The sequence below is a fragment of the Trachurus trachurus genome (assembly GCF_905171665.1).
Source record: "Trachurus trachurus genome assembly, chromosome: 1".
NCBI classification, from domain to species: domain Eukaryota; kingdom Metazoa; phylum Chordata; class Actinopteri; order Carangiformes; family Carangidae; genus Trachurus; species Trachurus trachurus.
In genome coordinates this window covers 30612802-30734697 of record NC_139891.1, presented here as the reverse complement: position 1 = coordinate 30734697, position 121896 = coordinate 30612802, and the positions used below count along the sequence as shown (strand labels likewise).

Here is a 121896-nt window from a genome sequence, read left to right as displayed (position 1 = left end):
TTATGTCAGTTCACTTTAAATTCAGCCAAATGAGCACATTAATATGAGTTATATATAAATTTGGCGTGTCAGATTGAGGAAATAAGAGAGGAAGTCACCAGACAGACAGACTGACAGAGCTGATCTGCAGGAACAGAGCGTGAGACTCTGAGAAAAAGAGCAAAGTGTAGGTGTAAGACATGAGCTGCAACTCTTTGCCCTGTGCCCGTGCTGTGTCATGAATACAAAACTCTGTGTTACTGTTTGTTTGGGTGAGGAGCACTGCAGTGAAATATCGCCAAAATAAAGCCCTGATCTCCCAAGGCGGACGAAGACCTTGCACAGATACGATGTGTAGAGCAGCAACAAACAGGTGCACTGTGGGGCCAATCACAGTCGGCTCGGCAACGGAGTCACCAAACCATGCTTTATGCATTTTTATATGATGTAAAATTAATTAATTAATTACAAAAAGAGCACAGAGAGCATAATTAGTAAAATCTGAGCATATGGTTGCATGACATTTCCAGGTAATCCAAGTGTGAATAAATTAGGTTTCATCCAAATGTAGTAATTAGTAGTTAAGGTTACTCGGCTTTTGATTTCTAATGCAGCAGCTCAAGCTCTGACTGCAGTTCAATACATTAAACCAGTTGTATTGAGTGATATGCCCATAGGTTTTATTTTATTTTATTTTATTTTAAAGCAGCTCTGGATTCTATATTAAAACTGTGAAATTATTTAAGTATATATTCAGAAAATCCAGTCCAGCCGTCAGGATTTCTGTAACTTTGTGATGTCACAACGAAGCAGTCACCGCTCACAGCTATGTGCTTTGCTTTTTTTTTTTTTGGTCTTTATTCTGTGTTGTTGGTCCATTTGCTGCTGGAGGAAACAGTGCACCACCCCATACCAGCTGAGCTGAAGAAGCTAAGCTAAAGGCTAAAGGTGAAGAACATGATTTCTTGTGTGAATTGTCAACTCCCTGCCGAACAATTGCTACAACTCTAAGCACCCAAACTGGAAGCACAGCATGGACTTTTGTGTGGATTTAGGTTGAAAGAATAAAAGTGGAGGTGGTTGTGTGCTTGTGAACCAAAGGTGGTGCAACCCCAGCAGCATAGACGGAGGAGGGATACTCAACTGCTGGCAGTCGCTCTTAGACCTCACTAGCTATATGTAGAGGTAGCAATTCAACTCTTCTATCATGGACAGTGAATGGAGGAAGGGAGAAGCTCAGGTGTGTTCAACAGGAGCTGAAGAGGAGACAAAGGCACAGAGAGATGGTTTGACGCAGCCTCACCTCTTCTCTCCTCCGCTGCCTCAGCTGCAGCTTCTCCTTCAGCATCGTCCTCCACAACCTGACGCTACAGCTGCAGCTCAGCTCCCTCCACGCCGGGGCCACATCCCAGAGGCTCTCTATCTTCAGTCTACTAACAGAGAGAGTCCTGGTCCTGTGGGGAACATTTAATGATAATTAGCTGTGTATATCTAAGCTAATAAGATGCTATAAGAATATAACCTGCTGGGTGCACCACTCAGAAATAGACTGTAGAAATAACGAAGCAAGATTATTAAACAGTTGAAATTTTGTATGTAAGGTCATCATTGATAATCAGTCTTTGTTAAACCCTCTAGTTTAATGCACAGATGCCTATGCATTTTAATGGGAATATCATTTCAAGCCTGTATGCAGCAACACTATGAGGATTTTCTTTCTTTTTTTTCCATAAAAGCACTAAAAAAAAGTTGGATAAAAGCATAGTGTATGTCCTCTGCTGTATGGCTGCTCAAAAGCACATTGTTAAAGAGCATGGCAGCTACTACAGCAGCTCTGTGCCCACTGGGGCCGTGCATGATAAAATACATGCACTTATGTTTTAAATAAAAAGCACCCACCTAATGGCACATGTAAGCATTAATACGTAATGCATTACCAGTTTTAAAATATTCTTTAGTGGTCTGCTGAATACTGCAAAAAAAAAAAAAAAAGGCCCTGCATTAATTACAGAACATTACATTACTACTTCTCCAAAATGAATCCAACTCAACTGGGATTGTCCAAAAAAGAAAAACTCATAAATCAAACCTCTATCACCAGCTGCGGAGCTCGTCCTCACACTGACCTCTTCTGCCCTCTCTTGTGGCTAAAAGGTGAACAGCAGTTGTTCCTAATTTGCCGCACGTCTGCACATGTTCTGAATACTAAATACCCAAAGTGATTGACGAGTGCGTTTAGACAGAGTAATAATAATCATAATACAAAGAGCGCCACAGAAATAGACCAGGCCTGACAGGTTTTTTTTTTTTTTTCTGGTGATATCAGACCACCCCGTTTCAATATCTGTGGAAATGAAGAAGTCTCTCCCAAAGCAATAAGCAACAGCCCACACTGCTTCCTGTGATGTTATTAAGTGATATTCCCAGGGCTTGATGCTCCGTTTCGAATGAATCGAAGACAGACGGTTGGATACGGCTGAAGTGAGCTCCGAGTGATTTTCCAGGGATAATCAAGAACTTGTCATACACCTTTCTTTCTTTTTTCTTTTTTTTCTTTTTTTTACGTCTGTATGAGTACTTATTTACATCACAAGCCCAGCTCCAACTCAGCACTGAAGGAAATTCATTGTAGTTGGCAACGTCACGCACATTAACACACATTTATATTCTCATTGTTGGGCACAAATAAAGAGCACAGATGTAAAATCTACATACTGGTACAAACAACAAGGCTCAGTAATGTGACAATACTGCTATTATTTGGACTTGGTTTCCATATGCGACATGCAGACACCGTCACACATTCACACACATTACAAACAACACAACAACAATCAGGACAGAAAGAACGAGAACAGGATCCTTAATTGCTATAATTATGATCACCCACTCAAGAGGTACAAAAACACTGTGCTGCAATAACAATTACAAGTTGTTAAATACAGATTTTGTTAAGAAGCTCATTACGAAATCAGTTTTCATTTCACAAGAAAAGAAGTTGTGCGATAAGTTCCTTTATGTGTCGTCTAATAATAATAATACCCCCATATGTTCTGGAAGAAGAAGAAGACGACACTGCTGCATCCGCTGCTTCCGCTGCATCCTCAACAGGACAGACAGAGGCTGTGTCATCATCATCATGAACACAGTCACTGTCAATGTGGCGCATAATGAGAAAAAAAAAAAAACATCATTGTGTCTGACTTGAACCAGCGGCGCCCTCGTTGTGAATGGTGGCAGCTGGTCTGAGAGGCAGAGGGAGAGAAGAACAAGGACGCGGCTTTGACCTGGTTTGAAAGGCAGACCGCTGATTAAAACGGTGATTACTGGTTGTTAGCGCTGAACCAGGGGCACGACTGAACCGATGGGAGCAGGGGGCTGCAGCTGGGGGAGTCAACACCAACAAGAGACAGAGAGACAGAGAGAGAGAAGAGAGAAGAGACAGAAAGTGAGAAGGACGATTTTTAAAAGAGCAACAAAACCAGGGGAGGAACTCGTAAAGATGGAGAGAAAAGGAGAAGTGGGACAAGGGGACGAGAGTGAGTGAGAGAGAAAGAGAGAGAGACACAAGGAGGATGAGGCCAAGATCAATGTGACATTGATATAAAAAGAAAATATTTAAAAGGGGAGGGGGAGGAGATAATAAATAAGGAGAGGAGAGGAGAGGAGAGGAGAGGGAGAAAAAGGAGAGAAGATAGAGAGGAGAGGAGGGAGAAGAAGGGGAGGAGAGGAGAAGAGAGGAGAGATGAAAGGAGGAGAGGAAGAAGAAGGAGAGAAGACAAAAAGAGGAGAGAAGAGGAAAATAAGGAGAGTAAAGGAGAGGAGAAGGGGAAGAAGAAGAAGGAGAGGAGAGTAAAGAAGAGAGGAGAGGAGGGGAGAGGAAAAGAGAGGAGAGGACAGGACACAACAAGAGAGGGGAGGAGAGGAGGAGGGAAGAGGAAAGGAGAGTAGAGGAAGAAGAAGGAGAGGAAAGGAGAGAAGAAAAGAGGAGAGGAGAGAAGGATGGGAGAGGAAAGGAGAGGAGAGGACAGGAGGATGGGAGAGGAAAGGAGAGGACAGGAGGATGGGAGAGGAGAGGAGAGGAGAGGAGAAGAAAGGAGGAAGAAGGAGAGGAGAGGATAGGAGAGGAAAGGAGGAAGAAGAAGGAGAGGACAGGAGAAGACAGGAGGAAGAAGAAGGAGAGAGTAAAGGAGAGGAGAGGAGAGGACAGGAGGAGAATAAAGGAGAGGAGAGGAGAGGAGAGGAGAGGAGAGGAGAGGAGAGGAGAGGAGAGGAGAGGAGAGGAGAGGAGAGGAGAGGAGAGGAGAGGAGGAGAATAAAGGAGAGGAGAGGAGAGGACAGGAGAGGAGAGGAGAGGAGAGGAGAGGAGAGGAGAGGAGAGGAGAGGAGAGGAGAGGAGAGGAGAGGAGAGGAGAGGAGAGGAGAGGAGAGGAGGAGAATAAAGGAGAGGAGAGGAGAGGACAGGAGAGGAGAGGAGAGGAGAGGAGAGGAGAGGAGAGGAGAGGAGAGGAGAGGAGAGGAGAGGAGAGGAGAGGAGAGGAGAGGAGATAGGTACAGTACACTCTGCTTCTTCCTCCACACTGAGGTCCCTGAGTCTCATTGTGTTGTGTTTTGACCCGACCATCAGTGTGAAAGCAAACCCCACTATCTGTTCACAGAGGGGACGAGCCGATAAGAGAAAACACGACCAACCGCTGTCAGAGAAAAAACAACTTTATTCATCGGTGTATAAAAAACATTCTGAACGAGGCTGGAGAACAGGAGAACACAGGGTTTCTGTGAATTGTCTCACATCTCCACATGTATTATCTATAGCGCTTATTAAGCTCTCCCGCTGCCCTACTGGTGAAAAGTGTGTGTGTGTGTGTGTGTGTGTGTGTGTGTGTGTGTGTGTGTGTGTGTGTGTGTGTGTGTGTGTGTGTGTGTGTGTGTGTGTGTGTGTGGGAGTGGGTCTAGCCTGGACTCAGGTTCTGGATGGTCTCCCGTCGCTCTTGGTAAAGAGAGTGGAAGGACCGGGCTAAACTGTGGAGCGGTGCATCACAGTTCTCCATCTCCCTCTGTGAGACACAAACGTGGACAAATATAAAAAGGTTATGTTCTCAAACAAACACATATTATGCTGTTTTGGTTAACATCCACTAGCCAAATAAGGACACTCACCGCTGATGTCTCAAAGTACTCCAACCCCTGGCTCTGGGCCCACTCCTGGGCCACGGACGCCTGCACCTCCCTCCTCCCAGACAGGTCGGACTTGTTGCCCACTAGGACTCCTGAAACACACACAGCAATTCATACATGTTCACATCAACACAGACTCAAGCATTTATTTATAGACTGACTTTTTATCTCATTGTTTTATTTATTTATATATTTATCTTTAACCTATATCTGTAGGAAATTTGCTCTTGGCGTTTTTAATTATTTGTTTTTATTTAATGCTTTTATATATATTTCATGAATTGCAGCACTTTCTGTCGAGTCTAATTTGTTTCTTGTTTTATGTTTTTCATGTCCTGTTCTGAATTTGATTGTTCAATTTTTGTTGCTTGTTTCGACTCTCGACTGCAAAACTAGTTTACCCATGGGTATCAATTCAATAAAGTAACCTGACCCTGAAAAAGTGACCATCTACCTGAAAGGTACCTGCACACATAGGTGACCATAAAGCAAGAGGTTTGCACTAAATTGACAAAACTTTTGACTTATATACTGTATGTATGACTTAGTTATTTTATTACAAGCTCCTTTTACCTTGTGAATTGAATTTCATTGTTTTTTTGTTATGTTTTACAATGACAATAAATGATCTGTCAATCTATGTAAACACTGTACAGGAGCTGCAACGGGTTATAGACCAGGAGGAGGGTTAAACTGGGACGACCTGTGCACAGCCATTGGATGGACTCCAGCGGTTTGTTCCTTACAGTACATACATTTAACCATAGACATACAGTATCAGTTGTTTTAAACTGGGCTGGATCTACACATTTCCACAAATTGCACTAAAAATATGTCTGAGATCATTTGAAATAGTAAAATAGTTCTAATTTCCACCATGGCCACCTGAGGTAAAGGTAAGTGGTGCCGCCTGAGGGCTTGAGCAGGCGCCCCACATACAGATGCTACAGTCCTCGCTGCAGCCGGTTCCAATCCCCTGGTGGCATGTCATTCCCCCTCTCTCTGAAACACCATTTCCTGTCTCTCTCTACTATGAATCCATTTCTAAAATATTTTTTCTGGCAGGTTTTTTTGCCTTTAATTGATTGAATAGTAGTTAGACAGAAGAGAGAAGAGAAGAGAAATAAGAGAAAATGAGAAAGGAGAAAAAAGAGGGGAAGAGAGGAGAGGAGAGGAGAAGAGAGGAGAGGAGAGGAGATGTTTTGGGGCATGTCACCTGGAACGTGGAGACCCCGGCAGTGTGCACGGACTCTCTCCATCCAGCGGCTGCAGTTTGCAAAAGACTGTTCACTGGTCAGGTCGAACACCAGGCAGAGCAGCGACGGCTCACCCCACTGGGGAAGAAGATGGAGAGGCAACAGGGTCAGCTCAGTTCACATGACATCATCCCACTTCTGTCTACTTTCTGCCTCTGTGTTTGTGGGGACTGTGCAGCAATAGACGGTGGATTTTACTAGTTTCATGCAAATGGAGAAACTCTCACCATTTTCTCGCAGGCCTCCACTAATGTCTCCTTCCCTGCAGAGTCTATTATGTAGAGCTCCTGGAGGGGAAAGCAGAGGAGAGGAGGTGTTATACATGGAGATTTAGTCAAATTACATGCTTTTAAACTTCCTATTTTCTTTGGCAAGGCCATTAGTGTTCTTCCCACAATGCTGCCCTATTGCTTACTGAATACAGATGAGAAACTAACAATGTTACACGTCTGGGATGACTTCCACGCCGAGTGATGGACTCCCAATTCTCACCAGCCCACCTCCTGTGATATAGTGGATTGTAGAGTAATAAAGAAGCTTAAAATGGGTCGGTTGTCTGATAAAGTGTCTGCAGGCGGGCGACGTTCAGCATAACTCAGCCCGGACTCAACGCGCCGGCTGCTGGGAAAACGCTGTGAGCGAGCGGCGTCGCAGGGTTTGGAGGAAGAGCGGGCGACTGGACTCACCACGCTGTCGCTGGTCTCTGGGATGTTGACGCATTTCATCAGCAGCTCCACGCCGGTTGTCTGATGAACAAACACCAACCAAGACGTTAATTAGGATCATCTTATGTCATTTAAAGATACAGACCTTCATTCAGCTTGAGAAAATGCCTTAAAATACCAACTCCTAAAATAAACTCTGTCATTTGTTGGTGTTTTTTTGTTTTCCATATGATTTGTTTAGATTTTAACTTTTCTTCCAGAGTCAAACCACATTAAAGGTGAATCTGTTAAATACAGATGAGAGAATAGAGGAGAGGAGAGGAGAGGAGAGGAGAGGAGAGGAGAGGAGAGGAGAGGAGAGGAGAGGAGAGGAGAGGAGAGGAGAGGGGAGGAGAAGAGAAGAGAAGAGAAGAGAAGAGAAGAGAAGAGAAGAGAAGAGAAGAGAAGAGAAGAGAAGAGAAGAGAAGAGAAGAGAAGAGAAGAGAAGAGAAGAGAGAGGAAGGGAAGTGAATAGAAGAGAGGAGAGAAGATAAGAGAAATAAGAGAAAACAAGAAAGGAGAAAAGAGAGGGGAACAGAAGAGAAGAGAAGGAGAGGAGAAGAGAAAAGAGAGGAAATGAAGTGAATAGAGGAAAGAAGAGAAGAGAAATAAGAGAAAACAAGAAAGGAGAAAAGAGAGGAGAAGGGAAGAGAAGAAAAAAGAAGAGAAATAAGAGAAAACAAGAAAGGAGAAAAGGGAAGGGGAGGGAAGAGAAGAAAAAAGAAGAGAAGAGAAATAAGAGAAAACAAGAAAGGAGAAAAGAGAAGGGAAGGGAAGAGAAGAAAAAAGAAGAGAAGAGGGGGGAAGAGAAGGGAACAGAAGAGAGAAGAGAAGGAGGGGAGAAGAGAAAAGAGGAAAGAAGAGAAGAGAAATAAGAGAAAACAAGAAAAGAGAGGGGAAGGGAAGAGAGGAGGGGAGAGAGAAGAGAAAAGAGAAGTGGAGAGAAGAGAAGAGAAGTAGGGGAGAGGAGGAGAAGAGAAGGGATTATCACAGTCACCACTACGCAGACCAACACAACAAACTGTTTGCTGTGATTTATCGTTAATGTCAAAACATAAGCGTCTCTAATTAGCAGCTTGGCTCGGCTTGAAAGCAAAAAAAAAAAAGATCCGTTCTGATGTTCGAATCCTGACCAAACCCTGAGTCTCCTGTGTCTCCATTACTCTGGGTCTGATTATTCTTAATGTCTCAATAAAGATACATGCCTGAAGGGAGGGGACGATCAGCTCTGGTTAAGACTAAGAATGATACAACCCCCCCCGTCGCCTCGAGTCCGTCAGTGGAAACAATTAAGACATAGTGAGTGGTTCAATCTAACAGTGGAGTTTTACATCTACACATGCAGAGATGCTTGTAGCTTTGGCTGTGGTTAGAAAATCTCTGGGACAGTTTTGGCAGACCGCTCTTCTTTCTGTGAAATTGTGATGATTCTGTTGTTTTCGAGGCAAATGCAGAGTCTGCTTGCCGAAAAACTGCCCCCAACGCGAACGCGCATCAGCTGTTTTGCATGAATTTCCCTCTAAAACAACTCTGTCTGGTAACGTTCTGTTATTATCTCATAGCGTGGTGAATGTGCAGGTCACAACTTGTCCACCAGAGCGTTTTGGAGTTGTTGGATTGTGTATTTGATGAGTTTGATGAGGGAAACCAAGAAATCCCATTAGCCTCCGTAGCGTAGCTCTGAGCAGCTCACGGCTCTGCTCCGCCGTTCTAAAAAATAGCTTGCACCGACAATTAAAGGCAAAGAACCTACTGCTATGACTATAGGGATTATGGCAATGGGCCAATTTGCCACAATGTTGAACTATCCCTTTAAAGCTGCAGTAACTAATTCTTGAGTTGTGTTTGCATCCACCCAAGTCCAGTATTTACTCTCTTTGGCTCTTTAGCTCCATCATATTGACCAGTAAGTTGATAACTTTGTGTGTCTGCTGTTTGGTGCAGGGCAGGAAGCATACAACTGTTATTTTTAAATTAAAACAAATGGTTGGAGTGATCTCAGTGGAGTCAGGTGATAATTCACTGTGGATTTGATGCTACATGCCTCTCCTTTCACATGATCAGTTGCTAATATAAAAGTATTGATTGCATAATGTTTTTTTTTCTTTTTTTTCTTCTGATGTTCAAAAATCATCCTTGTGTGTGAGTTTACACATTCATGTACTGTATGTTCCTTCTGTAAAATAGGACTGTCATGAACTGTGAATGCTTGCTATGCACCACAAATAATCAGGTAAGAGCTTCTGTTGATAAAAAAAAAAGTATTGATTGCAGCCTCTTGAACAGAAGACATCAAATGTCGAGTGTCGGCCACACATGTGAGTTTTATCTAAACAAAAACTATCAGTGACCACAGACGTCGTCCTCCTTTCTATTTTTGTGTATCTTGTACAGAGGAGATAGCAGATTAGTTTTAAAATGGCAATTTTTCAGAAGAGTACAATGTCTGGATATAAAAGAGCATGCGGAGGTTGGAGGCATACGGTGAGTAGTTGAGATTTTTTAGGAATTAATAAAGGGCAAATAGAGGAGGTACTGTAGGATGCAGGCAGGAGAGCAGGAGGAAGAGGAGGATATAATGAATGTGGTCTTGTCACAGATGCAGCGTCTTCACAGGCTGCGAGATCTGAGGCGGTGCTAAGTGGACGGGATGGTTGCAGGCTGCCTTTTGCCACTCTGCATCCGCTGGTATGAGATCAGTGGTGACCTTGAAGAAGCAAAGTGGAGGTTTCTTCACATCAGCACCAAACTCTAAATTGATCTGATCTCCTGTGCTCACACTTACTTAACCGAGCGTGTCGAAATGCCAGAGACTAAAAAGAAAAACCCTGAAAAAAACGACACACACACGCACACACACACACACACACACACACACAAATACACACTTCAGACCATCATTTACCAAAATCCTCACACAGAAACAGTTCATAACAAGAATCTGGTGGTATATACACACTTACTCACTCCTTCACTCACTCACACACGGATGCTGCAGCGGTCCCACTTCGGAGCGGTCTAATGAGCTGGTGTGATGCATAGGAAGCCTCTCGCTGGAATGTCAATGAGGGCCTATTAGTAACAAATAAGCTTGGAATATGGCTAACGGGCCGTCTGACATTTTCAAAGGAGGACGTGAGCAGAATGGCCGACGGCCTCGGCTACCCTTCAAAATCAAAAGTTGAAGAACATCAGGGATGAGTGAGGTGTCTGCACAAGGAGGAACTCTTCACAGCGCCACGTCCTTCCTTTTTTTTTCACGTTAGTCACAATGGTGAGGGCGTAGATGCGGTAAAAGTCCAACCTGGGACATTTAAGATAGCAATGCACCTTACAGTCATGAGTGTAAAATGATGTGAATACGAATACGAATCCAAATTACTTTATTAATCCCCAAAGGGAAATTAGTTTGTCTGTGAGCTCATCTACCATTTGCAGATGGCAGAAGTCTTGATAAAAAACAAAATCCCTGTATTTGCATTCAGAACATATCATCATAGAAATCTTAAAGGGATAGTTCAACATTTTAGCAAATTGGCCCATTGCCATAATCCCTATAGTTTTAGGAGTAGGTTCGTTACCTTTAACTGTCGGTGCAAGCTATTGTTAGAACGGCGGAACAGAGCCGCAAGCTGCTCAGAGCTACGCTACGAAGGCTAATGGAATTTCTTGGTTTCCCTCATCAAACTCATCAAATACACAATCCAACAACTCCAAAACGCTCTGGTAGACAAGTTGTGACCTGCACATTCACAACGCTATAAGATAATAACGGAACGTTACGAGACGAGAATTTGCCAAAATGTTGAACTATCCCTTTAATCTTGACCATAATATGGTTAAGATTAAATAATATTATGCATATTATGCATAATAAAATATATCTTCTGATACTGTTACTGCTACAACTGTTATACTATTTAAAAACATAAAAGAAGTGCACTCCACTATAACTGCTGAGATTATAATGGGTAAAATATTGTATAAACTGTTAACAAACACAGATAAAATGTTTCGAACATCAGCGTGTTCATTCCCTATATGGTTTCATCAGTTTGTACAAGTCTGATGGCTGTGGGTATAGATGTTTGTGTATCGCTTTGTCCTGCAACGAAGAGACTTCTTTGGTCCATCAAGGTGTTATGAAGTGGATGATCTCTGTTGTTCAGCAGCAACATTATGTGAATGTATTCATGTTCATTATTGTTCTAAGCCCCTAATCAGATCTTGTCCTAGAGTTTAGACTCTTTGGAAACATGAATGTGCTCAGTGGATCAAGTGGTGATCTGTATTCGGAGCACCAAATGAACCCTCATGATGAGTCTGACATGTGTTCAAAGGGTTCGTCCTCTTGAAAGCAGTGAGTTTTATGTCCATTTCTCATTTTCTGATCATAACTTCTTGTGCAGAATTATTAATGTGAGGATTCTGGGTTAATACTGGCATGAGAGGGGGGGGGGGCATCATGATTAGAATAAACAAGACCAATCTTTTGGGAGCTTCCACTATCCATGGTAAACTTTAGAGAAAAGTTTAGGATCAGAAGGAATTTAATTCTAAGACGAAGATTTGCTGGAGAAAAATAAGACAACAATAAGACAAAAAGGATTTGGGAGCTCATCCTTTAAGACCATAGTATGAACATCACCACCAAACTTCACTGTGAGTCTGACGATATCTTTTATCCTGGAACTGAAAAAAAAAATCCTTGCTTCTTGTTATTGCTATTACAAATACGATTATAGAAACTGTTTTAAATAACGCCACATTATAAGGAACGACAGTGCCTCGCCGCAGAGTCTTGAAAGCTGAAACTCCTCTTTAAATGAGGCACTTGGCATCAAGTGAGCAAGTTAAAAATATTTCAACTAATATAAAGCAAGCAACCGGCTTCAAATAGGTGTTTTACCAGTTGCATAGCAACAGCAGAGACCGTGACCAGCACTTTCCCATGGGCATTTCTTTCAGTGCATCCAGTTAATAGAGCCGTGTCTGCTGGACACGGGCCCTTGATCTACAGGTGCACAAAGCTAACTTGCATCTCTCCCCCACCTACTGTCAATACAGCATCCCCTTTTTCTTTTTCCCATTTTTAAATTACTACATTGATTTTTTTTTCTTCTCTCTCTCTCTTTTTTTAATAAACACAGTCATGCTGTATGCAGTTTGTGTTTTTTGTAACGTGTTAAAGCTTGGCTCGAGTTCAGCACAGCACAGTGCACATCGTATGCCAGCAGTGCAAATTAAAAATGCAGCACTTATTGCAGGCCCCTATCTACTCTGCTAATACTCCACTAGTCCGACACGAACAAGACATGCACTGCATCACAAGCGAGAGTGGGTGAGGTGGACTGGGTACGGGTTTAAGGTCTGAGGCTGCACGGAGGAGCAAAGCAGAAACTGTTGTTGTGCACTTGTTAAGTACCTGTTCTGGTGGCTCTCCAGAAACCCTGCTGTATTAATTATCGACGTTCCTGTCACCTCGGAAACCCCCGATACTGCTGACACAGTAAGAGCCGGAACAAACACACACGCAAACACACACAAACACACACATACTTGGCTTTTGTTCGTTATTTCACTCACCAACCTGTTCTATACCTTAACCATTTGTGAGGCTTTGTAGTAAACTCAACTCAGTAAAACGCACCAAACCGAGCGAACGTGTGCAAGCTGCTCCACTGCGTGTGTATTGATTATCACAGGTGAATGCATTTCTTTGCATGTGTGCGGCGCATGCATTTCCAGACCGCAAGCCCTTGAAACATCGACAGAGGGAATCAGCGAGCAGCCCGTGACCCCATATATCACAGAGTGAGGTTAATGACACGGTTCCCTCCCTCATGCAGATTAGCATAAATAATGTAGATTAGCCCACTCTGCATCAGCATTAATTGGTACATTATGCTGTCTTGCACTTCAGTGATTCCTGTGGTAGATTTAAGGGACCTCGGCGGGACCTTGAAAAAGCTTACAAGGAGTTCCACTAAGGAGAAAAAACTACATACAGTATCATAAGTCTGGATGATTTACAGCCGATGCATAATTACATTTTGAGTAAAGTAAAAGTATTGACCTCAGGAAAATGACCTCAAACTAAATTAGATCTTTCAATTATTGCCTACTTCTAAAATTATTGAGTGCATTTCGGTGCTGGGACTACACATGATTAACTGTGCAACCTCAATGCTCCGCAGCTACTTTATTAATTCTTAACGGCGCTGTCTGTGCAGGTAAGATCTCTCTGCCTGTTGCCTGTAAATGCAATTCTGAAAACCATCAGGTATGCAGACTGAACCACAGCAGACCTTTCTGATTATCTTGCTGCTGCAAAGTCAGACAGGACTGAACAGCTGAATACTGAATAAATTCTAGATCACTTCATAGCACTTGGTTTGGCGTTATCCCAACATGGCTCCTGCCTATTCTGGGCTGGCGATGATCCAGAATAAAATTTCATAAGTTACTCCTTCATCATGTCCAGTCGAAAACCTCAGTTACCCTACCTGAATGTAAAAGAAAAAGCAATGTAGCAGAGCATAGCCTAATCCCTAAATCCTCCAACTAGCTGTTTCACAACCTCCTTCCTCTGTTATCACCGTGTGATGTGAATATAAACACTAAATCCTTATTATTATGAGCAGTGGTACTGCGGTGCACCGGCTGTTCCTTTGGAAACGGCCGCATCCTCTTGCCTTGCATTACATTACATCAGGGAACAAACCAGGGATCTTTTATTGATGTGTGTGTGTGTGTGTGTGTGTGTGTGTGTGTGTGTGTGTGTGTGTGTGTGTGTGTGTTAATGTTCTCACCATGCTGTAGGTCTTCTGGAAGAGGGTACCATCACTGTGGAACATGTGAGACAGGGCACTTTTCCCCACTGCAGCATCTCCTATACACACACACACACACACACACATAGACAGAGGAGTAGAGGGGGGGAAAAGTCAGACATGGTGTATGTGGTCCATAATTTCTAAGCTTTTCTCAATGCTTTGTCATTTTTACGTCCATCATTACACTGTCCACGTTGGTATAGCCAAAGTTTAAAGCTGTTATTGCTAAATGATCCAGCAAAGAAACACAGCCCCATGTAACAGGATTCATTTCATTTCACAATATATATAAAGTGATGTGACAAAAGACAAGATGAACTGAAAACCAACTCAACGAACAGACAAGCTCACAGACAACATCATTCCTAAAAAGCCCGAAAAGGAGAAGGAGGAAGTGTAACACTTATTTAGTCCTCCCCCTACATACACATAGAAAAACTAACATGTATCTATCCTGCACATAATAAATAGGGAAAAGACACAAAAAAAGAGAACAAAACAACCACAACAGCAGAAAACAAACCAACCAATATAACGTTAACCATGACAATCAGGTAAGGTAAGTAAGTATTTGTATTCAGTATCTGATGTGTACCGAAGAAATGGCTGTTTACATGTTTATGGGATTATTTGACAGAGAGCTGTTTGTTTATCTTGTCTGTTAATTAGGATATATTGACAGTAGCACGGTAGTTCAGCAGTAGTTTGGTTAGTTAGATAAAAGCAGTGTTTAGCTTTAGCTGTCGTAAGTTACCGATAGCCCCCCTTCGGACGGTCTAAGTTTACAAAAAAAAAACTTACCGACGAGCAGACATCTCGCCCTCAGCTTCACCATGACGCTGGGACACTTGACAGTGCTGTAACTAAACTCTCTTGTTTCATTAGCGAAGTAAAAAATTAGCCCAATTTACTGTTTTATCTGTTTATAAACCTCCTGATACTCCTCTGTGCAGCTTCTGTGCCTCGGCAACATGGACACAACGCGTCTCTTAGCAACCAGGCAGGGAGGCGTTTCATTGGTCCTGCGAGAGAGCACGTACAGCGCGCTGCTGTGCGTTGATTGGCTAATTATGATGACGTAAAGAAAGAGGAACGTGGGTTATTCTCTCCCTTGTTTGTGTCTGTCAGGTACATTTTCTTCAAATTGGTGATGGGATTTACGTTTTAAAACTCAAACTACGGCTCAAGAACAAAGATAATCGTTGTTATTGTTAACTTGTGATGGTGGTGCAGGAATATTTTAATAGTAAGGGTCGGTAATTTCAAAAGTAAAGCCCAGAAAGGCCACCAGAGGGCAGAATTTCTTTCCATAACCATTTATAATTGATATGGGCTTATTATTTTATTTTATATGGCGTTTTAACGATATTATATGGCTTCTAAATCTATATCCGGAATAGTACAGTGAGTTTCAGACGTAAGTCAATGACCTGAGTTATTATTGTGCCACTTTAAAACACCAATCTTTACTGAGCAGCCTTGGGCATCTTAGTTATATAACTTAGCTTTAGTTATTGTGTCCTATTATTATGTCCTTTTCTACATGAATCATTTTATCGTCTCCTTCTCTTGTCTACTCTTTGTAAAGGCGGGGTGGTGGGGGGCAGGAAGGGGCTTTTGCTTTGACTGGGAAAGCGCGTGACTCCTTGTGGCCAAACCTGTGAGCACACTTTTTTTTTTTTTTACAAACACGTACGCGTGCTCGATGCGTGGGTTTACGAGTGTGTTTTGGACTAGGAGTCAGGCGCACACACATACACACAGTCTGAGGCGTGACAGTCAGACAACGAAAGCGCGTTCACGTGGTCGCCACCGGCTCCTGCCTGCGCTGCGCTCAGAGAGAGAGAGAGAGAGCATCATCAAAACACTGGCATCATCCGGTCCTGTGCCTTTGCCCGTCCGGACATCATCATCATCATCCAGCAAGAGGAGGAGGAGGAGGAGGAGGAAGAGGAAGAGGACAACAACAGGGGAATTTAGAGGTTAAATTAAAAACAACAACAGGAGAGAGCAGGGGAGGCTGAGCGCCGAGGAGCCGAGGAGAGACGTGCGTGCATCCATCCCTGCAGCAGCAGCAGTAACAGTATAGCAGCACTGACAGGAGGCAGCAGACTCGGGGATTTTTCCGTGTCGGTTACCCGGTGCTCCTCTAGCTATACACACCCTGTCGCCCTGAACCTGTGCTTTGCAGCAGCAGCAGCAGTGGGAGAGGAGGCTGTCCAGAGAGGAGGAGGACCATGGAGGGGATGCAGGCATACGGAGCAGGGAAAGCCGGAGGAGCCTTCGACCCCGTCACCTTCTTCCAGCAGCCTCAGACCATTCTCCGCATCGTGTCTTGGGTGAGTGGCCGCTCTCATTTGGGTTGGTTTGGTTTGGTTCTCACTTCTGGGCAATAGTGGCTGTATTTATCACTTTATATGAAAATAGAGGTTTGCATGTTTCCTAATAGAGCCTATAAAGGGCCCAGAAAGGCTTCATAACAAAGTAAGCAATTACAAAATCTCAAAATTACACTATCTTTATTTAAAATACAATATAGTATTCCAGCCTTTATGTTATTTAATATGCACTATGTTACATTTGCATATTTTCTGCTGCTTAATAGTAAGTTTTCAGATTGTGAGTTGAAGTAGGCCTGGAAAAGGTCCTCCTCATCAGAGGGGCCCTTATGATTTACTGCTTTTAGTTTGTTGAAATGTTTTCTAATAGGTAAAGTGAGAGCTCAAAGTAGTTTCATGGCAAATAATTTCATGGATGGTTAAAAAAACAAAAAAACAACCTTCATCTGTTTCCCACGAGAGGGGAAACAGATAGCAACAGTTGGCGACCACTGTCAGGAAGTGAAGTAAAGAACTGGAAACCAAAGTCTCCACGACTCCACAACTGAAGTCTGAATGAATGGCTTCAACAATTTTTATTTTTGTATCAAACATCACATTCATTTGGGACAAAGGATACAAAAATATGGTTAAAGATACAGACATACAGGCCTCTAATGGAGAATTACAAGGCGAAAAATCTCAGCCACTCCTTTCCTCTGTGTCTGTTGTTTGAATTGTATATTCCTAGTGATGCTGAAAGTTCATTTATTTGGCAAAATATAAGATAGGTCCTTGTATAAAAGCCAGTTTGTCTGAGAGCTGCAGAGGAAGCCTGCACCATGATGGCAGTCAGTCACATGATAATCACCCACACTTTTTCCACTGGTGACTGAAGATCACTAAGCTGCAGGTTGGTTGTTTGTCTCCACGGGGACTGAGTGAAGTTGCCCTTTAAGTCCGCTGGTATCTGTGAAATTCACCCAGAAACCAAACAAACCTCAGGTTCTCTTAAAGCCACTGAACACAATGGATAGTTGGTATGTTGTGTAGGTTGAAGTGTGAAGGCCGCTCCTGTCTCACCACTTTATACAGCAGAAAGTCATAGTATTTCTTATTTATAGGAGTGTGTCTGCCCCTTGTGTCCTTAAATAACATCAAGTGCTGGTTGAGGAGTGGTGGGGTCACAAGGATCTGATTGACACTGGTTCACTGAGTCACCACTTAAGACCAGTGATTAATCCGGTGAACATTTTGTTTTATTGTTGTAAATGCAGTTCTTATTCAAACAGTGGCTCTACTGTATTCTGTATATGATACTGTGACATTGAAACCTTAAAACAATTAACTGCATCACTTAAACCTAAACCACATGAAAGCAACAGAGTGCAAATAGCTTGTGAGTGTGTTAACCCCTGAGCTGTGGAGCGGTGGGAAGTGCAGGTCATGTGACCACGCAGTGAACCCATGAAAGGCCTCACAGTCGTGTGAGCAGCAGATGTAGATTTCTGAAGTTGTGTTATATTATCTGGCTACTGCTGCGATGAAACATTTTATAGTTTACTTTGACTGCTACATCAAAATATAAGTTATTTATGTGTGATTTAGTACATTTTGTTGATATTTATATGCTTATAGATGAACTATTTATACTTTATACGTCTATTTACAACAGTGGAAATCTCAAACAAAACTGAGTGAATCAAGTTTCACACTGCAGAACCTGAAACCAGCTAATGTTTTTGTGTATTTTCTTGATCAAAGCCTTAAACGGGTTTGATCATGATGACAGTAGTTGTTGATTGGTTTATTATTGATTGACTAAATGATTCATCAACAAATAGTTTGACCTTTGTTACACACAACAGACTTGATTAAAGGTCTGCACAGAAAACCTGCACAGACAACGACGTATGGGCCCTCGTCAGATGCCCTGCCCCCAGAGCAACACCACGTCTCCATAGTAACAGCCACAGCCTGAGTTGTGATGTTTTGTGTGATGGTGCTAATATCCAGTCTGCTGTGGACCGAGGGGGAGGAAACTATCAGCGCTCTAAACATTTGGTGATGGGGGACGTCAAATATATGTGTATGTGTGTAGTTTCCCCGCTCCTTCACTTTTCTCCCCCTCTCTCACCTACTTCTTAGTGAGGAGGACTCTATGTGGAGGTGCTAATGAGTATGTGTGTGTATGTGTATGTGTGTGTGTGATTCAGCCTCAGGGAGTCAGTGCAGTCAGTGTGTCTATGATGGTGCACGACGCATGGAGGAAAGAGGAAGAGTGAACACAGTGACAGATGGGAGGAGAGCACCTCGTGTGTTAATGATCGTTTTCTAAATGAAGAAAAGAAAAAAAGAAGAATTTCACTTATGTATTGAATTAGACTGAATGTTGTCAGGTCGACTTGATGAGCTGATATGACACATTCTTGCCTCTGGTTCTGCTTTTGATCTATATTTGAAAGAGAATTACTTCTGAAGCTTTTTCTTCTATCTTCTTCTTTCGCTTCAAGCATAGTTTCTTAAGTTATGCTGCTGTTTAAAGATCAAGGTTAATACCTGGGCAACATCAAATCATTATGCACTTAAATGTGGTGTTTTTTTTAGTTGCTTGGCTCTGCTTTTTTTTCTTTTCTTTTTAAAGAAAAGCAATAGCACTTCTACTTCCTGATGTCAACATACCCAGAGCGGCGCTGCTCCCTTTCTCGCCTGATGAATTTACAGATCAAAGTTCAGCGTTTTGCTCTAATGCAGAAAGGAAAGTGATATTTGCAGCATGTGTGTGTTTTTCTTTGAAAGCGTAAGAAGGTTAAATCAAACATTTGCTCATTGACTGTGTCGAGACTCCGAAATTACCAGCTCCACACAGAGATTATAAGATTTGCCTGAAGTCTATAGTTCATCAGATTATTATTTTCTTTCATGACTTTTAAACACTGTCTGGAGCATAAGTGATGTTTCTAAGCAGATTTATAATAAAGTGTATGATTTATACTTGTATAACACTAGTTTTGTCTTTGAAATGAGCTTATGTAAGTAACGTGGGTTTACATTTTAAATTTAGCCGTGATGATGATGATGATTAGCATCTCAGAGGTCAAGAGAGTTTGTTATTGCTAATATGAACTAGTTACTCACCATTTACAAACACAGACTTGCAACGCAGCGCATTCTGTCATCTACGTGTCAGAAAAACAGAAACACACAGACGCAGTGCGTTAGTGCCTGGACGTCAGAATCCACACACACTTTGCAGACTATTTTAAGAGCTGCTGGCCTGCAGGCTGCATGTTTGCATTGTAATATGCCATCATGTTGTGAGTAGCCTACGTCCTGTATTAACTAAATAAGCCTTAAACATTTACAAATGAGCTCAGCTGGCTGCTGTGCTAAATAGGATTATTTACATTTTGGCATTTGGCAGCACAGTACCAATGTGGATCCCTAAACTCTTCACTGATTGGTCAACATCCTGCAGTATTGATTGATTGTGGTCTTGTTTTGTGGTAAATTTCACCATGTTCTTACATTTATATGTAAACAGCAGGATGGGCTCACTTATACATCTTCTGGCTTTAATATAATAGTAGTGCTACAGCTACAATTAGTCTTAACAGCTATAAATTTCCAGTCTAGAAGAAACGGTACAAATTAATCATAAAAATTCAGTCTTTTACTCACCAAGAGCTATCTGCTTGTCTCCATCATGTGGACTGTCTCTACAGGAGTTAGCCTGCTAACCAGCTAGCGGCCTATGTCATCAGTTTCCCACAGTGACTTACTGTCCCTGCCCTTTTTATTGGGGTATAAATGTCACAAAATAAGTGTAAATGTCACAAAGAGATGTCCCACACTGCAGCTTCACATCAGATGTGGGCAGCACAGTTTATTGGAGGCTGTGGTTTGTGTGAGTGATGCTGGTTACAATGAAGATGCTTCAGATTTCAGTCACTACACATGCAAAACATTAGACAAAGCATGTTACAATCTGTTCTTCTAAATACAGACAGGTGGATGCACTGACCACGCCACCATGTTTTAACTCCCTAATTATCTCTGTAAACTGTCTCCATTCAAATGCATGATGCACCTTTCAAGGTCTTTTGATGCTGACTGGCTAAGCTACACCCGGCACAATGGAAAGGTTGCACAGTTACACAGCGGGCCAAGAGGTAAAGGATCAAACAGTCTGCAATGCAGGTGTGGTAAATGGATTTTGCATCCAGACAACAGGACCTGCAGTCAGTGTCCAATGATGAAAAGAGTGAGGAAAGGTGAAGATGCAATGTAAAGAAAGGTTCAAAACCTTTGATCAATAGAAGAATGTTGTTTCAATCATCAAGTCTACATTTACTAAAATGCATATGTGATTGCACAAGTCGAGCAAGTTGTAGCATAACTGTCGAGTGAACAAACAAACAGATTTTCATAAGATATAGAATTGATTAGATACCAGATGCATGCATCACATGGCTGCATAGTTTGCAAAATGGCCAGATGTGAAGAATGTGCAGTTCTAGTGAGACTTGCAAAACCACTGACATGGTTCTTTAAGGGTAATCTGTCCACATCATTGGATGAATTGATGAACTTGTTGGGTTTTCCACTTGGCTCAGTTCCTTTTCACACAGAAATCATCTCATTATCAGCCATGTAAAGAGCAAGACGCTAGCTAGCTGTTCAGCAACTGTTGATTTTGTAGGCTACTTGGCTTCAGATCAAAGTGAAGTCATGTCCCCACAACAAACAGCTTTGGGTTTCATTTGTGAGCGGGCCGAAGCTAGCCTGGCTAACACCGTCTCATCTGAGATCGAGTCTGGGGCCTTGTCCACATGGAAACAGAGATTCACCCAAAACGATCTTTTCCTTGTGCGTTTTGTGAAAATTCTCTGTAAATACAGCACCGTTTCAAGAAATATCTGCGTGCACATGGATCCACTGAAAATGACTGGAAACGCTCCTAGTAGCCTACATATGCCAGGCCAGGAAAACACAACACAAAAACACAAAAAATACAGTTTTCACCCCTAAAAAGGCAGGTTTCCGTCTGGATGAAACGCCGTAACGATCAAAAACGTATGCGGATTCACCTAAACCTGCATCCGTGTGGACTGGCTCTGGGTCTGGGGAAGGTGTAGTAGCTGCCAGATAGCTACTCTTCAGTGGCCGCCATGTTGCATGTAAATAAAAGCTGCTAACATGTCTGCTAACATAGTAAGTAAGTAAGTAAGTAAGTTTAATTTATATAGCACTTTTCATAGATAAAATCACAAAGTGCTTTACAACAAGGATAAAATGCAATAAAATACAGTACAGAGATCACAACAAAAAATACATAACAGCACAATTTCAGGAAAACTTTACAGAGGCCCCACAACGTCAACATCAGTTGAAAGCCTGTCTAAAAAGATAGGTTTTAAGTTTTTTCTTAAAACCTTCAGTGGACTCTATACTGCGCAAGGTCGATGGTAGAGCATTCCAAAGGCGAGGGGCAGAGGCCTGGAAAGAGCAGTCACCTCGTGTTTTAAAACGGGTGCGGGGGACCATCAAGAGTTTCTGGTCTGATGACCTTAGTGAACGTAAGGGGGAATAGGGTCTCAGCAGCTCAGTGATGTACGAGGGAGCTTGTTCATGGAGGGCTCTAAAAACAAGTACTAAAATCTTAAAATGAATCCTAAAATTAACTGGTAACCAATGTAAGGAATATAAAATTGGGGTGATGTGATCCCTTTTCTTAGATCCAGTTATGAGCCTTGCAGCTGCGTTCTGCACGGTTTGAAGGCGATTTACAGCCTTTTTGTTAAAACACATAAAAAGAGCATTATAATAGTCAATGCGAGATGAAATAAAAGCATGAATTTCCATCTCCATTTCAGGTCTTGAAATCATGGACCTCAGTTTCGCTATATTACGCAGGTGATAGAAACAATTTTTCACCAGCTGTTTACAGTGGTGGTCCAGGGACATGTCATTGTCAAAAACAACGCCTAGGTTGCGTACACTTGGTTGGACAGAAAGACCTAACTGACCTAGGTGCTGCTTTATGGGGGGGATGGCACTATCTGGGGCAATAATCAGTGTTTCAGTTTTAGCAGAATTTAGTTGAAGAAGATTGTCATTTAGCCATTTTTTGATGGCCATCAAACAGGCAGTTAAATTGTCTAGTAACATGTCTCTGACATTATCGTGTTCCCTAGTTTTCTGGGAAGTGGAAGTCTGCCTCATTGGCTTCTTATCCAGACCGATCTGCAACACGAAATGAAATCGCTGCACCTTCACCCAGGTTTAGGCTGAAGCCCCTTCTTTGAAAGACTCTCAGTGCAGTTGTACGATTCCTGTGTATAGAAATATACGATACAGTGAAATTGCGTAGCTCTTTATGCATAATGGACCTGTCATACCAGTCAAGAAACACATGCATAAGTAACTGAATGAGCAGCAGTCCAGATTGCCGTCCTGCTCCCACTTGATTCTGTTAGGCTGGGCTTTTACAAGATTGAGGAACCGTCTGTTTCCTTAGAGTGATACAACCCTGTTTTTCTGGGCAGCTCATGTTCTCACTCACTCCCCCCAATTTCAGATGGAGAGGGATGATAAATAAAAATAAAAAAAAGCGAGAGAGTGAGGGAGAGCAGAGTGTGTGTGAATGAGCGAGTGGGCAGAGCAGAACACAGTGTGGATGTGCGGATACGAGCGTGGCTGTGATTATGTCTGTCTGTGTGGTTGTGTAACCTTGCTGCTGCAGCGGCTCTCCTTGAATCGTACTTTGACAAGGTCTCCTCTCCTCTCTCTATCACTCTCTGCCTCTCTCTGTCTCATTACATGAGCAGCTGCTGCCATGGTGACAGCAGCAATCAGGTATCCCCAGTCCAGGCTAACACGCCGCAGCAGACAATAAGCCCACACACACACACACACACACATCGTATATAATATCCTCCAGCATTGATCCTGTATTATTGAGCTGTTAACCTGCAATGAACATCAGTTTTCTCTGTCACGTCTGTCTCTGCTCACAAGCGATTTGCTGATCATTCACTGACTGTCATTTTTTTGGGGGGGTGCGGGGATGTTGATTGCTCCTGACAGCAGATCAAAAACAAATCTGAGAAAATCACAACGGTTGTCCGTGACGCCAGAGAGGATCAGGTTTCCGTCATCTGTCATTGATGAATGTATGTAATATAATGCTGTGCAGAGCTGGTACTGTCCTCTTGTGTTGTGTGTGGTGGATAAGTGGCTTCAGTGAGCAACAAAAGCTTGTAATCTAGTATATTGTCATATTTTATGAAGAAGTGTGGAGTGTAAGATCAGTGATCAAAGAGGATAAGGGCTCAAGTGTGTCTAAATTTTGCACATTTGTTTTTTTTGGTTGTAGTATTGTAGCTTTACATAAGAAATGAAAAACATAAGGAGACTTGTGGAGGCTGGCTGAAGTGCTCACTACTGTAGATGGCTGGTGCCTTCTGACGTCAGAGCAGCCTTCACTTAACACAGAAATTGATCAGGTGGGCAGAGGGATGAAATCAAGCAGAATTAACTTCTCTCTCAAGCTATCGCTTCTCATTTCTCACACATCCCCCTTCTGTCACTTCTTGTTTGGACAAAATAAGTATGATGCCATAAATGCCCCCTCGTAGGAGAGACTGTTCAAACCCGTGTGCTACTATCCCCATTTAAACCATTATCGTGTCTGCCGTATGATGCACCCATTGTTTCCCACGACATCCTGATGATGTCTGGTCAACGCAGGCTGACGTGGACAGACTTGTCAGGATGCACCCGTGCCCTATTTCCCAGCACCAACAGATGCCAGGTTTTCCAGAGCACGGCAGCTAAGGGTCGGCAGATCCCTTCCCAGCTAATGTACCTTGACTACTTCATCTGTCAATATAATGAGTCTTGTGTGTGCATTTGACTATCCTTGATGCATGCAGCCACTCTGTGTTGGACTTAACTTAAAGCACCTGATCTGAACATTAGGCTACAAAAATGCAAGAGTTTAACTTTGTCAAAGCAAATTATGCAAACTCTCAAATATATCCTGGTTGGTAATACCAATAGATTTATTTAAACTAGCTAGTAAGGCTTGCTATTGCTATGTAGCCAACGTTAGCCATAAGCTGTTTACTTATGAGTCTAAAAGACAAATGACAAATTAAGCTTCAGTTTTATTCTCAACTCCTTTATTTTTCCTCATTTCTATCACTTCTTTCCCTGTACTTGAAGTTATCATGCTAACCAGTTAGCCTGTCAGACCGTCATCATTTCACTGTAGCGCTCAGACAGGACATAAGGACTTTTTAATATTTGCTTTGAAGAATTTTGGTTTTTATTTTTATTTTTATTCTGCAAACAAGGGGAAAGTTCATGGAAATCAACTTCCATAAGATTTTGAGACCTTAAACTGAGAAGAAATAGTGTGATCACAGTCAGTGTCTTTAAAAAAAAATCTGTCAATTTGCTTCACTAAATTTTAAGGTGAAAATAATATCGCCCATGTAGCTAAATCAGGTGATGAATCAATCAATAAAGAGATTTGTTTTTCTTTTCCGTGGATGGCATTTCACTTAGCTATTGTTCGATTGTGGGCACAGTAATGAAGGCTGCAGTCACAAAGGCCAGGATAGAATGCAATGCCAGGCCGCACGCTCTGTCGTGTGCCTCCGTGTGTGTGTGTGTGGCTATTTAGGACTTTGTGTGAGGTACAGTGTGAATACCAGGGTGATATGAGGCCCGGCTCAATTGTCTGGTGTCCACAATGGAGCCAAAAAGGCTTTTCAGCGAACACAACAGCAGCTCTAAATCATTCACAATGAGCCAGACTGCACTGATATGATTTTGTCCTACCTACCTGGTGGCTCACATGGCTGTTCGCCCATGCGTGTGTGCGTGTGTGTGTGTGTTGCATGTATCAGATTTAAAATGTAGAGAAAGTCAGGTAAGGTTTAGATGCAAGAGAAAGTGAAGCAGAAATAGAAATGAAGACAGAGAAAGGGAGTTTCTGGAGGAAGCACATTCATTCACGCATACATGCACACAGTTTCACAAGCATAAATACACACTCACACAGTCCTGGCAATCATGCACGCAGTTTCACTAGCATGCACCCACACACACACACACACACACATAGACAGTTCTAGTTCTGGCAATCGGCGTCCTTAATGTGCAATTTGTATGTGACCCTCTGATGGTCACAAGATCAGGAGCCCACGTGGTGTTCTTCACAGTGCCTGCTTTCATCACCTCCACAAGCCTTGTGATCTGTCTACGGATCAGAGGGGCGAGGGAACACACACACACACACACACACACACAGACACACACACACACCTAGAGAAGTCTTATATATTGACAGAATCACAGTTAAAAAAAGGAGAGGGTGGAAGTGAAGGAGAGTCATGTATGAAACCGTATCACATGCTCAACTCTTCATGGCTCTTGAGCAAGTGAGGAATGTTTATAGGTGCAGCGAGTTCAAGCATCCAATTTGTTTCAATGCTTTTGTGTATAAAGTGTATTAAAGTGAATACAAAGACAGTTACACCTTGCGATATGTAGCTAGCTAGTAGATGTGCGTGTGAAGGACACGGCTGGATTCGTGCCGGCAGCCGAAGAAAAAGCTCAGTAATTCAATCTCCCCACCCCACCAAACAACCCACCCACCCACCCTGAACATGTGACAGCAAATATAATTCTGACCCTGAAGACGATGTGTGTTTTCAAACCCAGCAAAGATCCTTACTTCGAGTAAGGGTATTTGTGTGTTTGGTGTTTGTGTAACCAGAGCAAGCAGAGAGAAAGAGAAGAGCACTATACCATAGAGAAAGAGAGATAGAGAGAGAGAAAGAGAGTCCCTGGTGGTGGGTTTTTATTTCCCAGTGGAGGTTCTCAGACGAGGAAACTGAAAACCAAACTGTGTCACACCACGAAAAACCAGCGGCCCTGCAGGTCCTGCTGTCCTTGTTACAGACGCTAACAAACCGCCTTCTGCATCCAAATCTAAAGCAGCGAGGGACACGCAGCCACTGTGTCTGCAGAATAAAAACTTTACATTTCTCTGCTAATTGGCTTATTGGCTGAACTGCAATACGCAATTAGTTTAGTTTGGCTGATTCATCATTTTTTAGCTCCAGAGCAAATTAGCATGACGATAACTAAAGAACCAAATATAGTCACTTAATGAATTCATAGATACAGAAGTACTGGACTTTTGCCTTCAAAATAAAAGTTTGAAATCGAGTCATAGTTGTCCTGTTAATATCTCTAAGGTGTTAGCATTGATTAGCATTAGCATTTCCTGACCCCTGTTGTGGCGTAGCTCTGATCTTCTCATGACCATTACACCAAACATACAAAAACCTTTTCTTTGAGGTACGTTTTTGTCAAATTAGACAAATGACTGGAAGCATTTTTAACAATTTCATTTCATTTCATTTTCATTTTTATTATTCGTTCCAATCCTAGGATTGAAAAGGAGCAGGATGAAGAAAACTTAATAATTAATCATAATAGGCTACCTGCTCCTTTCTTAAAACAAAATAACACATTATATCAGATGTTATGCCAGTTTACAGCCAACTATATGCAACGGAAAAAAAGTAAAAATACAAATAAATAAGTATTTCTATATAAATTCCACACATTTTTCTTATAAACCCTCTTGAACTGAAAAATGCTTCTCTTCAACTGTTAGTGAGTTCCAAAGTTTAACACCTAAACACATTTGTTTTAACTTGTCCTCACCATTTGATGTTTGAAATTAAACTTCCTTCTGTGACTGATATATTGCAGAACTAAAACAAAATACTTCTGCAAATTTGCAGGTAAAAGTACATTTTTTACTTTAAATACAATCAACAGTGTTCCCAATTTAATCAACTCTCCGAGCTTCAACAATCCCTTTGAGTGTTCCCTGAAATTAACATTGTGTATTATTCTCAGTGCTCTTTTCTGTAATAAAAACAATGGCTTTGTGCGACTTACATAGGTATCCGCATATTTCAATACAGTAGCTCATGGCATAACAAGATACACACACACCCACACAAATCGTACAGCAGTTATATTTTGAATAATGATTATGTGAATTTTTATATTTTATATTCAGGTTTTATATCTCACAGTTTGCCCATTCTGAAAAAATCCAGTATATATATAACAGCAATTAGGTTATTACACTTGGCCATAGTGCAGTAATTTCAGTAGTAGGCTATTTATATTAATTTTTCAGCTTTATGGGTTTTTTTTTTCATTCAAGTCTTTATTGAACTTTTCAGGCTTGGTACATGGCAAACTTAGACTAAGAATTAACTCTAGCGACAGACTTACCTGTAGCACATTTCTGTCTCAAAGAGCAGCAAATACAAAAAAAAAGTGAGTACATAATAATATCAACGAATATGTACATGCACCGTATTGGTACGCGCGCCTGTACATTCACTTACATCTTCATACATGCATACCTGCACACACACACACACACACACACACACACACATACCTAACATACTTCTACATACATTATAGACATGTAGATGGGGTGTACAGTATTACAGTACCCCACTTGGGGGAAGCACAACAAAACAAGTAAACCAGAATCCTAGTGGGAGTCAGTATTTATTTATTTATTTCAGAACCCCCCCCCCTCCCTCCCTCCCACTGTGATTCAACAATAAAAATAATTATGATGATCCATAAAGTTATATGCAACATTAACAATACATTACCGTTTGCTGTAATAACAATAAATAATGAGCGTGTGTGCAGCTTTAGTCTTCTCATTCATACAGTATATTAAAAAAAGATAAGAGGTCTTAAACCCTATTTAAAACAAACATAGCTTTGCTCCAAATGGTCTCTGAAGTGAGTCTGTGTGAGTTCATTATTCTCCATATTTGTTTGTGGGGGGGCATCTTGAAACTGTTTGCCATGGAAAATGTCCAGGCTGTCCAGGAGCCAATGGGGAAACTTAGATGATTAGCATACTCAAAAATGAGTTTTCAGGTCACACACCTTCGTATTACTACATCCTACTACAACACTATGTAATGAAACACTCTGTGTCTGTGAGTCTGTGATGTAGTAAAGTAAATATCAACTGAAAAGACAGAGGTATTTTCCAAAGAGGGAGGAGAAGAACTACAGTCCATGAGTATGTTTAGGTGTATTTCATGAGCTCGAACGGCCACCGACATCATTTGATTCAGTGTGTGTGTGTGTGTGTGTGTGTGTGACTTTGTGTTTTCTGACCCGAATCTTAAAGTAAGCCAGGCATGTGAAGCAGTGGACAAACTGTGCATGTGTTTGAGCTGTATATGGTTGAGTGTGTGCGTTAGTGTGTGTGCGTTAGTGTGTGTGTGTTAGCGTGTGTGTGTGTGTGTTGGAGCGCACTCATTTTTCTCAAGAACACTCGTGGGCAGAGGCCGGGCCTGTAACGAGAGGAGATGGGAGAAGACGGGAGGGAGGGAGGGAGGGAGGGAGGGAGGGAGGGAGCGATGATGCAGCCGCTCTAAAAATAGCACCGCCTCCATACCCCTTCTGCCCCCAACGCTTCCCTCCGCTCATCCCTGCATCTCTTCATCATCATCTTCCCCTTCAATGGGAAAGAGCACAGGTAGATGAAGGAGGGAGCTGAGGTGTTACTATCCTCCTGCACTCACCCTTCATGAGACCAGAGAGACAGAGAGTGGACGGACGGACGGAGGGATGGAGGGAGGGAGGAGGAAGCAGAGAGGTTGAGCCGCCTGCTAACACACTGTTCCAGTATGTCGTCAAGATCCAGGCTCCAAATGCCAACTCGTGATTCCCGTGTCCAGGCTGCGTGGAGACAAAGGTCTCCACTCAGTGTGTTGTGTCCTCCTCCTCCTTACACTGGGAATTTGTGAAAAATGACCACAATATTACTTTATACACTACAACTGATTACATAAATGATTAACTTGATTATGTTGTGAGATTTACAGCAGACAGAGCTGACTTTCTGAGGCATGGTGGGTTTTGTTTTTTGTTTTGGGGCAGCTTTTGTAAGGGTGTGTAACAACAGATAGGCTACCCACCCAAAAACACCCACAATAGGACACTTTTGCTAAAAATAAAAACAGGTTTATTCAGCATTATGGAGAAATAATCAAGACACAAACAAGAGATGAAAACAGAACAGGCTGAGAGGCAGACGACCCAGCAGTCCTCATGTTAATTGCCTCTGACTCCTAACGCTGGCACCAGGGTTTTTAACCCTCTCACTCCCAGGCTAGGTGGATCTGATGGGTGGAGCTGTAGAGGAAACACTGAAATCTTGTCTTGTCCTTTTTGTACTGCTTCACTTCTATTCTGTTAAAGGGATAGTTGAGGTAAATTCATGCAAAACCGCTGATGCTTGTTCCCATCAGGGGCAGTTTTTCAGCAAGCAGTCTCTGCATTTACCTCTACAGTAAAACAACTCTGTCTGGTAACGTTCTGTTATTATCTCGTGGTGAATGTCCAGGTCACAACTTGTCCAGAGCGTTTTGGAGTTGTTGGATTGTGTATTTGATGAGTTTGATGAGGGAAACCAAGAAATCCCATTAGCCTCCGTAGTGTAGCTCTGAGCAGCTCGCGGCTCTGCTCCGCCGTTCTAAAAACAGCTTGCACCGACAATTAAAGGTAACGAACCTACTGCTATGACTATAGGGATTATGGCAATGGGCCAATTTGCTAAAATGTTGAACTATCCCTTTAAACACTTTGGTCAAGCAATGTAACACTGTGGTTTTCCTCATTTGCAGTAATAACAAATCAAGTCTGATTAATGTGACAAGTAAAAAAGGATGCTCATGTGATAACTTCCTCTCCTGAAATGCACTGTAAAACAAACCGTTACAGTACTTCAAGTTGACATTTAAAACCGTACGCTCTACGGTCAATAAAGCTGTGGTTGATAGAGCCGCTGATAAGAGATTCCAGAAAGGGTTAAGAAATGAAAAGTCAACATTAGTTATAGTGTCTCTTTGTTCTGTCAGAGGAGGGATTACAGTCACACACATACTGGTGTTAACTGGGCCACGACTGGGATAAAACGAGGGCAACGGGGAATTCCTTCAAAGAGAAGCACAATTACAAAGCACAGTGACTTGAATTTCAAGACACACACACACACACACACACACACACACACACACACACACACACACACACACACACACACACACACACAGTCGAATGTATTGAATCTCAAAATCTCTGACTTGAAATAAAGTCTGCTGCGAGTACATTTAACAGAGTCTGCCTCGGCTGCCACTTCAGATGTTGAGCTCTGTGTGTGTGTGTCAGTAATGAAAACGACGTGGATCTGACGAGAGAGTGAGGAGCAGACAGTGGAAAGAAACCGAGGCGTTGGATGGAAAGCAGATAAAGAAAGAAAGAGTGAACAGAAAAAAGAAAAAGAGAAGAAAAAAAAAGCAGCGGTGTAATCCCCGTCCTGACTGACATGCCCGTCTCTGCCTGTCTCTGCCCGGCCCGGTCGCCGCCGCGGCCTTCATGGTCGGGAGCTGTCAGTGGAAGTATAGTCTATTGTGCGCTCTCCCTTTGTATCGCTGTCATTTATTACACAAATACAGACACAACAGCTGGGTAAACTATACCCACAAACCCCAAGGTCCGCTCCTACAGCTCCTAGCTCTCTCTCAAACACACAAACACACACATCGAGTATCCATCACTCACCACAGCAGCAGCAGAATCGACTGCAGACAAACATAAACACACTCAGCCTCGGTCCATATCCAGACAGAACCGGCTCCCGGGAGGTTTGGTGTGAGGGTTTGTCAGTCGGATGGAGTTGTCTGATCTGCTGTTATCAATTGAAGTAGAAAGCAGACTGCTACACTGCACTGCAGGCCTGAATACTAACACTGTGTGTGTGTGTGTGTGTGTGGTCTCATATTTATGACCTCAGAGAGGGGAAAGCAGAGGAGAGAGATGGGATTAGATGGTATCTTAGTAACATGCTCCTGTTATTGACTCCATTTTGTAGCCCTTTGTGTCTCCGCTCCTCCAGACACCGGCAGACAGGAGAGGAGGAGAAAAGAAAAACACAGAGGAGGAGAGAGGAGTGAGCGATCAGGGTTCAAGATTCAAGATCTGAGATTCTCTTTCTTTATTGTTATTCTGCCAAATCATCAGAGATGCAAAGTGGAGCATGGAAAAAACCAAATAAACAGGATGCAAAGAAGGACTTAATTACACACACTTACATATATATATGTATGTCCATACATACATGCCTATATATATATACAGTATAGGTATGTATGGATACATATAAACTAAGAGACAAAAAAAGAGGAATGTATTGCGCTTAATTAAAAAACAAAGAAAAATTAAACAGGGGGTTAGTGCAAAAATTTAAATAAAAGGTACATTTTTCCACATGCACCTATTTGGTTGCACATGTGACTCTGGTGTTGCACATATTGGATCATAGCCAGGTAAAACTCAGACGCTGTCAAAGTCCTTCCACTGTCAGTCAGTGGTGGGAAAGACGGACACTTTAAGTATAAAAACCCTCTTCACAACTCACCATGGTGCATTTTTTTATGAATTAAACGCTTGGTTTTTAAAGAGGATTTCACACGGTCAAGAAGAGTCACAAGAGGACTGTGTAATGCAGCGCTTCAATAAAACACAGGAGCAATTACCACCAAAAACTACACTCAAAAGGTTTTTTTTGTGTCAAAACCAGTTCATGACACTTAAAGTCATTGAAATCCACATTTTTCAAGAGAAATGTGGAACAAAATGTCTCAAATTACTTATCAGCTTAGGTAATGAATTAGTGTCACACACAGAGAGATGGGCATGCTTTGATTCTAACATCTAGGTTTTTTCAGATAACATTTTTCACCACAGAGTTTAGACAGTGTTATAAATGTTTAATCTTATAGTCAAAGTATTGATGATTTCTCCACCTGGGAAACAGCATTTATTCATATAAAATCCTCACCAAGCAAGGAGTATATCTGTATGATTCACCTCACTGCAGTGTCTGTCATAGTAAATAGCAGAAAGGCAAATTTCTCCACAGCCAAATTCCAGAGGAAACCCAGAGGCACATTGGACCGAAAGAAAAACAAAACAAAACATGAGGCATTATTCATGAAAAGTGGCCTGCAGGGTTGTCGTGACATTATGAGCTGAGCGTGTCACACTGGAGCGTTTTCTTATTCATAAATTACACAGTCAAGTCTAAATATACTGTCAGACTACAGCAGGTGGTTTCCTTTTGGGCTGCGAAGGGCTTTTATGAATTATTACAAACCGTGGAAGTGGAGGAGCGAGTGAGGCGATGGTGTTCAATCACAAGGTGAACAGAAAACACCTTCACTCATTCTTTTACTATATAGAAGAATCATCAGTGGGATCATAGCAAGTAAACTGGAAACACTTGTGTTATTTTTTTTTTACTATAACTATAAAATTTGGCCTGAAGATGTTGGAGTTGCCTTTGTTCATCAGTTATGCACCTTTTTTCCCACGTACATTATTCCAAAAACATAATACAGTAATCACACGAATTGCATTGAAAAAATAAAATGCACTGACCCTTACTGAACCAATGAAGGATGTTCACCCAACTCTAATGCTACACTATGTTTTCACAGGCCTCGTATGACATTAGAAACAAGAAAACAAAAAGTTTCATGAGACATAGTGGAGAAGTAATAAATCAGAATGACAGGCAGGTTGTCTATTATGGTCAATCGCCATCATCTTTACCCTGGTTGAAATAAATTAAGAATGATAATACATACAGTAGGGGGCCCACTTCAGTATTTTTTCAGGGAGCCCAGAATCATTAGCAACGGCCCTGGTAGTGTGTCCTCATGTGCGTGCAGGCTCTGAAGGTATTTTGGCCTTTTGTTGCACAATGTGTTGAATAAATGAATGAATGAAGACTTTATTTTGAACATACAATCCACAACAATACAATAAGAGAAGAGGCAAAGAAATGAAATAGTTAAAACAACAGTTATAAAAAAATAAAAACAATAAAGAAATACTAACATGTCCCAAAAGGAGTAGAGTTCTTTCTTCTTCTTAATAATTAGTTTCCAGGTCTGTTGACTTTAATGTTTGTGCCCATGCAGCCATAAAGACCCTTTTTTACCTGGTTATCTATTTACAAAACCATAGAAACATAAATTATGAATAAATAAATTACATTCTCAGGTTGTGTTTAAAAAAAAAAAAAAAAAGAGAAAGTTTTCTCCTTTCAGATTTGTGTAAATTTGTCCTTCTCCTCTCACGATCTCATCTCCTCCTCTTCTCTGCAGCTCTTCTCCATCGTGATCTTTGGCTGCATCGCCAACGAGGGCTACATCAACCGCCCCAGCGAGGTGGAGGAGTACTGCATCTTCAACCGCAACCAGAACGCCTGTAACTACGGCGTCTTCATGGGATCCATGGCCTTCCTCTGCTGCATGGCCTTCCTGGCTCTGGACGTCTACTTCCCCCAGATCAGCAGCGTCAAAGACCGCAAGAAGGCTGTGCTGGCTGATATCGGAGTGTCGGGTAAACAACACACTTTACTACGTCACATTATGGTCGTTTTCTCCTAGTTTTAACTTTCATGTCTCTTTTTGATTCAGGTAAAGAAAACAAAAATACAGTTTATAAGATGTTGCATCCTAAAATACCCAAATTAACATTATTTAAAGGGATAGTTGAACATTTTGGCAAAATGGCCCATTGCCATAATCCATATAGTTTTAGGAGTAGGTTTGTTACCTTTAATTGTCGGTGCAAGCTATTTTTAGAATTGCGGAGCAGAGCCGCGAGCTGCTCAGAGCTACGCTACGGAGGCTAATGGGATTTCTTGGTTTCCCTAATCAAACTCATCAAATACACAATCCAACAACTCCAAAACGCTCTGGTGGACAAGTTGTGACCTGCACATTCACCACGCTATGAGATAATAACGCAATGTTACGAGACAGAGTTGTTTTCGAGGCAAATGCAGAGACTGCTTGATGAAAAACTGCCCCCGACGGGAACGCACATCAGCAGTTTTGCATGAATTTACCTCTGAAACAACTCCGTCTCATAACGTTCCTTTATTATCTCGTAGCGTGGTGAATGTGCAGGTCACAACTTGTCCACCAGAGCGTTTTGGAGTTGGGAACCAATGGGGCAATTTGCCAAAATGTTGAACTATCCCTTTAAATAACACAAAAAGGCACCACAAGTATATGTTCTGTATTCAGATTGAAATATATTAGATTATATGTAAGACTAGACAGGGTGAGAAGATGGAGGGTGTAATGTAAGCAGGCCGTGTGCTGGGGAATTGATTCTAATGAGCCGGAGACAAAGTAAGTTCCAGTTTCATAATGTTTTCAAAACAGATCAGCAAAGTGCCGAACGGCTCGTGAGGAAATCACACTCATGAGATCATAAAAACAAAACGAGGGCAAGGCAGCGATCACGTGTCCCACCGACGCAATTCTCCAGGTTCCAGTAGCAGCCGAAGACTCTTCGCTGCAGGACTCACAGTAACAGCAACAAAACAGCAGTCTCTCTAATTTATTACTTAGTGAGCCACAAGATTCAGGTTAGTGCTGGCATGGGCTATGAGACCAAATAAAAGCCAAATAAAACCAGCTGAAACCAATTGAAAGCAAACTGCACTGTAACTTTCTCAGGCTTTTAAATGAAGTTGCACGGAGCAGAGCTGTGGTTTAATACAGCGCAAAGACATTTATTCATCTGAGATTCAATATAGATGAATTAAAAGCAGGTCAATTGAAAGCATTATGGAACTGGAACTGATACATAAAGAGTAATTTATTTCAAACTTTAAGCAGCATGCGTCGTGACTGGACCAGGCCATTTCCCCGGGCGTTGCAGCTCGAATTACACGTAGATAAATAAACACATATAATTCATATGATAAAACTACATTAAGGAGGTTATATTACAGCAGCACCAGGTACAATAGGCTTCAATCTGATCCTCAGCAGGAGGTGGAAACATGAGCTGATCATAAAAAAAGAAAAAAACAACAACTTATGCCTGCTCTATCAATGACAAATTGGAGAGGTGAGTCGAGAGGCAGAATCTGTTTTATCCAGTCGGCTTCACTCATTTAACCTAATGTCCTTCTCATACTTCTTTAAAGGGATAGTTCAACATTTTGGCAAATTGGCCCATCCCTATATTTTAGGAGTAGGTTTGTTACCTTTAATTGTTGGTGCAAGCTATTTTTAGAACGGCAGAGCAGAGCCGCGAGCTGCTCAGAGCTACGCTACAGAGGCTAATGGGATTTCTTGGTTTCCCTCATCAAACTCATCAAATACACAATCCAACAACTCCAAAACGTTGTCGCGGACAAGTTGTGACCTGCACATTCACCACGCTATCAGATAATAACAGAACGTTACCAGACAGAGTTGTTTTAGAGGTAAATACAGAGACTGCCTGATGAAAAACTGTCCCCGATGGTAATGTGCATTAGCGGTATTGCATGAATTTACCTAGAAAACAACTCTGTCTCGTAATGTTCCGTTATTATCTCATAGCGTGGTGAATGTGCAGGTCACAAATGTCATCACAAACGTCTATTTGGATTCAAGGGTGAACTCCTTAAATTTTGGTGATCAAAGGTCAAAAGTCAAGGTTACTATGACCGCACAAAACAGATTTCTGACCTCTTGAATGTGATATCTCAAGACCATGTAGCAGCAGCATATCATTTTTTAAGTTATTCTTTTATTTTTTAATATTAATTATTGTGTAGAGACAAACAATATAAGACACGTGTGGGGATGGCAAGAATAAAAGACAAACAAAACAAAAACGAAGCATAGTAGTAGCATATAATGACAAATGATAATATTTTATGTCCAAAGGTCACCTTCACTGTGACGTCATCATGTTTTTCAAAACACTTGAGGCCATTATTCTGCGCCGTCACGCAGGAAGAGGAGATTGTGACCATATTTCTTGCAGTTTCACGGGCACTTCTAGTTTATTGCCTTACTCCTGTTCACTTTTCCACAGCCAATAGATCCACTCTCCTCAGAGTGAATGCGAGCGAGCTCTTCAATCTATAAAAAATGACATACATAGTTGGGTTATCATCATTTATGAAAGCAGAGGAGGAATGAGAGGGATAATAAGGAAGAGGAGCACTCTCACCAGGCTCTGACACATTGTACTTTGTGTCTCCTCCTACGGTGGCTTCCTCTCCTTCCTCTGCTGCAACGCCACTGCAGTGAACTCAGATGTGATGACAAGACAGTCGAGTGTAGAGTCGGTTAATGAGGCCGTTCCTGTCATACGCACAAGATCCTCTCCGTCTCTTCTCATCACTCATACACCTGCTCTCTGTCTCCAACCGTGTCTGTGTTATAAGACACTTTGTACCTCACTGGAGCGAGCGAGGGAACAGCTGCTACACATGTCCCGATCGGACCTGGATGTTTCTGATTAAGCTTTCTCCTTCCTCGCTGTCACACTTGCAGTGGGTAACGTTTGCCACTGCCGCTCCATTGGATAAAACCAGATCTGGTTCGAGGGACTAAATCCTTGAAATCACCCTAGACCTCCATCTGTGGAGGTTTTTTGGCCTGCTTAAGTCAAGGTGCAGCCCAAAATCAATATCATGGCAGACGGCTTGACATTTAATACAGTGCAGTCTGACCTGTGATCCTTGTATCTACACAACTAACCTTAGAAAATATAGTACTAATGACCCCTTGAACTGGTGTCAATTAAAGAACTGGGAAGTTTTAAATAATGTTGGGATCTGTTTTATAGGAAGCTGGGCATTTAACATCCACAACATTTTCCTTGTTTGGAGAAAAAACTATATGCTAACAACAAAGACACAGGTAGTAGGCAGTTAGCTTAGCATAAAGACTGGAAGCTCACAGTTAGCACGACTCTGCTCAAAGATAAAGGGGGAAAAAAAGTGTAAAACTCACCAAAAAGTAGAAGTGCATCATCAGGAGAGCCAAACATTATGTACATTTATGTAAATGTATCTATTTTCCTTGTTTGGAGAAAAAACAACAGGCTAATAACAAAGAAACACAGACTGCCCAAAAGTCCGACGGCTCATTTCTCCGACTACCCATTCTACAGTGTTAAGGTTAGGTTTAGGGTAAGGTTAAGGGTTAGGGATACTTAAGTCGGAGAAGTGGGAGGTCGAACTAATGGACGCAAAAATAAAGAAATGTATGGTCGGAGAAATGGGTAGTCGGACAGACGTCATGCGCCCAAGAAACAGGCAGTAGGTATTTTAGCATAAAGACTGGAAGCAGCTAGCGCACGACTCTGCTCAAAGATAAAGGGGGGAAAAAAGTGTGCATGAGAACCAAACATTATGTATATTTAGCGATAACAACTATAAACAAAACCTTCCCCTGTATGTGAAGCGTTCAGGGTACATCAGTAAACTGCACTGTCTAATAGGTTGAATCTTAATCAGAGGTTTTCTTTTACAGCGTTTATGCTTAGTTAACTCTCTGGTGGCTTGAGCTTGATTTTTTTGAGTGGAGCCATGAGAGTGGGACAAAAGAAAATCCGGCACCACACGGGCAGTTGCATGTCTGTGATTATTTTAACACAGTCTTGGTCTTTCTTCTCTCTCTCTCTCTCTCTGCAGCGTTCTGGTCCTTCATGTGGTTTGTCGGTTTCTGCTTCTTGGCCAACCAGTGGCAGGTGACCAACCACGACGACAACCCTCTAAAGGAGGGAGGCGACGCCGCCCGGGCGGCCATCACCTTCTCCTTCTTCTCAATCTTCACCTGGGTAAGACCTTCATCAGACACCGTGTTAGTCTACAGTGTAACACAATATGACATAACAACATCCTGTCGACACTTGTATTTGAAGTTTGGACGGTTGATCCAGGAAGAGACCGAATGCCTAAAACTGTGATTCACTCTCCCATGCTCCTTTGCTTGTGCCAGTGTCATTAACCCCTTAGCATCCACTGGCTCATACAGGACCCGGCCGGCCCAGCAGTAATTACATAAAAGCAACAGTCCAACATTTTGGCAAATTGGCCCATTGCCATAATCCCTTTAGTTTTAGGGGTAGGTTTATTACCTTAAATTGTCGGTGCAAGCTGAACATATAAGCTTAAAATTGGCGGGGCAGAGATGCCAGCTGTTCAGCTAACTTAATGGAGGCACACGGTACTTTTGCCTTTCCCTCATCAAACTCATCAAATACACAATCCAACAACTCCAAAACGCTCTCGTGGACAAGTTGTGACCTGCACATTCACCACGCTATGAGATAATCATGTAACATTACAAGACAGAGTTGTTTTCGAGGCAAATGCAGTCGGAACTACATTCGAGACACGGCTGGTGGTGGAGTGATTTAAAAAACGCAAGTAGTTAAGAGTATTTGCTTCGTGTATCGTAATGCTACATAATTATACGTTATTATCTCATAACGCGGTGAATGTGCAGGTCACAAGTTCTCCACAAGAGTGTTTTGGAGTTGTTGTATTGTGTATTTGATGAGTTTTGAGGGAAAGGCAAAAGTACCGTTTTGTGAGCAGCTCACGTCTCTGCCCCGCCGATCTCAAAATAACTTGCACCGACAATTAAAGGTAATGAACCTATAATTATAGGGATTATGGCAATAGGCGAATTTGCCAAAATGTTGAACTATCCCTTTAAGGTTTATGATCAACTACTGTTCTGCCATCTTCTTATCGGTGACTATGTGGATGCGTGTGGACATATTCCTCTGTGTTTGTGTGCACGTGGACTCATGAATGTGTGGATGTTGTTCCAACAGGGCGCCCAGACTCTCTTCTCTATGGAGAAGTTAAAGAACGTGTCATTCGAAGAGGAATACATCAAGCTGTTCCCCCCTCAGCCTCATCAACCTTTTGTCTGACACTGCTCTTTCTGCTCCCTTAAACCCCCACCCCACCACCTCCTGCAGCTCGTCCTACACACTCCCTGACTGTGGTTGCTCTTGTTTAAAGGGCGCCTATAGTCAACATCTAATAACTGCTGCTGTGAGAGATGAGATGTGAGTTTATTTGTAAGCCAGCAGCAGCAGGACGGACAGTTGTACCAGAACTGTTGCCAATGAGATGTTGACTCAGCCACATTATAATGATAATGTCTGTGCAGGTGGGTTGATTTAGGAGTTGGTCAATACTGATGACTCAACAATTACTCCACCAAATGCTGAGATTTGTCTTAAACACCCACTTCAACTGCTGTAATTCCTTACAGTTCCCATGCAGTCTTTCTAGCCAAACCCTAATAACACTATTTATGTTTTTAAAAGAAAAAGAAAAAAAAAGAAAGAAGTCAAAAAGGATCAATAAAATCATGCTGATTGTTTGAATGTTTGATTCTTGAGGAGAAACTTTTTTAACTTCATATTCAAAACTCATCAGGTCAATAGCTGAAGCTTTTAAACAAGCACAGTCCAATGACGGGACAGGCTACCACTTCATTCTTCACCATTAACATGAACATGAAGGTTTTTCACATCCTTCTTGCTTCTGACTATTAAGGGGAGAAGGTTTTTTGTTTTCTTTTAATTCTGTGTAATTTTGATTTATGAGGTATTTGTAATGAATATTTGTACATTTACAAAGTGCACTGCATAAACCAGGGTTGTAAAGGTTATGTTTTCTCTTTGGTTTTGGTTTTTTGGATAAGCTTCAAAACAAATAGTTGTGACATTTTTAGGAAATGTATTATTTATCCACATTTGGCCAGATGTTTAAGGTCAGTACCACTCCCATGTCTTTATATTTAATACCAAGCTGGTTTGCCTAACGTAGAATTAGAGATTTAAGTTACAGTAGCCGGGTTAGAGTAAAGGGTTAAAGGAGTTATTTCTCTTTTTTCTTTATGCTTAGCTGACATTGCTGCCAGCTCTAGTTTTATTTGTCAAGTTCCTCCCAAAATTAGCAAAAATATACATTCTTAAAATGTCCACATTCTCCCTCCTTGTAATATTTCATGAGATTAAGCTGGTAGATAGTTTTTTATGGCTTTTTGAGATTGACTTCCTCAGTATAAGCAGGGTGTTTTTAAAACAATCCAAGTATGACATGGTTTTATTGCAGATTGAGTGGATTTTTTATGGCTCTATGAAACTGTGCGTGCTAATTAGCCATAAATAATTTTTATTACTGAATCAATATAAGAAAAAAAAAATGTTCTGCATCCATATTAACAAAAGCATCTGAAATATTCAGGCCACAGTCTGTAACATACCATCATGTGATGGGACCCAAAGCAAATCGGTGATACGGACCTCATCAGCCGAGACACACAGCAGTGAATAAAACTTCCTCCTGGTGAAACTTCCCACAACTGTGAGCTTTAAATCAACATCGACTGTCTTTGTGGTTTTTCTCTTTGTGTGTATTACTCGATATCTGGCTTCTGCACACCGTCGCCTTGAAACGTCTCTAATTGTTGTCTTAAGTGAGATTTGTGGGGTTTTATAGCGCGAGGGGCCCCGGCTGTTTAATAATGCACACAGACTCAGTTTAAATGGGAGGGGGTGTTGTGTCTCACTATCGATAAACAGCCTGTTTTGCACCTCTGCCTGAAGAACTAACCTGCTCCGACTGAATGAACGACTCACTCTGACTGTCTAATATGCTTCACAAGCCTCTCAGCCAACTAATCATTGTTTCCTTCTCTCTCTTTCTTCTCTCTCTTCCACCCCCCCAACCCTCCCACCCTTTGCTTTAACACCGCTGCATCTCTGCTTCAACATTTATTTATCTCCACACCTTTCTATCACCATCTCTGCACCTTTCTTTTTTTCTTTCCCCCCCACCCGCCTTCTCGTCCTTCTCTGCCCGCTGCGATCATCTTGTCTTATCGAAGGCGGGCCAGTCCTTCCTGGGCTTCCAGAGGTACAAGCTGGGGGCTGACTCAGCCCTCTTCTCCCAGGAATACATGGACCCCAGCCAGGATGCAGCTGGAGCCCCCTACACCTCCTTCGGTGGGGATGACCTGGAGAGCCCTGGAGGAGGCGGAGGAGGCGGAGGAGGAGGAGGAGGAGGAGGAGGAGGGGGCCAGGCCAACAGCGATGGGGCCTTTGATGGCACCGGAGGCTACCAGCGTCAGGACTACTGAGGTGTTTAGGGATAGAAAGACAGATAGATAGATATATAGTGGGGAGGATCTGGATGGTGTTGCCCAAGGTTTCTCATTTAGAGCAGTATTTATTATTGTTTCCTATGTAGAAGTGATCCAATGATCCAGTGCTAAGTTAGTCTGACCCAGTACCAGTGGGTGCTACTACACACAAGTTCAAGTTTTAACCTCAAACTCTTACAAAGGCATTGTTAGACATTTGCAACATGTGAACTTTCAACACTACACAGAATAGAAATTAACATACTTAAGGTAAAGAGTAATATTAAAGGAATAGTTCACCAAAAAATGAAATTCACCCTCATGCTGATAAATATTCCGGAGTTGTTGCAATAAGTGCATCTGGAGACCCGGGAGGCCGGTTTGTAGTCCAGTGAAATCCTTATATTTGAGTCAATAGGGACCGACACAAAAGAAAAAAGAGTTTACTCGAAATGATATCATTTAGGACATTTTTACAGCCAAAACAGTCCTGTATTGAATGTATCTCATCGTGTTATGTAACATGAGTGCACACCCCAGGCAAATTCAATACAGGACTGTTTAGGCTGTAAAAATGTCCTAAATGACGTTGTTTCTAGTAAACTCTGGACTATATCCCTTCAGGACACTTGGATTGCAGTGGACGAGCAGTATGGAGGAAGATTACAAAGTTTTTGTGTAGTTTTATGGACCTGGGTACCATTGACTTCTCATATAAGGGTTTCGAACGAACCCCCCTCCCGGGTCTCCAGATGCATTTTGAGGAATAAAAAACTACTCCGGAGTATTCATCAGCATGAAGGTGAGTCACTAATGACTGAATTTCATTTGTTGGTGAACTATTCCTTTAAAAATAACACCAACACCACCTGGAGTCAGAACAGTTTATTATTATATTTTTTATATATATATATATTATTATTATTATTATAATGGCGGTTTTGACCCAGTTGTATTTAGGTTGTACATGCAAGGATTCATCCATTTAGCCGAGGCCCCTTCAAGTCAGTGTGACCTATTGTGATCAGGGGGAAGCCAGCCAGTCAATTTCAAACCTATAGATAGTTCAGGTATCAGAGTTTTAAATGTCTGTGTCTGAAGGGAAAAAACTACAGAATTTGTCTCTAGGTCAGAAACGCTGGGCAACTTTCCAGTTTGTGGGGAAGGGGGAAAAAACAGGTGAAAGGAAAAAGGTGGTATGAGAGTCCGCAGGAAAAGAACGACTTTTTTTGTTTGTTTTTTTTGCAGAAATGGTCACACTGTAGCAGATCGATGCTCGTGACCACATTGCCTTCATCTTCTGAGGTCTGCCGTCAGTCAGCAAAATGACTGCGATCAGTGTTAGTTCAAAAACACCCTCAAACAAACACACACAAACACACACATGCAAGCAAAGGTCCACAGCGTATTGATTTCAAACAGATACAAGACAAGTTTCTGCTGACAAAACTCCTCAGAGGTGCATTACAGGAAATGGGAGTGTGTCTGAGTGTGTGTTACAAAGTATCCTCTGTTGTTGAGGGTTTTTTTTGTTCTAAATTAAAGCGTGGATGTTTTAGTGTTTCCTTGTTTCCCTGAAGAACCCCTGCTTTTTCTTTCCTCGACTGTTGCCTTAGTGCTGACTGCCAAGCAAAGCCCCAACGAACACAGGGCGACACAACCCAACACGTACACGATCACAGCTCTCCTTCGGCATCTTTAGGGTAAAAGTGCAGCCAACTGGATTTTCTGTCTTGTTTTTGTCCTAAACCACATAGAAACACTCGATAAAACCAGGCATTCGACATCATTATAGAGCATTATAAATGACACTAATCAGCAGGCACATGGAAAAAACTTAACTACACTGAGAGACTGCAGGTTATTTATCTTTTGTGTTCTCCACCTTATATTTCAGCAAATCTACAGATGAGGCAACCATGAACATCCTGAGTATTTATGAACATGCATTGCTCCATTTTCTCAAAGAATGAAGTATATCCATCTCTATAAATATATGTAAATCTATAATTCAGTATATTATAGTGTTTAACAAAAAGAATATGCTTTATTTTAGGGCATTATGCTAGTTCTGTATAATAATAAAAGAGAAAAGAAAAAAGACAACAGAAAGAAAATCTATGGTCTTTTGAGTGTTATTGTGATATGATATATGGTGAGGTCATCCATGCCTCATCCTTTGTGTTGCTTTCAGGGTAAGGAGATGCTTTTATTTTGGGATAATAATACTAACTATAAAAAAATACTGCAACAAAAAATGTGACCAAATTATTAAAGTATATATGCGTATATATATACTTTCTACTGTACAACAGTGTAGACTTAGAAATGTGTGATGTTCCTCTGTGAAATCTGTTGAAAAGGTAAGATTTAAGAAAAAAGATTGTGTACAAATGTATGTTTTTGATGTGTTTGATTTTAACCGACAAAAATAAAGAAAATACAATATAAAGATATGAAGTCTGGTGTGGGATTGTTTTTTTTTCTTAACAGTTCAGTTATTTGTAATTTAATAACCTAGTGACATACAAAACTGCACTTGTTGACAATGACAGTGTGGCCTTGGGCTCGGCCCACACACATTATTACACAGACATAATACAGTAATTACACAGGAATGGCCTAAAATAATGATGAATAAAGTTATGATAATACTGGATCATTCCATATACTACAAGATCTTCCTGTATTAAAAAATAAAATGCACTGTTCCTAACTGCATCAATGCAGGACGCTCAACCTAATCTAATGCTATACCATGTTTTCACAGGCCTGGTAGGACATTATAAAAAAGAAAAACAAAAGTTTCATGAGACATATTGGACAAGTACTAAATCAGAATGACAGGAGAGTTGTTGGTTACTGTCACTCACCGCCATAGTTGCCCTAATTGAAATAAATAAAATAATAATACTTGGATGGCCCACTTCAGTGTTTCAGAATTCAGAATTACTGGCAACTGCCCTGTCCAACAGTTTTACCTGTAAAAGTGATAGGTTAGGGTAAGACTTTTTTTCTTTTTTTCACAGCATTCATCAAATTTATAAACTAAATGGCAGAAATACTGAAGATCATGTGCTCTCAGTCCAGCACTAATCAGTGCAGCTGCAGTCAGACACAGAAATATGGTACACGTCTCCCTCCATTGGCAAGACTGGTAACTGCAGTCAGGTCACAGGAAAGCTCAGATTTTACATGGTTGGTGAGCTCTACAGTCTATATGGGTGAGCTCTAAGGTGAGTGAGGGACTCAGGAATCACAGTGTAAACCATGCACAGGCCATCTCTTCATCCTTAACTCGTCTGCCACTTCAATACAAATTCAAAGCTGTATGCAGTTTTTTTTTTTAGCTCGAGCAAAAGCCAGCCAACACTTTAACTGCAGATTTTTGTTTACCAGAAACAGTAGTTATCTATTTCCTAATAAGCTTTTAAAATTATCTTTAACAGTGACTTTAATTTATCAGTATTACATTATTGGATATTTATAGCCTACATCAAAACAGACACCTTAGAGGCAAAAGAAAAAGTAATGACCTTTTTGTCTTGGGTGATGATGACTGGTGATGTATAAAAAGGCTCAGCAGCCATCAGCAACATGCTGCAGATGTTGCAGTTGTAGTTCATATTAGACCCGTATGGAGGTGGTATTGTCAAAATAATCCATCATGGAAAAACCGGAAGTGTTATCTTTTTCTTTTCTTTTTTTATTCTTCCTCGTTCTTTTAATTGTGAATGAATGTATATATATATATATTTACGAATTACTCCAATTGTCTTACGTAGCAACTACACAGGGAGCCTATAATCATTTGAGGTAGTATTAAAAACATGAGCAACAAAAAAAAAAGTACAGGTGATGCGTTAAAGTGCTGTCAGGAATTTAGAGAAGCGTAATTAAACAAGACTGGTTTGTAAACCTGACGGTACGAGGCGTCAAGAGAAAATATGGGAGCATTAAATCCTCGTCAGCACTTTATATAAAAACAATAAAGTTAATTATTATGGAGTGACGTGAGAGGGAAAAGATACATAAATTAGTGTGACTGTCATTTATGCCGTGGCGAATTGTCCCTGAACGCAACATCTCCCGTCAACATGGCGGCCCAGCGGAGGAATTTAATGCAGAGCGTAAGTGAAAACTCAACTGTTTATTACTTTCACTGACATGTAAAGTCGCTGTAGATTGATTACTGCTTTGTGTTGTGATCTATTCTGTCTTGTCCGATTGTCCTGTGTGTTGTTGTCGTCTTCGCCGCCGCTGTTTGTGTGTTGTTTGTTTCCTGTGTGCAGTCAGTGATGCTACTGCTAGCTAATTTAGTTGATGAGCTTATGAGGAGGTTTGCTCACAGTTTAACTCGACCCCGGTGTAATCTCTGAATAATGCGATTTATACGTGTCTACTTTCTAAATGCGGCGGCTATAACTAATCTACATATCTGTCACATAGTTGGTTGGAAGTAGCAGGAAACAACAGTCTCACTAACTAAAGGCTAACTCTGCACTTTGTAAACAAACGACTTCAGAGACTGGGGCTGTTTGCGTGAAACATGTTTATCCTAACATAGAAAAGACACATCCCAAAGAGAGGTCCATAGCACCTTTATGTCTCATTATAGTTGTATACAGATGTTGTTACTGTATCCTTAGTATTTATGCTACTAGCCATTTAACACAATCATTTCATGCAAAGGATTAATAAAGTACTACTCTATTCTATGAGAGTAAAACATATAGGATAGAAACGTCAGTGATATACAATCAATAAAAAACAAATCAAAAACACAAGAATTAAAAAGAAAGCTCAATATGAGAACAGCCCATTGACACAGATATACAGTCTATAGGCTTTTAAACTAATGTGTATGCTTAGGTTAGATAGGGTTATTTATACCGCTAATACCTAAAAGGTTCAAGGTTCAAGAGATCTATTGTCATTACATGTTAAAAACATGGGGTGGAACAAAATTATATATATATATAACGTTGATTTCTGATAGTTATAATAGTGTTATAGGCCTACCATCTGATAAGTCCTTTCTTATGTCAGACTGAGGTCTATGTTTTATTGTTTCACTGTCATCCTATGGAAACGGACGGTATAGATTATGGCGTCATTTTTTCTGGTCAAGCAGGTTTTGATTAGACAGAGATTATAAAGGTGAGGTTAGATCACTGATACATTTCTGTTACGTGCAAGTGTTTGTAAAACACTTCACCAAATGTCTGAAGGAGTTGATAGCACCACAATCTTGAGCTGACCCAAACTTTAAGTTAAGTTTAGTTTAATTTAGTTAAGTTAAGTTAAGTTAAGTTACGTTAAGTTTAGTTTAGTTTAGTTTTACTTTATTGTCCACCTAAGTAGAACTTTGTCTTTGGCTTCCTCAGTGCACACAGGAAACCCTTACAAGTGGACAAGAAATAACAACAAATAGCAGCAGCAATTAGGTTAGCAATAGGTTAAAATAAAATGACAAATTGTAAAAAGCCATTTCAAGTACTATATGTTGAGAATATGCAACCAAATCACTTGTGCTAATTGACCTGCAATACACGTCTTCTTCTTATGTCTTCATGGTAAAATAAAAAAATGAATAAAAATGTCTTGAGAGTAACAGGATCTTTTCCCTTTTTTTTGACGCGGGCAGCATCAGAGCTGGACAGATGACCTGCCACTGTGCCAGATGTGTGGGGTCGGCACAGCCCCCAACTGTGTGTACAGCCCCGATGGGAAAGACACCCAGAGTCATCCCAACGAGGACGGACACCTCAGGTTCAGGTGAGAGTGAATCAAGTCAAAACAAAAACTAACTGAGTTGACAGCTGCTCATCGGGGTACACCACCAGTGATTTATGATCAAAATCACAATCACACCTGTAAAGTCTACACATAAAGTATTTAAATCTGCTGGCACCATGATATTTGTGTTCGCTTTAAACATACAGTTCTGGTAACTTTATTATACCTTGGAGTTACAAACAATAATAAGATCCCAGCCTTTTTCTTGCCCATTAACAGGGAACCATGAATGTAAATCACACACCTTTTTTAAATACGTTAAAGGGATAGTTCAACATTTTGGCAAATTGGCCCATTGCCATAATCCCTGTAGTCATAGCAGTAGGTTCGTTACCTTTATTTGTCGGTGCAAGCTATTTTTAGAACGACGGAGCAGAGCCGTGAGCTGCTCAGAGCTACGCTACGGAGGCTAATGGGATTTCTTGGTTTTCCTCATCAAACTCAGCAAACACACAATCCAACAACTCCAAAACGCTCTGGTGGACAAGTTGTGACCTGCACATTCACCACGCTATGAGATAATAACAGAACGTTACCAGACAGAGTTGTTTTAGAGGTAAATTCATGCAAAAGCGCTCATGTGCGTTGCCTTCAGGGGCAGTTTTTCAGCAAGCAGTCTCTGCATTTACCTCTAAAACAACTCTGTCTCGTAACGTTCTGTTATTATCTCATAGCGTGGTGAATGTGCAGGTCACAACTTGTCCACCAGAGCGTTTTGGAGTTGTTGGATTGTGTATTGGATGATTTTGAAGAAATCCCATGAGCCTTTGTAGCGTAGCTCTGAGCAGCTTGTGGCTCTGCTCCGCCGTTCTAAAAATAGCTTGCACCGACAAATAAAGGTAACAAACCTACTTGCCAAAATGTTGAACTATCCCTTTAAGTGTGAACTCCACTTCTAGGGATCAGATGCGTTATGACCCAGCCATCTGGTTTCACACATGTCAGAACAGTTAACAGTGTAAAATCAGGTTATAGATGACTTGATTATGATCAACGAGCACGATCAGATAAATATGTTGAACAGATTTCCGTGGCGGTTCTGCGGTGTTGCTCGTCTAATCATGCATCAATAAATCACTTTGCTCCAGAAGACTGTCACACATGCAGCTCATTCAAGTATCAGATATTCAGTCATGTTGCTGCAAGTACGGCATGAAGAGGAGTCAGCCAAACACCTAAATGTCTCTGTGTTGTGTTGGAAAGTCCCAAATTCATAAAAGACATACATTGTTATACTTGTAAAATAAGATAACACATTTCCACATTATGCAAAACACAGCTCAAACACTCATATTAAAAAAGAAATCCTTACAAATAATTGAAACAGAGCTGTGCGCGAAAGATGTTTTGTTTTTTAAAAGTAAAGCAGAAGCCTCATGTTTGTGTCGTTCCGTGTCCACCGAGCAGAGGCGAGGACGGCTGCTTCCTGTACGGGGTTTTCAACGGCTACGACGGCAGCAGAGTGTCCAGCTTCGCCTCTCAGTGTCTGACGGCCGAGCTGCTGCTAGGACAACTCACCTCCACGCACACGGACAGCGACGTCCGCAGGATCCTCACTCAGGTCCGCAAACCTCCTCGTTACGTGTGAATGAAAGTCCTGAAATGTTTTACAGAAGAAGTGTGGGTAACCCTTTAATTTACATGATAATGTCAAGAAATAACAAAGAAATAGTAATTGCGTAGTAATGTCACAAAATAGCCTAATTTCATAGTTATGTCATGTTTTTCATAATTGACCAATATTTCTGGGCTATATTTCTCATGATTACTATGAAATTGACCGTTATTTCTTTTTTTTTTTTAGTATTTTATTTTCAGCATTTTTCAAGATATACGTACATGAAAAGACAAACACAGAACTCCAAACCCCTCCCCAACCCATCCACCAACAAATTGAGAGAAAGAGATAGAGAAAAATAAATAAATAAAGAGAAAACATAAATAATAACAAATAAATTAAAATAAAAAAATAATAAAAAAAAAAATGTTCAAGAGGCAAGGTAGACAACAGTAAGCACGCTTGTAAATCTACAACCTGTCCATCATAGAGGCTGACAATGTGTCCATATATGCCAAATATTAAGGTTGCCACATCTCTGTAAATGTATTATAGTTTTTCCTGAGTGTGTATGTATTTTTTTCAAGTGGAACACAGCTATTCATTTCTGAAACCCATCACACAAGGCCAGTGAGAGAAACTTCTTTTGAGCATTTCTTAATCATGCATCAATATTTGTAGTATCTCCTAATAAACAGGTTTGAGGATCTAATGGAACATACACTCCTAGAAGTTTTATTGACTGTTATTTCTAGGCTATTTCTTGACATTATCACATAATTAACGGCCTGTAAATTAACGGGTTATCGAATGGTGAAATAAGCTTGAATTTTGGAAAATTAACTGCAACTAAATATAAGTTGTTAATGTCAAAGTTGTCTTCACATCAATGATTCTTGTAGACAGAGTGAAACAAGCCTTGAGCTGTTGTTCCAGCAGTGGGGCTCACATTTCATTAAAACTCATCGTTGATTGTCGTCACATTTTGTCTCAAATCTTTCCAGACTGTGGGATGAAAGTGTTTTGTTCCCAGCAGCTGTGCCCCTCCCTCACTTCAACAAAAAACACAATGTTAGATGTAAATAATAATAACAATTGCAAGAAACCAATGAAAAATTGCTCCTTTTTGTCAAATCTGAGTTGAAATACTCATCTGCAACTGAAAAAATTAAGAAATTCATTGTATTTGACAGGAGTATGAAATCATTTTGGGCTTACAGCAGCAATACTTAGCTGTCTGTGTTATTATGATTCATCCTCGTATTTGAGTCAGGGGTATGAATCATTATAGGCTCAAGTGTATCTGACTCTACAGCAGCAATACTTAGCTGTCTGTGTTATTATGATCCACACACTGCGTCCGTCCAGATACAAAATGTGTGTTTCCTGTTGTTGCAGGCCTTCGACGTGGTGGAGAAGAGCTACTTCAAGACGATAGACGACGCCCTGGCGGAGAAGGCTCACCTGTCCAACTACGTCCTCCCGCACAACGAGGTTAGTCCACACGCTGCTTCTCCAAAAAGCTATACTACAGCTGTCCTCCTATCAATTAAAAAGACATAAAAGCCTCTAAAAAAACACTTAAAAAAAAAGAATAACAAAAAAGAAATAGGAGTTTTGTGTCCGTCTCCATAGCGACGGCAGACTCAAGGCAGGAATCAGTGTGCGCTAAATGTGCAGCCGTCGGAGAACGAGGCTTGTTATGTTCTAATTGGTCTCATCAGCTCTTTTCATTAGATAAGCCCGTCTCCGTTTCCCTCTCTGTGGATCCAGCTCCGCCACACACACACACACACACACACACACACACACACACACACACACACACACACACACACACACTTATCTCCTCTCCTTGATACAGCGCTGTATTTGGTTCTGATACTCTTCAAGGTGTGGGCGTTTGTCTGAGATGATGTCAGTCACTTTTCACTGGGAACATGCAGCAGACTCTTAATCTCCTTTTGTCTTTTCTCACAGTTTTTTTTTTTTTTTCTTATTTGCTTATCTGTTTTTTTTTTCATGCTCACTATCTCTGGTGTTCTTCCTTCATCTCTTATCCTTTTTCATCTCACCTCCTGCCTGAATCCTTTTTTGCGTCTCCACCACTCCTCCCTTTTCCTCTTGTTTCCTCTTTCCTTTCATCTCAATTTGTGTGTTTCTCAATGCTCAGTGCTCTTTCATTTCACATCTCCTCTTTTATCCATTGTCTCATTTCCTCGTTTTCTTTTCCCTTTTCTTTCTCTTTATTTTTTTATATATATATTTTTTTTTTTTCAAATATGATTTTTCACAAGGACAGCAGGTGTATATCAACATGTAATGTCTGTCGATTGCACACAGGAAGCATGAATGTATACAGACATACACACATATTCACAACATACACACACGATTATCACGATTATTATGCATTAATTGATTCCACAACACTTTGAACGTGTAAAATCAAATATAGTCAAAATATAATTACATTGCTCATTGTTTAAACAAAATATTTCAAGTATCTATTAATGTAGGACCAATTTTTAATCTCCCAGGCCAGGGGAAATATTTGAAATATTCAGGTCATAAATTGTCATCTATACCAAATGTTTACGTTTACATTAATTGTTTTTTGTTTTGCTTTGTTTTTATTAAATTACAAATGACACGCTAACATTTAAATTCCTACCAATTCAATGTTACATGGACCAGTATCTGTGCATATACCTTTATTTCGGCGCACATCTGCCGATATGGTTCCAACATCATCGTTTTTGGAAAGTAACGGTATTTAGGAATCTTAACGATTAATTAATTGTGGCGTTTAATACCACGATTGTGAAAACAAGTAATCGTGACATCCCTAAATACTGTATATATATGTACACCAGGGGAATGACCAAGAAATAAACTAAACAAAAGAACAAAAAAAGAATACAACTCCAACCATTAATGACAAATTCATATAATTGCTGTTGTATACAATAGGCAGTCGTGACTAAAACAATTAGAGATACAAGTAAATAACAACACAACACATATTTATTGTGTATTTTATAGCTCTTTAACCCAAACCAATCCCGTCCCCACAGATCGTTCTCTACATTTCACTACATGCTGGATATTTCAGATTGACACATGAAGAAACGAAATAAGAATAACTCACGTGGACTTTCTTTCCCTCTCTTCCCCCTGGTTCCTCTCCGGTCAGAACGTGTCGTTCCACCAGCTTCCTCCTCAGAGCCAGAAGGTGCAGGAGCGTCTGAAGGAGCTGGAGCAGGAGGTGTCGGGAGGAGCCACGGCCGTGGTGGCGCTCATCCTCAACAACAAGCTCTACATCGCCAACGTCGGTACGAACACACACACACACACACACACACACACACACACACGTTCAGTTATTCCAGGGTTACACTACACGTTTTTTTGTTTTTTTTTGTCGTTCACGATAGTCGTGTGTCAGATCAGACGATCATAGTGCTGGTTCTAGTTCTCACCGTGTCGTCGCGAGTTCAGAGGTCATCGGGGAGGCGGTTTGTCAATCATGGCTATGGCCTATTGGTGGAGGGAACTCTGTCTTTCTATTGGTTAGTATCAGGAACACATCATAGTAGATGGATGAATGGATGGAAGGGACAGAAGTCGGCACTATTCTACACCACGGAGGCAACATTTTTTGACTTTATGACTTTAAGTGATGTGAGAAATGTTTTATTCATACTCGGGTTCTGTATGTTGAGAGATTGTACTTTTTTTCAGGAGTTTCATAAACTGTGTGGCTTCTCTCAAATCAACTCATGTCCCAGGGTCAAAGGTCACATCATGTGTTTATGAGCTGTTGGCAAAAAGTCTTTTTCAGTTCTTAACTTGTCAGACTTTTAAATCAGATATTAGTGATTGTTAATTATCAGAGCGATCGCAGATTATATCTGACTAGTGTTCATATCAATGTACTGACTTGTGTTAACAAGTATATGGTATAGATAGATAGATAGATAGATAGATAGATAGATAGATAGATAGATAGATAGATAGATAGATAGATAGATAGATAGATAGATAGATAGATAGATAGATAGATAGATAGATAGAGGGTTAGGGTTAGGGTTAGGTAAAAGAAAATACAAGGACACAGACAATACAAGAAAAAATACACCTACAAAAATGTAGTGTCGTGTAACCAGGGCAACACACAGACCAGAGCTGTCGTCACACCCACAGTCGTACTTCCATAGGGCTAATATGTATGTTAAATGCAATGACAGACCTTTTTTAAGCAACCAAAGCAAGTCAAGTGTATTGATACACTTAACATCTAATTAGTGGTGATTGATGGACAATAAACTCAGCATCGACATCACAGTCACTTCAGTGTCGGCTCTACACCAGTAGATGTCAGGCTTCAGATAGGTTTGGTGCGTGTGGGTTTGTTCTCTCTTCAAAGTACTGAAATATGATCCATGCAGGCTCGACCACAAAGTCAGTGTGAGGTCGGTGGGGAGGGAGGAGGGAGGGAGGGGGGGGGGGGGTGTTCACACAATGCGGAATATCAATTCACAGCTGGAAATAAAGTAACTTCAAATAAAGAACTTTTCTCACATGCACCTGTGTTATTTACAGCAGGAAATACTGTTTTTTCAGACCAGAGGGGGAAACTTGGCAGCAGAATTTAGGATTTCAGCTCTTTTTTTTTCGTTTTGTTTTTTGTACCTCCTTGTATTATAATATGCTTGTTATTAAAACAGTAGTTATGTAACCAGCAAAAACAAAAGAGGGAATATACAGAGGGAGCCAGTGCAGTTTCTAACCACAACAAGGAGGAAAAAGTAGCTGTGAAAACAGACTCAGCAGACACCACAGTGGGGAGTGAGCACACAGAACAGCTGCTTAGTGACAGAGGTTTTTGTTTGTTCCACTCATGCAAATCATCTTTGTTATTTCTGATATTTGGAGAATCCTTTTAAAACAGGTTTGGTAAATGCCACAAACCGACCCTCAAGCCTGGAATTTTTATTTTATTTTTTTTCATGAAGCCCTCTATCACTCACAGGCTCATTTTCCTGCTCTACCGAGAGGACGCTGCTGCTATTTATAGCAACCATGTAAGTTAAAGCGAGATGCACAGCACAGCATCCGCTGGAGGCAGGCAGCGTTCGGTTTGCTCAGGTGTGCCTCTTGCATATTTCATGTCCTGGTGCTTCAAGTTGGAGTTGTCCAGTTCAAGCTTTTTATCTCACTCTTGCAGCCTTCTCCAGACCAGGTCGACAACACCTTAATGTCGGTTCAGAGAGAGATGATCATGCATCTGTCTGTACAATGAGTGACTCTTGGTCCTAAGGTCGTGGGTTTGATTCCCATGTTGACAGAGTCTGTGTGAGCTATGATTGAGCCACTACAAGATGTTTTAAACATCTTCAAAATTGTATATTTCTATTCAGTACATTTCAGTTTGTTCACATAAGACTTCATTTTTTTCCCACCCATTTAACGTTTACACTATAGAGCTTGAAGGATTTTAACGAGTCAGCTCTTTTTTTCTTCAACCCTTTTAGGACTTTCAGTTTTGTTTATATTTTAATTCACTTTTTTCCCACTAATTTTCAACAATTCAGGTCATTTTTGACCCTTTCATGTCATTCAGCCTTCTGATTACAAGTTTGGCTTCTACCCTTCAGCTTTTCCTTAGTACTGGTTCAATAATGTTCTTAAGCTGTCAGTTTTCAATATCATTCAGTAGACTTCAATATTTCTAATTTTCCAACTTTTTTATACTAATCTTCAACAGGTCAGGTGTTTTTTTCCAACCATTTTATGTGAATCAACCTCCTTCTTCAACCATTGCTTCAGCTACATTAGCAGGCGCAGCATACAGTAGCTGAAGCAGTGTTGTCAGTTCCCAGTGTATTTGAGCAGACGTCATCTGTGACACTCAAACGTGCAGGATTTTTTAACATGTTCTGCCTTTTTAACATTTTTCAGCTTTTAGACCTTCCAGCCCTGTAGCTTCAGGTTTTTCAGCATTTCTTCAGCTTCAGCAATTTCTTCAGCTACTTCAGCCATGGCATTCAGCCCTCTGCATTTGAATGCATTTTTTTAAAGTTATTAATGTGAACCTATAATTAAGTCAACAGAGTGCCACTGTACAATGTGTGACTGTTGGTTTAAAGGTCATCAGTTTGATTCCCATGTTGACACACAGCACACCAGACACACGCATGACTTCAGGACTCCTCTGATACATCTGCAGTTAGTTAGTCAGCTATTTTATATTTATATATGAACAGAGACACAGGTAACTTCATGTTTGGATATCTAAGTTGAAAGTCTGAACTTTAAGAGGTAATTCTATTTTTGTTATTATATATATTTATATTATTATAAGTGCTGTTTAAATAGATATTTTATAATTTATTGGGTAACACTTTAGTTTAGGGAACACATATTCACCATTAACTAGGTGCTTATTAATATGCATAGCTTATTAGCTCCTTATTAGTAATTATTAAGCATGTATTAACACCTTATTCTACATAGCCTTATTCTACCTCTATTACACCATGAATTAACATTTTTCCTGATATTAACTCCTAATTATGGCTTATTCATTGTAAATTAATGCATTGTTGTTTCTGAATAATGATGTGATTAACCAGTTATTGGGGCCTTGTACAGGGGCAGTAGCACAAGAACAGTAATCCTCCTTTATTACTCTGAATTATAGCATTAATTCATTAATTTACAATGAATAAGCCATGATTAGCAGTTATTATCAGGAAAAATCTTAATTCATGGTGTAATAGAGGTAGAATAAGGTCTTAATACGTGCTTAATAATTACTAATAAGGAGCTAATAAGCTACTTATATGCATATTAATAAGCACCTAGTTAATGGTGAATATGTGTTCCCTAATCTGAAGTGTTACCATTTATTGTTATAATGTTACACTGGAAAGTCCCACCAGAAAAAAAAAACAACAACATGTAAAGTGTGCGCTGCTGCAGCATGAAGTCACTAGACAGGATCAGACGACCAGAGTGAGTATGTGACGTTCATCTATTTCCTAACAGTGACGCGACTAGACAGACAGAACATAGTGTATTTGACAGGTGAGGACATCTATACGGTCCCATACAGGGGTGAAGGTGTGTCCGTACCTATGATTATGTGAACCGGTCTTTGGTTTGACACAGCACCCCACCCCATTGTGCAATAGAGATTACAACGCAACATAAATACAGCAGCTACACAAGATGACAAAACAAACATAAGCAAATCAAAGTCAACAAATGAATACAGAAGGCGTGCAATAGATGTTTAGACCGAAAAGGTGTCCACTGAAGCATAGCTAGTTAAAGCTACACTACACTTATAAATAGTGTCTTGTAAAACTTGTATTGCACAGATCCACTTAAAGACAGGGTCAGCAGCAGTTAAACAACAACAGTGCTGCTCATCGTGCTGTCAGGCACTCGGTATCTTGCTCAAGGCCACTTCAGCGGGGTGGATACACACTGACACGGGGCCATTCGGTGAGGTCATGGAAGTGTTTGGCCGCTGCTCAGTGTTTATATCTTTAAAGCATTTTGGTGTTATGAGGAAGAAAGCTGCTTGTGGTCGACCCGTCAGACTAACAAAAGGCTGCTGCGAGGCTTCCACTTAGCGTTGCTCGTTTTGTAGGTTGTTTTTTATTTTATTTTATTTTAACTGCAGCTGTCTCCTCTCCAAAACAAACCAACCAGGTGTTTGAAACAACAAATGAAGCAGTTTCACATGTTTTAAAGTTTTTTGCCAACGCCGGTGCAGCAGGTGTCATGGAAGCTGAGAGCTGAGATGTTTTTGCAAAACCTTTTGTTTCAATCGATTCTCTGATCTGAACTTATGATCCAGATGTTCAGGAGGTTTGTGATCTTGCCTGATACTCTTGCTCGGCTTTTTTTCTGTCTTTCTCTGAGAACTGAAGATCCAGATGTTTGATAAATAAAATCCCTCATCTGTTTAAAATATAACACGATCAAGGTGAATCTGGAAAAAAAAAAAAATGTGGCGTAGAACTTGAGTTACACATACACACCGGGGATATGATGTCATTGATGGGCAAACAAATGAAACGGACCATTACGTCATTAAATTCATGTCTCTCTCTTGGTTTTCTGTAGGAAAGACGACTCAACTAAATCTAAAACAAATGTGTGGTCATTCTTAGACATTTTAACATGCTACATTCAACTTTATTATGCATTATATAGATAGATATGTAACTTAAAATGATTTCTGGCAAGATGTTACACCCACAGTGAAGGACCACCAAGCAGGGCATTGTTAAATTGTTAAACCAGCACTGTTTATACACAATTCAGGCACAATAAAATTCCCTAAATGGGTCATTGCACAGCCAAGTGTCTAGTGTCTAGACAGTATGTTTAACCAAACAGCCAAATATTTTTTTTTTGTGGTCACGGCGTGCTCTCCTCTCCTTCTCACACAAATGCACACGCACGTAAATACGGGCGGTTGCGAAACGATCTCAGGCAATAATCGAGATTATTCTGCCAGATAACACGAGAGAGAAAAACTGATTTTCCACTCGGTTCTTGAAATTCCTGATGTTCAAAAATCGGTCGGGCCCTTTTACGCAGACACCAACAAACACCGCTGCCAGCAAACACATGTTTTACACAACTGTGCAGAAAGTTTATTTCCACAGAAAGAAAACCCCCGCCCCCTCCCTTAGGTCGTGTCATCATCGTCGGCGTCGGCATCCCTCAGACAGATGTCGATGCTCCTGTTTCAAAGCCGATCCACCATGTTGGTCATTATTTGTGTGAATATCTGCTGCCAAAAACCAGGCTCCCTGCAAACAAACACCTGCAGGGGCAGTAACATGACAGCTTGTTCTGAGCGTATGGTGTGTGTTTATGTGTACGTGTGTGTATTAACGTGTGCGTGGGAGTGTTTTATGTATGTGTGTGTGTGTGTGTGTGTGTGTGTGTGTGTGTACGCAAATCCTACTGAGAACCTTAAGCTGCAGAACGGAGAAGAAGAAGAAGCATATGTGATGACTTTACTGCAGCAACCTGCAGGCCACCTTCTGTTAGATCCTTGACTTTGAGGAAATTCAAATGAAACTGCGGGAGACACACGCACACACACTAACACACACACACACTAACCTGAGGAGCCACAGTCATTTCCAAGTCTCTCTTTTTAAGAATCATCAAAGTTACACATAAAGCATCAGAGCAGCTGCTGCAGACGAGGCTTGTTTCATGTAAATGTGTTATTCTTATTCCACTGCAGCGCTCATTATAAATCACTGTGGTTCACCTGGAGTTTTTCCTAAATCCCCTCAATGTAAGGTTTTTATTTATCCTTATTTTTTCCATCTTTTCATTTCATTTCATTTCGATTTATTCCATTCATGGTTTACATACTTTGCACATATTTACATGATGTACAGATAATCACCATAAATGAAAAGGAGCAGTACCTGCCCCTTTCTATAGTTATAATTGGCTTAATATCAACACCAATATTATACACTATTTCAAAAAATTGAAGATGATGAAACATAATAACAAGTAAACTAACAAGCAAAATAGTAGTGGACACCACTCGTCTACCTTTTCTTTTTTTCCCTTCTTTTTCTCTTTCTCTTTCTCTTTCTCCTTCTTCTTTTTTGTAGGCGCTTATTTTTTCTTTTTTAAACATTTTCTTAAACTGAGATATGTACAACTTTTCAGTTCCTTGCTTTGTGAATGCCGTAGTTTTACACCTGCAACAGAAATACACATTTGTTTTACGTAAGCTTAGCCTTGCAAATCTATGTTTAAAATCAAGCTTCAGTCTGTTATCCTCTTCCTCCAAGTTGAACAAGTTCTTTAAATGTTCTGGTGATGATCTGGTCTTTGCTTTATACATTATTTTTAAGGTCTGAAGATCTATTAGATCGGCCACTTTCAATAAACCTGCAATAAGAAAAATCTCTTTGATTCTATAGCATGAAAAAGCCCCTCACCCTCTCTCTAGGATCTCATTTTCTTTTTTCTCCTCAAGGACGAGGCGTGGAGCTAAAATAAGGGAGGGTCGGAGGAGGGGTGGTGGCGTTTGTAATAATTAGTAGCAGGTAGAAAGGAGGACTGCTCTCCCCACCGGGCCGTGGCGGTGGGTGTGTGCAGCCGGGGTCGGGAGTTCAGAGTTGACAGAACATGGATCCCAGGGAGGTTTTAAACGTAGGAGTAACTAGCTCTGAAAAAGCACTCCCAGCTGTGTGTTGATGTGAAATATATTTGACAGTAAAGGTCGTATGACCCATAATTTGATATGCTGGGAGTGGGAGTGGGTGGATGGGGGCAGCAGCCAAGGATATATGAACAATACAGCGGTTGAGGGTCGGCTGATTTCTACCTTAACAACTTTGTTTTTGCACACGTGAACATGGCGGTCGGTTGGGTTTACTAAATGGCTCGATGGAGCGTTTTGGAACTTATGAATGAGCTGGAAACACTAAGTTGTCACAGCAAGACTGAGTTACATGAGTGAAGCCTGCACAGAGGCACAGAGATGCACAAGGTCTCCTCCTGACCTTGTGCGTAGATAAGATTAGCAGCACAAACGGCTCCGGGGCGTTTTCAGAGCTTACAGTTGTAAGCATCAAGCTCCTGCTCCGTGTCAATGAATCACTGGTCCGTGGTCAGTTCAGGACTGAGGCAGTGGCTTCACTGTATTTCATATGTAGTGCTTCTTCTTTTATTTTTATTTTTTTAATGGACCAGAGCATCTTAGGTGATTAATTGACTTGAGGATTGGTTGGGTGTGTGAGTCACCTCAGAGCAATGACAGCACGGTTTTTGTGTTGAAATAAACATAAGAAGAAAGAAATTACAATTCATATAATGTTTTTTTAAATATATAATTTCAATAGATTTTAATTATTAAGTGGACAAATGTTGTTGATTAAATTATATCTAGATACGTATCGTATTGTAACTTATCGTATTGCATAAAACTATATTATATTATATTATATTATATTTAAGCAATACATAGGCAAGGCAAGGCAATTTTATTTGTATAGCCCGTTTTTACAAACAGTTTGTCTCAAAGGGCTTTACATGGCATCGTAACAACATCCTCTGTCCTTAGACCCTCACATCGACTGAGGAAAAACTCCATGGAAACCCTTTTAACAGGGAAAAATCGGAGAAGCCTATATGACACGCTGTGGTATATGCTCATTATACCACAGCTAAGGGGCGTTCTTTGGCCCTACGTGAAGCAGAGGGACCAAAACCCTTTTAGCTGTGGTATAATGAGCATATACCACGGACTGGAGTGGTGTGTTGCTAATACACAATCGATTTCATGTAGTTTTTATTCAATCATTATCTAAAAAAAAATAGCCTGACTGTAAGAAAAAAATAAATAGTCCCACCTCTCCGGACGTTAGCTCTCTGCACGTCGTCTTTTCCTCGGCTCAATCCACTCATCCATTGTTAACCCTCCCCGGAGATGAAAGTTAACCTTGACCATGTGAATTCAACTAATTTAGTCTATTTGTTATTCATACTTCCCTGACGAGGAGTGATATGCTGTGATAAGGCTTTAGAATAGAAGCGAGCTGTGGTATACACTCATTATATCACAGTTAACAACTGTGATACAGTATAATGAACAGATTGCTGGATTTAACCTTTCCGTTTCATATTATATTATATTATATTATATTGTAAATGTAAATGTATATTGTACAACTAAAAACTAAACACAGACATGAAGGTTGAATGAGATTTTATCTGGCTCCTTGCAGACTGAAACCAAAAACATTATAGAGGAGCAAACATCTTCACTTTGTGCAGACATAGTCATTAATGATAATGGCTGCGCTCCATTTAAGGTGTTCCCTAGAATTAGCCTTTTTCACAGCAGACACTTTTATATCTTGATTTTGACTGCGTTCCACTCAAGTGTCTTGGGTAAATAAAAGGCTGTTTGGATACAAGCACAAAACCTTGACCTGGGATCATCCTGTAATAGTATCTTTTACACCTATAAATCTCCTCTGAAGATGGGTAAACCTGTACAAGCATTTCATTAATAGAGATTTCTGCACCACAGATTGCCGTTGTGTTTCTAATACCCTGGTGAATTACAGTACTCGTTCTAATCTCAACATGATATTTTCTTTCCTCTCTCTCCGGTTCTAGGGACCAACAGGGCTCTGCTGTGTAAGTCCAGCAGCGACGGACAGAACCAGGTCCTGCAGATCGGCCGACCGCACAGCACCGACAACGAGGACGAGCTGCAGAGGCTGGCCGCTCTGGGTAAGACACGGACACGGCTAAATGAGACAAACAGGTTTAATTACCACAGTTAGTTTGGTTTGAATTTCCTGTTGAAAAAACCTCTGTCTCTGTTTTCATCTACATGTTTGGATATCTAAGTTGAAAGTCTGAACTTTGAGAGGTCATTTTATTTTTAAAAGTGCATTTTATAATTTATTGTTATAATATTACACCGGAAAGTCCCACCAGAAAAAACGTTGTTCATATATCTCGTGACGTGACGTGACGTTCATATATCTCCTAACAGTGATGCGACTAGACAGACAGAACATAGTGTATTTGACAGGTGAGGACATCTATACTGTACATCTATACTATATTTACTTACTTACTTACTGTCCCGTACAGGGGTGAATCAGCACAGATTAAACTTCTAAATGAATGCTGCTCTGGTCATAGACTGTATAAAGGCTCTGGCTCTTTCCTTGGGTCAGTGGGAGTTCTCAACGGACCGGCCCAAACAACTCGAGTCTCGACCGGACGCGCCGGGTTTGGGTCACAAACATATAACTTGGTCGGGTTGGACCATGGACTTCATGCTCGTGAGTCCGGCTGCGTCGGGTCTGAACTTTTTCCCAGATGTGAAAATCGATACATTAATTTTCCAGCTTGGTCCCTTTGCGTTCACACATACTTTCTTCACTCTGGACCAAATACCGCACTAAAAACCATGTGACAACGATCAGTGTCAATATCTTTTCTGGGGGGCCCGTTAAAGAGCGTCTTGTTTCTGGGAAGTAAACCTGTTGATAAAACAAACTATTTTGTTGTTTTTGTGTGCGATGTAAAGCTGCATCTTCAAATTTACAAGCAGAGTTTTTTTAATTGCCCTTTTATCTGGCTGCACCTACATGTTCCCACTACACGCACCTTCTTTTTTCTTTTTATTGATCGATCCGTGGACCACTTATGTGCCGATCATGGACCAACTGTGATCCGTTGCACCTCTACTTATAATATTTCGATTTCCCTTCTTTAAGTTTTATATTGAGTTGGTAAAACTTAAGTGTGTTGCAAATGTTACATAACTTATTTGGTTGGAATGCCCTTTAGTGGACTCAGGACGTAATAATAAGCTGGTAGAGGTGGATATAATGAGTTTAAAAAACTAAATAAAATAAAACACATTAAAAATTTGACTATAATTTGAATATTTAACATAAGAAGCGTTAGAAATTCGAGTCTGATTTGGGGGGAAGATGGACAGCCCTACAAGAGACCAGCGTCTATTTGAGAATTTACTATGTATGAACACACACACACTTTGATAACTGTGAATCTGACTGAAGAAGAAGCAGAGTAGTGTTTGTGGTTGTGCTGCTGCAGACAGACGTCAGATGATCTGTCGCCTTTTCACTGCACAGCGGCAGATTCAGTTCAACAGAGCCTCAGTCATTAGGCAGCAGACTATAGCTGGCACAGAGACACGCTGGGAGTCGTCCGTTGAGGGCGGGCAGCCGGGCTAATGGGCCCGCAACGAGCCTTACATGTGTATGGAAACAGAAAACACATACGTGCACTGTGATTGGCTCCTGCAGGAGAAGCGTTGGCTGCCGCGTGGCACCTGCAATAAATATCAGAGGGACTTTTACATTAACTTAACGGCACAGTTTCCCAGCAGCTCCCGCCGCCACGCCATTTAGATGATGAGGCGCTGCTCCGTCTCTCTCTGTCTCTGCCAGTCGGGACTCTCATAATTATTCTGCTGTCCCGGCCCCTCCTCTGAATGATTTAAATGAAATGGCAGTCATTCCATTAACCCAGCTGAAGGTGACCCCTCTTCCCCCCCCTCCTCCAACCACCACCTCTCAAACACAAAAATGCGCCACCAACCACCCCCAGCTTCTCCTCATCGCTCTTCTCGTCTTCTTGCTCTCTCTCCTCTCTCAGGTGTGGACTCGGCCCGTGTGAGGCAGGCGGGACAGATAGCGGGACAGAGCAGCACCAGGAGGCTCGGAGACTACCGGGTCAAATTCAACCACAATGAAATCGACCTGCTCAGGTGAACTCTTCAGTAGTAGTAGTAGTTTCAGGGTTACAGGGTTAAGATACATGGATTTTTTCTAAACTAAATTATTAGCACCACTGCTTAAGTATTGGGACAGACACACAGTAATAATCTACCAGTTACTATTACTTTGCACCCCTTTCCACTACACAGTTACATCTCTCCTCAGCGGGGGCGGGGTCGTCATATCACGGCATCGTCTCGCTCTCTTTTTTCTCCCCTCTCTTGTCAGCTCCAAACTTTAATGCTAAATAAACAGCATTAAAGGAGACATATGATGCCCCCTTTCCACAAATTAAAATAGTTCCCAGGTGTCTTAAAGACATGTCTGTGACATGCTTTGGTCAAAATACCTCAAGGATCAAACATCACAGCTCTTTTCATCCTCTCAAAACAGCCCTGTTCAGAACGGCTGGTTTCAGAGCCTGTCCCTTTAAATGCAAATGAGCCACTGCTTGCCCCGCCCCTTCTACTGGTACTCACAGGTAGGGGTGGGGTTATGCAAATTTGAATCCTAGTTTCATCACTGTCAGACAACTGAGGGAACAGCTCATAAAACCACATGGATTTTAACCTAGGGAGCCTGAAAATTATAGATTTTTTTTGTCAATTTGCACATTTTGGGGGCTGGAAGGCAAGACAAACACCCAAGTATATGTTAAAGAGCCTTCAAAAAGTGATATTTCCATAATATGTCCCCTTTAAAGTTGCAGTCAAATTCCAAATGATCAATCCTATTTATAGTTTTTCTGTTTTCTTTTTTAATTGGTCGGCCCTTTGTTGGTCTACTTTTTAAGTTATATTGTCTTGGTGTCTTTTTGTCTTTTCCTTCTCTGTCTGACTTGTTGTCATGAACGATCAGAGGTATCGAGAAGAAAGAAAGTTTATTTTTGATCATGTGCACATGTCAGACATAACATTTCAGGATTTCAGATTTTTAGTAGATCGAAAAAGATTAGGTTGAAGTTAATCTTATATACTGTATGCCTGCCCTTGATCCTTATTTAACCCTTTAAAGTGACTAATATTTTCAAATGCTGCCAAAAAATATTGAGAAAAATGGAAAAGTCCCTATAGACTTCTCTTGACCAAAACTTGTAGTCAATAAATAAAGGAAAAATAAAAAATAACCACATCAATTTCAGATGTAGGTTACCAACTTACCATTCGAGTAAATGCAGCAAAAACACATATAATTTAGTCTTGTTTATACTTTTGAATCATACTCTGCCTTAATTTATTTTTAAACTGTGTGATCTTCTGTCAGATATCATCATATCATCTAGACTTTTTTTAAAGTTAGTTTGCTACAGGAGCAGTCGGTCTGCCTCACTCCCCTCCAGGCAAGAAAAGGATCCTTTTATTTCCCCCCCCTATAAATGTTGCACTATTCCTTTAAGAGCCGTTCTTCAAGGTGAAACTGGGGCAGCTCGTGAAATATTTTGAAGTAAAATTTTTATTTTTTTTTCTTCTTCTTCTGCTTCTTCTCTTTATCGGTGTTTGTACAGAGCAGCACCTGGGCAGTGGAGGCCGCGTTATCAGATCTGACTCTGCTCCAGCCCTCACTTTGTTTTTTCTCTCTTTCTCTCTTTCTTTCTCTACCACGGTTGAACCTCTTGAAATTCCATGATCCAACACCCCCACCCCAACCCCCCGCTGAACTCATTTCCTGTTCCTGTCTGCCGTCCCGGCCAAAGCGAATCAGGCTCACATTAACCATGAGTCATTTCATTTCAATAACGATCCCAAACGTAATGTGTAACAGAATATCGTTGCAGGGTTTCCTCCTCTTCAGAGCCATCAGAGAGAAAGAGGGAGAGAAAGAGGGAGTGAGAGTGCAGGAAGTTAGATGAGTCAAAGTAGAAGCGGTTGTTTGGATCTATGTGATTATCTAGATTTATTGTATTTTCAGCAGGTGCACTTACATCTCTCTGTCTCAGTGCCTTCCTCTCTCTCTCTCACTCTCTCTCTGTGTTTGATATTAATTTATCTCCTCATATACCTCTCTCCTCCTCCTCCTCTTCCTCCTCCTCCTCCTCTTCTTCCTCCACCATCAGTGCGGCCAAGACAAGGCCAATCATCTCGGAGCCGGAGATTCATGGCAGCCAGTCTCTGGACGGAGTGACGGGCTTCTTGTTGCTCATGTCAGAAGGTCTGATCAACGCCCTTGAATCCGCCCACGGCCCCGAACAGGCCAATCAGGTTCGTGCATTCATCTCTCTCTATCTCACTCTCCTCAAACCGTTTTTCCCTCCACTTGTTTTTCTGCTTTCTTTGCTTTTTTCTTTTTTTTTAATCTCTGCATTAATGTTGCTCATCCTTCGTTTGAAGTCCACCCACCCACTCTTCTTTCTTACCTCCTTCCTTCCTGTGCTTCTTGTCATCACCTCCTACCCAGACATTCATCTTCCTCTCACTTTTCCCGCCTCTTCTGTTTTCCTCTTCAGCCCAAGTTGTCTGTTTTCTTTTTTCCCCCCTCACTTTTAGTTATATTGTCTTTCCTTTTCCTCCTTCTTCTTCTTCTTGTCTTCTCTTCTCGTTTTCATCATCATTACTTTTTCAACAACTAGAAAAAGATAGCATTTCCAGCAGGAAATGCGTGTGAATGCTGAAAGCAGCTGAATGCCAATGCTGAAGAAATGCCGAACTTGTTGAAACAATGCTGAATTAACTGAAGAAACTGCGGAAGCAATGTTGAAAAAGGCTAAAGCTGAAACATAAAACTTGAAGGCTGAGAGATGAATGTCTTTCTACGGGTGAAAAGGAGGAAACTGTCGAAATACTGCATGTGTAACAGTGGAAGAGTTTGAAGAAAGAAAGAGACAGAGAGGGGTAGAAAGAAAGAAAGAAAGAAGTAAAAAGACAGAGAGAGGGGGTAGATAGAAAGAAAGAAAGAAAGAAAGAAAGAAAGAAACAAGGAAATAAAGAAAGAAAGAGAGAAAGAATGAAGTAAAAAGACAGAGAGAGGGGAAAGAAAGAAAGAAAGAAAGAAAGAAAGAAAGAAAGAAAGAAAGAAAGAAAGAAAGAAAGAAAGAAAGAAAGAAAGAAAGAAAGAAAGAGAAAGAAAGGATGAGGTAAAAAGACAGAGAGAGGGGGTAGATAGAAAGAAACAAACAAACAAGGAAAGAAAGAAAGAAAGAAAGAAAGAAAGAAAGAAAGAAAGAAAGAGAGAAAGAAAGAATGAAGTAAAAAGACAGAGAGAGGGGGTAGATAGAAAGAAAGAAAGAAAGAAAGAAAGAAAGAAACAAGGAAATAAAGAAAGAGAGAAAGAATGAAGTAAAAAGACAGAGAGAGGGGAAAGAAAGAAAGAAAGAAAGAAAGAAAGAAAGAAAGAAAGAAAGAAAGAAAGAAAGAATTAAGTAAAAAGACAGAGGGGGTAGAAAGAAAGAAAGAAAGAAAGAAAGAAAGAAAGAAAGAAAGAAGACAGAGAGAGGGGTAGAAAGAAAGAAAGAACGAGACAGAGACGGGTAGAAAGAAAAAAGGAAAGAATTAAGTAAAAAGACAGAGAGGTAGATACAGTATAAAGAAAGAAAAAGAGACAGAGGGGGGGGAGATAGATAGATAGATAGATAGATAGATAGATAGATAGATAGATAGATAGATAGATAGATAGACGGATAGACGGATAGATAGATAGATAGATAGATAGATAGATAGATAGATAGATAGATAGATAGATAGATAGATAGATAGATAGATAGATAGATAGATAGATAGATGGATGGATGGATGGATGGATGGATAGATGGACAGACAGACAGATAGATAGATAGATACAGACAGACAAAATAAAGCCGTTTCTCTGACTCCCGGCCTCCTCTGCTGTGTCGCTGCAGGAAATCGTTGCCATGGTAGCGGCGGAGCTGGCCCAGCAGAGCGTCCTGGAGGCCGCGGCTCAGGCGGTGGTGGAGCGCGTGAAGCGGCTGCACCACGACGTCTACGTGTCCGGCCGTCAGAGGGCCACCTACTGCTCTCGCCACGAGGACATGACCCTGCTCATCCGAACGCTCAACATGCCGCTGGCCGACTCGGCGCTCACGCCCACACAGGGTAGGAGAAGGGCATTCTGGGATTAGTTCGCATTTCACACACACACACACACACACACACACACACACACACACACACACACACACACACACACACACACACACACACATGCAGCCAAATCCAGGGACAGACGTCGGCGCTGTTCTACACAGCCGAGGCCAGTTTTTGACTTTATGACTTGAAGTGGTGTGAGAAATGTTTTATTCATACTCGGGTTCTCTATGTTGAGAGATTGTACTTTATTTCAGGAGTTTCATAAACTGTGTGGCTTCTTTCAAATCCACTCATGTCTCTGGGTCAAAGGTCACATGTGTTTATGAGCTGTTGGCAAAAAGTCTTTCTCAATTCTTAACTTGTCAGACTTTTAAATCAGATCTTGGGTACTGGTATGTTTGTCATAGATAGATAGATAGATAGATAGATAGATAGATAGATAGATCGATAGATAGATAGATCGATCGATAGATAGATGCTGTAAATATAGCAAATATATACTGTATATATAAATATGTAAATATACTTCACTGCATACATTTGTATACATGTGTATTCAGTTGATGTTAAAGGGATAGTTCCACATTTTTGGCAAATTGGACCATAATAACATTCTGTTATTATCTCATAGCGTGGTGAATGTGCAGGTCACAACTTGTCCACCAGAGCGTTTTGGAGTTGCTGTATGCCTGGCCTTGATCCTTATTTAACCCTTTAAAGTGACTAATATTTTCAAATGCTGCCAAAAAATATTGAGAAAAATGGAACAGTCCCTATAAACTTCTCTTGACCAAAACTTGTAGTCAATAAAGAAAGGAAAAATAAAAAATAACCACATCAATTTCAGATGTAGGTTACCAACTTACCATTCGAGTAAATGCAGCAAAATCACATATAATTTAGTCTTGTTTATACATTTGAATCATACTCTACCTTAATTTATTTTTAAACTGTGTGATCTTCCTTCAAATATCATCATATCATCCAGACTTGTTGTGTTTTTAAAGTGAGTTTGCTACCGGAGCAGTCGGCCTGCCTCACTCCCCTCCAGGCAAGAAAAGGATCCTTTTATTTCCCCTCCATAAATGTTGCACTATTCCTTTAAGAGCCGTTCTTCAAGATGAAACTGGGGCAGATAGATAGATAGATAGATAGATAGATAGATAGATAGATAGATAGATAGATAGATAGATAGATAGATAGATAGATAGATAGATAGATCAGTTGATGTTAAAGGGATAGTTCCACATTTTTGGCAAATTGGACCATAATAACATTCTGTTATTATCTCATAGCGTGGTGAATGTGCAGGTCACAACTTGTCCACCAGAGCGTTTTGGAGTTGTTGGATTGTGTATTTGATGTGTTTGATGAGTTAAAACCAAGAAATCCCATTAGCCTCCGTAGCGTAGCTCTGAGCAGCTCACGGCTCTGTTCCGCCGTTCTAAAAATAGCTTCACCGACAATTAAAGGTAACGAACCTACTGCTAAAACTATAGGGATTATGGCAATGGGCCAATTTAGCAAAATGTTGAACTATCCCTTTAGATTTAATTTGCCCTAGCTTCACATTAATACCCACCAACCCACTGATCGCCAAGAGGCAATCAAACTGGTTATTGGCAGTTTGAACAGGCCAGTCTGACTGTGGACAGGCCTAAATGAAGAGTGGAAATTTAACACCTGAACTTTAAACCTTCCCATGTTGGAAACCATTCATTCCACCTTCATCTAGGAATTAAAGGAAATAATAATAATTAGTTTTAAAAAAATGTTTTACATAGATAAACTTCTGGAACTTGTGTTAGATGTCAGGATGTGAGAATCATAAGCAGGAGAAGAAGAAACTTCAAACACCGTCTGTGTGCCAAGTCTAATATCTACAGCTGTTACTTCAATTTGTCAGATGTTTAATCAGCATTTAGGCAAATATAAGCTTCAGATTGGATTGGAATCAGAAACATCTTGAAGTTTAGGAAATGCAAAATTCACGTTAGCGGCGTATTATCTTTTGGCTCGGTTCCTCGTGGATAGAAATGAGTTCTACGCTGGAAAAAGCTGCACTTCAAAAGAAATCTTAATATAATACCAAGGTTTATCCCGGCCTGAGCTGCCAGCCTTTAGAAAACCACATCAAAGAATTTAGAGGTGAAGCCAAAAATATCACATTGAGCCAAAATAACAAGGTGCAGAAACTTAAGTCTCCGGTCGGAGTTTCTTGATGATTGTAGTTAAAACCACAGACGTGTTGATTTCTTTTTTTGATACTTTTTATTTAGTATTTTCAATTTAAGACAAAACAAGTTGACAATAAGCTGTCAGGGAATTAAAACAAAAACACAAACGAATGGGGGCTCCTCGGTTGATAATCCTGTATTTAATGTCCTCCAGTGTCTTTACTTGTTAGCGTCCTCCATTGTTTTGATAGAAGAAGTCAATTTCTCCCATTTCCTGGGAAAGGTGGCCCCTCCAGATCTGAGAGAGAAAGTCATCTTTTCCATTAAACACATTTCCTTCACTCTGTCCAATCATTATTATATGTTTCATCATCTTTATTTTTTTGTGTATAATATTGGAGCTGATACTAAGCCAATGCAATTATAACTATAGAAAGGGGGCAGGTACTACAGTATAAGTTTTTCTTCATCCTCTTCTGCTCCTTTTCATTTATGGTGACTATGTGTACATTATGTAAATATGTGCAACCGTGTGAAGTTGTATGTAAACCATGAATGGAATAAATCAAAAAATGAAATGAAAACAACTGACAACGACAGCAGGGGTTTGATCTGTTTGTTTTCCTCCTCTCTTGTCTCCTCCCAGGCGGTCGTATCTACCCGGTGTCGGTGCCCTACTCCAACAGCCAGAGCACCAGTAAGACCAGCGTCACCCTCTCCCTGGTCATGCCGTCCCAGAGCACGCTCACCAACGGCACCAACACCGCCTCCACCCTGGAGGAAGGCACCCCCACGCCTGGGTAAGCTCGCTTTGTCTCCTGTCCTGTCCAGTCCCTTTGTTCGCTAGGGGGTAAGCTTGATTTCTACTCCTTTAGATGTTTTTTTTCCCCCTTGCTTGCTATCCTCTCCCGCCGTTTTTTATTTTTTGTTTTGCCTCATATTTGTTGTTGTGCCATTTTCCTCCTCACCCCGTCGTCTCCGGCGCTTCCTGCTCTATATGTCTTTAGATGAGCGTTGTCTGCGTGTTTTCTCCGACTCGGCACTTCCCTCCCTACTGCTGAGTTTATTTATTTTCACTCCTTCATCCCTCCCTCGTTATATTTGTTTTAGGTATAAGCTTGATTTTGGCTCCCCCGTGTCCCGCCGCTGCTACGCTTATTGATGTGTGAGCACAGTTTTCACCTCCCCACTGTTTCCTCCGTGCGCTCAGAGTCTCAGGACCGGGGTTTTTCTTCACAGTCGACTATATAATAAGAAGATTGATCAAGTACAGCTGCACAGATATTACAGTGTTGAACATTCCCATGAGAATACGCTGCGTAGCAAATACAGCAGTGTAAGTATAGCCTATACATAAATAACATCCTGGTGATCACACAGGAACTCATGTGTGCTTTTTTCAAGGTAGTAATGACTTTACAGATTGTTGGACAGCTGGTGGCAACAACAAGGTTTTTAACACAACCTGTGCAACATGTCAGAGCATAGCGTCGTAGTAGAGCAACTTATAAAAGGCTCGCTACAGCATGATGCGATGAGATGACAGTGATTATTATAATAAAAATAATACATTTTATTCGTAAGCTCTTTTACAAATGCTCAAAGACACTTTACACTTTTGAAAATCATAAAACAGAGCGAAGTCAGAATAAAATAAAATTCAAAAACAGCAATAAAACAGACAAACTTAGACATTAAAAGCTTTAAAGAGGTGAGTTTTGAGCACGGTCTTGATGAATGATGAATTATATGTCCAGATGAGGGATGCACTAATCCAGCTGTTTCAGTCCCAATGCCGATACCTGATACCTGACCGATACCCGACACCGATCCGATACCACTGTTGAAATGATAAACTGTGTACGTTGCTGTGTGGAAGACAGTGAAGGCATCAGGGCTTGACTTATACATTACTTTTCCTAACTGGGTAACACGTTGTTGCTCTGTGTTTGTTGCTACGCGTGCTGCCGACATGTGATATACAGTATTGCGCGTCTTGAATAGATCATGGATCGGCCCCATTATCCGATACCCAATCCAGCTATTCAGTCAATATCTGGACCGATATCCGATCTTATAATTGGCTCGGTGCATCCTTAGTCCAGACCTGCTTTCATTGCAACTGTTTGCATTGGGAGAAAGACTAATTTACCTGACTCTATGTTAGGTTAAATAATTTATTATATGTAATTATGTTATAGTTTGCATTTTTTATGTTAAAGACACCTGCCACTTTGACTGACATTTCCTTTTAAATTCATAATGTCAGCATCCTGTCCACCTGCCGCCTCCTTCCCTCTCATTGCGCTGTGCACCGATAAAACCATGACTCTGTCCATGGTGCTGAAGCATCACACAGATTCACACAAACTAAATTGTCTCTTTAGAAAATAAAAAAAAGTTCCCTCAGGACATTTACAAAGACAGGTTGTACAATGTTCAGAGAGATAGACAGACAGGTTTCCTGAAGCAGTGAAGTGGCCGTTGTTGGAGTTGTACTGTTGCTAAGTGAATTTTCACCACCAGGAAGTGACAAGTGTCCAGGTTGGTTGTGTTTGGGATGATTTACTCCCAGTGACTTTCTGGTTTCCTGTGAATAACTGTACATGAACCAAAAACAAATAATGGCCCCGTTTGAATGAAGGTAACAGGAAAAACTGTGATTTCTCTCAGTCAGGACATTATCCTGAATCATCCTGTCCTTGTCTTCACTTTCGCACCATTTGAACAGATATTAGTTTTGTTCTAGTTTATTTGTAGTTCCTTAAGAGACAGTGTGCAATGACATCAATCATTTGTTTTCGAGGTAAATTCATGCAAAACCGCTGATGCGCTATTCCGTCGGAGGCAGTTTTTCAGCAAGCAATCTCTGCATGTTGCCTCTAAAACAACTCTGTCTGGTAACGTTCTGTTATTATCTCATAGCGTGGTGAATGTGCAGGTCACAACTTGTCCACCAGAGCGTTTTGGAGTTGTTGGATTGTGTATTTGATGAGGGAAACCAAGAAATCCCATTAGCCTCCGTAGCGTAGCTCTGAGCAGCTCACGGCTCTGCTCCGCCGTTCTAAAAATAGCTTGCACCGACAATTAAAGGTAACGAACCTACTGCTAAAACCATAGGGATTATGGCAATGGGCCAGTTTGCCAAAATGTTGAACTATCCCTTTAAAGGTTGACTAGGATACATTTAAATAAGACGAACTTAGCATGATTACTAATTTGCTCAGCATCCTTGTGTCTGTTTTGTCCGACTGGTCTCCTGCTTGGTGTGTAACATGATAGAAACGTGTGAACGCTTCACTTCCTCTCTCAGCGGCGGCGGCGGCAGCGAGGATTCCTCTCCCTGTCTCCACGCCAGACTGTTCCTGTCTGTCACTCACTCACTGTCTAACTGACTCACATCTATATTATATTTCTCTTCCTCATGGTCCCCGACTTGCCAACGCCCCCTTCTCCCCCCTTCTCCCCCCTCCTCCTCTCCGTCCTCGCCTCTTCCTTGTTTTTTTTTGTTTTGTTTATCGCCGATCCTCCTTCTTCAGCACGTTCCGCCCCTCCACCTGCCAGACCTCCGTCGTCGACATCCTGCAGCCCATAATTGAACTCCCTTTTTCCTCTCTCTCGCCACTCCCCCTCTCCACCTCCCTCTTCTCCCTCTCCACCACCAACCCCCCTCCTCCCCCTCCCCCCACCCGTCCCCTCCACGTCTCCACCTCTCTCCTGTGTCTGTCCACCCCCGACATGGACGCCTTCCTCCCCCCTTACGCACCCACTTCCATCCCGACCCTCATCCCCGTCTCCTCCTCCTCCTCCTCCTCCCCCCCGTCCTCCTCCTCCTCCTCCTCCTCCCTCCCCAGCAGCCAGAGCCCGACGGCCACGCTCCAGTCCACCAACACCCAGACGCAGAGCTCCAGCTCCAGCTCGGGCGACGGCAGCCTGTTCCGCCAGCGGGGCAGTCAGGCGGCGCAGCCCGACGAGACGGGCCGCGTCCCGCCCTACGTGGACTTCAGTCAGTTTTACCGCCTGTGGGGGAGCGACCACAGCGACGGCCAGAGCACCCAGGGAGGACTGGGACCACAGTGACCAGGAGGAGGAGGAGGAGGAGGAGGAGGATGCATGGATTGTGGAGGGAGGGAGGGAGATTTTTAAAAGGTGGTTGGGCTGACCCATGAAATGCTATTAATGTATCATAAACTTTAAAAATTAAAGGTATGCGCGAACATTTTTTTTTTCGTGTCTTGCCTCACTCCCGAGTCCATGACAAGCAGATAGACACCATCCTTTCGACTGTGCGTGCAGTAACAAGGGAGATAGAGCCCGTATCGCCCGAAATTAGCTTAGCTCAAACGCTGGAAGTGTATAGGTAGTGTTAGCCTGCCTCCACCTAAAGTCGTCAGAGACACTCTTCAGCAACTCTAAACGGAAACCGGCGGGCCGATCTTCGTCTCAGAGCTGACAAAACTCGCCAGTAAGGTAAAGCATCTTGAGCGGTCAAATGCCGGTAACGGGACGAGATCGGTCAAAACGGAGGGTTCAAGCAAAGACGGTTTATTTTGGTTCAAGCTAGCTACATCACAGGTAGGTTAGCTTCCTATTTCAAAGTAAAAGCACAAATTCAACGGGTGTTTTATTTTGTGAAAGTAACCGGAAGTGCGTTGGTCACAACGGTTAGCTTGAGTAGCGCTGAATTCGTCCGAACAAAATTGTAAACAGCTGGTATTTAGACAAATTAACGACACATTGCTGATCTAAACGGCTACTTTCTCGCCTAAACATGTTTGAAATGTTGATAAAGTGATATATTTACAGAGTTTAGAGCTAAAATGAAATCAGCTTCTGACTGCTGATTTCGGCTTGGGTAGGAGGCAGGCTAACACTACCTATACACTTCCAGCGTTTGAGCTAAGCTAATTAGCGGTGCGCCAGCTCTGCCCGTATCTCCCTTGTTACTGCATGCACAGTTGAAAGGATGGTGTCTATCTGCTTGTCATGGACTCGGGACTGAGGCAAGACACGAAAAAAAAAAATGTTAGCGTATCCCTTTAAGTGACCTAAAGGTGCATGAGGGGTCAGGGAGGGGGGTTCAATTCAAGGTCTTGTTATCAAAGAACTGTGAAGCCAGTGCTGAAGGAAACAGTGTCATGTCACACCACTCAACGATCCGTGCTCTTCCGTTAGCGACACCGGTTGTAAGTGATGGTGAAAATAATGTAATCCAGCTTGTAGCCGTTTTGTTCCATCAGCTGTAAAAGAAAAACAAAACAAACACGTTATCTGCAAACGGGGATCTCGTAGACCTGAGAGTTTGCGGAGCTGAGAAAAATGATGTACTGTAAGGCCTTAAAGTGGAATGAATGGATGAAAGAACTTTTTTTAATTGTAACTAAATATATATCATCTGAATGATTGAATATTGACTCTGTGGGCATCTGTTCATTTTAACGCTGACAGACTTTGATCGTGTCTTGACTGAAATGTTTCAGCTTGATGTCTGGACAGGGAGAGGAGGCGCAGTCAGTTTTATTTTGGAAACACATACTGAACACCTCTAGTTAATTAATTCAACCAGCGAACAGGTCGTGATCTCCTGCGTTGTTCTTTAGTTGGACGTAGAAACTAGGAAATACAGAAGCACTTAGACAATACAAACTCTTTGAATGACAACTACAGTAAAAATGACAGCATCCTTGAAGGATAAACACTAAAAGTCTTTGAATAGACGTCAAAAAATGCAAATTTGCCGTCAAAGTGAAGAAGTAAAAACTAAATCGTCTATGAATGATGTCCATTGTGATCAAGCTGTCCATGTATATTTCAAAATATACAGTTTCAAGATTTCACTTGGAAGCTAAACTCTAAATTTGAATGTTGAAATACACAAAACACAAAAGTTCACTTGTCATGAAGCCACATGATGAGTCTCTTTCTGACAGCTCCAAATTTGAATCTGAAGGTTTTCAGGCATCAGCAACAAGAGATCAGCAGGACGAGCTGAGCTGCTGTGTGTATAATGAGGAGACGGTGAGGAGCGCCGTGGCTGCAGCGTCCGGTCCTTGACCCTGAGTCCTGCTGGCTCCTCTCAACATGACAAGGAAGAGGGATGGAGGAGGATTCCTCTGACACCTCGGCAGCAGGCCGATGATGGATGGTGGAGAACGGAGGCTCGAACGCCAGCAGATTGTGTTCATAACGCAGTCAAGTAAAAAATATAATCGACCATCATGTGGGGTTGGGGGGGGGGCGCGGGCGTGGAGGGTCCGCAGGAGGAGCCGAGCGATTGTTGGAGCAAATAGAGCCATCCGTCAAAGTCGAGCTGAGCCGTCACTCTTTGGTTTTTCTATCTGATGCGCCGCCGTGGTTTCAGAACCACCACAGCAGAAATCAAACAAAGGCCACACACCAGGAACTGCTGCTACGGCTGCGTTTAATAGTCTATCACCACCACCATGTATGAGACGTTTCAGGCACCTGCTCTTCATCAGACATCAACCAGATAGGAGGCACACCTCCATATATATATATAAAAAAAAGTCACCACTTGGATTTAACTAAACTAAAAGGTCAGAGCCTCCCATTGGATCATTACTGCATGGATGATTATGTTTCAGCTGGCAACAACTTATCTAACCCTAACTGATGCAGTCTCATTTCTTAAACAACCGTGTTAGAAGACACATCTTGTGGTTGTGGAAAAGATGTTAATCTGGTTCAGAAGGGTCAAATTATTGGCATCAAGCAAATTAAACATCTAAGGAGATTTCTGAGACTAAAATTGGGTTAAGAACCGTCCAACACATTATTAAAAACTGGAAGGATATTGAGGAACCATCATCTTCAAGGAAGAAATGTGGTCCATTGTGACCACAGAGTCCAGACCTGAACCCCATTAAGAATCTTTGAAAAATAAATGAAATTCTGGATGGAAATAAATGTTGTGACATTGCAGAAGTTTATTGAAATGATGCCACAGCAAATAAGTGCGGTAACCAAAGCTAAAGGCGGTCCAACAAAATATTGTTATGTAGTCTTTTTTTGGAGGGGCAGTGTATATATTATATACTATATACACAGACACTGGGGTCACCTGACGGGTCAATGGTGCAGAAAATAAAGTACAAGGAAAAACTACATGCAGGTGTTCACACAATATATATACACACAACACATTTATACAAAGGCAGAAAAAATTTATTTTACATAACATTGATTCCAATACCAATTTTCTTCCCAGGTAAACCACCTGCAATGCATAAAAAAATGTTTTATACTCTGACACATCTTTAGATATCACATAAAAGAATCATCAGGTGAACAACCGTCATAATGTCACACAATATCAAGGGGGAATAATATACATGTAGAGTAAAAATGATTGGCACCTTTTCAAAAGCATGTGATGCTCCTTTAATTTGTATTTCAACTCCCTTGTGACAGTCAACAGGTGCTGGCAGTATACTAGGAATCAATAATTTAGACCAGTTCATTTTAGGCGTTCTGTGTGTAAAATGTCAGATTTCACTTTTTTCCCTCAGTTTTTTTTTTTTTGTTCCATTACAAAGCAAAGAAATACACTTCTGAAAACCAAAACATTTGTTGTTGCAACAATTTTAAGGGGAAAATGGGGGCATTATCTGAAAAAAAAAATGCAGGGGTGCCAATATTTTGATACTTTGAAAAATATTTCAAGTTTTTCAAAGTCACCAAGTCTTTTTTTTTTTCTTTTGATGGTCTTTGTATTTCAGACACCGGTGAGTTCTGATGGAAGTTTTCTAGTTTCTGCTTCCCCTACACCTGTCGTATCAAATTCTCCCATTCAAAGTGAGTTCCTGTTCCCCAGGCTCACACACTTCTATTCACACTACCAATGATAAATACATAAAAATGAAGTGTGTAAGTGCATGGTGCAATATCTGAGCCTGACAAAAATAGCTGAATGAGTTCCAGCTGCTAGACTTTCAACATCACATTGCATTGCGCTGCTTTTGGCTCATTTGTTCATCTATGGGAATAAAAAAAGATATTTCTATTAAAACTGTATTACTTTTAATGAACCCCACTGCAGCCAGTCAACATCATACCCACTTCTCTTTCCAAATTTCCTTCCTCATGGAATTTGCCAGATAATTTCATTCCCTAAATTAACTTCACACTGTTGCAAAAACCCTAATTGGCTTTATCGGGGTAGTGATTAGAAACACACATTAAAAAAAAAAAAAAACTAAGTGGAAGAAAAATCATTTCACATTAAACTCTCCAATCGGCAGTCGGAGCTGTGCGAGAGCTGTGTAGTATCAAAGCTGACACGGGCCACGTTGTTAATTGCTCATATTAGGGGTAATTGGTGTTTTCCTCCCACTTAGGCCATGACCCAATTCTTGAAAAGTGGGTTCAATTAACTTTTATTGCTCCTTGTAGAAAATGGAGGCAAATAAAAAGTTGGAGGTGAACGATGGGAGGTCGAACCGAGCTGCAGTCGGCCTGTAGTCTTTGTTTGGCTACATACTGTACGCGCATATGTGAAAGTTAGTCCTTTAACTGTTGCATCAAGAACTGCATGCTAGTCTGTGTATGCTGTGATTGTTTTAGTTTTGGTTCATTTCAGTCACATACAATATAAATAACTAAAGTCTACCATATGTGTGGATAAACAACCAACAACATCATGTCATCATGCATAATGACACTCATTCATTTCACACAATAAAACTCACAGAGTTATAAAAAATGAAATAGGCTAAAGCCCAAGGCTTATTTTTGCCTCTCCTGAACAATCCATAAGAAAACCCAGAATATCAGCAACACATAAAAAAAAATTTCTAACTTCTAATCCTTAATTATTTTACATTTTAAGGCTGTTTAAACTCATTACTAAGATTATTCCATCGTTTGACTCCCCAAATTTTTCTTTTTTCTTATTTTAAAGTGTATTTTTGGGCTTTTTCGCCTTTAATTGATAGTATAGTCGAGAGAGGAAATGGGAGGCAAATGAAACAAGCAAAGAGCTTTTTTACTTTTTATAGTTTAAAAATTTGATAAGTTTAAGTTGAAATTAATAAATTATTGTGTTTTCAACTCAGGAAAGACACTGAATCTGCTCTTCTGGGAGAATATAATGATAATATATATGATAATAATAATAATCATAATATTTCAGTCAATGTGAACTTCAGAATGGTATGGAGAAAAGGTTGTTAACGTTCATGTGAGTTGAGGAAAGCTTGGTGACATTTCCAAAAAGAGGACGTTGTGATTATTAAAATGAACTAAAATACACCTGCATATAGGATTTTGGGGGAATGACATGCAGCAAAGGGCCACCTGAGTCAGGATTCAATACAGGGCTGGCTGCAGCGAGGACTATAGCCTTTGCATATGGTGCGCCTGCTCTACCCACTGAGCTAAACGACACCCCTTGACTCCCAAAATGTTTTCATGTATACTGCTCTGCAGACACAGTCACCACCACACATGCGTTGAAGCACGTAGATGATGAGCGAGCAGAATTGTTTTTGTAGAAGTCCATATTTTATTTTTTAGGAAAGTCCTACAGACTCTTTAATAATCTCCTTCTCTAATATAAAAATACGTATTGTGCTGTATGAGGTGGATCTGCTGTTGGGCGAGTATATTAGATAAACAGTAGCGTCTTATGCTGTAGTGAAGTGTATTCTAGAAACGCTCTGTGTACTGAGGATGGCCTCCTGTGTTGTTATGATGGATGGTCTCGGGGCAGTGTGGCCTTGTGGATGTTGACAGCCCCTGGGCTTGGCGCCAGGCCTCAAGATTCAATACTTTAAAAAATGTTTTATATATAAATAACAAGGCTTCAGTCTCAATTCACAAAGTGCATATGCAAAGCGACACTTAACCAAAAGAAAGAAAGAAAAAAAAAGACAAATGTACATTATTCACGTAACGCACGGCTCGGTGGCTGTTGCAAAACCACACAAGTCGATGTAAGACTGGGCTCCTGAGATTTGAAAAAGAAATGATGCCTGCCAACTGACTCCAGTTCAGATTTAGTTATCGGGCAATCACGGCCTAAATTGGGTTAAAGGAAGAGTCTGGCATTTTGGGAAATGGCTTATTTGCTTTCTGTTTAAGAGGCAGAAGAGAAGTCACCTTAAAAAGCAACAGCTTGGGCACTTTTTCAAATTGGACTCTTGGAGCTTCTTGTACTTCTTGTACCAGTTACACATTTGTTTGTGTTTTGGACTAAACAAAGAAGACGAACTGTTTCCATTAGTGGCCTTTAAAGCTGCTGGTCGGCGGATTTTTTACCTTTAAAGGAGCTACAGTATCACAAGTTAGCATAACAGCTGTTAACTTTAGCATCAGTTTAGCGTCAAACTTCATTCCCTCACTCAACAACATCTGTCTCCAGAGGTGAGAAACAACAGCAATGACATTAACTCTTGTCTTTATCACATCTCCACTGAGGTTAGCATGCTAGCTAGCTAGCCGCAGCCAGTCACATCACTGAGTCACTGCAGCCTCGAGGGCTTCGTGCTGCTGCACAGAGGTGTTATTACAGAGTATTATTTTAACCTGTTGTTTAAAAAGACATCAGTCGCTTCAGCTTGTAAAAACATACGGCAGATCCGGGCTTGTTGTTTCCTCATACAATATGGAGCATGGCATTAAATGCAAATGTTATAAAATGTTGCTTGTATGATTATCTAGTTTTCTTGACCAGCTTTTGTAAAAAAAACAAAAAAAAAAACACGTTGGCATGAGTTTGCGAAAGTACTGGCCAAACAAGTATTTCCTTCTGTTCTATTTTTACTGCTAGAGAGGTAATTCACTGAAAATGTCAGTGCCTGGACATGCAGCATTTTTTTTCTTGTAGCTCATCAAGGTAAAATGCCTCATATGATGTTATTTATGTGGACCATAGACTGTATCTGGACAGGTGCATAGCATTTTATCTGAACTGTTTTATATGTCACAGCTTGATCTTAGAGTGTAATCACTGCAGTCTAGTGTACAGTATAACAGATGCAAAAGATAATAAACTAGCTCCATAAAATCATAAATTTGCATAAGCAATACACATCTACTTGACACATCTGCAAATTGAAAGGATTAAATAATTAAATAAATGATCTTTATTTGCTTAAAGGGGACATATTATGGACATGTCACTTTTTAAAGGCTCTTTAACATATATTTGGGTGTTTGTCTTGCCTTCCGGCCGCCAAAATATGAGAATTGACCAAAAAAAATTGTAATGTGCAGGCTCCAGTGATGTAACTAGTTTTTGAATTTGCATAACCGCACCTCTACCATTTGCATTTAAAGGGACAGGCACTGAAACCAGCCGCTGTTTTGAGAGGGGGAAAAGAGCTTGATGTTTGATCCTTGGGGTATTTTGACCAAAGCATGTCACAGACATGTCTTTAAGACACCTGGGAACTATTTTAATTTGTGAAAAGGGGGCATAATATGGGACCTTTTAAAGAAAACTCTGGTAAAAGTCAGATACAATGATGAGATCGCTGATTATTTTACTCCATCAATGTTAAAGTCTGAAACCTGATTTCTTATTACAAACAAACCTCTAAACTGACTGTTTCATCCGGTCCATCAGATGGCATCGTGGAGCTGTAGATTTCCAGATTAGTCACAGGGACGAGAGAAGATCTTCATGTAGCAGCCTGTGCCCTAAGGGGTCAAGACAATATGATTTTATTGTTCCTTAATAAAAGACACCTATCCTGTAACCTGAACTTTTCATGGCAGTTAACACCCAGGGAACAAAAAATGTTATGCAAGGCGCCGGCTGCATTCTTCTCATGGAAGATTTTAAAGTTTAAAGGTTAAGGACAGTGGGAGCAACAGGATTAACCTGTTAATGTGTGGGTGTGTTGAAAATGTAAATGCAGCTACAGCTTTATGTCATTGGAGGACAGTGTGCATTGTTTGTTCAGCCCTATCTCACACACACACGCACACACACACACACACACACACACACACACACACACACACACACACACCTGATTCCTGTCACTGCTAATTGCAGAGCTTGTCAGTGTCACCTGGCAGCAGGAGTCTGTCGGGGACAGGGCAGACGGGACGAGGTTTACCTGGAGCTGTGGACTGTGGCTGCAGTAAATACATGAAGAACAGAGAAAAAAACAATATAGTCGGGATTCACTCTGAGAGGTAAATACAAAAACACTCATTTAAAGTCACAGGCAGAAACATGTTTTTCATCAGATGTAAGCACAGTGAACACTTGTTTATAAAGGCAGAGACAAACCGAAAGCAAAATGTCATACAACTTTTTTTTACAGAGAAATATCCTAAAATATTCTCTTGCTAAGATTAATATAAATATCTAATGAAATAATAAATGCAGTATTAAATGTTATTGTAATATTGTAACATTTTGTCAACAGAATTAACAGTTCAACAGCACTTAGGGAGATAAGTTTCTTGCTAAGAGTTAAATGAGAAGATCAATAACGTCTGTATACTGGACTCTCATAGTTGTTAAAGCTTAACATGGACAAAGGAAACAGCTCAGCAGAGCAGTGTATGGCTGTTTTTTTTAAGCTGTTTTTGCATTTATGCTAAACTAAGCTAACAGTCTCTGTGTCCAGCTTTGCAGTATCACTTCTCTCATCTACCACTGCAACAATCATTCAGTTCATAAGCGACAAAAATACTAAATGACAGTGTTTCCTTTACCCATCATTCAGTTTGGACGAAACAAAATGTTGGAGCAACTGCTGCCCCGTGCTGCTGTGATTAGACGACAGATCTATCACTGTGTGTGGTAAGTTGACTTCTTTTGTCTTTTTGTCTCCAAGATGAGAACAAAACCAACTCAGCCTTCAGCTGCACGTCCTCTCCTATGTCCCTCTAACCTTGAGTGCAGTCTGAACCGAATCCAGCTCTGCATTTCTGTCTGTCAAAGTGGAATTTTATCTGAGGAGGAGTGGGGAGTCCGGTGGTCGCTGACGTGAAATGTGCAGCCGACGCTAACGGGCTCAGTTTGTCTGGACGCGGATCAAAGTCCTGCATTACCCTCGTATCTCCCAGTGCCATCTGAGAAGGCTCTTTCCGTGAATATTTCACATTCTGCATTTGGAGATCTTTCTCTCTCAGTGTGTGTGTGTGTGTGTGCGCGCAGTGATAGATCTTGGAAAATGAGATCCATGTTGAGAGCCTGCAGAATTTTCCATTTCCATTTCTTGAACTGCGAATCATGAACATGTAGGAGTCGATACGTTGAGACAGGAGTTGGCCTTTTATTTATTTTTATTGCGACGTCTCTTCAATGACTGATCTTTAAAGTATGGTAACAGGTTTTCTCCTGCTCATATTACCTCTTGTTAAGAGGCTTGTCATTTTCTCCGGTATGAATTGAATACAGACGGCAAATTGTTAGTTTTGGTGTTTCATTGTTGTCAGAAATCAAATGAAAATCACTGATTTTTACCCAAACCTTTAGAAAGAAAAACATTGATGCCTTGGTGGTGCTGCTCTTGAGAGTGAATACATAATATGAAGAGAAACACTTCAGGCACTCTCACATAGAGCAGGAAATAATAATAGTTAAAAAGCCACTATTCAATCGGGAGAGGGGTTTTTACGCCGTGACAAAGACTTTTCAGTCAGAGTAGCCTTGTCTGAAACATGATATGGTCTCTTACTGGTGTGACTTGAAACATCTAGAAGTTAGGAATGCTATAAGCATCCATGCCAATTGTGTGTGTGTGTTTCTGTGTGTGATGAGTCAAATAACCAGGAAACACACAGAGGGAGGGAGTCAGCAAAACCTTTTTCCTTTTCTTCAACTCTTGCTCCAGATTTGATGAGGCTGTGTGTGTGTGTGTATTATTAACACTAACATCATAACCCGGCTTCATCTCCTGCTGTCAGCGAAAAAAAACAAAAAAAATCTCCACCACATCTTGACAATGCTGACGGGGCTGATATCAATATTTGATAAAAGGTGGAAGCAGCATGAGATGAGGGTTTCTACACCTCCAACCCCAAACCTGCTGTTTCCAATGGAGGGTGTTAAGGTTGGAGATGTTGAGAAGGCTGATATATATGAGACATGAAGGACGTTACACTGCTGGAGGGGCAAGTCCAGTTGTCTTCATTGTACAGCTATCAGGCCGAGGCGTTCAGTTTCACTGACGTACAGCGTGAAAACAGTGGCTAAAGAGGAAGTAGGTCATATTCCATTTTAGTCAGAGCTGTGTTACACCTGCTAAATAATGAGCACCTGGACTTCTTGTTCACATGAGTGATGGATCCCCCCTCCAGGCCTGAAAAAGTGACCCCCTGCTGTAACATGATAATTAGTTTTTAGAGCTATTTGTATCTATTTTAGTCAGAAATTGTATCCTTAAACAACAGAACGATATGGGGCAAAACGTCGCCCGCTCGGCCCCCGGCTCCATTCATCACCTACTCCGCCCCTGAAAGAAGATAGCAGTTGGTTAAATATGGAAAAAGGTCACATTTATTTATATGGTGCAGAGCCTCACAAAGGTTACGCTGCGAAACAAACGAGTGGTCGACACAACATGCTGTAGCATCAATACTGTGCAAATCATAACCTGGACAACATTTGCAAACATTAAAGTTCGTCTCCACAAACTGTCAAAGAGCTGGAGGTCTTCCCAGGCCGGTGGAGGCGCCTTCTGACACGATCCAGCTCCCAGACGAGGCTGAAACTGAGCAAATTCATGTGATTACTGAGGCAATGTGTTGAGGTTTCTGGTGCCGGGTTATGAGTTTCTATCAGTAAGCCGTTCAGCCATGACAGTCTAAGGACTTTGGATGGTACAGACTGAAATATCTCAACAGCTATTGGATGGATTATCACCAAAACGAATGACTTTCCATCACACTCAGCTGCATTTTTCAGATTTTAGCACGCTAACATGCTAAACTAAGATGATGGCTACATGTATGTTAAACAGAAAACATGCACAATGCAATGAGTTAGCATTGTCATTGTGAGTCATTGTCATTTAGCTCAAATAAGCTATAGCTGCCTTAAATAGCCGCTACCTCAGCTAGTCAGTTCTCCATCTTTTTTCATGATTTTTAATTCATTTTTTTACTTGACAGTAATACAAAAACCCTGACAATTACAAACAGCAAAAGACAAAACAAACTACTGTAAACCACACAACAAAAACAACAAAACATTGACATATTTTACAACAGTAGAGGGAGGATAGCCTATACAATGCATGTTCTCTCAGTTATTTAATCAAACACAACCACAAACAAATCAAATTGCATCATCCTAGGCACCAGCTACACTTAGTTTTAAAGAAGAACCATGCAAGATTTTTTACCTTTAGTTAGCAAAACTGTAAAAAAGTCACCAGATTTGCATAGTTCCCCACTAAGACATTTAGTAATGACCTAACATAAGAATCAGAATCAGAAATCTATTATTGTCATTGTATGAACATAGAATGAAATTAGCGCTGCAACTCCCCTGGTGCTTAGAAGACATGTTAAAATATATACACCTACACATTAAGCAAAGTGACTAAATAGCAGTGTAGTCATAAAGTGTTATAGGTGTAGGTAGCTTACTCAGAAGTTTGTCATATGGACGGTATAATACATTTGACTACACAGTAAAATGTTATGGAAAGTAGGCTATGTGCCGGTCTGCTTAGCTTAAAAGAACATGTAAAGATCAACACACCCTCTGAACAAATGCAAACACAAAGAGATACAAATTCAAGGGTGTGCCATGCGCACACACACACGCTCGTCCACACAACTCCTCATGTGTTTGAGTTTTCATAGTTTACCATAACACTTGTTATGAGTCTGATGCACACAATTATCTGTAATGGAGTAGGTGGGTGGGTAAAAGCATCACGATTTCACGCTGTCATTGTCATTTCACCATGTAGACTGTTGTTCACCACCAGGCGTTTGTTTTACCAGCTAAGTGATGCATATAACTGGAATTGAAATGATAATGAAAGGCCTGAATACTGTGTTTGTTTGTTTGTCACAGTAGCTCAACAAAGTGCAACGCATGAGCAACCCAGTAGGAGTTTATGCAGCGTTTTGATACACAAACACACGTGGTAAACTCCACTACTGGATCACACAACTGGGATACTTGTGTGTGTGTGTGTGTTTGGGCACACGGATGTCCTTAAATGTGCAATAGTGTGTGAACAGGAGCGGGTCTTGAATGCGTTCATGTCACCATGTCTGCATTTATGTCAAACATCGACGGTTCATGTCAAAGTCTGTCTTTCAATCTGTAAAACCTGTTCAACAACCGTCAAACAACTGTTTCCTTGTGGCATTCATAACAAGTTTCAAACGGGAGTTGCCTACCACCCAACCCTGAGGATATAAAGTATGACACTCTCATTTTGCTTTCTTGCAGAGCGATAAATGAGAAGATTGAAGTGTCTGTTACAGTTAAGATACCAGAAGTGAAATGTGCTAAATAGTAATAAACAGGAAGTGTTGGGGGCCCAGCCCTGAGCTCATTGATTAACCATTAAATCCAGTTTGTCAACCATTTTTACTTATCAGTTGGTTTGTTTGTTTTTTTTTATTTATAAGATTACAAGATTACTATCACATACACAAGTCACTGAGAACATGTAATGAAATGTCTCCTGGTTGCTCCTAGACTGGCCATATAGGCAAAGTAAAATAAATAAGAAAAATATAGATAAAATAAAACTAATATGATGTAAATAATGTAATTAAATCTAATCTAATCTAAATAATGTAAAGAAATACAAAATATGTGTCTAATGGCCTGAGGAAAGAAGCTCCTCCTTGGTTTTGGTCATCATACCCACTAAACTAAATTGTTTTCTGATCAGCAGCTGGAACAGACAGTTGCAAAACCTTTATTAAATAATAATAAATATGATAAATAGGATTTAAAACCACAGATCATCTCTATTTTTATTTTTATTTTACTGTGTTTTCATACAATAATGAGATAATGCTACAAGCTAAGCTAATAAAGTTAACCCTGCACATAGTCCATGGCTCTTTAACTGTGAGTGAGTGCTGTAATGTAATACGTTTCACTTCCCTTTCCTTTACATAAGCCTACAGTCGTCATTCATACTATTTAACTTTACTCTGGTTGCTTCTGGTTGCTCCTAGACTGGCCATATAGGCTAAGTGAAATAAATAAGAGAAATATAGATAAAATAAATAATATGACGTAAATAATGTAATTAAATCTAATCTAATGTAAATAATGTAACCAGAAATGCAAAATATGTGCCTAATGGCCTGAGGAAAGAAGCTCCTCCTGAGTCTCCCAGTTTTGGCCTAAACCGTTTTCCTGATCTTAGCAGCTGGAACAGGCAAAAACCTTTATTAAATAATAATAAATATGATTTAAAACCACAAATCATCACTTTTTTTTTTTTTTTTTTTTTTACTGTGTTTTCATACAATAATGAGATAATGCTACAAGCTAAGCTAATAAAGATAACCCTGCACATAGGCCATGGCTCTTTAACTGTGAGTGCTGTAATGTAATATGCTCCACTTCCCTTTACATAAGCCATACAGTCGTCATTCATACTACAGTATTTAACTTTATATCCATGTGTCCTCTGGCGCCATCATTTGGGCAAACGTCACTTTCACTTTGACCCACTGTGGCACTTGTCTCTTTTGCTATTTTGTTTGTGCAATTGTAGTTTTTTCCTTTTTTATTTTTGCTGGCATGCAGTGAATCAAAGCAGCAGCAGCAGCAGTAGTAGCCTAGTAGTCAACCTCCTGCTCTGCTCTCACAGTCTGTTTGTAGGTTTCTGCAGAAGTTGCATCAAGTTGGACAAAAATAGAGGCTGTGGCTCAGACTTGTCACTATGTCACACACACGCGCGCGCAGGAGGAGAAGCAGTGACACTAATATCACTCCTATTACCGCACGAGCCTGTGCACAAGTCCACCCCCCCTCCTCCTCCTCCTCCTTCACTCATATTTCCTCCGTTATATATCTATATCTCCCTCCCTCCTCCTCCTTCATAATGCGCGCGCCCCCCTCGCCCGCCGCTGATAAGCAGCATAACGGGGAGGAGCTCTGTCCTCGCGGGGCTCCTCCCCCCTCCCTCCAGCCCCTTCGTTTTCTCTCACTTGCCCCCACATACACACACACGCTCCGTCTCCACCTCCTCCTCCTCCTCCTCCTCCTCCTCCTGGCTGCCCGATCGAGAGGGAAAGATGATAAAAAAAGAAGTAAAGGAGAAATAGAAGAAGCAGAAGAGGAGCTGGAGAGAGGGGGGGTCCTATTTTCTTACGAGCGGAAAGGCGTCACGCCGGGCGGAGAGCAGCAGCAGCAGCAGCAGCAGCAGCGCGGAGGGGCTGAGGAGAGGGAGACGCATCACGGGGAGAGAGAGAGAGAGAGAGAGAGATGGAAAAGACGGAGGTAGGAGGCGACAGCGGCTCGTAAACACGACAGAAAACGGCGAATAGGACGCGGCAGACAGCGGCGATCACCCCCCACCGCCGACCCCCGCGTCCCTCCTCATCTCTCCATCTCCATCCTTTTCTCTGCACGGCTCGCTCCCTATAGCTGTTGTTGTGTGAGTGTGTGTGTGTTTTTTTTTTGCGCATCAAAAACCAGCTCGGCGTTTTTTTTAATTGTTTTTCTGGGATGTATCTTTATCTTTTTGGATGCAATCTTTTGCCAAGCGCCGCTTTATCCTATCTCTCGTAGAATAGGCTAAACATCAGAGAGATAGAGAGATAGAGATAGGAGGAGGAGGAGGAGGCTGATCTGACTGACTGACTGAGCCATCACCGCCACCGACAGGATCCAACCGTGTCTGAGCTGCAGGGTCCGGAGCATCGGATCCGCCGGATAAAAGCGGAGAGAAGCAGAGAAGAAGGGATAAAGAGAGAAAGAAGGAGAGGGAGAGGGGGGAGGAAGGACTGCGAGATGACTGTAGAGTAAAAAGCCCTGCTGCTGAAGACGGAGAGACGGAGAGAGAGAGAGAGCCGTGGCCCCCCTCCCCGGTTATCACCGAGTCTCCAGCATCACCACCACTAACACCGATGCGATGGCATAGCGGCTCCTGCAGCAGCAGCAGCAGCAGCAGCAGCAGAGCTACAGCTACATCCACCAGAGCAGACCGAGAGCAGCACGGCTCCATCACCATGAACCTCTGAAATATCCGACACGGGCTCAGATGGGTAAGAGGAGATGCTTGTTTTTATTTTATTTTAAATTCCGGGATGTGGAGGCAGGAGGGAGGGAAGGAGGGAGGAGGAGAAGGGAGAAGGGAGGCTCGTGACGTGAGGACTCTTCTTATACAGTAGCTATAAAACTGCAATGTAAGGAGGTGAAGCTGTATGATGATGATGATGGCTGGTGGTAGTAGTGGTGTTGATGAAGTTGCTCCTCCAAAGCAGATGGGTAGAGATGAACAGATGGCCTTTTGCTACTGGTCAGACGGGAGAGATATTAAGGATAAGGAGTCTCAGTGTGTGTGTGTGTGTGGCTTATGTCTTCTCATATGATCCCCTTCTTCTGCTCTGCTGTGTCTTTGGATGTGAATTTGTGTGAGTCTTTCCTGGACCGATGTGCTGTAACTACTGTATAATGTGAGCAGCAAGGTTGAGTCTGAGGTCAAGAGGTCACGAGGAGGAGGAGGAGACAAAATGACCACGAGCAAATTCAGAATAACTGGAAATATGTGTAAAAAACAAAACAAATGCACAATGATCACAAAGAGATGCAACATGACCTCTATATAAAGATGTAAAACGTCTACTGTATAAGGAGACATAGAATAACATTGTGTCATAATGTGTCCATGACCTGGACCGTTGGGGTTTTAAAACCCAAAACTCATTCAAAACAATTCAAGTTTTCAAGTTTCTAAATCCCAGAAAAGTGGATTCATGTTTTATTTCAGTTTCTAGCTTTTCCCGTCCTCCACTGAATCTGTATTAAGTTTCAGCTAATGACATCTTCTCTATTTTACACCATCACACCCTCAGCCCACCTCGCTCCCTATTAACACCTGAACTGAATCGCAGCCTCGTGTCACCGCTCCACGTCACCTCGCCGCGTCTGAAATCCGCGATCCCGTCCCGTCCCTGCCAGGCGACCGTCTTCCTCTTCTTCCTCTTCTTCTTCCTCTTCCTCTTCTTCTGTAGACGCAGCGACTCGGAGCCTCGCTGACAAAACCCATTTTCATCTCCCAGACCGAAAGCCAGCTCCATCGCCTGCTGAATCCATTTCTAATTTCCCACGAGAGGAGTGTGTGTATATATGTATGTATGTGTGTATGTGTGTGTGTGTGTGCACTGGGGGAGGGTGGAGGTCTGCTTGGCCTGCTGCTCAGGGGGTCAGGTATTGATCCAAGGCCCCAGATGGGCTTTTTTTTTCTTTCTTTTTTTGTATATGAGGGCCTTGAGTAAGCTGATCCTTGATGGGCAGTTAATGTAGAGCAAATGAATGAGGGGGCGGCTGCAGCGGCGGCTTCAGCCAGGAGTCTGTGCAGAGAAACAGATGAAGCTCACTGGGTAAAAAAAAAAGAAAAATAAATCACTGGCGTTGGACGGTAAACATGAGCCCTCTCTCTCTTCTTTCCCTCTCTGACATGCCGCCCTTGAGCAAGGCAATTAATCAGGAATAACTCCATTAGAGCGGCTCAGTGGCGCAACAGTAACAGACTGTAGCCGTATACCTGGCAGCTCCCAGGTGTGAAGGTGTGAAGCAGGGCAGCACTGATGAGCGTTGCCCCGGGGACGGAGGCAGCTTCATAAAAAGATGCTCGTCGTTGGCTTGAGTAATTGTTTGTTTTTGCGAGTCTAAAAGGTTGTGATGTTGTGATTTTATTCATTTCTTTCGGGGTATTTGATGCCACGTGAGTCGACGTCGGGGTCGTGTTGCATTAAAAAAAGCCAGAAACATGTATTTAAATGGTGAATACTTTCAGTGTATTGCCTTACCATCAAAACAGCACCTTCTGCTTAGTGCTACATTTTTCTCAGCCGCTGAACTGCAGTGTGTTGGTTTGCACACACACACACAGCTGCAGGTCAGCTGAGTGGATCACAACCAGCTAAACTTCACTTGTGTGTTTTGACGGGTGGATGATTTTCCTCCTCCTCCCTCTGCTGCTGCTGCTGATTGGAACGGTTGCTGCAGGTACCGTAACACAGCCCGAACCAGCACTTTATTCCACACATCACGTTGCGGTTGTGCGTTAATCAGAGAAACTGTTAAGATGGAGAGGAGTTGGATACAGAGGTGGAGGAACTCAAAAGGCAAGGCAAGTTTATTTGTATAGCACATTTCCGCAACAAGACAACTCAAGGTGCTTTACATATTAGCAATGTAAGAACATAAAAAGCAAACGTTATTTTAAAAAAAGGAGACTGAGTTGACTGGAGGGATGGCAGGATGTTGGAGTGTGTGTGATTTCACCTTCGGTTTGCTTTACGACCATGACGCATCAACGCAAAAACGCGCATTGAGAAGAAGGAGGGAGACAGGATGATGCAGTGATCTGATCGGTTATCAGTTAGCAGCAGAGTCGGCAGCTCGTTGGTTTTTAGCTTTGCAAAAACCAAACTTACACCAAGAGCACTGAGCAAATGTCACGTTTGTTGATCTGATCAAAAGCTTTTTTATGGAGAGTCTGTTACCAAACCGTTTCATAGCCGTAAACGTCCAGGGTTCAGACGCATCAAACTTTGTGCAGATGCATGATTATAACTTTAAGCATCAGTCAGAAACTCGCATGTGAATGAGCCTCAGTTTCACTCCCACTGTTTGATGTAAATGAATCAGTTGCACAAAAACCCACAGAGAATAAAGACGAGAGAGATGAGGAATTGTGATTAGTCACTATTAAAATAGTTTGAAACAGTCTGAGGAAACACATCACATAATAACATAATTATTTCCCTTTTATGAATTGTAATTGCTGTTAAAATGACCAAACTTATAATGATCATAATGAATGAAGCGCAGTGGAGTCGTCCTTATATGTTAAATTACTTTAGAAAACTCTCCAGCTGTGCACATTCTGTGTTTTTAAATCAAACAAGAAATAGTCCGGTGACCTTTTGCTGTTTAAAAAGTCGTCTGTTCAGTTATGTGTTTGTGTTTGATCTGCCCGTCCCAAATAGCCAAACTGCCCCTTTAAGTTTAGATCCAGCTTCACATTATGATTTGTCACGTGTCTCCTTCCTGGCAACAAACCCGTTCTCTGTTGTTCCTTAATAAGAGAAGAGGAGGTTTTTCATCAGCAGGCATCAGGGTCACAACGTCCCACAGACTGGAGCTGTTTAAAGACTTTGATCATATTTATCACTGATTTATTTATATATTTATTTATTTTCCATTTTGACACCTGCACGGGGGAATTTCGATGTTGTGGTTTCTCACCGTCTCACCCTTTTTCAAGCGTGAGAAGTCGACAAATACCTTGTCAAAATATCCCAGCGTGGAAATGATTCATGTGGTGGGAAACGGATGCACTAGGTAAAACTGTTAATGCGTCTCTTCATACCACACTTATCTCATTAATAAGCTGCCACATGCAGCTCTTTACCTCCGACGGTTCCTTCCCTGCACGCTCTCTCCCTCTCTTTTCTACAAACCCATTCTTTATTTCTTCTTTCTCTCTCCCTCTCTTCTCCTCACTCAGCTCTTTCATTTATGGCGCTCCCTCTTTTCGCTGCCTGCGACTCAAGTTGCAAGGCCGAAACAAATGGCTTTGCTGGCACACACACACACAGACACACACACACACACACACACACTGGGCTGTCAGTTAATATTGCCAGAGGAGATCTCGGTATACGCCGAGATCAGCAGCCTCTTCCTCTTCGACAGAATCGAGTTTGGTCGACTCTCCCTCTTCTCAGAAATCAGATGCTAGCGGTGAGTCAGCCAACAGTCACACTTGTGGTAATCACACACAGCGCACTAATTTCAAACTTTACAGGCCGCTCTCCAATGGAGAATGCTTTGTAAATTAGCCGACTGGAGAACTCTTTTTTTTTGTTTTTTTTCAGTCAGTGGAAATGTTTTTGTTTAACAAATAGAGGCCTCTGTCTGAGCGGCTGTGTCTTCCAAGTCAAACGTATTGCGCTTTGTAAGAAGCGAGAATGCAAGTCTGCAGGAAATCACCACAAACCCCGGGCTTGTTGTTCTAAGCAGATGGACGCGGACATCTGATATCCTGCAGCGTGTGAACTCCAGCGAAGGACGGCGGCGAGAGAGCACAGAAGGCGCTCGTGCAGCCAAAGTAAATCGTCCCTTTTATCTGATGAAGGCAGATACCTGCAGGATCGCTGACTGTTGTTTACACGCCGACTGCGACCGGATCGGAAAACGGAGAATAACAAAGAAACTATTTGGTCCGGGATTTATGTTCGTCTCTCTCAACCTTTGACTGTAAATAAAGATGGGCCAAGCCCCTGTGACGTCACCTGTAGGTTTCTGAGGAGCTGCCCTACCCATATCCACACCATAATAACCTCAGGCTCATCAAACATGGCCAAAGAGGAGTTACTCCCTCAGGGATACAGGACAAAAAGGAACTATTAAAGGTGTACAGAAAAGAAAAATGAATTTGATTCCACTATGGGTCATAAAATTAGCGTAATAACTCATCTATCACACAATGTTGCCCAAACTTTGTGCAAAATTCTTTTTTCGAGAAAACTCGGGATGAAAGTGTGGTATTTTTATCGCATTGGATAATGCAGGCACATGAATTATGCATCAGCCTGCTCACGATTCATCAGCGAATGATTTTGGATCTGTCATCCGTCAATCAAACGTCTGAGACACACACACACACACCGAGCTTGGTCTCGCCCAAAACATTGAATATCCCGCCTGCTCGATAACGACCAATCAAATTTGTTTTCGCTTAACTATGCTACATTTTTACCTTAATTAAACAGCTTTGGAGTAATTGTGATGGTTTAGTAAATGGCTTAACTTGTTACGAGGGAGAATAGATGCTCTCTGTAGCCTTTCTGCGTGTCACTTATCGTGTCTCTTGGCTGAAAAACAACCCTGCAAGATAGGTGTCCCAGCTCTCGTCCCGCCTGCACCGCGACACAAACGTGTCCCGTAACCCCGTAATCTCTTGTTTATGACAGATTAAACTACATAAATATATACGTCGTAACATCGTAAATGATATATAATGTTATCTACCGCTCTATTGATTGATTTCTTGTCGGCTTCATTGCAAAGAAACGCACCTGACCAGGTGGAGGGTTAGCAGAAAAAACGGAATAGCATAGTTCCTCTTTAAACCTTATTGAAGTTAAACCAGTCAGTGCAGTTGTCATGGAGGAGGAAATGAGCCGTACAGACCATAATCGACTTTTGCAGCAGGATGTAAACATGATTATTGCTGCTGTATAATCAGACATTTTAACATGGGAGTCTATGAGGGGGGACTCAGTGATGGAGCCGATTGAAGAAGTGCAGTTTTTTTTGCCTTCACTCGCCTACAGAACAATCTCAGCTGGATCATTTTCACACAGCCATGTTTTTGTTTAGTTAAAACTGTGACTCAGCTGAAGTGAAGAGTTCAGTTCTCATTATCAGAAGCAGAGCTCGTTAAAGTCGAAGCTTGAAGTTGTTTATAATCGTGGTCCTGCTCCACAGTGCGTTTTACGACCCAATGACTCTAAAAAACAACCGACATGCTGTTGTGTGACCTCATCCAACCTGTGGCACCTGCAGAGTGAGAGCCAATCACAGCACAGGAACAGAAGTCGTCCGAAAGTGAAAAGTTGGAATTAAAACGCTTTTATTTTCAGACAGTCGTGGTAAAAAAAACAGCAAACAAATTAAAACAAAGTAAGAATGAAGCTCTTTTTATGTCTAGAACTTCAAACGTGGACTCGAGATAAGAGCTCTGTGCTGCAGTGAAGTGCAAAACATTTTTCAAAATAAAATAAAATTCACTGTTTTTGAGGCTGACTAAAAGCCGCTTCAAAGTAAAGAAATGCAGTGAAGTCAGACCTGCAGTATTTAGAAGTCTAGTGGAGTAGAAGTCGTACGTCTTCCCTCCTGACAGATTTCATGGTGACATGTAACGCTTGTCGTCTGCAGGTTTTTACATCGGGGCGAAGCTGCAGTCTCCTGACTGTCACTGAAACCCGTTTGCTCACAAGATGCACTTTTTCTCTTTTGTGGTCTCATAATTAATTTCCTACAGGCTCCTGAATGATGTCGAGATTGTGTGTGGCCTGAAGCGCAGCAGCTGTAGAGCAGCACAAATCCAGCCTGTGTTTTTTTTTCTTTTTTTTGACGTTTACGTGTTCATTCGGAGCTGTCGAGAGCAGAATAATCTTTCAATAAGAAAATGTGTAGGTCGGATGACTCACGGTCACCTGTGTTTCAACGCTGCTGCAGAAATTTAGAGCAAAGGTTCTGAGTGGAGCTGGATGATGATGAAGTCGGAGGCGTGTTTGTCCCAGCAGCAGCGAGAGTTAGAACTTCCTGCCCGGGGGTGGTGGCGTTAATAAGCTCTTTCTTTTCACTGGAAGTCGAGTCTGTGGGACAAAGGGATGTTTTCAGTGCAAAAAAAAAAAAAACCTGGTGAGCGCTGAAAACTCAAAATCTTTCCAAGAACATTTGTCTTATTTCTCGTCAAAATGTCTAATTTCTAGTCAGAGCTAATCTCGTTCCACTTTAAATAAGACTCATCACCTAAAAGTGAACTTGTTTTTAGATCATTTTCACTTGTTTCAAACAAATTTTCACTTGAAATGAGAAGAAACTTCTTTCACTGACAGATTGTTTGAAACAAGTGAAAATGACCTATAAACAAGTACATTTTTAGGTGATGAGTCTTATTTTAAGTATAATGAGATTTGTTTTGACTAGAAATGACATTTTTGACTAGAAATAAGACAAATATTCTTGGTAAGATATTTGAGTTTTTGAAGTATACTTCAGCGCTCACCAGGTTTTTTTTTTTTTTTTGCACTGAAAACATCCCTTTGTCCCACAGACTCGACTTCCAGTGAAAAGAAAGAGCTTATTAACGCCACCACCCCCGGGCAGGAAGTTCTAACTCTCGCTGCTGCTGGGACAAGCTCAGCAGAGAGAGAGGAGATGTGCAGCAACGAGAAAAGTGGAAAAAGATCAATTTTTGACTCTTTTCTTCTCAGATTTCCTCCTTTTTTTTTGTCTGTGCGCTTCATTATCTGTCGTTTTTTCCATTGACCTGGATCGTACAGTCCAGAACCAGCCTGTGTGCATCATTACCTCTCAGTGTGTGTGTGTGTGTGTGTGCAGCCGGGGTCTTCCTAGGATCCAGGATGTCCAACCCAGACCTCTACCAACAGGTCCTGTACAGCTGAGCACAGCCTCCTGCTGCTGCTGCTGCTGCTGCTGCTGGGGGGAATTAAGCTGTGCTCCACCTCTGATCTGGCATCTGTAGATACACACTCAACATGCACGCTCCTGGACACACACACGCACACACACACACACACACACACATACACGCTGCCAGTTTTATGCTCATGCTGTTCCTGGAGAGAGAGCGAGAGCGAATCCGACACACCCACACATCTCCTCCCTGTCTCTCCTCTCTGTCTGACATCTGTGTCATGCAGTGTGAGTGGATTCTACTTCCACTTGACTCCACTCAGTTCAAGTTCCTCCATTTCTCCTCTTCCTCTGCCTACACATCTCCTACACGGGCATCAAACACACGATCACACACCTACAGTAGCATTTAGATCACCATGCTGCTGCTGCTGCTGCGATAAATCTCGTGTTGCGTTCAAAGACGGCGCAACACATGACGATGATGTGAGTGGGGTATATATAAAAAAAAATTAAGAGGAAAGTAAAAGAGGTTTCCTGGTTTGTCGCCCCCACTCGCCTCGGGGTGCTGCGTTCACAGCCCTCATTAGTCGGTCGGAGGCGTTTGATGGCTCCCAGTTTTTTTTCCCCGTCACACCAACCTGCCGTCGCCCCCCGACAAGCTGCCGAGATAAAAATATCGTCCCCGAGCTGCAGCTACATGAAAGGTAGCACTCTGCTGCTCCACTTTGACTCTGAACGCTCACATGTTAAACAACTGTTAGGCCTACCCCAGTTTTTTTTTTTTTTTTTGTCTAATGCACAGATAATGTAATTGCGTTGCGTGTGTGTGTGTGGTGCTGGTGACTGAGGCTGCGTTCACTTCCCCCCGCGGCAGCACAGATTTACACCACACACACATCAGGAAAAAGGAAAAGTTCAGTCATTAATTTAACTTTTTGATTGACGGCTTGATGACGGGCGAAGCTGATGAAAGAGGTTTTGATGCGAGGTGACACGGTGCGTCACAGCCGGGCACTTTACAGATATTTATAGTTTGTCATCTACAGAGGCAGCAGCTTTATTCTCTACATTTATTGCTTTATTTCATTATGAAAATCAGTTTGAGAGGCGGTTTTCTCTTTATGTGATGTATAATAGCTACATCTTGGAAGGACGTTGACAGTTTACATGATACTAAAGAAATATTGAACCCTGAACTGAGGCTTTCACATTCAATATTCAAGGATTTTCTGAAATACAGTTTATTTTTTCCAGAGTTTCAGTCTTATCTCACATTTAACAATCTTCTTTCCGCGTGCAAAGATCACAAAAAGCTACATGCAGCCTTAATGCAGCATGTTTTCTTATCAATCGTTTTTCACAGGTTAGATATTGTAGATTAAACTACACAAATATACATGTCGTAACATCGTATATGATATATAACATCATGTAGCGCTCTATTGATTGGTTGATTCTCGCCGGCTTCGTTGTAAATAAATGCACATGGCCAGGAGGAGGGTTAGCAAAGAAGCGGAAAAGCGACCGGGGTTGCATAGTTCCTCATTCAATATTTAAGGATTTTCTGAAATACAATTTCTTTTTTCCAGAGTTTCAATTTTCTTTTCATGTGCAAAGTTGTTGTCTTTCTTATCAATCGTTTTTCACAGGTTAGATATTGTAGCTTTGAAATTATTCTTTTTTTTTTTAATAAACTATTCAATCAAATGTAGTTTCACAAAACAATCTTAACCTAAAATTCACTTGCTGTTGTTTAATCACATCTCACGAATGCACAAGTGAAATTACAGTTTCCAATTTCCAGTCAAATGTATTAGCAGCAGCACTTAACAGGGTTTTCCCAGAGGCCTCTGCAGCAGAGGACCCTCCTTTATCCTCGTGCTCTCACTGTAATTATGATAATGACAATAAAGCTTTCATTATTAGGAAGTGATTTAATCTTTAGTTTAGTTTGTTGCTTTTCACATCTGGTAGAAGCTGTTTACTGGTTGTCAGAGTCAGGGTAAGGTGAGATGAGACAGGACAAGGACTTCAACCCTGCAGTCAGAACTGGGTCCTTGACACCTCAGTGACCATCATCTCCCGGCTCATAAAGATTACGACCGGAGTCGTTTCAGATACAAACTTCATCTTCCATTTAAAAAATAAATAAATAAATAAAACTCATACAGGTGCCGACGGCCTCATCTCACCTGCTGCTCCACAGAAAACTGTGACCTGTGAGGACAGTAAACGACCCCTCTCACATCCTTCACTCAGAGTTTGACCTCCTACCCTCACACAGACGATACAGAGTCCCTCGCTGTAAACTCAACCGTTTTAAGAATTATTTTATCCCAACTTCCATCAAATTTCTTAACAATACTGCTTGAGTTTGTGCAATAATTCTTATAGTGCTCTTACAGTACTATGGTGAATTTATGAGGTGTACTGTATGTATGTGCTATGTTGTGGGATATATGCAATATGTGTTATATTATGGAATATGTGCAATGTGTTATGTTATGTATTGTGTTTGCTGGGTTGGTATGACTGAGGTTGTATTGTTTTTTGTCATTATGGCCATCGAGGCATTTATGGCGCAGCTACAGAGTCCAAGACAAATTTCCTTGAATGGGACAATAAAGTTTATCGTATTGTATCGTATCGTATTGTATCATATCGTATCGTATCGTATACCTCTGGTTCAGAAACAGCATTACTGTACACCGAGAGACTCTGAGATACGTCACAGTTACAGACTGTCTGTCAGGGGGGAGACGGAGGGGGAGGGGGGAGGCGGGGGTCAGACGTTGTGCTGATGAAGTATGGATTTCAGCTCTGGAAGGTCAAACTGTTGTGGTCTGTCTGGGCCTGATGGGGGGTGAGGAGCTCTCCACACACCAGCATCACAAACCTCGTCCTTCCTCCCCCTCTCGTCTCTCCTTTTCCCTCCTTCTCCCTCCCTCCTTCCTCTTGCTGTTTAGAGGGTTCTCCCCTTTTCTAAATATGGCAGTTTCTCCCCCAACACCCCCTCTCCACCTCCCCCTCCCCCCTCCCCCCTCCTCCTCCTCTTCTACCACACACACTCTGTTGTGCTCTTGTCAGGCGGCCAATTGGAGTTCACCACCGGGCCAAAATAGAAGTTGTGTGTCCTTGAGGATGTCTCGCTCTCTTGCTCCCTCTCTCCCTCTCTCCCTCTTCACTATACCCTGCTTCCTCCCCTCTCTCTCATCCCCTCCCCCTCCCCCTCCCTCCTCCTCTCTTCTCTTTTCCCCCTCTTGTTCGCCTCAGTGTCACCTTACAGTCTCGTCCTGCCGTGGAGACCTCGGGAGACTCACCTAAACGGGTGGAGAAGACAAAAAAAAATGGCGCTGACCTGTGTTCGACCCAGGTTGTGTGTTTATTGAGGCTGCAGCGCTGGAACCCACCAATTTATATGAAGGGTGTGTGCGTATACGTGTGTGTTTTTGTGTGTGTGTGTGTGTGTGTGTGTGAGCGGTGCCAGTTGGAAATGCACCACGAGTCAGGCCCGGGTCAGGGATGAATATGCAGATATTTCTTTGTTTGTCAAGTCTGTGTGGTGCAGCAGATGGTTTGTGTTTGTGCTTCTACACAAGGAAATCTTTACCAAACTGTAAAGAGACTTTTACTGATTTCTTATTCATCTTAGAGTCAAAAACAGGAAACACACATCGTTTGAATTAATCTATTTTAACCCTATAACAACACAGATCGGCCTCTTGAGTTCCACCGATGACTTTATTTCATGTCCAGTGAGTGAGGACAGATGTGCACAGATGTGTTTAAGATGCTGTTTAATGACCAAGTGATTGATACAGTCGTGCTTACAGGCGATGCTAGTAGCTAATGTAGCTAGTAGGAGTTGTTTTCTAGGTAAATTCATGCAAAACCGCTGATGCGCGTTCCCATCGGGGCAGTTTTTCAGCAAGCAGTCTGCATTTACCTCTAAAACAACTAGCGTAGCATGGTGAATGTGCAGGTCACAACTTGTCCACCAGAGCATTTTGGAGTTGTTGGATTGTGTATTTGATGAGTTTGATTAGGGAAACCAAGAAATTCCATTAGCCTCTGTAGCGTAGCTCTGAGCAGCTCGTGGCTCTGCTCCGTCGTTCTAAAAATAGCTTGCACCGACAATTAAAGGTAACGAACCTACTGCTATGACTATAGGGATTATGGGAATGGGCCAATTTGCCAAAATGTTGAACTATCCCTTTAAAGCTGAGTGTAACTGGAAAACTCAAAACATTGAGCGCAAAGTTTTAATGTCAATATATTGATCGTAGAAACGGTGACTGATGTAAAAACTCGTTGATACAACTTCTGTCTTGCTTTTCTCACAGACCTCATCGTCTTCTTCTTCTTCTTCTTCTTCTTCTTCTTCTTTTTCTCAGTTTGCACCGTCCTGGGAGGAAAAAAAAAATTCATGCCCACTTGCATTCTCCTCCATTTGCTTCTCATACGCAGTCACGAGTCTCGTATTTGCTTTGGTTTCTGTCTGAACACAACGCGAGGCGAGCCGGTCCTGTCAACACGGTGCGCTGACATTCCTCTGTGTTTAGACACGGATATATACAGATGTACTTACTGTGTGACCTCTGGATATAGGCAATGGTTTCATTTGCATAGAATCGCATATATACCGACTCATAACATGAATCATTGTCTGACTATACAGTCTCAGTGTGATATGAACTCCTGGTGCCAACACATTTATGAGGCTGTGATGTAACTCTGTAAATAAAAAGAGGAAAAACAAGAAAAACAAGCAGGGTTCAAAGAGTCAGTGAAGCTGTAGTTACTGTTGCCATCAGAACTGATGACAGCGGTGAATCTGTAGGAAGAGGAAGGAGAAGCAGAGAGAGAGAGGTCAGAGTGGCATCGAAGTACCGAGCAACTCGCTTCCGCTTTTTGTGTATAGGCTGTGTGTGGGTGTGTGCGTTTTTAAATATGTGTCCCCATGTGACCCAGACTTTTGACACACTTGTGTTTTATTGCCTCCTGTGTTGCCTCGGCCACATCCCATAATGAGTCTGCAGTGCACTGCCCCAAAATAGCCTTCTGCCTGGCTGTTTGCCCTCCCTCCCTCCCTCCTCCCCCCAGCACAAACACGGCTGACGCTCCGCTGCGTTATGAACTCATCAAATCCTAAAAATTGGTTTGGAAAAAAAAAATCAAAACAAAGAAGAACTTCTGCTTTTTTCTTTTTTTCTTTCTTTCTTTTTTTTTTTCTCCGGAGAGCGTCGGCGTACGGTGTCAGAGCCGGACAGACGGAGGATTTGTGAGAGAGATTATTGTCATTTTTCCAACATGAAGCCTTTCATAACTCCAGTATGTGCGAGAGGTGAGTGAGGGGAAGAGAGGAAGAGAATAATCTGTAACGATCGACGTTGGCCGAGGGAAAAGATAAGAGACGGGAGATGGAGGAAGGAGGAGGACGGAGGCGTGAATATGATTCATGTTAAACGACAACAAAAGGCGTTTTTTTTTTTTTTTTATAAGAACGACAGTGACACGCACACATACACACACACAGAGTCATCATCGCTTCACTTCTCTTTGTGACTATTCAGAGGCGCTTGCGTCAGTGAGGAGTCTGTCAGTGGAGGAGCGAGGGAGGAGGTGAGATGTGAACAAAGGTGGTGGGAGAGGAGGAGAGGAGGGAGGGAGGGAGAGGAGGAGGGAGAGCGAGGGTGGTCGGCCAACTGTTTGTCTGCTGACGGACGAGTGGAGAGCGTAAGAGAGAGAGAGAGAGAGAGAGAGAGGGGAAAGACATTTTCATCAGGATTATCCTGCAGCAGAGAATCTCATCTGGGAAAGTGGCCCAGCGCCTGCTCAACACACACACACGCACACACACACACACACACACACACACACACACACACACACACACACACACACACACACACACACACACACACACACACACACACACGCGGCCTGTGGAGGCTGGAGGAGCCGTGCCTCCCCTCAGGTTGCCCAGGAAAGCCCCTCTCTCTCTCTCTCTCTGAGCTGCTCACTACGCTGCGGTCCCTCCTGAAAGACCCTGCTGCTGGATCTCTATATATATAATGCTGTGAGTCTGTGTGTGTGTTTGTGCGTTTCATCCTCCTTGTTGAATCTCAGTGGATTTCCTGCCACTTGATTACAGTGTTTATTCACAGTATCTCCCCAAACTCCCTGTGCCCGGCAGCAGGAGGAGGAAGAGGCCTTGATACTGTATCTGTATCTGTGCAGTGCTTTGTGTTCCTCAGCTGACTCTGGGCCAGATGTGTCGGGTCTCCGTGTGGATCCGAGGGCTAAAACAAAAGGCAGGAGCCAAAAAAAGTTTGAGTCTATTACCACAGAAATGTGATCAATGTTTGGCGAGAGCTCTGAACGTTGAAGATGCTGCTCGTCTTGGTTGTTGTTTTATCTCTGGACTTGCTGGGATGTCGGATGAAACAAGTGTTTCCTTGGGCTCTGGGACGTTAAAAGAAGCATTTTTCACCATTATCTTATATTTTCTGCATTGGTTGCACTCAAGCACAGACAGGAAACGAGAGAAGAGAGAGTGCATTGTTTATATTACCGCAGGACAGCGTCTTAATCCCCCCCCGGGCCGCCACCGTGCCCCATTTTCTCTTCTACACCATTAATCAGTTGTTTATTAGAAAACACACATCTGCATCAGATTTTTTTTTAGAGCCACAAACACAGTTCACATGATCCACTCCCACCACCACAGACGCTCCAGTGATGAAGTGTGTGGATGTGAACGCCTCCATCAGCAGCGCTGTTCATTACACCTGTTTGTTTCTTCATGAACTTTGTACACAGATGTTATTTATAACAGCCGCTGTCATTGTATCAGCAGTGAAGCAGTGCTATCAGAGCTCAGAGAGGTGATGAGGACAGATGTGCTGCTGCTGCTATGACTGTGTCCTGCACGTCTATACACATGAGTTTCACTACTAATGCTGATAATAATAGTGTTGTAGTACTTAAAACCACAGTGTAAAGGTCTTGGTCTTGTTTCCGTTTCAGTCGAGCTAGACTCTGGATTTTTTCTCAAGACCAGTCAAAACCACAGCTGCAGAGACATCCTTTTTTTTTAAACCGCAGCGCAGTCGCCTCTGTCTGTCACTCGCTCACTTTGGTTTACGTGATGTCGTTCAGTTACTTTAAGATAATTCTGACTAGACCTTGGTACACGCTCATTATACCACAGCTAAGGAGTGTTCAGCAGAGACTGCTTGCCAAAAACCTGCTCCCGATGGGAACGAGTATCAGCTGTTTTGCATGAATTTACCTCTAAAACAACTCTGTCTGGTAACGTTCTGTTATTATCTCATAGCGTGGTGAATGTGCAGGTCACAACTTGTCCACCAGAGCGTTTTGGAGTTGTTGGATTGTGTATTTGATGAGGGAAACCAAGAAATCCCATTAGCCTCCGTAGCGTAGCTCTGAGCAGCTCGCGGCTCTGCTCCGCCGTTCTAAAAATAGCTTGCACCAACAATTAAAGGTGACGAACCTACTGCTATGACTATAGGGGTTATGGCAATGGACCAATTTGCCAAAATGTTGAACTAACCCTTTAATTTAACCAACTTGTTTCTGATTTGTATTAAATCTACAGGACTTGAAATGCCCCAGATATTCAGTCCTCTTCAATCCAAACAATACTGTAGCAGCTAAACACAGTTCATTCTCTGGGTAACACTTTAGCTCGTCCCTAAAGATCATGAATTTTTCAGTAAACCGCTGCAGAAGGAGGTGTTGTGCTCCGTTACTGTGCCACAGTCTGAACTTTATATTTCTCTCAGTGAGTGTGTTCACATGGACTTGTGCTTCCTGGTTATGATCAAGGTTTTTTTTTTTTTAAAGGTTCCCTGTTTATAGTGTTTGTGCATGTAAACATCATATCCCGATTTCAGAAACCAGGTTCTGGATACTGGGCGTATCCTGGATACTAAAACTGGGATATGCTGCTGGTATGGTGAGCATGCTGCAGTGCACACACACACATTTACCCCAGTGTGTTCAGGGTGTTTATGAATGGCTTGAAGCAGGTATGAGTGGGGAATAGTGAACTATAGCAGGAGTGCAGGTTTTGTGTTTTGTGCAGACTTTGGGTTGGACTTTGATTATTATTTTAGTTAATTTCTAGTCTTCTGTAAGGATCCAGCTGTGGCTCTATCCACCTCCAGCGGTGGATTTGACTCTCTGAGATGAAGCCGTGGCGTCGTGGTGGTGGTGGTTGCGTGGGCGTCAGAGCAGAGGTGATGTGGGATTCACCGCCGGAGGGGGATTCACACTCTTCTCCCAAACATTAATGCTCTCAGAGCGTGTGACCTGTGGCCGCACGATAGTAGGTTAATCTGAACTTCCCCTCATCAGCAGCTGCACATGCAGATAGACAGCAGGAAATATGAAAACACTGCGGTTTTTATAGACAGAGAGACAGAGACAGAGACAGAGAGGCCGGCGGCTTTGTTAACGCATTAGCACGTCTCCACTGTGGCATGCTGGGAAGGCGATGAGTGTGTGTGTCTGCTTAGCTGCAGGAGGTCGGGATCGAACTCGGAAGGATCAATATTTATTAAGACGTTATTAATACTCGGTTGTAGTAACGATTTTTTAATTTATAGTCATAATTAAGTCATTAAACACTTTGACCGTGTAATCCGTGTTTGGAGGATCCACACTGTTAAATCTGTCTTTATTATAATACTGTTTGTTCTTTGTATCAGAAATGAAAAGGTGTCGAATTTCACTTCACGCAGAGTTTTTTTTTTTTACTCAAAACCCTGAATTGATTTTGTGATGTTTTATACTCAATAATATTTTTCCAGCTCCTGAAGATGTGACGTTCACATACCCTCCTCCCGTTTGTAGTAGTCACCTGGGGCTTGGATTTGATTTAGTCAAGTGTCCGTGCGTGCGTGTGTGTGTGTGTGTGTGTGTGTGTGTGTGTGTGTGTGTGTGTGTGTGTGTGTGTGTGTGTGTGTGTGTGAGAATGAGGAGTGAGAGGATGATGCATTTTAATAAGGAGGGTGTGATGAGGGAATATTCATCACATCACACCTCGCTGTCTCCTCATGGCATCGTCTTGTTGCCAACACAGCTGCGTGTCACTGTGTGTGTGTGTGTGTGTGTGTTACAGCGATATCTTGGGTCACACACACACACACACACACACACACACACACACACACACACACACACACACACACACACACACACACACACACACACACACACACACACACACACAGGTGGAGGTGTAGAGCAGCTGGCTGCAGGTCAACACCGTATCATGAGGTCACACACTCACTTCCCTCTATATTAGATAAGATAATCCTCCTGCTGCTGTGTGACCGTGACCTCTGATCGCTGATCAATAACTGAAGGAGTTGTATCTCTGATAGTTGTTGTTGGTTGTTTTTCTTGACCAAAAAAAGAGATTTTTTTGGGGCAAAATGTCTTGTTCCATAAACAACCTTGAATTGTTGAATCTAAAATGTATTTGCCTCACACACAGTTTTCTTTTTTTTTTTCAAGATTTTGAAATTTGACAAAGTTTGGAGTCGATCAATATGTTTTGGTATTATTCATTAATCCGGCCGTGAGCTGGAGTTTGTTTGGAAGCTAAAACTTTTATTCCTAAGAGGCATGAATGCAGTAGTGTGGACAAACCACAACAAAAACGTGGACCAGACCATCGATCATGTCCATTAACGTCTCCATTTCTATGTTAAAATAAAGAACTCTGATTCAAAATGAACTTGGAGATCTGGTGGTGCGTTCAAGGACTGTCCTTGTTCTGTAAATTGTAGGTGCTCTCGAAGAAATAGATCCAAATCTTGAGGCACTCTTATGTGCAGCAGGAAAAAACCCCCCCAAAAAACGACTTGTCTATTGGTGGATGGTTAAAAAACGTTGTGTTATTAAAGCGTAAACACGTTCAACAGTCGCTAATGTGGCTCTGAAACCTCCGACTCGTGAACACTCGTTATGTTTCAGCTCCCTCTCTGAAGAGAAGATGTAAATACAGCCTGATTCTCAGCTGTCGTGTTATTTTGGCACGAAATGTAATGACTAGAATTAAGATTGAGTTTGAACCAGAAGCAGATGTTCAACATTTGGCGATAAACAAAAAAGCTGGGAACAAATTGCATAAAACTAAAGACTGATTATTGTTTTTTTCTTAAATTATCATATCAGGAACATTCCCCATAAATTAGGATTTTATTATAAACGCGTGATTGTCAGTCACCACCACACAGTATCTTCTCTGGCTTCTCTGACTTTGGGTTTTAAGCCTCCGTGTGTGTGTGTGTGTGTGTGTGTGTTGCCAGCATAACAATAAGCCCCCGTATAAGAGCTGCTGCACACCTCACTGCAGTCGAACACTGAACACACACACACACACACACACACATACACACACATAGTGCTTCTGCTTGACGTTTCACTCCACTGGTGGTTCATTGTTCTGTAAAGGTTGCGTAAGGGGACACCGATGCCATCGCCGCCGCTTCTCTGTCGTAGATACCTGGAAGACAATGAGCGGCTTCAATAGGCGTGACCGGGGGGAAGAGAAGGGGGCTGAGGAGGGGCTGGAGGAGGGGGGGGGGGCAGGTATTATCTGGCGAGAGCTAAACGAAGCAGTAACTGTAAAAGAAAGGTCACCTGAGAGATCAGGTGTGTTTGGGACTGTTTTTGTGCAGACCTTTTTTTTTGTGTGGTAGAGCGGAGGTCACGCTCTGTAAACACGAGTCACCTGACATTTATTTACTGTGAGAGAGCGGGTCAGTCGGACACACCTCGCATTCATCCTCCCCGTAACACAAGACGCTGCTTTTTTAGATCGGTTACGTCTTAAACCACACGAGATTGTACACGCATAAAGAAAAAGACGCAGCTCCGGGGCGACTGCTGTGTGTGTCCCTCTTACCTCAGTGACGTGGATTTAAAATGGTAAAAACGTATCTGCAGGTTGTGTCAGTGTGTCATTCTTCAATTGAAAGAGTGTTAGATGATATCTGTGAGAGACACAAACATGGAAATTAATACAACCCGGTCAGAGTAGTTGCATAAAAATGATAAAAAGGCGATGACATACAAACATAAATAGACATAGATTGACAGTCACTCACTGCACAATATATAATCTGATCAAACTCATATTTTCCTGAAATTTTGTTATGTTTTGCATCATTATCTTCATTATTTATCCAAAAGAAACTGGTTGCACACTTAGTTTTAAAGAAAAAAAAATCTAATTCAAATTAATTGTCGATTGAGCCTTGAAAATAAAAACTTTTCCCCAAAGGATATTTGTATTTATTATCTGTGGGCAAATTTTCCTCAAGTACCTCCAGCAAAAAATATATGAATTTGAGCTGATCGATTTTTTGTGGGTGAGTTGAGGCTATACCCTCGAAAAACGACGACTCCTCCTGTGGGAGAAAAAACATTTTATTGGTTCAAACTTTCACTATAAATCATGTGAAGATGTTTAAGAACGCGCGGTAGCAGCAGCTGCAGAGCGGAGAGGTCACGCTGGAGCGAACGTGTCAACCTGCGAGTTGCAGCCTTCTGCAAACGTTTGTTCAGTCTGTGTAATCAGTCAAATGTCGAGCTGCATATTGACTTAAAGTCTATTTTATGACTTTCCTGTCTCCGCTGAAAGGACGTGTAATCGTCGTGTCGTCATGGGGATCGCAGCTCTAACACCGAAGATAGATGTGTTTATGGCGTGACTTTAGAGTCATTCTAATGGGTATTAATATGTATGATTATCCATCACTGATGAGCTTTAAAGGGGCCATTAGGTCGCCCTGCGTGACCTGAACATGTAGCATGATGAATAGATTTCATAAAGTATGTTGCAGCTGACTGGCGTTACATGATGAGAGCCTGTAGTTGTTATTATTATTACTCACAGGCTGACACGGCAGCCTGTCATCACATCTACTCATGATGGTATTACATCAACGTAATGACAATTCAAAGATGGCTTTATTGAGGATTATATGTGTGCGTGTGTTTGTGTGTGTGAGTCAGGATGTGTGTTTGACTCATGGAGACACACACACACACACACACACATTCCCACCTCATCAGGACTGTGATACAGCACTATCCTGGAGACAGGAGGTGGTGCAGAGTTGAATGGGCTTCATTGTGCTCCAACAGCACTGTCTTGGAGACAGGCTGGCGAGCCCGCACAAGCACACACACACGCACACACACGCGCGCACATGTTTTCATAGGCCACTTACAGGGACAATACCCCAGTCTTTACCTTTGTCCCAATTAATGTCCGTCTCCTCGTTTGTGGGTACGGCTTTTGTCTCCAAGTGGACAAAACTGTCCCTAGTTAACTGGTTGTTAGTCTGAAATGTGTCCCCCCATGTGGCCTGTAACAGACACACACACATGTAGCTTGACCCCACACATACATAGGCCTAACATACTCTCTCTCTCTGTCTGTCTCTCTGGCTGTGTAGAGGAATCAACCCCACTCTTGTTCTCCAATAAGCTCTCCACACATGAACACTATTGTCCACATCAGTTTCTGCTTGAATCTAAAACTCATTATACAGCTGACATGTCTGCCCACACACTGTGGTCTTTTGTTGCAGCCATGTTGGAAATCTGGTTCCCAGATATTGTTCAAAAAACTGCGTCACAGACATTAACATGAGCTGTCTTGTTGTTGTTTTTTAGTTTGTTTTTTTCTTTTTCTTTTTAGCATCTTTTTGTTCCATTTTTAAGATTATGGAGGATTAGTTTTACATTTATTAGTTTAAAGAAATGCTGAATTTGCTTTAAATTATTGTTATTTACCCTGGTAACAATGTTGGTATGTTGTTTGATTTATGGTTTTCGTCCAGAATATTGAATACGTACAGTAGTTCATAATGCTAATTAGCGCATGCCTAGATGGTAAGAATTGTCCACTAACAATATGTTAGCATTAGCATTTAAGCTGCTTCTTGTCCCATGGACACTGGCATGAACGTGAGGATTGGCTAGGCCTGCACAATATCAGCAAAATGTGTGATGACATCTCATTATTGAGATGGCGATATGACTTGCGATAAATGAGCAAATATTCAGGTGTAGCTACTGTGCATATTAACCATACGGTTCCTGTGTCTTTCTGAAAACGACTCAATACGCTGTAGTACATCCACTAGGCCTGTACACAAATACACGAAAAAAAGGGAAGAAGAGTGGAAAGCTTGCAACGGTGTAAACAAACTACAAGCATTATAAATCGACTAAACACAAGAAGTTGTGCCGGTACAAATACGCCGACCAATGCAGGCGCGGTATCCGTTGTTGTTACGTTACGTCTAGCGGTGTGGCAGGTTACAAGTAAAGTGAGTGTGAAGGCATGGCTCAAAATCTACTCATCGCATTTCAGGCGACCTTTTACGATGTGTTTATCGTGCATGTTGACATCACAATGACGATGAATATAAGATTAATCAGGCCTAATATTGTCTGTTAAAACAATTCTATCACAAAATGTCTCCTCTGTGTCATTGTTCAACCTATGAAAGGTCACCCACGTCCCTTTGTTGACAATGAAGCTTTGTTTGCACATTGAATCCACTTTGTTTGCTGAGTCAGTCACAACTCATATTACACACATGGTAGTTTGATAGCAATGTAACCGTAGTGCATGCCGCCCTGGGCTGGTATGCTAACAACATAATTCCTCGAAAGCTTTTGGCAGCGTCACAGTTACTTGTCAAGGTCGGCGTAGCTTAGCTTGACTGGACTCGAACACGCTCCTACACCACTGAAATCTCCTGTTACAGCATGTTTCTTTTTCTTTTTTTTCTTTTTCTTTTTTGTAGTTGTGTTCATTTTCAATCCAAGATGGAGAACAGCTCCAGTACAACAGACATGCTAACTCATTAGCAACAGCATGATGGACTGTGTTTCAAGTTGGTTACAACAAGCTAATGACTTCCTACTGCATATTTAGAAAGTAAAACCTACAGGGAGGTTGATCGCTGCAGATTTCCCATGATGCTCACTGATAGGGGTCAGAAGGTGATTTGGCAAAAGGACTTGTTTTCTTTTTTAGGCCGGCAGCTGCTAATGTTTCAGGGCCATCATTTTTATAAATGACCCATGATCGTCTGTTTTTTCAAATTAAAAGAAAGGATCATTGTTTTCCTTAATAAAAAAAAAGATAAAGTGCAAACTAAACAGATGAATTGATTGAACCACACTACTACCACTAGACATGAATAAATGAACACCACTGTACCAAACATAATGAAGCTGAGATGTTACAAAAATTACACACAGGGCTGACACGACACTCACACACATGCTGTGTCGGCTGTCTGGTGTGTGCGCACACATGCTGTTAGATCTGTCTTCTCTCTCGCACACACACAGATGCTCTGACACTACTCTATCGGCTCCACACACACTTAGTGACAACACAAGCCTCCTCCTCCGTATGCGTTCTCGCACACGAGGAGACGAATCGGCGGATGATGATGATGATACGTGACACACACACACGGCGAAAAACGTGACGTGAATATGAAGAAGCAGCCGGCAGGAGATGAGAAGCCTGCAGACAGGTAGAGAGGAGTTCACGCCGACTGTAACGAGACAAACAAACGACACGTTAATCATCCTGCACAGAGTTCACACATGGGTGTAGAAGGGCATGAGCAGCGTGATGCCACTTCCTGTTGAATAAAGGCGTTTGGTTTTGATGCACAGTGCTGCTGAGTCTGACCAGCTTGTTTACCAACCATTTACACAGCCTTTTCTTACATTAGCTTGAGCATGAATTGTTCTGTAACATGTCTGTCTGGGCTGAAGTAAAAAAGGAGCTGACATATACCCCTTTCCCACTGGCCAAAAAACCTGTTTAAACCCGCTAACAATCGGCTTTTGGTGGCAGTGGGAAAGGCGCATCGAGCCGCGTTGACCCGCGTCGACGCGGGTCAAACGACTCGGCAAGCGACGCGGGTTAAAATCGCCTTTAATCGGCTCGGCTCGGCTCGGCTTGCAATGGGAACGCCAGACCCGCGTCAACCCGCTAATTTACGTGATGACACTGAACGTTACGTGACGCTACGTCATCGCGCCGGTCGCGTCTCATATCACGTACCAAAACAAAGCTCTGCTCCGCTCTGCTCTCATCCGAGACTGGGATCAAAAGATGAAAGAACACTGACCAAAAACGATAGAAAAAAAAAGAAAAGAAAAGAAGCGACAGTCTGTTTAACTGACGTGTTGTGCCGCGGACGTCCGTCATCCGGCCGCAGCAGACTCTCTGTCCTCCGCGGTCCTGGTGCTCCAGGTCAGCCAGCCAGAGAGTCTGCCTCGGCGGACGGACACTCCGCGGCGGGCGGCTGTGGCATGACTGTGTGTGTCTCTTGCACCGCGGATGAGAGCGGGGCGACTGGTTTATGCTCTGTCTGATCGCTCAGCGGGGGGGGGGGCAGACTCGGCTCATTTTGGTCAATGGGAAAGGGGCCAAATGCCGATTGTTAGCGGGTCGACCCGCGTTTAAAAAACCCGCGTCGACCCGCTAATTTTAGTGGGAAAACGGCTATAGAGAGAGGCAGATTTTTCTCAGGTTGCTCAAATTTAATTTCCCTGTCAGGTTTGCAGACGCCGGTGGGAGAATCTCCTCCTCACACAGAGTCAGTGACTAATCAGAAATGTAGAGTTAAAGAAACAGCCCCCTCTCCACTGTCCTTGGACTGCGGTTGTGTGTGCAACTTTATTGGCTCGGCGTGATGTGCATTTATGATATTATTGTTTTGTTTTACAAGGAATTATATGACCGGTTTGATCCGGTTTAGGTCGAGGAAAAGTCAACACGGTGTGTGACTGACGGCCGATGATTGAAAACTGTTTTGCAAAAACGCCACGAAATGTGGAAAACATCTGACTTTATGATCGAGTGTTGAAGCGTTTTTTTGCAGATTAGAGCTCGGAGAAGGAGAGAGAGCTGATGGAGTGACAGGTTTATGAGGGTTTGAGTGCTGCTTAAAGGCACTGCAGTGATTCTAGCTATAAAGACAGACATAGTTAACCATTTCCCCTCTTTTGAAGATTGAAGGTCACTTGTCAGATCATCTATTGTCTTTATTGTGTAGCGTACACACACAGACGCACAGAAACACACAGTGGCACAAAGTTTTGTCTCATTTTCTCATTTCAGGTCACCTCCTACCTCTCTACCTATTTTTGTCTCCTTCTCTCAGACCGACTCTTGTTCAATGTCACGCTGCCTCTCTGCAGGGCTGCTACCATTAATGCCAATCTGCCGTCACAGTGTTTTTCATCGCAGCGTTGGGTTTGTGGTTAGAGGAAAAGCTCTATTAATACACATGTGGCTTTCGCTTTAACACAAATGCTACAAGGATAAGAGTCGGTGCTTCCATCCATCGTGTTGTGTGAACTGTCACCAACACAAATAATAAATAGGCTACGTGTTTTTTCCCCATTGTTGCAAACTGTAAGTGGAACAAAAGAAATGTTATTTGGATTGCCCATAAAAAAATATATATACACTGAATACATGGTTACCAAGCAACAACCCCTGGTGCAGCAAAATGAACCCAACACAAACTGCAGTTCCTCAAATGGCCACCTGAGAATGTTAAGATACAAAAATGTATTTAATATAATTTTGTTGCTAAGAAAATATCAAAGTGCATGAGATAAAGTGAAAATAACTTTTTTTTGATTTAATCTTTTATCTCATTCCCAAATTTGTAAAGGCATATTTCAACATTTTGGCAAATTGGCCCATTGCCATAATCCCTATAGTCTTAGGAGTAGGTTCATTTTCAACAACTCCAAAACGCTCTAGTGGACAAGTTGTGACCTGCACATTCACCACGCTATGAGATAATAAGGGAATGTTACGAGACGGAGATGTTTTCGAGGGAAATGCAGAGACTGCTTTCCGAAAAATTGCCCCCGACAGGAATGCGAATCAGCGGTTTTGCATAAATTTACCTCTAAAACAACTCTGTCTCGTAACGTTCTGTTATTATCTCATAGCGTGGTGAATGTGCAGGTCACAGCTTGTCCACCAGAGCGTTTTGGAGTTGTTGGATTGTGTATTTGATGAGTTTGATAAGGGAAATCAAGAAATCCCATTAGCCTCCGTAGTGTAGCTCTGAGCAGCTCGCGGCTCTGCTCCGCCGTTCCAAAAATAGCTTGCACCGACAATTAAAGGTAACAGACCTACTGCTATGACTATAGGGATTATGGCAATGGGCCAATTTGCCAAAATGTTGAACTATCCCTTTAAAAATTGAAATGGGAGTGAGATAAAAAAATTCACCCTCTCTACAGTTGTTGAGAAACTAAAGAAGTTATTTACACTTTAGATCATGCACGCTGCCAAGATGGCGGCGGCAGAGCAGCCCGCTCCGAGCTCTTCAGAGCTGAGGCTGCATCCATACAGACTGCAGCTTTATATGGTGTGTCATTATTTTCATGTATTGAGTTTTATCTACAACATATTTGCAGGATTTCAGTAGTTCAAAAAAAGAAGTCTCATTTTCCCACAAGCAGCACTTCTTTAACTTCCTCTTATGACTCAGCCTGAGAGCGTACTCAAAGACAATGTGTGCAATACTTCTTTTTTTCCCCACCAACCAAGCTTCCCTGCAGTGTTTTTATGGCAGAGGCAGCCCCCCATTAAAAAATGAAAACATCTAGAGAAATGAAACTTTAACATTCGGTGGGAAAGAGGAGCTTCTATATCACGCAGCCCAGATGTCAAATATTTAATATATGTGCTGGTTGTTTGGGCCATCAGTCACAAACTCAAAGAAGCATGAGTTAAGATGTGTAAAGATCTGGGTGGCCCTCCGACTCCGCTGTGCAGTTCACTGTGGAAGCCCTGCCAATAATAACTTAAAGAGGAAAAAAACAGCTCTTTTCTATTGAATGAGACAGTTTTACTGGGAAATCAGGCTTGGTGTGAAGCAGGAAGTGTGTGCGTGTGCTCGTACTGATGTGTGTGCATATTTTGAACGTCGATAATTCCCACTGAAAGGCTCATTGACAAGGCATGAAGCCCCCCCGCCGGCTCTGTGCACCCCTCGCTGTTTTCAGCCTCATAAAGCAGCATTTCACCAGAAAACAGAGCGGCTTGTTTGCGCATCTACACTTTATCTATCGGGGCGTATACAGCTGTGTTTGTGTTCACACTGCACCGCAGTTCAACCAGACGGACGACGACGACGACACCGCTGTCGTCGGTTGATTCAGAAAATCCATCCTCGTGTTGCCGGTTCAAGATTTTCTTTGTCCTTAAATGTGGAAACTTCATTTGCGGCGATTCAAAGAATACACAATACACACTTCCACAACAACGCATGCATGAATGGAGCACATTAAAACTAACAATAGCAGTGAGGGAGACCCTCTCACCTCTGTGGAGAGTGCAAGTTGCTGTGGGCTGAAAACTCATCATGTTAAGAATGACCTCATGTCGCCCGCACTGAATCACATCCCGTCTCCTGCATTGTCCCTCCTCTAATTGCTCTCATTAAAGAAATCCACCTTCTTCCTCTCTTCCCCCCCGCTCGCTCGCCTTAAAACCAAGTCCTCCTCTCCAACATGGTCCCTTTCCAAAGGTCACAGGGATTTGTTTGTGCTGTGTTGCTGGGGAGCAGGAGCAGCTTTGCCTCCCTGCTCTTCTCCTTCTTCTTACTACAGACGGCTGATTTAAATAGAAGTGATCCAGGAAATGAAGCTTATTGTGTTCCCAACGGCAAAAAAAAAAAGGAAAATGTAAGCAATGCAAAGAGCAGGAAATTGAATGAGCAGTGAAGTGGAGGGCGGCTGGCGCAGTTCTGAGGTGAAGCTTTGCAGCAACTCTGCGGTTTTGGAGGAGGAGAGCCTGTGTGGTTCAGAGTGAAAGATCAATGTGTTTGTTCTTAAAGCTCATATATTATATAAAAAATATTATGAATTGATTATGAAGCAGGACTAGGTTCTGTATTAAAACTGTGTATGAAAGCCTCAGTCCTGGGCCTTGACAAAGCAGCAACCTGTTCCCACCATCCGTTCCTGCAGGATTTGGTTTCTCTTTGGCATCTTATACCTGAAATCTGCTAGATCTTAATTCAACCTCTCAGAAAACAGTCAGCCAATCAGAAACAGAGGCTGAAATCCTGGCTGAAAGTCAACGAAAAACACTTATTTAAAAAAAAAAAAAAAGTTTTAATCAAAAACTGCTCTCACAACCGAGCACAACAAACGCTCTGCAAATTGTTTTGTTGGCGTTGGCGTGGAGGCGATTTATCCACGGCATCGATTAAGAGCGTGTAATATGGTTTTTTAAATGTCGTACTTAGAAAAGGGTAAAAGCTGAAAAATTCATTCTCCCCAGTGTTTTATTGACACATGAGTGAGGGACTGCATCAGACGACAGTATTACTGCTCATGACTGCGGTCAGACAGACAGAAACCCATTTCCCATTTTTTTTTATCTTTTAACAGCTGCATGTGTGGTGTCTGCAGACTGATGTTCACAATGAAGCTATTATGTGTGTTTCTGTTTCTGTTCTCTATTTCCATGGCTAAATATAATCTGTTGAATTTTAAACACCATGTAAAACACCATGTCTCTGCAATTGTGTCATGGTTAGAAGCTTTTAGATTGCCCGTTGAGGCTTTGAATGTCATCTATAGCATCTAATGCTGTATATATTAGCTGCACATCATAGAAGAACCTGGTGCAGGAGTCGTTGGCTGAGTCATCGCTCAGAGTTCAGTTCCAGCTGCAGACCTTTTCGAAGGGAATAAAAGCCTCAAAACCATTCACACTATGAGTACGCAATGCAACAGTCAGACAATTACAAACCGTTGTGCGCTGCACTTTTTGTTTACGTTCCAAAAAAGTGGTTAAACCCATGAGTTAAATTACCACTGGTGCAAAGCAACTTGTTGATTATCCCATTCCACACCGGTTTGCTAAGTTAGCCGAACCCACTCTGCCAATGTTGTCTTGTTACCAATGCTTCTGTACTTACACTTACTATTTTGAGTGTGTAAGTGTGTTCACACGGACAAGTATAATAAAATGCAGTGTAGGCTACTGTAAGTACCTGGATGATGCACTCAACGGTCACAAAGTCATTGGACTACGCTCTAATGTACAAATGTGTCAGATATAAGCTAATATTGGGTTAATTTAGCCGCCTGCGATACACCGCTGAACGCTAGCTGTCGCATTTTGAGAATATTTACATCTAGGGTTGGTCGGATGGACGATGCCATCTCTGATCCCGAACACAGTCCTAATCTGCCTGGCGCTGCCGCCGCACTACCCCGCTAATTTCAACCTCAGCCCGCCTGGTTTAACATCTATATCCAGTGTGTGTGTTATTATTATTAGCCACAGAGACGGGAACTGGGAGAGCGCCGTCACTCCTGTCGCCGACAACACGGTAATTTGCGTAAAAGAAAAGTGACAAGAAGGAAATGGATATTTAACTGGAGCTCACAGGACCTGTAACACAGCCCAGGCCATAATTACTGTACCGCGCAATCAGCAGCAGCAGCAGCAGCAGCAGCAGCAGCAGCAGTGACTGGAAGCAACACCGAGACCGTGTTGCGCCATAACAAGCTAAATGTAGCAGCTACGGTACATCAGCTGGTGATAGCTGGCAGTAACTCAGTTCAATGGGCAAATGTTGCAATTTCTGGTAAGTGCACAACAGTATTAAAGGGGAACTAAACCCCTCAGTTTTGGATGACGTGCTCTAAGCTTGAAATTCAAAAAATGCCTTGATTATGGGCGGGACTCAGGAGCACTCTCCGATCCCCCCTCCTCCCCCCTCCCCCTTGCGCCCCATTCACACCCGCGAAATCACACAAAAGAGAAAAAAAAAAGTAATAAACACACATCGACACTTCTGCTAGCTCTAACGAGCTACTAACGAGCGACTCTAACAGCACTAGTAGCGTGGACACTACTAGGAGCCGTGACACAGTGCATCTACAGCTGATCCGCCGGCTCGTTAGCTCGTTAACGGCTCGTTAACGGCTCGTTAGCGCCGGCCGCACTAACGATTCCGTTCAGGCAGCTGTTAGCAGCCGTTAGCCGCAGCAGAGCAGCTAGAGTGCCTAGCAACCGTTAGCGGCAGGCAGCAGCCGGTGCTGATTGGTCGGGGAGCTGGTGGCCGGTGACGAAAGCTGCCTCCAAAACGTCATCTGCCTCCATCTCAGCCAATAGAAAAATTCGATTGTAATAGCCGTGTTTCAACCCATAGAGGGCAGTCACACTGCATTTTTACTACAAAATACACCAAATTGAAATATTTTGACTAAAATGTCAAGAATTGGACCAGAATCAACCTACAACACTACCTTATACCCAAATATATTTGTTTTCAGCAGAAAAAAGTGGTTTAGGGGTTTAGTTCCTCTTTAATATTATAGTATAGTATTTGTTTTGCGACAACACCACCCTGTATACTTCATGGAGGTGGTATAACAGAAGTATCCAAATTAAGACACTAGGGCAGCAACTCACTATCCTGATGCTTCATCACACATCGTCCTTCATTTCATTGTCTTTTTAAGGTTTGTGTCCGTTGTCAAACAAGACGTTGTGGTGAGAGACAGAGGTGATTAGTCGGTCCGCCATTGCAACATGACTGGTTGATGGAACCACTTGGACTGAATGAGGAACTCAGCCTCTCATGTTTTCTCTAATAGCCTATGTTTCTTGTACTAGGCTACTGTGTGCTTTTTGTTTTCATTTTGTTCTGCTATGTGCCACTTGCCCGTGTCGATTTATAGCTAAACAAAAGTGTAAATATTGAGGTTTGTATATTTTTATCTTGCAATGAATGAGCACTTTTGATTGGTTCGAGAGCTAGGAATGCGGTCATATGATAGGTACGGATACCCCATCCTCCTCAACCAATCATGGTCAGGCCTCAAAAATGGGAGGATATTTAAATGCCTCGTACCGCACCAGAACCATTTGACCCTGATGAAAACGTTGCACGTTTTGCACTAATTAAACTACTTGTCGCATCACCAGTGACTGGTGTGCTCCAGGCTCTTCTTTCCTTTCTTCAAGTTGCTGGTCCTTCCTGAGAGCACCGACCTCCACCTGTGGTGGGGCTGCAGCGCACAGACACTCCTCCTTTATTGACTGGTTGATGCGTTTAGTTGCCCGGCGAAAGCTCCGAAAAATCAGCTTCACTCACTCAGGATGAAACCCAGAGTTTGATACGTCCCCGGTGTGTCAGGGCCTGAGGGCAGCACATGCACATCTACAGCAGCTATTAGATGTCACATCTCTCATCCTGCCATCACCAGAGGGAAGTTTAAACAGCAGTAATATCTGCTCTGTAATTGTGGTGTGTGTGTTTGTGTGTGAGTGATTGAATGCCGAAGAGTCAAGATGAGGAGTAGCCGACAGCTGCTGGGACTTCTTCATTTCTTGATGGAGATTATACAGCGTTGATGTATATGTGCACATCAACAGAAATGTGTAACGGTGTCTTCTTCCTCCGTCTGTGTTTGTGTTTATTTTCGTCGCTTGTTTGTCATCGTGTTGTCATTTATTTGTCATGCCATACCGCCTAATAGCAGGGGTGAGGTGCTAGCTGAGTGCCGCGCTCGCCCACCGCTCACGTTATTAACAGGTTGTCTACAGGGCTTTAATGAGCTGCCAGTCGCCTCCGTCCTCCCCACACACACACACACACAGACAGCAGCGGCTCCATGGAGCAGGCGCTCGATCCTCGGCTTATTTTTGTAATGATTTTCATGTAGTGAGAAAAATAAGAAAATGAAAAACAAATCTTAAATTTAGACCGGTTAGCGCCAGTCTGCCTTTATTATTTCTTTGAAGACTTATAGAAAAACCTGATGTAAGACCATCAGTCCTGTTGGTTTTTCTTCCAGAGACTCTTGTCTGAATTGCCAGTTTCTCCATTCAAGCTCATTGACTTATTTCCTGTTTATTGTGCTGCACCGAAGCACAAAGGCAGATTTCTCTTGTGTGTAAACCTACTTGGCGCGGAAGCTGATTCTGGTTCAGATCTGCCAAAACCAACACGCTCGTACCAATAATCACAGTATGTCTCTGAGCTTCTGTCTCTTTCTCTCTCTGTATTGATCCATTTATTCCAAACCTGGCACTTTGTTCTCAGGACTGTACGTTATCTTCAGTTATTATCGAGGAGGGAATAAAAACGCTGTCCGAGCTGCTGAGATCAAAGCAAATTAATAGATTTTTTTTTTTTTTTACAATTAAAATGTCTGGTTTTAAATGTGGTTGTGACTTGGCTTTTGTGCAGGTGCAGATCTGGTGCTGAGACACTGTTTGACTACATCCCAAACTATTAACACTATTATTAAACCATAGATGTCTCGACAAAGCTCAGTTTCTAAATTCAGGTCATGTGCATTTCTCTCAGGCTGGTACACTATGAGACCTTTTATGTTAAAGAACAAAGCAGTGAACATTTACTACGTGTGAATTTCCTGCTTTAGGTTTTGTGATGTGGTTTATCTGATCTGTGGTTTTTCTGCTGTTCCCCTTCAAGTGAGACAATAACACAGTCATTTTAAACAATGAGCATCTGCAGGTATCATAGAGTAGCTACTTGTTTTTTAATCCTTGAAGATTATCGTGCCACTCTTCTTGCAGGAAAGAAGAAGGCTGTTATTATAGGCTGTAATCTTATAGGCTGTAATCTTTTATTCCCATTGTGACTGTTGGGTCGATGTGTTTTCACCATTTGCATATGAAAATATCATCTAACAATTATCTGTCCCCCTGCCGTGTCGGAGCTGTCATCGGCGTCAATTGCCTGTGGTGTTGTTTTTTGTGCACGTGGCTTCATGCAAAGTTTGATCGTTTCAGGTGGAGATAAAGGATAAACTGACTTTAAAACTGAAACAAGTGACAGACAGTTGCAGTACATTTGTATATTCCCCCGAGTCTGTGAAACCACACCGCTCCGCTCCGTAGACACGCCCTGGATCAACGGGTTTTATATCAAGCAGCTGAGTGAGAATCATCAGCCGCTGTTTGATGCAGCTTTGAGGAGAGTTTGCATATTTACAGCACATGTCAAAATGTCCCTGAGATTGAAAAGACAAGTAACAGAAAACAGTCGCAAAACACTTTTGTTACTATTGACGACAGCGCCATCAATAGTAAAGTTTGCTTGATTGATGGATATTCACTTGTTTTCGGCCCAGATGTTTACAGGATGTGTTGCTGCTGCTGCTGCAGCTGTTTCCTGCTGGTTAAAGAGATTAATTGTCTGTGGTTTTCTGTTTGTTGAGATGAAATTCATCCCCCTAGTGCCCACAAACACACACACCTCTGCTTTTCGTCCTCCATTAAAGGGATAGTTCAACATTTTGGCAAATTGACTCATTGCCATAATCCCTATAGTCTTAGCAGTAGGTTCGTTACCTTTAATTGTCGGTGCAAGCTATTTTTAGAACGGCGGAGCAGAGCCGCGAGCTGCTCAGAGCTACGCTACGGAGGCTAATGGGATTTCTTGTTTCCCTCATCAGACTCATCAAATACACAGTCCAACAACTCCAAAACGCTCTGGTGGACAAGTTGTGACCTTCACATTCACCACGCTATGAGATAATAACAGAATGTTACGAGACAGAGTTGTTTTAGAGGTAAATTCATGCAAAACTGCTGATGTACGTTGCCTTCAGGGACACTTTTTCAGCAAGCAGTCTCAGCATTTACCTCTAAAACAACTCTGTCTCGTAACGTTCTGTTATTATCTCATAGCGTGGTGAATGTACAGGTCACAACTTGTCCACCAGAGGGTTTTGGAGTTGTTGGATTGTGTATTTGATGAGTTCAATGAGGGAAACCAAGAAATCCCATGAGCCTCTGTAGCGTAGCTCTGAGCAGCTCACGGCTCTGCTCCACTGTTCTGAAAATAGCTTGCACCGACAATTAAAGGTAACGAACCTACTGCTATGACTATAGGGATTACGGCAAAGGGCCAATTTGCCAAAATGTTGAACTATCCCTTTAAAGCAAGAAGACTAGACTGGAAATGAAGTTGCATTATTTACATTTTTAAAAAAGTCTCCCAGTTGCCTCCAATCAGCCGAAGCCTCGAGTGGCTCATCAAGCCGCTGCGACTCGTCTGCTCCGCTTTTGATTTTAGAGATTCTATAAAAACTAAAGCAGCAGCTGAGCAGCATGTTTTGTTTTGTTTTTATAATTATTCCAGTTGGTTGTTATTGAGAAAGAGGCTCGGTTACCAAAAGGCCATGAGAGATAAAAAAGAAAAGAAAAGAAAAGAAAAAGAAAAAATGAATGCAAGACATGATTGTTAGTACGAAGCCTCATTATCAAACATCGCTTTTGTTTGTTTTCCTGCGCCAGCCCTCAGAGACCGTCGCTCTCACCTCTGAGTCCATTAAGACACTGATAAGCAGTCTGCCCGGCAGCCATGGATGGTGTGATACGACAGAAAGCTCCTGAACAGCCGCTCGCTCAACGGACCTCGTTGTTGCCGTTCAGATACGAGCACCGGCCAAACTGCTGCCGCCGCCACTGTTGTGAGTCTGGAGCCAAGTCGCCTCACTGTGTCACGGCGCCTTTTTTTATAGAGCGGACTGTAAACTCACGGCTAAGAATAAACCAGGTGCCTGGAGGCCGTTTGGCCGCTTGTTTACACACCGGCCCAGTTTGACACTTTTTGCTGCTGCGCCTGTGTCTGTTGACATTTGACAGAAAACATTTCACCGGTTATTCACGCCTACACGTGCACGCCCCCACGCGCCTGGAGTTTGTCAATCTGCTGCTGATCGCTGCACCGCGTCGGGAAATTCAGGTGGTTTTTGTTAAAAAAAAAAAAAAAAAAGTGGAAATGTAACGATGCAGCAGCCAAACGCTCATTTTGCAAAATCAAAATGATGCGTCACCTGATGTAAAAGTTGCACATCTCTCCCTTTAATCATCATTTAATGTGGAGCTGCTCCCTCCCTCCCACCTGCCTCCACCAGCACCGGTCCCACTCATCTGTCCGAGGCCATTTGTAGTTCCTCATCGTCTCGTCTCCCGCGGTGATTTTTCATAATAACAGTAATGAATAATGCATCGCGCTGATGTGCCGAAAGGCTTCGCAAAGAGGCTCCGAGCGTCGAAGGCAACCGCAGAAAGCAGGTAGTGCCGTCTGAATCAGAGCGGCGCCGGGAGCTTTAAAGTGTCAGCAAACTTTCTCCCCCATTTTCTTT

The 121896-nt window shown here is 42.0% G+C and overlaps 3 protein-coding genes across 3 annotated transcripts; 2 read left to right on the top strand and 1 right to left on the bottom strand.

Moving 5' to 3' along the window:
• Positions 1-4704: 4704 nt before the first annotated feature.
• ift27 (intraflagellar transport 27 homolog (Chlamydomonas)) lies at positions 4705-14901 on the bottom strand. The gene is made up of 7 exons (XM_083971197.1): positions 14755-14901; positions 13930-14009; positions 7100-7159; positions 6641-6700; positions 6374-6491; positions 5140-5249; positions 4705-5036 (listed from the first exon to the last, which is right to left on the bottom strand). Exons 1-7 carry the CDS (start codon positions 14786-14788, stop codon positions 4932-4934), a joined length of 567 nt encoding a protein of 188 aa, XP_083827323.1. The 5' UTR covers positions 14789-14901; the 3' UTR covers positions 4705-4931.
• Positions 14902-15923: 1022 nt separating this feature from the next.
• Positions 15924-41395, top strand: syngr1b (synaptogyrin 1b; the record flags this gene model as incomplete). The annotated part of the gene is made up of 5 exons (XM_083986992.1): positions 15924-16036; positions 16145-16292; positions 33587-33824; positions 37921-38066; positions 41144-41395. The coding sequence occupies exons 2-5, from the start codon at positions 16191-16193 to the stop codon at positions 41393-41395; spliced, it is 738 nt and encodes a 245-aa protein (XP_083843118.1). The 5' UTR covers positions 15924-16036; positions 16145-16190.
• Positions 41396-45489: 4094 nt separating this feature from the next.
• tab1 (TGF-beta activated kinase 1/MAP3K7 binding protein 1) lies at positions 45490-73559 on the top strand. The gene is made up of 11 exons (XM_083969560.1): positions 45490-45528; positions 47046-47176; positions 48605-48758; positions 50154-50249; positions 51952-52090; positions 60945-61061; positions 62973-63084; positions 65148-65292; positions 66927-67140; positions 69958-70111; positions 73166-73559. Exons 1-11 carry the CDS (start codon positions 45496-45498, stop codon positions 73389-73391), a joined length of 1521 nt encoding a protein of 506 aa, XP_083825686.1. The 5' UTR covers positions 45490-45495; the 3' UTR covers positions 73392-73559.
• The last annotated feature ends 48337 nt before the right edge of the window (positions 73560-121896 follow it).

Coding starts and splice junctions, on each gene's coding strand:
- ift27 (XM_083971197.1), bottom strand. CDS start 14,788: ATGGTGAAGCTGAGGGCGAGATGTCTGCTCGTCG. Junction 6,701..7,099: donor CAGAGACCAGCGACAGCGTG/GTGAGTCCAGTC, acceptor TTTCCCCTCCAG/GAGCTCTACATAATAGACTC. Junction 6,492..6,640: donor TGGAGGCCTGCGAGAAAATG/GTGAGAGTTTCT, acceptor CTTCTTCCCCAG/TGGGGTGAGCCGTCGCTGCT.
- tab1 (XM_083969560.1), top strand. CDS start 45,496: ATGGCGGCCCAGCGGAGGAATTTAATGCAGAGC. Junction 45,529..47,045: donor GGAGGAATTTAATGCAGAGC/GTAAGTGAAAAC, acceptor TGACGCGGGCAG/CATCAGAGCTGGACAGATGA. Junction 50,250..51,951: donor ACGTCCTCCCGCACAACGAG/GTTAGTCCACAC, acceptor CTCTCCGGTCAG/AACGTGTCGTTCCACCAGCT.